Source organism: Mytilus californianus, unplaced genomic scaffold (genome assembly GCF_021869535.1).
Source record: "Mytilus californianus isolate M0D057914Y unplaced genomic scaffold, xbMytCali1.0.p SCAF_10, whole genome shotgun sequence".
NCBI lineage: Eukaryota > Metazoa > Mollusca > Bivalvia > Mytilida > Mytilidae > Mytilus > Mytilus californianus.
In genome coordinates, this window is record NW_026262582.1 from 7,121,030 (window position 1) to 7,265,208 (window position 144,179).

Here is a 144,179-nt window from a genome sequence, read left to right on the forward strand (position 1 = left end):
AGGGCTGCTTTTGCTTGTCGGGCGTCAAATGAATGAATATAGATATACTTTATGTCAAACATTGCTATATCCAGGTTTGTGAGGTGATTCATTAGGAATGAATTGGAACAAGTTTCAATCTTTCTAAAATCAACAAGTAAATCAAACCTGCAATGCTAATATCAAAAACAAAAATTCTAATGAACTTTGTAAAGTCATGACTTGAACTATAACTTTGGTCTCATCATTGTCTATTCTTTTCACAAGATGAAGAATAAATTTGATTACTTGAAACAATCAATTAATATCTGTCTACCAAATAGTTTCAATTGCAATTATGTTCTTGAGAGATAAAAAAAAATCCAAACGCGTTATAAATTTCATGTCTAGAAAGCATTTGTCTGGATTTACTTACATCATGAACGCTTAAAGTCGAATATTTCAAAGCCAAGGATGTAGAAGAACCGAAACAGTCGAATAGCTATGTTACCAAAAAGGACATACAAAATTTCCAAATCCATCTAAGGTCAACTTTGCCTGAGGGAGTTGAAACCCTAGTTTCTTTACAATTTCAAAATTTATAAACAGACAATTTTAGACGTAGTGAATGAGGATACCCTTGGTGACTGATAGTTCACCAGCAGGGGTATAAACACGGTCATCAAGGTGAAAGGTGTGCTCAATAAGAGGCGACAGTAGTTTTCAAATGTTTAAATCTTACAAATTCATTTTGAATACTGTTAATTCAGAAATTATTGCGAGGTGTTTGTTAATGGGAATAGTAATGACTTGGGAAGCATCTAATTAATAAGAAAGTATAACAAAAATACCAAACTCCAAGGTAAATTCAAAAAGGGGAAGTCCATCAAAAATGACAAAATCACACGTAATCAACCAACAGAATGAGTAGAAAACAATTTATATCTGATACATTTCTTTTATATGCAGATTTTCCTGCAATTACTATAATTAATCTTGCAGTTTTGTCTATTCTTCAAAATTGGAATAATAAATGCACACCAAAATCTTCTTATTTTTATACACCATAATTTCTGAATAAACAGTATACAAATCAGTGGAATAAAAACTAAAGGAATCACTTGGAACTGTAAAATGAGCCAGACTAGATGTATCATCAGGGTCAGCATCACCTACTATTCATGATTCAAACACCATGACAATTTAGACTCATTATCATAATCAAGAAACAAAGGAGTGACTTTTTGGTTTACACGTTCTAATTGACACCAAAAGGACAGAATAATCTGAACATATATATATCTATAGATGAATTGATGCATAATTAAAGAATAAAGACAAAGCAACAGTTGTATAATTGTTTAGTTATTTTTTATTTAAATAAAATATTGCACATTCTATATATATCATATCATATAGAAAGTTTTGATAAGATATCCAATGAATATTCACGAGATAATTATGAATATTAATATCAAACAATGACAACAATAACAATGTTACAACAGAATGATAATTATTACCCATATTATATATTGCATTATTATTTTTAATATCATATCTGGCTCAGCCAGTTGTAACAATTTATATATATATATGTACAAATGCTAGTTATATCAAATCTAAATCTGTATACTCTATGTGCTTTTCAGGGAAAGAGCTGGTAAGAAGTACAAAGGAACTAGACAGGTGTAATCTCCACTATGGAAATGAATGTTGTGAGAGAAAATCTTTGAAGAATAGAATTTTATATTTCATTTCCTGAAGGAACTACTCTCCTAAAAATAAAATTCCTGATATATGCAAGTTCCTTTAAAGAGCAATGCTAGTTATATAAAATATAAATCTATATACCCTATTTGCTTTTTTAGGGAGGATGGTACAAAGTAACAAGACATGTTATCTCCCCATTTGGACATGAATTGTGCTAGAAATTCTTAAAGAGAAGAAAATGTATCTAAGGGAAATAGCTGGTTATGATGTAAAAGTAAGTAGACATGTGTTACCTCCCCTGAAAATGTGCCCATAAATTTTGTGCCAGTAAATCTTCAAAGAACAAAATTTACAATGTCGTTCTATGAAGGAATTCTCCTCTTAGAATCAAATTCCTGATATATGCAAGTTTGTTTAAAGATCAATGTATTATTAATTCATTTTAACAGCTTTAATAAGACCCAAAATCTATACTGATATAAAAATGTAGTATAATGTTATTTCGATATGGAGCTGTCAAAGTCAATTTTAAAAAAAATTAATTTAAAAGCTTTTATCAGTATATTTTCTGTAAATTTAAGAAATTGCTTGGGCTCCAGACTTCTTTTTTTCTTTATCAAAGTATTTATCAAGAAAAGGGAAGACATTGACTGTAGTTATAGTAAGGGACATAATCAAGGATTTTTTCATATATCTGCAAGGCGGTAAGAAACACAAGTGTATTACATATGGACAATAAAAAGGAACAAAACAAGAGGTAACAACACACAGAAACCTAAAATAAATAATGTACACTTATATATTTTAGAATGCTCATAATAAGATTATCCGACACAAAATTATGCATTAACAGATTTCGAGGAATAAAATATCAATCAAGAAATTATCAGTTCTGGTTACATTTCATAAATAGCAGAGAACATTATTGAACTGTCTTGTCTAGTTTCACTTTTATCTTAAATGTTATGTTTTTTGTAATTTTTATCTCAAAAGTGCACAACATTCATCCAGTATGTCAATACAGAATTCTTGGTTAAAATTAAAACAGAAAATTATATTAGTACTATTTCTTAAAAGAAATTTTCATTAAGTACATGACTGTTTCCTTAAACAAGAAAAACAGATTCAGTTAATGTTTGAAAGAATACATAAAAGGGAGACAATCATGAAACTGAAATGAGACCATCTTGTGAAAGAGAGATAATCAGGCAGTTTGTTTTATGAGACTATCTTTGGCAGGTGTCGTAACAAATCTTTGATACAGTGTATTCATTCTGTGGCAGACTCTTTTAGTTTCTGAAAAATAAAGAATTTAAATCAATTAAAGCAAAAATCATCATTAATCATATCATACCTTTAAAAAGGAATTTCAATTTTTGCTCGTTAACCCGTGAAAATAGTGAAAAAATTGTTGATTTTATCGTAATTTGAACTTTAAATAATTTAAATTTTATTTTTGTTTAGCGTAAATTGTTTTGTTATAAATTAGGCCATTAGTTTTCTCAATTAAATTGTTTCATATAAGCCTTTTATAGCCGACTATACGGTATGGGTTTTTCTCATTTTTGAAGGTCGTAAAGTTGCCTATAATTGCTTACATCCACTTCATTTGAACTTTGGTTGATAGTTGTCTCATTGGCTTTCATACCACAACTCCTTATTTTCATAATCATTGTCATTACCTACTGATAAACGTTTGACACTTTTGGGTAAAAACAATACAATTCTTCAGTTTAGAAAACAAATTCCTGAAATTTTGTCAACATTTGCATTTTTTTTAATGCCTAAAATAAACAAATCTGATCATTTCAAAAAGTGAAAACAAATAAAACAGACACGTTGAGGTATTAAAATTTACGCAAAAATGATTGCAAATCAAAAATATACATTTTCAAACTTTGCCAATTTGAACAAAGAAACAATTTCTAAATAACTCAAAAAGGTAAACGGGGTAAAAAGTGTATACCTTTCCAATGTTACTCAGTCTGGGACTTGCTCCAACATTGATGGATATTCCTCTTCAGTAGAATCACCCTGTATCTTCTTCTCCCAAAATTTCGCTCTGGCATTTATGCATCCAGGCCGTATTCTGGAATTTTTCTTTTTCTCTGATGTAGTTTCATCACTGGTTTCATTTTTTGAAGGAGTTTGGCTTTGGTTTGATTGACATGGTGGAGGAGGAGCTCTAACACTTTTTGAACTTGTATTAGTTTTGCTAATTGGCTGAGATTCTATTTTGTTTGCAATGTCCCTTTTGATTGGTTGATCAGGAGGGAAATATGTTCCTTTCTCTTTTGGAAATATCTGATTGGCCTGAGGTTGATAATTAATTGTATGACTAACAGGAGCTAATGTCACAGTTATTTGACTTTTTCCAGTTTTGCTCTGATTGGATGATTCAGCAGCCAATGGAGATGGATGATTGACAGTTCTTGCCATGGATCTGATCTTTTCTACTTTATCTTTCCCCAATGTTCTGGCTGTGATACTATGAACCTGTGAAAAGAAATAGTTTTCATTTTACAAACTTTTAAGTTTTATGTTAGGTTTCTATGGTTTCTGTGTTGTACCCAAAATCCCATATGAGAGGAATTTTCCCAAATGATTGAGTTACAGTTTGCTTGAATAAATCATTGAAAACTAGCCATATTTTAGAATAATGTTGGTCTTTTAAGATTTACAAAAAAATTAATTACATATATAATTACTTTTTCGTACACTCACTTAATTTCTTCCAAGTAGCTTTAGTATAATATCATAGCTAAACAGGTGACAATGATCAACTTTTCATGAACATTTCACTTTTGCAACCCTCCATATGTTTATTTTTCATCCAAACATTCAAATTACCTGTATCCTTTTTTTTTTAAAACAGAGTTTCAAAAATAATGTTCAAATGGAAACTTAAATGGTACATATTAGATTGTCAGTAGAGGGTGATTTATCTTCAATGGCTTAAAATTGCCATATCTTTTACTACTTTTGTTATTCAGACATGCGACTTTATATACTAATTTATTTATACTGATAGGTAATAATTAAAATGTTTTTGTAATATATGGAATATAATATATGAAATAAGGGCTACTATGCTGAGGCTTATTATAGGTAATCACCAATGATGAACATATTAAATTGAAAATAATGGTATTTCTAGACAAAATAGGGAACTAAATAACTTTGTCATATGAAAAGCCAGATGTAAGTACAGACATTCTCACAAAATAATTGGCTTATCATCTTTTGCTTGCAAAGTCTGTTGAAAATACTGAATTGTATAAAAGGTTTGATGCAGCTTTTAATTTGATTTCTTTACCATACACCCATTTCCAAATGTTTTATCATTCCTAAACTATTAACAGACATAAAGCCTTCTGAATAGTCCTAGAATCCAAAACCTAATTTCAAAGGACTATTTAAGTATCCATATATTACTGGAATTCTCAACTGTTCTAGATCTAATACCTTAGGGAGGTAGGGATCAACCTTTCTCATTGAGTACAAAATTTTAAATTATGCTTTTCACAACCTTAGGATTTCAGTAGTCATCAAATGCTTAGCAATGTCGTATTCCAAGTTAGTAAGTGGTGTTGTGTAGAAGCATTTCAATTAGTATAAAACAGTGGAATTAGTTTTCTTTGTGTTCTGTCTGGTGAGCTTGTTGTTATCAAACTAGTGAACATACAAATTACTACAGGTTAGAGTGCAGAAATAAAGTATGTAAACTGATGATTTTTTTCCACATTAAACTGTATATTTGACACTAGCATACATATTATCATGAACAATGGGTGTACTTATAATAAATCTGAGGTATTGTTAATGAAAAGAATTTATAAGGATAATCTTACATCCTTCAATTATCTAATTTTTTGGGGGGTATGTTTCCCTTATAGGTTTAATATAGTTTTTATTAATAAAGTTATTCATACTATAAAAAGGCTGTATGCAACCTTACAGGTATCTATTTATGGTAAACTTTGTATTGTCAGTGTGATTTCCCTTATTTACCTCAAATCATCTTTTATTCATACGAGTAATTTTCTCTTTTTTTCCCTGAAATAGTTCGCTCTTTACTCTAGCAAAGACACATTTATGTACAGAAATGGCAAAAATCTGTTGATCTTGATTCATAATTATGACAAGATATCTCTAAATCAATTCTTAACAAATGTTACAAAACATCATGCTATAAGTAAATGATAACTTTTGTGAAATGTAATCTCTTAAATTATAATTAACAACATAAAAACTGGTTAAGAAGCAGAAAAATATTTCTAATGAACCTATCCAAAATCACACACTACTACAAACACCTCCGAGTCAGTAAACCTGATTTTAACCTTCCTCTGTTAGATTGTTCAACTGAACAAAAGAATTTAAATTAAAATCTCTCATTGGAAATAAACAAACAAATAATAAAACATATGTTTTCCATATAAATGTTGCATCTACATCTTAAAAATATAAAATATGAGAGAGAAAGAGTAGAAATATTTTCCTGTTAAACTAAGAGCATAAACTCTACTTTTCCAGCCATATCTGACAAAAAGCTATATTCAAATGTCATACCTACTGTAAACAAAATTGATTCCAGATTGTCCAAACAATTTTAGGCAATTATTTTTTTTTTTTTTTTTTTTTTATACTTTGAATATATAACAATGGAAAGTATATTCATCATAGATAACTCATGGCTTCAGTAGAAAAAAAATAGATACTTGTCAGAACTTTTAAACTGCCAATTACCAAAGAAAGTGTGGAAATTACTTTAAGGTCAAACTTATAACCTCTTTTTGATTCAAGTATTCAAAAACAAGTATGAATTTCCGTCATAAAAACTGTCACATGACTTGGCTTCTGTTAATGGCTGAAAAAATGCTATGCTCTAAACTATAAACAAAATAAAAGTTAATATGTAAGCAGTAATAATATGTCACGTCTATAATGGGTGATAACTCTTTACTTACCGATCCTTCTAAACTAGATTTCTGGAAATTACACAATTTAAACATACAATCACATGCAGTACACACAACACATGCAAAGGCTGTTCCACTTTCATGTTTAACGAGGAGATAGGTAGTAAGGATTTCTACATACTGACTGGCTTATTAGAGAAACATTTTACAGAAAGTTGGTAGGTATTCAGGTATCTATAATGGCTGGGCAAATTCAATTAGGATTGGTTAATTTAATGCCCCTGTTTCCAATTTATACTAAAGGTAGCGGAATTAGCTTGTTAAATTGTTTTCTAAGGGCTAGGCTGAATTGAAATAGTGTTGGTCAAGGGTTGGTCAAGGGTTCCCTATTTCCAATTTATACTAAAGGTAGCAAGTGAAATTTTACTACATTTTGTTCTGGTGTTTCCCTTGCATGCTCATCTACAGTTTTGAGTGACATAGTATTACATTTTGAGAATGAACGTAAACAATGTATTCTTTAATATTTTCCAGGGATGTACTTTTCATTTTGTTCTTGTAGATGTGTCAATTAATTATTAAACCAAATGGAAATCATTCTTAGTTCTTTAAACTTATTTGTAGACTAAGCTATAAGGCGGAACAAAATGAATTTGTCATTTAATTTTTTCCCAGAGGAACAATTTGAAAAAAATACTGCTACAATTGAAAAAAATTGAAAAAACAAAAAAAATCAATATATTGCAACCTTATACTATTAATCAAATGATGTTGATTCAGTCTTATATCTGAGGGTTAAATTCATCAGGATTATGATTAAAACATTGATAATTTACCCACAAAAAAATAATTTAACTGTTACAAATGGCAAAAATGCTTTTTGGCATCTGAAGATTCAATCAATCACTTGATAGTAGCAGATGAATGGAATAATACCCTCTTTACTGTAATAATTAAATGGGAACAGCCTTCAGATATTAATATTGAAATGGAAAAGTAATGTATAGAGAGCATATGCCAAGAATTGCAGCAATATGAAGAAAATTAATAACAATTAGAATAAACAATAAGGTTTAAAAAGAATAGACAAATTCACTGCACTCTAGAATTAAAAACAAAATGGACTTCACACTAAACACGTTGATAATGTGACAACTAGTTTCAGTGACTTACCGTGCATGTTAAAGTCCGGTGTGCGTTTGTGAAATTCAGAACAGTATTTTGTATGTTGTCCTTAAAATGCACTTATACTTCCCTATAATTTTCCTTATTTGATAGAATTTTAATAAGATATAGAATTTTCTTTAAATGTTCAAAATTCTCCTTTATAAAATCGAGTTCATAAATGTAACATGAAAAAAATCATGAGTGCATGATTCTACAGGAATAAAAATACAAAAAATATTTAAAAATATCTTGTCAATAAGTTTTATAGCAGACAATATTCAGCAAAAGCTTAAAGGTATATTCACACTTAGTTGACATTAACTGTCCAGATATCCTTACAGAATCAATCATCTTGATCAGTTTAATGGTTAAAAAACTTTTTTAGAATCTAATTGTTAATAACTCATTTAGTTTTTAACCTTTCATTTGATTTTAATTTTCCCTTTTTCTCAATTTATCTATTAGTGTAACTATATTTTCCCTCTCAATATTGCAGAACTGTAATATTCTGACAGCAACTTACTATAAAACAGATTCAAAATTCAAATTAACTTTTGATACCCTCAGAATCTTTTTACTTAAATATTTTTTATCAGTTGATGTATATAGATAAATAAGACAGAGTTTTTGTAAAAAGCAAAACTTAATTCTACTGAGGGTCTTGTAAGGCAACATTTTAAAATTCAAGATTTTAGTTTGGAAAAATCTTGACAAGTGCTGAAGTTTTCATGGATACTATCAACTAAGTGTAAAATTAATGATAAAAGAAAAGATTAACTTGATTGAAGCATTCATGCATTTTTCAAGCAATCAAAATACTCCAGATAATTTTTGTTAGGTTAAAGATGTCCATGTATATTTGTTCATGCATTCTACTAGAATTTATTTGTATTTATGATAAATATCCTGTCAACAAAGGGAGAAAAAGGCCAACACCATATTTCAAATGATCAAAAATCTAACAACTTCTGGAAAAGTGAGTCAATGCTAACCCTCTTAAATGCAGCCTCCTCCTCTTGAGTGTGTGCAAACAACTGCTTCAATCTGTTTACCGATGGTAGCTCGACCCCAGTCTCCTCGTTTAATTCTGTCCTACTTTCAGGTAGCTCGTCCTCTCCAGTTGTACCAATAATGACAGTAGGCTGAGGTCGCTCTCTTATTGATGAGAATCCGGAGTCAATGGACAAACTTGGGGAGGACATGTTGGAATTGTCATCCTCGGCAGACCTAGGAGAAGCTGGACAGGATACCTGGAGAGCTTCAACAGATCTTTCAATCGCACCAATCTGTAAACAGATAAAAGTTAATTTGAAAAATTCCAATCATCATTTAAATAAGATGAGTACAATTTCAATATATATAACTTACAAAAATTAGTTTATAGGTTTTCATAAAGATTACTTCAATGTGGTCAATTAGTTTAATCTTTTATAGGTTATAATTTCTTTGAAAATTACTAGTTTTTGATGGAGTTGGTGTTGCCCATTCTTTAGTTTTTTATTTTGTGTTTTGTATATCGTTGTCCGTCTTTTAGTCTTTTTTGTTTTTTGCCATGGCATTGTCAGTTTATTTTGGACTAATGAGTTTGAATGTCACATCTCTTAAGGACTTACATCATGATCTGAACGGCAAGTCTCTGCAACAGTTTGAGCAATGTCCTCTTCCAGGTGTGAAATCTTTCTTTTATTCCCAGAATGAGTGCTGGTAACTTCCTGTTGGAGATGATGAAGTTTTGATTCAAGGTTTGATAACTTGCTTGCAGACATGTATATCTGAAAAATTATGTTGCTTATAAATAATGAAATTTAAAATTGAATGATAATTCATCTTCTAATGGATGAACAAGAGTGCACACGCTGAAATGTCTCGCCTTCTTTACTGATCATTGATATCGTCAAGGTCAAATAAAACCTGCGTGACTGACATATAGATCATAAAATATTTCCATACACCAAATATAGTTGAACTATTGCATATAGTATTAGAAAAAAAGACCAAAACTCAAAAACTTAACTTTGACCACTGAACCATGAAAATGAGGTCAAGGTCAGATGACACCTGCCAGCTAGACATGTACACCTTACAATCATTCCATACACCAAATATAGTAGACCTATTGCATACAGTATAAGAAAAACAGACCAAAACACAAAAACTTAACTATAACCACTGAACCATGAAAATGAGGTCAAGGTCAGATGACACCTGCCAGTTGGACATGTACACCTTACAGTCCTTCCATACACTGAATATACTAGACATATTGCTTATAGTATCTGAGATATGGACTTGACCACCAAAACTTAACCTTGTTCACTGATCCATGAAATGAGGTCGAGGTCAAGTGAAAATGGTCTGACGGGCATGAGGACCTCGCAAGGTACACACATACCAAATATAGTTATCCTATTACTTATAATAAGAGAGAATTTAACATAAGAAAAATCTTAACTTTTTTTTCAAGTAATCACTGAACCATGAAAATGAGGTCAAGGTCTTTGGACATGTGACTGACGGAAACTTCGTAACATGAGGCATCCATATACAAAGTATGAAGCATCCGGATCTTCCACCTTCAAAAATATAAAGCTTTTAAGAAGTTAGCTAACGCTGCCGCCGGATCACTATCCCTATGTCGAGCTTTCTGCGACAAAAGTCGCAGGCTCGACAAAAAAGGTAAATCTAAGAATGTTTTGTCTCAATAAGAAGCGTTAAACTGAATTAGTACAAATTTATCTTATTTGATGTTTGATTTGTTTTGGAAAAGAGAGGTCATATTTTACATAGGCATTTGCAAATTACTAATATATCTTACCTTTTCCTCAGCGTTATCCAGATCTTTCTGTTTATTTACAATTTCAGCACCAGGTGAATAATGATCAGTCTTCACCTCCCACTTTTTCCGTGGAGGTTTAGAGGGAGTATTTTTATTATTTATAATGTAGTCTCTACTGTAGAATTCAGCTTGAACTGGCTTTGCACCAAAATTGACAGTTTGGGGTTCAGAATCTAAGACATTGTCATTCAGATCACTTGAAATATTTGATGAGTCTAGAGATGTATCTAATGGCTGAGTATTTGGGGTCACATGATCAGTTTCGTCCTTGGAAACGGTCAAATGAATCTGATCAACATTTGAATGATGAACAGTCTCTGGTTTAACAGAAGTGTTTGAAATAAAATCATCTAACTTGGAAGTCACATGATGAGAAGTGTCAACAGATAAAGGCACATGTCCAGTTTCTGTTGTTTTGATTGGCTGATTGAAATATGAATCATTTGTCTTATTACTTTGTTTTGATAATAGCAATGAATGTGTTGGAATGTCACCATCTTCTTTAACAAATTGTAACCATTTTGGTTTGTTTTCTGGAATGTCTTTCTTTGACCTTGGTGTATGAATGGATTCTTCTGATGACCTTGGTGTGCTAGTTGCTAAGCAGTCCATTTTATTGTTGTCAATTAAACTGTCTGTAGATTCAACAAGATCAATAGCCCTACCAGTTGTTTTTCTTACATTTTCAGCTGCTGTTTTCTACAATTGATAAAAGTTTATACTATATTTCTAGATAAAAGATGATGTGCCATAAACTTCAATTAGGCAGTAACCTTTCTACACAAGTTCAACAAACATAACTGACAGTATCTTATAATTTGTAATAAATCACCTTAAAACTGGATGAATTGTCAATTAGTTTTTGTCATATTATAAACAATGCATCTTTCCACAAAATGTCTTGCATCTTTTAACGTTATTCCATTATAACAAATTGTTCATGATTTTTCTCAAATGGTTTCTTCTAAAAATTGTAACAGACCTCTCTGTGAAATTTTACATTGTTTTGTAAGGGGAAGTGTCTCCATTAATGACAATTTTCCCAAAGAAAAATTTCTTCAAGGAAGGTAAAAATATCCTTTTTGAACAAAATATCCCAAAATTCAAAAAATGTTGTAAATTTCAGTTTTCAAGCTAAAACTGTTAAGTTAAAATTAAGTATAGAAATTAAACAGATTGGTGCCTTTAAAATCTCATGTAAACCACCAGCAACAAAGATTTACAAAGGAATATTTCTCCTTGAACACTTCCAGGAGGGAATTTACATTGATACTTTTATCTATATCCATAAGAGTTCATGATATAATATTGTAAAGAAAAATTGAAAAGCCCCTACCCGCTACAATATATTTGGCTATAAATAATTTTGGAGGAGTTCTAAATATTAGCCTAATGCATGCAAGGGTTTACTCAACATAATATGCCTATAAGAATTGTGCAATAAAAAAGGTTAGGAATTTAACTTTAGTATTGTTATTGAAAACAAAATTTTGCTGATTTACCAAATCTTGCGTTTTTTAACCAAAAAAAGTGCACACAATTGCATTTTCTCACATTGTAAGGTGTTTCATAATTACATCTAAACATATGGGGAAATGTTTTGTGATTAATTATTGCTATAATATGACCATTGGGCAAAGGGAAATAACCATAGGATATTTCAATAAAATGTTGTATGGGTGTCTTTCGCCATCTTGGATTGTAATTAACAGAGAACCTAAGGTCCAGATTTTCAATCAAGTTAGCAAAATTTGATGCAGGAATGCAGATAACTAATGTGAATTTTCATTTAAAAGAACAAATTTATAAGATTTTAACTTATAAATATTAATATTTTTACAAGCTTAGATTATTTTTGCTTGATTTTTAATGTTTTTTAAATTGGCATTTTAAGGGGAGGTAGCTCTGAAGTTCTGAAATAGTACATTTTCTGAAGGAATCTACATGAAATTTTGCTATTTTATATTTTAGCCGTAAAAAATGTACGGTGACCCTATCCTTTCTTTTGATATTCTCAAAGCATTTTCTAAAAGCTATCTTCTCATATTTTATTTTACAATTCTATCATTTAGCTTAGCTTCTAATCACATAATGATTTTTTTCCTGTATAATCCATACAAAATGTTTCATTTTGTCACAACCTGTAGCATGAGAAAATGCTCGGTGACCTATCATTTTTATTATATTTTTGAATATATCATAATATATACTACGTTTTGGCAAAGTATGAACAAATTCTATCATTTTTAATTTATACTCCCATACCACATTAAATAAAATAAAAACTTTAATACAGATTTTTTTGTGGGGCAAAACATTGATGTACCAAGAGGTGTCAAAAAGCATCATTATGGAGAAAAGAGGGAGGCTACAAAAGGCTTTATTATGGATAAAAGGGTTAACAGAAGGTAATGTTGAAACATCTAGTGAATTCTCAAAAAACTGCACGACTCACCATCTTTTGATAATTCAATAAAGTACTATGTCCTAAATTATGGGATAGAACCGTATCTGCCCAGTTGTTATTGGTTACATCAGAAGCTGGGTCAAGGTCATGTTCAAAGGATGAAAGCATGTGATCAACTTCATCTAAGCTCTTGTGGATGTCAGTCAACTGTTAGTATAATTAAACGGTTAGGTGAGTATACATTTAAAACAGCAGAAAACTTTGCACATTTTATTTTTGAAAATGTTCAATGTAAGTTATAAAAAAATATTTCAGGAACAACTATTCTGTCCAATAAATATCATTCAAAATATTTTCTGCTGTTTGCTTTAGTGATGCATGCTGTAAGATTATTCATTTTTGTTGTTTTTCTCCATTCTTTTATTCAGCTGTTTTCAGTAATCAAATGTCAAAATTATGGTTTGGACCAAAATGTATGAAGGAAATGAAAGAAATTAATAAATAATACAGCATGTTAAAATTCAGAAGCAATGGCAATGTTAAATGCTGGGTAAAACTGAGGCATTGACTTTTTTAAAAATGGAGTAATGTGTAAAAAAGATATGCCTATTACTGTAAATTCAGAAATTATTGCATGCATTTATTAATGCGATTTTTAGGAATGGACAAAATGCAGCAGTAATTATTGCGATTTCAGAAACATCTGCATACAGATATATGTATCAGATTTCAGAATGCGAGTTCTTATTTTTGCGATACTCACCCAGTTGCAATATTCGCATTAATAAAAACCACGCAATAATTTCTGAATTTACAGTAACTTGAATCCACCCAGTATTTGAATGACTTTGCCCAATTATCTGGTTATAGTTATAACATGCAGTGAATGTGTCTACTTGGTTATACTAATTTATAATAGAATATATACAGTGGTTCTATATAGAGGAAAAACAATTTTATAATGATATAGTTTATAAATTATAATTTTATGTAAAGGATAGAACATACAGGTATTGGTACCCATGAAAATGATTGAATCTAAATTATGTACTTTTATTTAGAAATAAGATAGCCTTTTTTTGTATTATATGATACAGATTCTATGTAACCTAAAACCCAAAATTCTTTAAAATCTTACTTCATTGGCGGTGTTGAGTAAGTCCTCTGCAGCATCAGTGACATCTGATTTTGTCTCGTATAACTTCCTGTTCAGATTGGTCAGTTGTTGGTCATCTTTACGCTGGGATGATGTTGGTAATCTGACAGGCTGGCTAGGTTTGACTACATCTGTCATAAAGGTCAACATATTTCAAGATGAATGCAGTAATTATTGACAAATGTTGCAAAATTCTTAATATTTAACATGCAAAATGTGATGAATTATTGGTATTTTGCTTCATGCACATCAGCTTACCAAAAAGTAAAATAACAAAAGTACCGAACTCCAAGGAAAATTCAAAACGGAAAGTCCCTTAACAATTGGCAAAATCAAAAGCTCAAACATATTAAACGAATGGAAAACAACTGTCATATTCCTGACTTGGTACAGGCATTTCCTTATGTAGAAAATGGTGGATTCAACCTGGCTTTATAGCTAGCTAAACCTCTCATTAGTATGACAGTCACGTAAAATTCCATTATATTGACAAAAGTGTTGTTACTTTGCTGGCTTCATGGATTGCATTGTTTCATATACGACAGCCTGCATTTTGACAAAACAATGAACTTGAAACAAATATGACAACTTCCACGTCATTTGGTCTCTGATGGTCAGTTGTCTCATTGGCAATCATACCACATTTTCTTATTTTTATATGAACTAAATTCAGAAATTATTTCGAAAATTGGAACAGGATATGTTGAGCAAAAATAAAAGCTCGCATTTTGATACCATTAATTGTATGCATCATTTTCTTACATCGTAACAATCAATCTTGCATAATAAATGCATACAAAAATTTCTTAATTTACAGTTATAAATATGTTCTTGCCATTAGGGTCAACACAGTGAGAAGATGAAAATTTTTTTGTTACGTTATATATCATTACAGTCATAACCAAATAGAGCAAGACATTGACATCTATCTGTTGACATCAATGGAGAAAAAAATTCGTAAGGGTTCCGCGGAACCTAGTGTCTCACCTACTTTTGCTGTTAATCGCAGGCTCAACAAAAATGAGATGAGGAAAAAATTAAATAAAAATATTCCTCTCGATACAATTTTTTTATTGTAAGAAGCTTCTGTCCAAGTTTGGTAAAAATCCAGGATAGTTTATGAATCTAATAAAAGTTTTAAAAAATTTAACTGCAGACTGTATGTAATGGTAACTGGAAGAAAAACTAAGTCCATTTATAAGTAAAATATGGATAAACAAGTACAAAATTTTAATAAAAATTTCCTTCTAGATACTAGCTTTTGATCATAAACAAACTTCTGTCCATGTTTGGTACAAATCCAGGATAGTATAAGAAAGTTATCAAAATTTTAAAAACTTTTACCACAGAGTGAATGTAATGTTTCCTGGCAGAAAAACTAAGTCCATTTATAAGTAAAATACGGAAAAACAGGATTTTTTTTTTTTTAAATTTAATTCTGGATACTATATCTTATGATCATAAACAAGCTTCTGTCCAAGTTTGGTAGAAATCCAGGATAGTTTGAGAAAGTTATTAAAATTTTAAAAACTTTAACCACAGAGTGAATGTAATGTTTCCTGGCAGAAACTAAGTCCATTTATAAGTAAAATACGGAAAAACAGGAATTTTTTTTTTACAAAATTTATTTCTGGATACTATCTTATGATCATGAACAAGCTTCTGTCCAAGTTTGGTAGAAATCCAGGATAGTTTACGAAAATTATTAAAATTTCAAAAACTTTAACCACAGAGTGAATATTTGTGGACGCTGCCGCAGCCGCCGGAATGTAGGATCGCTATGTCTCGCTTTTTCAACAAAAGTCGAAGGCTCCACAAAAACAGTTTCATAATATGCTGCAACCTTACCTGTATCAACTATCAGTTGCGCCACAGATTTAGTTTCTCCTGCGATATTTTTGGCCACAACAGTGTATTCAGCATCATCATTCATTGAGGCAAAATCTATCGTCAAAATATAATCACGGTTTCCAAATTTTTCTGCAAATAGAACAAATCTAATGTTTACCCTGTCCAATAAAAACAGTCTTCTGCAAAAAAATCCTGGAAATATTACTTTTTTTTTCTAAATAAAACCAAATGCAGTTATACTCTCCAAATCATTAACTAGAATGTACATGACAAAAACCTCCAAATCATTAACTAGAATGTACACAGTCAGAACCTCCAAATTATTAACCTAAATGTACAATGTAAAACTATTAATACCTTGTGAAAAATGTCATAACAGCTGTCATATGTAACAAGATTTAAATTAATCTGCTGTCACAACAAAACAAACATTTAGAAAAATAAATATTTTCATAATCAAACCTGTATTGAGTTTACATTCCACCACAGAAACGATTTGAAATAGATGAGAAAATCCTGACAAATATGTGTATTCCAAATTAACAATGATTAATGACATTGAATGACCTAATCTGAGGGTCCTTATATAGGAAAATACAATGATAGACAGAAACACCACTGGCAGAGTTTAGTGTTTTAACCTTTTGGTTTATATGGTGTCGAAGTCTAGAAGGGCAGTATTCTGGGCCAGGGCTTTTAGCATTATGTTAATGTGATGCTATATTGCTTGAAGGTAGGTGATACCATCTGAAATGATTTTCTTTCAAGATTGTGTTATGGATGAGGTACTATAATTTCTAGAAAAACAGTGCCATTTCATAATTCTCTGTTACTGCGACGATATATGAATTTTGTAGGGCAAGCACTGTGGGCAAATTGAGCTGTTGGGCTGCAGGATGATATGAAAGGTGGTCTTTTAAGACAGTGGCATTTAGCTGACCATGTAAAATTTTCAAAGCACAATTTCATGCAATAATGTGCCCTTTAACTTTTTTTTGTTCTAAAATAATACCATATTTTTTATTTGAATTTTTCAATGCCTTGAAAAATTGGAAACAACTAAATTTGATTAATTTGATAATCTTTCTCCCAAATAATGCCCCTTTATTTTACTTTTTAATTTTGACATGTTAAACATTTATGGAGGCGAATGAATCCTGGTCATCAATCATACGATAACATGGTATAAACATTACATTGGAAAATGTCAATAAAACTTAGAATGATTTTAAAACAAACAAAATTCCTTTTTCAATATTTGTCAGCTGACAGCAGTGTCTGAGAAAAATGTGAAAATAAAAAAAACAAGAATGTGTCCATAGTAAACGGATGCCCCACTTACACTATCATTTTCTATGTTCAGTGGACAGTGAAATTGGGATCAAAACTCTAATTTGGCATTAAAACCAGGCAGATCATATCATAGGGAACATGTGTACTAAGTTTCAAGTTGATTGGACTTCAACTTCATCAAAAACTACCTTGACCAAAAACTTTAACCTGAAGCGGGACAGACGAACGAACGGACGAACGGACAAACAGATTGACGCATAGACCAGAAAACATAATGCCCCTCCTACTTTTGTTGGTGGGGCATAAAAATTCATTCAACATTTTGAAAAATTTAAAGAATCAGTAAATGGGAATAAGGTTACTAACAGATCTAAAAAACACATATACTTTACTTTTACATCACTGTCAAGCTGCTGAACAGATATAAAGCCATTCTGTTCAGTGGTTTCTGAGAAAAGTGTTAAAAATAAGTGTTATGGATGGACAGACAAACTGACATACAAAGCGATTGCAATATAGCCCCCACTTAAGAGTGGGTCTTTAATGAAATATAAGGAAAAAGCATACCTATCTTATAACAATCATCATTTGCCAGAAGCTTCCCATCTTTATACCAACATATTCTTGGCTGTGGATAACCTTTGACCTTACATCTGAACTTGACAGTTTGACCTTCAGTAGCATCAACATCCTGGATTCCTTTAAGAAACTCTGGCTTCTTCAGTTCTTGTTTATTTTCTGAAAGTGAGAAAAATTTATTGTATTTGTGCATGTAATAAATAATCATTTTCTTTATTAAATCACAAATATGCTTTCCATTCTCAATTTTATTTCATACAGACATTTTAGGCCCAACATTTATATTTGTTAAGTTTTTCATGCAAACTCTGAAGTGTACTGTAGTTTATTACTATTTCACATGAATGCTGGCATTTTTTAAAAGTATTAATTTGTGGAAATTTAATCATTTTTGTAATAATGATGACTCAATTATATTTGCAATATTTTTCTTCTCTGGTAGTGTAATTATCTCCTTATCATATATACAACTCCTTATTTATCAACAGCTATTTGAATACTTTCTTAAAAGTATTTAGTTATTTTGAAGTACATTTTATTATTTTTGTTTAACTCTAATTAATCACAAGGTTAGATTTGTTATGGAAGAATTGGGAGTACATGCGACTGTTCATATAGTACAAAACAGGATGAATGACACTATGGAATCCATTTTATCATAATTTCAATTGAACATTGAACCCTATCATTAACCTTTATAATTTAGTCATTAGATATTCTGCTCACAAGAGCACTACATTATAATGCCTGAATGCTTAATAAAGGGAAAAGTGTCCCAGCAATCATTCCGAATAAGCTATCTCAATATAATCAAGCTGCTAGAAGTGGCTCTCTCTTCCAGAGGTCATGAATCAGAGGACAGGATTTGTGACGTTTTTAATGTATAAAGAATTAAGGCCCTCCCAGGTAGGAGACTCTGAAGGGCCTAAATCATTCAAGTTACACTATAATGACCTGAAACACCATCATTATATAACTGTCGGGTCATTATCATTATTGGATTACTTATTTTTTTAGTTCTTATAATGAATTGTAGCATTCAACCAAACAAAATTTCCTAAAGGCTTCTATGCAACAATTGATGAGACTACTAAATCAGGTATACATGAAAATACATTTTTGCACAATCAGCAAAAATTAGTTGACATAAAAACAAATTATTTCCAAGTACAGCAGCGTCAGCTCATGGTAAAATTATGTGAAAAGTACACATAACACACTTAAGAGCCAGCAAAACTGTTTATTTTGCTTACAAACAACTTATGGTCAATAGCTTCGTGACAAAGGTTTAAATGGTTAATAGCTTTGTGACAAAGGTTTAAATGGTCAATAGCTTCGTGACAAAGGTTATTCCTTTAAACAATGTGGATTCATTAACGTTCATGAGGCACCAATTGTCATGGATTATTCAGGGTAAAACAACAAATTTAAATCTTCAACAATGTACAAATATTCTACAGGCTTGAACACAGACTTTGGCTACACCAAGAAATTTAGTATCCAAGGAATAATCATTTTTCCTCAAAATGTGAAAATAAATAAATCCACAATAATTGTTTTTCGAACTTACTTTTAATTGACAGAATTATATACTGGCAGCATTGTCCTTTCTCATTGATAGCTATAGCCATGTATTGTCCTCCGTCAGCTCTCACTGGATTGTATATTGTAAGATAGCAATGATTGCCATCACGACTGGTCGTGTATTGTTCTGAATCCATCAACTCTACCAGATCATCCTCAACTTTATACCAAAACACATCTACAAAAGATAACAATTTAAAAATAATATATAAGTACTGTAATAAATATGTAATTTTTTCCAATGATGTAAATGTTGTCAAAACAGAACAAAGTCTAATTAAATCAACCAAATAACTAATCACGGTTTTCAACTACCCAGTGCAAATTTGAGTGGTCTCCCCTTGATTGTATTCACTTGTTTGTTTGTTATGTTTGTTGATGAGTTTGAAGTTCCTTTGTACACTTTCAAAAAAATTCCATTTTTTCAGTTATTTCTGAGAATTCATGAGGGCTCTAGGCATTAAAAAACCATGTTTTGGCTTGTTGAGCAAGTGACCATTTTCTTTCTGTATTCAAAATATGAGTGACCATTTTGTGTTTTAATTTTTTCAATTAAGAATTGCAACAAAATTTTCTTAGGTCTTGGAAGACATAATAATACTTTATTTTGGCACAAATGATTATTTGTTGACCATAAACTATTGATCTGAATATATTATACTGTAAATTCATTTTTGCGAGTACTTATTATTCCAATTGTTGCACAATGTATGTATACACAAATATGATATAAGTAATTATGATTTTAAGAAAAAACTGTGCTCAAATAATGCAATAATTCAATATGCAAGCTTTTATTTTTGCTAAACCTATCCTGTCACAATTTTGGTATTGTTACAAGATTGCAAAAATTTCTGAACTTGCCGTGCAAAAACTACAAATCACTTACTTATTGGCTCTGTGCCTGCAAAACGCAATGAAAACTTGGCAGGTTCCCCTTCTGGCACCTCTAAACTTTCTGGTGGGATTTCAAATTTTGGATCTTCGCCGTCTGCTGGGACATATTCCTCTATCATTTTTTTCTTTATAGACGAGACACTTTCATCAGCACTACTTTCAAGGTGAGATTTCGACACAGATGAAGACCTCTCTCTGACATCGTCAACATCAGATTCATCAGTCTGTACGGAAGATGTTCGCATTCGGTTCTTTCCATGTTTCTTACTGATTCTTGAAATTTCTGCTGAGGTATTTGCATAAAAGGAGGATTCTTCATCGCTAAGGTTACTGTCTGCATCGGATAAATCTGACATTTGATCCACATCTCTGAAAAGGAAAGCAAGTTAAAATGATTATTAAACATTTTTACAATAACAATAGCTTTTTTGTTTTACAAAAATATCAATGTTAAACAGGGAAAATCCTCTCGGAGTAAACCGACAATGGCAATGCTTGACTAAAGGCCAAAATCAAGTAAAAATAAAAAAATAGGTCCTGCAGAATTTCAAAAGATATTGGACATAGTTGTCACATTAAAATAGAACTGCTATCAATTCATCAGTGAATATTTTCAAAACAGTACCTGTGGATCAGTCTTTGAATAAAATATACAACACAAATTGCAATAATTGACAACACAAACTCCATTTTAGCTCCAAAATTTGAATGCAATTTAAACACATAAACACTTCAGTATAAGTTTATTGCTAAAAAAGGCTTCTAATTCAGGTCAAAATAAGGTCAAATCTTTGTAAAGGTAAGCAACAAAACTTTGTGACTAGAATGCAAACAAATAAAGTCTTTGATAAGAAGTTTTTACAATGTTTACTTTATATGTAAAATACATACTACTAAATTATATAATCCTTTATCTAACATTGTTGTAATGTAAGAGCATAATCATAATGGTTTCAAGTTTCTTACAGATGCATATAATTTATGTGTTGATGCGTCTACCTTTAAACTGCACCACAAAATGTACTATTTAGATCAAAAATAAAGTTTGTTAATAGCACAACCCAAAATGGCATAAGAAAGAAATATTTCTCAATAAAATTGAGAATGGAAATGGGGAATGTGTCAAAGAGACAACAACCCGACCATAGAACAGACAACAGCAGAAGGTCACCAACAGGTCTTCAATGCAGCGAGAAATTCCCGCACCCGGAGGCGTCCTTCAGCTGGCCCCTAAACAAATATATATACTAGTTCAGTGATAATGAACGCCATACTAAACTCCAAATTGTACACAAGAAACTAAAATTAAAAATAATACAAGACTAACAAAGGCTAGAGGCTCCTGACTTGGGACAGGCGCAAAAATGCGGCGGGGTTATGATGAGATCTCAACCCTCCCCCTATACCTCTAGCCAATGTAGAAAAGTAAACGCATAACAATACACGATAACAAATCAATGTATTTTCATTATTTTTTTACAGATTCATATCCATTAAACATGATTTGGTAGTAAACATGTTGTTACAAAAGTAAAAGGGCTAAATACACAGCAGACATTAGTACCTCTGCCTTGGGAATGACAGGACGACAAATTATTTTAAAAGTACTAATGATCCAAATATTAGCTCAATAGTTACAGGCATACACCCCATTGGGCAAATATTTTCAATTGGTACGATTTCATGAAATTTTCTAAGCATTATGGCTGTAGTCCTGTGATAGCTATGTGTAAAAATTTGAAATTCAAATTTACTCCACACCATTACATGTATAATCCAAAAAACAAAAATCTACAGGCTTAATATTAATAAAATAAGGTTGGAAAGATTTTAGCATAATGGATGGAAGAATATGGGTAATACTACATAGTGAGTTGCTGTAATTCAGTGTTTAGGGGATTATACAAACATTTTGTTCCTTTCATTCCCTTATTAACAATATAGATCTGCATGAATTACCTCCCATTTCTATAGAGTAGATATTTATTTTTAATCCTTTGAAAGGTCTACATTTTTTACGTACGATAAATTTTCTCTTACTGTTCTTTATATTCTCAAAATTATTTGGTTAAGTTACAAAAAAAAACAAAATTTTAAAATAATTGTGAATTTGCTGTCTGAGAACTAGATCTTATAAAATAACTACTGTTTGGGAAATCAGTGCCTGCAAATGAAGGGCATAAAGTGTATGTGTTCTTTGTAGTAGACAGGACTGTGAAAAATTATGATATTGGATGTCAGAGAGTGGGTATAGGTTCTCAAAATTATCTATATTGCATCACTTTCAACAAAATTTAGAATAGTTTTGCAAAATGGTCTATTTGAAAATGCTGAGCGGTAATTTTCAGATGCCAACTTTAATCTCAGAACTTGACAATCTTAACGTTGAACATGACCTGCTAAATGTGAATCTACATAAAATAACCAGCATTAATTAGTAAATCTAGCTTTAAAACCAATGGAAAAAAATATCCAAGCACCAATATATTAAAATCTTAGTTTCCATCATTTGGAACCAGGAAGTGAAAATCTTAATGAATAAAAATGATGAATATATATAAAATGTTTGAATGAAAACTTCTAAATAATCTAGCAAAATTTAAAAAAAAAAATGCAGATCCACACAAATTTTTTTCAAACAATTTGCCTGAGAACTAAAAAATCTTACCCCTGAGGTTTATCCTCCAATCTGCTAAAAAGTGACACTATGTAACAATATATACACATTTTCACCATGTACAAATGTTCGTTATATTGTAGATAATTTAGTTCACGAATTACAATCAAATTTCATTTAGAACAAGTTCCAAAAAAATTTAGGTATCGTCTTTCACGTGTCATAATTTCATTTCTATCAGATTTCAAAACAAAAGTGAACTTTCAGAACTCTTATATTTCAATAAAACTCAATGATCCAGGTATTGAAAATAACCTCTACATGTCAGATAACATGTTAACACTTCTCTGTTTAATTTTCAAGGTCTATGATTCGTTAAAATGTCTCAAGTTCGTCAAATGACTTTGTTGTTAACCCAAAAACTGATTACATGCAAAAAAATTCCTTACATCGTGAGGCAACGACAAGTTAAAATGTACATGATGTAAATACATGAATCATCATTATATAATTCATTCCTCGGATTTCTTTGTATACCCTTGGATATGTTAAAGAAGGTGGTTTATCAGTGAATTGTTTTCAAGCACCTGTCCCAAATCTGGAGGTTTGTCAGTGGTTGGAAGTCATTACTGAAGTCATGTCTTTTTTAAATGTTTTTTTGTCCTTTTAGTAAGTTTGTGTAGACATCATCCCTGATAGGCTTATGATATACTTCTACACCATTTGGTCTCAGGTGGAGAGTTGTCTCATTGACAGTCATACCACATCTTTTTATTTTCATCTTAGATGTATTCCAAATAGTTTACGGACCTTTTTATCAACCACAGAGAACATACTAGATCTGTTTATAAATTGTATTTGTCCTTCAGGAATTTAGTGAAGACAACTGACCTAAGATAGGCTGTTTATATAAAATTCATTCCGAATTTTCAAAGACTTGGAAAGTCAACAACAGAGTACATACAATGTGATTCTGATAAAATCACCTTTCCTGGTGTGGAGTGATTCACTATGAATCAAAAGGATTGCTGGTAATTAGAAGTGATAACACTGATTTACAACCTTGCCATATTATATCTATTCAATACACAAAGAAGAAATTCTAAGTGAATACTGTAAATTCAAAAATTTCTGCAATGTTTTTATGCATTGTGACTGGATTGGATTCGCAAAAATAAAAACTCACATTTTGAGGTAATTTGTATAATGCAAATTCCTTTATCTCAATAAATAATCTTGCACTAAAAAAAATTGCAATAATAAATGCACACAAAAAATTTTGAATTCAAGGTAATAACCAACATGTTTCAGTATTTACCATGTTAAAGGTTAAAATTCACCACAAAAGATTGAATTTTATGTGAATTGCCTTATATGTGTGCCTTGATTTAAACTGACCTTTGACCTATTCTTGGTGACATATGTTCTTTCGGTTGAGGAATGGTCATATACACTTGTGATAGTCCTTCAACTTTTTTAGTCTGACCAACATTTTTGTATGGAGTTATTCCAGCTGGACTTTTAAAAATCCAGTTGCCTTTCCAGTTTTGTCCTTGACCTTTATTTTCTTTTTCATCATCGTCATCATCCTCATCCTCAGCCTCCTCTTCATCTTCCTCAATTATAGGAGCAAGATTCATTGATAATAAATCAGGATCAACTTCACTCGTCCCGTACTCGTAATCGTAATCGTCAAGACTTGGCAGTGAAATACGAGTATCATCATGAACACGATCATAAGTGTCATATCTTGATGAAAATTCTTGTTGTCCTTCTGTTCTATCAACTTTTTCTTCCTCCATTGGCAATTCATCCAAATACTCCTCCACTTGACGAACCTGAGGTTGACTCCTTGAGGACAAGTCCATAGCAAAACTGCGTAATTTTTCAAATTCATTTTCAACATTTGTACTAGAGCTACTGAAACTTTTTACAGATTCACATTTTTCTATTTGTTCTGATTCACATAAATCAGTTTCATTATCTAAATCACTATGACCTAGGCTATCTACATCACTTCGTATATCACATTGAACAATTTCATTCACAGATTTTGGCCTTTCTGGCTTTATTCTGTCTTTTTCGCTTTCATACAATTCACATTGCACCATTTCATTCACAGACTTTGGTCTTTCCCTTAATTTAGTGTCTTTTTGGTTTTCATACAATTCACATTGCACCATTTCATTCACTGATTTTGGCCTTTCACGAAAACTGCTTTCTTTTTGGTTTTCATAAGGTTCACACTGCATTGAACTATCTTGCAGAGTTATTTTTTGATTCACATTATTAGTCACATGACTTTTGCCATTATTAGTCACATGACTTTTGGCAGTGGAATTACTATGAACAGTATCACATTTTTCATTATCACTAGGCATCGATTCACTGTCAAACTGTTTTTCATTGTCACTTTTCTCCTCAGACATTGAAGAGTTACGTGCCTGGTCAACTTCATCTTTGCGACCATCTAACTCATCAAGACAAAAGTCGAGATGATGATCTCTTCTATGATTTTCTAGCACCTGAAATAGAATAAAATCAAAATTTATCAACCTGAGTTAACTCCCTTACAATGAACAAGAAAATTTGTCTTTTAAAATATTTGAGTTATTTCCCTTGGACTGGCAAGCTTTCATTTGCTGAAATTTATAAAAATAAAATTAAAGTGCGTAGTGATTGATTTGTAAGAACATTTTTGATAATTACAGAAATAATGTCTGTGTGTTTGTTTTTTTTTTTAAACTTTTATCACAAAATTAAACGATAAAATAGCTAACAAAGTAATGTTTCCTTTGGTTTGCAAAAATATTAAATTAGCAATGGTTTCATAGTGAATGACATATTATGAATATGATATGAGTCAATTGCTCCTACCAATTGCTGTCTTTACTCACCCGAGAAAAAATACTATGCTTGAAAATTGTACTTCGTCAAAAAGTCAAACTCACCTGATAAAAAAATCCAAGATGGAACATTGTAAATAAAACCCATTAAACAGTATATCACTTAAAATGTCACGTCTCTCATTATCTAGATGTTTACCAAATATCAAAACTCTTTCATATCAGATACTATGAACAAGATGTCATTGCTTTGTTCATTTTAATTTGCAGATCTTCTTATAATTTGTCACAGCAGCAACTATCAACTTTGAAGTATAAGGTATTATATGGGTAGCATTGTCATCCAAAAATAAAACAGAGGATGAATTCCACTTTTAAGTATAATGTATTATATTGGTAGCATTGCCATCCAACAGTAGATGAACTCCATTTTCAACAACAATTTATGTTATTCTAAAAGTAGACCAAAACAACACAAAATGTGAGGTCTAAGGAACATCTCACAAAAATTTAATCAAAGTAGACCTTGTCTTTAAAAAAACAGCAGTAGCACAGTAAAGGAGCTCCACTTTTAACAATGAATTTCCAAAGTACACCTGTCCCCAAAACAGCACATAAGATGAATTTCACTCAAGTGGACTTTGTCTTACAGAACTTATTATTACTAACTTTTAACTAGATAGTCATGTGCATTCAAGTCACTTAAAATTAAATTGTCATGCCCTGTGTGCCTGCAGGACACAGTCATAATGATAATCTTCTCATAAAAGGATAAAGATCAGACACATTTTAACACTGTGTAAATTAACACTATTGTTCTATTGCTACAAAACTATTCATCCATGTTTTTCACACTTATTGAAATAAATTTAGAAACACAAAGGTCAATATTCAGGTGAACAGTAGTTGTATACCAATTGTGCAGGCAAGGGATACATACTATTTGACATAGGGATACATACTATTTGACATGGATTAGCATTGAATAATTTAACATACAGTATTATTGAAAAATTAAGTATTTCAATAAGTCTTAGGTTTAAATATATTTTATTGTTGAAAAAGACAAATGAATCAGACACAAGGACATGAGCTTGATTTTTTGCCTTGAAATCAATTTTATCATTGAAATGGTAGAAATAAACATAATATTTCATTTTAAAGTTATATAATTTAGTTTTTTCATGGTCACAGATTGTAAATACCCAACATGCAGTAGCCTAAAACAAATGTACTCACAAACATATTTGAATGATGAAAAACATTAATGTAGAGTAGATTTAGACAATGTTCAATCTTATTTTATCATTCCTTTTGGACATTTAATGTTTTATTTATACCCCCACACTATCTTAATGATGTTGGAATTTAAAATGAAAAAACAAAATAACTGTGATTAAATCTAAAAATTATCAAAAACATCTTTTCCTGTAAAATTATTTGCCAAGATACATAATAAAGAGAATCACTTTAAATAGACTACAACCTGTATGAAAGAATTGGTAACCATTGGCTCCTTAAGGCTGCTGGAAAACCACACAATAAAGCAATGTATGCACATTTTGGCCACTTCACTAATATCCAAATTCACTGTTCAGATTGAAATTTCACCATTCACAAAGACAAATGCAAAAGCATCTCCTTTTCAAAATTCCATGTGTATAATTCAGTTCCTACATCTCTTCATTAACATCGAGTTCAACAAAGAAAAAACTTTCACCTTAAATATCTATATATTTACATCAAGTTCTTAAAACAAGATTGAACTATTTTAATACAGATTAATAAGAGCTTTAATACAAAGGAAACTTTTAAACCTTTTCAATCATTATATGTTTTAAGACATTTAAAAGTTTAAGATTTAATGAGACATATCATAGATATGTCAATATCAATTGTTCTATTTTTAGAGATTCCAAATTAAATGAAGTATATCACTTACATGACAATCAAAATGGCAGCAATATAAGGGGCTGAAAAACCCTTAATAGAAGGACACTTTCTCCATAACTACTTCAAGATTTATTTTTTTATAAATTTTTACATCCCTCAAACTGGTTTAGCATGAAATATTTGCCACTGGACGTTAAGCAACCAACAATCAATCAATCAATCAAACTGGATTTTAAATCATGATCATTTGTATTATTTACAGATTTTTATCATTTCCATTTCTCTAGTTGGTTTACAATTTGTATAGAATGCACAGTAAACCATCAAATAATGATATAAATCACTAAATGTAAGCTATTTTATTATTATTTTTTTTAATTTGAATTTTCAACCATGCAAACATAAAAAAGTTCTATTCGTCATAGGGCCAAGGCAATGTTCATTAAACAGTCTGCTTAGTTCATTGAACATACTCCAACTAAATTATGAATTTTATTTATATATTGCTTACCTAAACACAGCATCAGCTAAGGGTTCATTTAACTGTTATACTTTCCCAGGATTCAATACTTACCTTTAAGTAACAATAGCAGAAGCTAACCAAAGATTCAATACTTACCTTAGTAGCAACAGCATGAGCTATTCCAGGATTTAAGTCTAACCTTAGTTACAACAGCATGATCTATCCCAGGATTCAATACTAACCTTAGTAACAACAGCATGAGCTAGCTGATCTTCGAAAGACTTGACAGGATCAGAGGATTCGTCTGACAATGAGGATAGATCTGAAACAGCTTCATCAGAGCCCTGCAAAATAAAAGATAATTTTTGTCAATGGTGATCATCTGATATTCATATATATTGATTTCTGGAACAGCCCTGTGCAGCAAAACAAAAAATATCAAATTTTAATAGAATACCCTACACCAACAAGAAATCACAGAACAAACCTTTTTATTAAAACATTATTCATTGAAAAATGCCGGAACATGCAAATGTCAGCATCTCCGAACAACGGAAGGGATGAACATGTAAATTTTGATATTAGTAAAATAAAAGTAAGGATATAAGGTATGATTAAAAATGAGAAAACTGTTGAAAAAGACCAACAGACCAGGATGAAAACAACTACAGGGCATTGTACAGCCTTCAACAATGAGCAAAACAAGAATGCATTCATGGCATAGTACATGGATGCCCCACTTGCACTATCATTTTTCTATGTTCAGTGGACCGTGAAATTGGGGTCAAAACTCTAATTTGGCATTAAAATTAGAAAGATCATATCATAGGGAACATGTGTACTATTAGTTTCAAGTTGATTGGACTTCAACTTCATCAAAAACTACCTTGACCAAAAACTTTACCCTGAAGCGGGACAGATGAACGAACGGACGCACAGAAGGAAAAACATATTGCTCATAGGTGGGGCATAAAAAAGTCCCTTGAATGACAAAATGTGAACCAATTCAATAGACAAAACCAACAATCCTAGACATTGCGCAGCAAAAAGTCAATATTATTAAGTGCAACTTTTCATTCTGTTTTGATATGCTTATCTTTATATCAATTTCAATTTTTGTTTTAATATTTCCCCCCAGTGTAAGGCCTTGACATAGTTTTAAATGAGCTATTATAATAATGACAGTCATTATCAATTTTTTTTCTTTTTCTTTAACAAAATATGAAATTAAAAAAAATTTAGCATGTCAAAACAGTTTTTATACTATCCTTTCAAAATGTTTAAAATCAATTACCCCCAAGTTGAGGTTTCAAAAATAAATACTCTGAAAAAGTGAATGAAAACAGTATGAGATTTCATGTGGCAATTGAAACTTCTCCTAGGGTGTATAGAGCGCATTCTTTAGGAATAAGTTTCATTCACAAAATTCAAATTTGTAAACAAAATTTTACCATAGCTGATGATGACAAACATATTCTTTTGAAATTGAAACTTAAGATTTTATAATCCATGAACCATCTATTCAATTCTAAGACCTTAACATAAGCTGATATAATTATAAGGTTCACAGATCACCCAGGCTCCATGGAAAATGCTCACTGGACCATGAAATATTAAAATTCTTGCATGAAGTCAGTTTTAATATATACTACATACATATGTTTTATTAATGTTATATTTCATATTTCATAAATTTATTCATGAATCTTAATAAAGAAAATGTTCACCACGGATGAGAAAGCAACAAATTTGCAATTTTCCCAAATTACTTTCCATGCATATTAAGCTGCAAAATATTATGGGTTTGGTATGTTAAGATATCAACCCAATCTGATGAGTCAAGCCATTTCCAATTGATTTTTACAATTTGTTCTTATGTTGTGCTGCTACACAACTGTCCCAGGTTAGGGTAGGGTTGAGCGTATACAAATATTGGTTTACTTTTATAAATTTTGACTTGGATGGAGAGTTGTCTCATTGGCACTCATACCACATCTTCTTATATCTATGTTCAACACCGCCACATTCTGCAAGTGCTTATCCAAAGTCGAAGCCTGTACTTATTCAGTGGTTTTCATTAGTTGGTGTCTGTCATATTTGTTTTTTATTTATTGTTTTGTCATAAATAAGTAAAAAAGAACATTTTGAGTTGAAAATTTGTCATGATTTTAAAATTATCTTACTATTCTTTATATATAGAAAAACAAACGAAATATCTATATCAAATATTTGGAAAAAAAGAATAACCAAATCTACTTAAAAATTGCAAAATTTATCATGAAAAAATAACATGCTTTAGGACAGGTGTCTTTAATGATATTTACACAAAACTATTATTTCATAAAGATTGTCTGTAATCTGTTCAAATTTGCTTTTTGGACAACAGCTGCCTTTTATGAAAATTCAAATATATCAAATATCTTCTGTAACAGCTGAATTTCAAAGGTTCTCTTCTGACATATTGAAAATTGAAAATCTAAGGTACACTAATTTTTCTCAAGATTTTTCTTTAGGGAGGAGGAAAGATAGCCATTTTTGTCTATTTCAATTAACAATTTTCAAAATCTACTGATTCCTAAAAGTTTTGAATCAAGGAATATAAATCTCCCTCATGTATAGCTCTGTTATCTTACCAAGCTTTAGGTATATACTTTTTGTCATTTTTGATTTAAAAGCTCTTCATTTTTTCGATAAGTTTTGAATTTTCAAATATTTTGCCCTAGGGCATCATTCAAGAGAATGAATGTCAAAATGTGCATCTGGTGCAGTAAAATTTGTACCATTCATGTTATCAAAACTAAGGTAACAAGTCATACACGATATTGTTATTAAAGTACTAAAGCCCCTTATTTATTTGTATCTCTTATCAGTGTGTAGGACTGTATGATACTATAATAGAGATTTAATTAATCTCTCAGTGGTAGAAATGTCAAGAGATTCACCTACTCTCACATTTGAAGACGTCACATCAGTAATCCTGGTCGTATTAAGGTATGACAATTAAAAAAGTTGGCCCCATTTTTGAGAGATTTTGTTTCTTTACCCTACAAACCTAGTTTTTATCTCGGAAACATCAAAACTAATTTCATATTGTAAAGGTTTTCAATGTAAATATACAGAAATTTAAATCTACAAAATGTTTGACAATCAAAAGATACCAAAAGTCCTTGAAAATATCAAAAGATCATCTTTAAACTAATTTAAAAATATGTGGAATGCCTAAAATTTGCTTTATAAAAAGTATAGATCTACAAAAAAGATCTAGAAAATTTTCTTTTAATGCAACTCACATTTTCAACTTTTTCTTAATTTGTTAGCCCAAGGGGTTTTCCAAGGCAATGCATTAAATATTTTTGCTTAACAACCCCTGTTTTTCTAATTAAATTCATAATTTTTTTTTCAATTTTTTTTTACAACTACATTTTAAGCAATATAAAAATAAGGAGATATGGTATGATTGCCAATGGCACAACTCACAGTCCAAATGACATGGATGTAAGCAACCTATGGTCTTCAACAATGAGCAAAACCAACTCCATATTAGAAATAAAGAGAGCAAGATAGACACATAAACATACAGACAGATAGAAATAAAAAGAATATGTCCCAATAACAAATATAAATGTATCATATCGTCTTAGTATTACTACAGTTCTTATTTCAAGTTATATCTTTAATAGGAATTCAGACCTAATGCCACATGAATGATGCTATGTTAAATGATTCAATTCATAATTTTTCAAAACTTTCAAATGAACCTGAATTATTTCTGACATTTATATATATGCTTTCAAAGAAAACTCATTTGTTACAGATTATTTATGGTAAATTTCCCAATTCCAATAAAAATGAACAAAAGAGGTATTTATAATTTATCTGTCAGATGTCATATGAAAATTTACTTGACTCAAAATAGCGAAGTCTTTCAAAATCAAATTGCTGCGTAAAAAATAAGGAGGCAATTTAAATTTGAACATAAACATCTTTTGTATACCAACTAGTCTATATTTTCCAATAATGTAACCTTTCTCAAAATGCTTATGCTGACATATAAATTTTATCATCATAAATCAAAATGACTTTGCACGGTTATGTACTTTATATTCATTCATAATAAAAAATATATGAATATTTTTCCCTTTTCACTTTTTTCATACATGTCTGCTCAGTATTCAAATCAGGATCACTTTAATAACAATCAATGCAGTTCAAATCCATTTCTCTTCCCATGACACATTAATATGAGCCATAAACCATACATCAATACTCAGGCCTAACTTAATACAGATCTTATTGTTCAATAGATGACAACAGATGATTTTAAAAGGCACAAGTGTAGCAGAGCAAATGATTTAGCGGAATAAACAAATATTTACAAAATCTAAATGATATTTTACATGAAATTTTAGTTTTTTATTATGTGTTTTAGTTTTTCGACATATGGTTTAGAAGAGGGATGTTTTTGTACTTGTAAAACTGGTTCAACCCAACCACATTTTATGCCTATTTCAAGTCAGGCCTTCTGGACCATGTATTGCCTGTTCTGAGGGACAAGGGTTTTAGAATTTTATTGACTACTTAATTTTATAATTGTGTATATGTCTTCGTTTCTTAATTCAACAAATTTAAGAAAAAACAAACCAGATCGAGTGGTTCACCAACACTTTCAGTAACCAGTCTGGAAACCAGCTGACGAACTTTCTGTGAGGTTTCTAAAGGGTCATCTGAAGTACTATCAAAACCTGTCAATAAAAGATGTTAGCACATTTTACCAAAACATAAATTTTCTTCATTTCAATTTAACTCTGTGAAACTTCCTTTTTATTATAATTTCTTTCCTCTATGATTTAGAGTTTTGTTATTTTCAAGCTTGCCTTCCAAAGGAAATATTTAACAGTTTTAAGGCAAGGGCAGTTCTACATGAAAATGTCACATAACATAGACTTAATGTTTTATCACAATTTTTTCTCTTTCAAAGACTTATGAAACCTCCAAATGAACCTTAGGGGAAGGTTGGGCACCCGTCAAACATGTTTCACCCTGCCACATTCTGTATGTGCCTGTCCCAAGTCAGGAGCCTGTAATTCAGTGGTTGTCATTTGTTGCTGTTTCCTATTTGCTTCTTTCATTGTTTTGTACATAAATCAGGCTGTTATTTTTCTCTTTTTAATTGATTACATTTATCAATTGGGGGCCTTTTATAGCTGACTATGCAGTATGGATTTTGCTCATTGTTGAAGGCCGCACAGTGACCTATAGTTGTTAACTTCTATGTCATTTAGTCTCTGGTAAAGAGAAATCTCATTGGCAATCATACCACATCTTATTTCTTATACTTCCCTGCTTACTGAGAGACAAATAACTATCAACTTTAAGGGGAGATAATTCCATGCAAAAAACAAAGGCAGAAAATATAAATACACTTACTTTCTATAACAATTTCTAATCTTTGAGAAAGACTGACGATGAGATCTTTGAGCTTCCCTCTGTAATTCACTAAAACATCACTATCTGTAATATAAAATTAAAACACTCTAAAACAATTAAAAAACAGTCTGGGAATAATTCATTCAAAAACAAAAATTACTGTGGGTTCATTATTTTCATGGATTAACAAAAAATTTAATAATATAAGGAGGATTGATTACGTGTTTTAAAAAAAGTTTGCATATATATGTCAATAGAAAATTTGTACTTTGTTGATCTTTAAATTTCGTTGTTTATCTGCATCCACGAAAAATCGCTGCAACAGTAATCCAACTGCAAAATTTCACAAAAATTTTAGATGTGGTGTTTTTTAATGACCAGGTTATTTTTATGAATCTATTGGAATTATTCTAGGTGGTCTCTGAATTAATTTGTAGTAATCTGCTAAATATATAATATTCTTTTCTAAACTTTTGTCTCCCTTTGTTCATCTCTCTTTTCATTCATAATAGCTTTTCAGGCTCCTTGAACTCCAATGGAGACTAACTGAGCATTCACCTTATAAAAAATTTAACTTGCATATCTAATAGACCTTATCACTATTCGGGAATCTGCAACATTTGACCTAAGAATCTGTGACACTTGAACTATTGACATCATACAACAATCACTTTTCCTTTGAGGCCTCAGATATTTTCTATTCTGACATCAACATTTTTTTGGGAACCTTTGTGATGTCCAGTAATGGCAGACAAATAGAGATCAGGTGTGTACGTATTGCTACAATATATCTATGCAAAATAATCTTAATCTACACAGAAAAATCCCTTACAAGAATTATTGCTGTAACTGTGATTTACACCGCTGGATAATAGATTCTCCAACGATTTCTGTAGTTCTGATTTAAACAAATCGAAACGTCCGTGGAACTTCTTTTCCTCTGTAGTTTTAGCATTCTCAAACGCTTCCTTGTATATATCTGCAAAGAATAATACACATTAATATTTAAGCTGCGTCGGATAGAAATCAACCTTATGCAAGTGCACATATACATGTACATGTATAAAAATTGATTTTGGAACATTCAAATACGAAATAAAAGATTAATTTTAGTCTGTTTTGTAGGGTTTTTATATCAACTCAATTTTCAAACAGTTTCAGACTTAGTGTAGGGATTTTTTCAACCCATATAAGTTAACAGATGTATTGATATTCATTTGCATAAGGTCGATTTCTATCAGACACAGCTCATTTCATAATTGATTTTAAAAATTGTGTTTATATAGAACAAATACTTTACATGGTATTGTTACAAAACAAGGAATGATTTCAGAATTTGTTTTACTTTCCACCCTGTTTCCCTAATAAAATAACACTTTTAAACGTTTTACCATTATAATAACGAAATTGAAATTAAAGAAACATTATTCATCCTGTTTAGTGTCCTTCAATAATAGTTTTAAGAAATTCTAAAGAGGAAGTTCTTACTGGAACCATTTCAGGTTCATAACATTAAGGCATTAGTTTTGTTTAACAAAATAATTTTGTTAAGCATATTTTTGCACCTCTAGAAATTTCAACTTTATGACTGAATAACAATTTAAGATCAAGATACATTTTTTTAAAGTTGGGTTAAAACTTGATCTGGTAATGAAAACAAATCTGGTTAAATTTTTTTTCAAATCAGATTTTTGTGCATCAGTAGTATGGTCTCAGAAGAAGTGTTGGATTGAGTTTAACTGTATGCTTTCAAACCGGCTAATTACTGCTTATAACAAATGCCTTTGATTAAACATTGTTGTAACAACATACCTGAAACCCCTTTTGTGGAGCTTTCTTTTTCTTCATGACTTCCTCTTCCACCTTCATTATGATTGCTATTTATATCTTTGTTTAGAGGAGGTTTCACTGATGGACCAAACTGTATCGGAGCTGGAATCACTGGATCAAAACCTGAAAATAGATAATTTAAATATAAATTTCCATTGGTCTTGGACATTTAATAGTTGGTCGCATTTATTTTCATTTGCAGAATCAGTGGCTACAAGAATAAATTACATTTCTGACAGTTTCCCAGGGAGATAAAAATATCAGAGGGGACAAAATTTTACTCTCATGTGCCTCAAAAAAGTAAGAAAAGCATTAAAAAATTATCTATATATTTACCCCTAATCCAAAACAATTCACCAGAACTGAGAAACTCTGATTGAAATTGAATACATGTAAAAAGAAATCTCAACATTTTGATAAGGGCAACATTCTTCTGCTAAAGATATAAAACAGAATTGTCTAGAGCAACAAATTAAACATTTTTATATTAGTTAAACTCAAAGACTCATTATTTATACAGGTTTTTCTTTTATTTGAGATTGTATTGTGTCTCTTCCCAAGCTTCAAATTTTGCAACACAGTACTCGAATGTCATAAAACCTTATGTCCTGAAAATGTGAGCAAAATAAACTTCCAAAAGGGAACACAGTGCATTATGAATAACAGTTCTAAAATTCCAAGTATTTAGAAGGTATCACCACTTAACTAACACTTGGCAGCCAGTATAATAACATTAAGGTGGTACCTAACACTACAGGGAGATAACTCTGTAAAAATGAGCTAGACGTTTTAATCACGTTGTATTGTTTAGGAAATATTAAGCTTCTCAATGATCAAAATTAGTGTTTGTCAAACTGCTATATAACCAACGAAATTTTTCTGATAAAGTGGTTGGTTCAAATTTTTTGAAATTTTTATATTTTTGTCAAAGGGTCAAAGTAAACATTTTGTCAAAATTTTATGAAAATTAAACGAGCCAAATTGATATAAGTCAAGGTGTTGGGTACCACCTTAAGACACTAACAAACAGAACACCTCCCCCTATGTAAACCCTGTAACAACAGTTTAAAATACCCGAGTATTTCAAGGTACATTATTCGCCCGTCTTACACTTGACATAGTGTTATTTTCATAACCATGTGTAAAATGGTAAAAAACAGCTTTAGTTTTTATTCAATAGGATACTTTTATAACGAATAATCACAAATGCAAACATTTAACACTATTCATTTCAAGTCATCAAAACGTTTTGAAAAGGCCAATAACTCTTAAGCTAAATGTAACAAATCAGTGAAAGTCAATATTTACCAATTATACTCGGGGCGTAACAATATTTGTAAATGACTTAACAAAACCCGTTACTAACTGCTGACGTTACACAACTAACTAAATCGTTTAAATACACAGCTTCTGGATTTATTGTTTCTTTCGGCAAAATTACAGCTTAAATTTATTTCGGACAATTGAAAATTTATTCTAGGAGTATTTAAGTTCAAGCAAACATTGCAAAAATATATGTCAAATATATATACTGTGGCTTCGTTAATACTCGTGGGATATCCATTTTCATGGGTAGGAGGAAACCACAAATTTAAATAGTGGAACTGAAAAACAACTTTTTGATTACTTTTGTTAGGAGTAAATTGTGAAACCCTGTATCTAAGTACCCATATGAAGTACTAAATTTTTCTAAAACCATGAAAATTGAAACAAGACATAAATGTATCCACATTTTCATTAAAATCATATTTTTAATTTGCTGTTTATACCCATTGAACTAAATATGTGAACCTCCTAAATTATATATTTTATCTTATTTATCATATATCCTAAAATGATTATTTAAAAAATTGGGAGTAGAATTTTCTTAAGTTCACATGAGATCTATCCAAGTGATCTATATATATACATACATAAGGATATAGGATTCCCTAAAATGATATTAATTCTAGGTTATACAACCCTCTATTACAACACTGTTGACAAGTAAAATGACAGCTCATACAAATTGTCTATGGACTTTAGATTACAGGTAATAAGTTAGTATTATAAAGGTGTCTAATATCAGAGGTGGGGGTCGTTTTCCTCAAAAACTATTTAGGATTATTTGAAAGATAGCAAATAAGTATAAGAAAACATTATAAATATCACGAGAAATTTTGAAATTAATTTATGAGTTTTTTCTTTAAGATTTAATTTTATATTTGTGTCTTGGCCTACTAAGTTTATTTAAATAAAAATATGATATTATCTATGTTCAAGTGAGTACATTGCAAACCAACTTGAACTTATTTTTCTTCCAATGATTTGCTAATTAATAATTTGAATTGTTTGTCATGTATCCTTGAAGTGAAATTCTCAAATCAGCTGATATTTTTACAGTATATATACAAGTCTTCCCGACTCCATTTGACATGATATGATGGAACGACCAAAGTCAAGTCATCTGTCTTTCAATCCAGAAATAATTACCAGTACATATTCACTTAATCTTAAAACAGTGTTTTCTATTGGCGGAGACCAGAACAAGTTAAGAGCGAGAGGATCAGGCAAAGACCAGAACAAATTAATAGAGAAAAGGAAAACAGAATTCTTGGCGGACACCAGAACAAATTAAGAGAGAATGGAGATTCAAAACAGGATGATTGGCCAGGACTTTGGAGTGAGAGCAAATTAAAAAATGAAAGAGGGAGTCGGCTGGTTGACCTAATTTTCATTGTTTATATCAGAATATAGATGAACATTCCACAGAACAATATACATTTTTATTATACTTCTTCAAGTGTCCAATACAAATACCTTCATCAAATGCCCTTAGGAGCTAAATTTTTTACTCCAATGTCATCATACATTTTTTCATACAAGAAAACAATAAAAAAGATATAGATCTACAAAAAAATATCTTTCAAAACATACATATTTGTTAAAGGGTATCTTATTACAAGATCTACACAGATAGCTTCAGGGGTGGATCATAGATATATCATCGTGTATCACAACTGAACTTTGATTCGGTGACCGCTTCAGTATACCGATTGTTTACTATGAGATTTCGTCAATTGTTCATCTCTTAATCTGATTGTCAGCATTTATATTACATTCCTGTTAATTAATTCTGATCATTTCTAAACATGTTTATGAATTAGGTCAAGAGCGTAACATATACATTAGTATCCAAAATATTAAACAAATGGATGATCAAATGGCCATGTTTGTTTTCTGATCATTGCCTGTAACAATTAATTCTTTGTTCATCTTCTAGTCTAGATTTCAACAATTGCATGATCTTAATACATTTTCAAATCATCTTACAATAATCTTACAAACAATTTGAGTAAAAAACATTGAATAAATGACATATCTTAAATTTTCAATGCATGACTATTTATTATTGTGATTTTAATTGACAACTGACAATTGATGAATCACAAATGCATGTCCTGTACAATATGTTGTAGGGAAATTTAACTCCCAAAAATTAGCATGTGCACTGTCATGACTGTGCATATTTTCTAGTATAGTGTTCTCATTTTTTAAGATTGTGACATAATAGTCTAAATAGGGAAAGGGGGAAGTTTGTTAGAGCATTAAACTGGTTGAGTGTTGGTGGTTGTTTGGGTCTTGTATGTACTATGCTGTTTGGGTCTTGTATGTACTATGCTGTTTGGGTCATTGTATGTACTATGCTGTTTGGGTCTTGTATGTACTATGCTGTTTTGGGTCATTGTATGTACTATGTTGTTTGGGTCATTGTATGTACTCATCTTCGCTAGCCAAGGGTTACGATCCACTTCCCTCCTCTCCACCTCATTGTATGTATTATGCAGTAATTTTGTTGATTCCTGTTATCTCTTGTAATGTATATATAAAAGATTTTATTACAGCTCTGTTCAATTGTCATTACTATTTTCTACCCGCATTTATTTCCCATAAAACTTTGTCTGATTATTGTGACTACAGTATTCAATAAAGCATAGAAAGGAGTAGGTTCAATAAGGCCCCAAAATGGCCCCCTTTTTTAGCTTAAATTTCAAATTAGGATTTATTGACCAATATCACAATGAATCATAGCTAAATAAGCTAATACAGTGACTAGATAGGAAACAAGCCTTTTTGTGGAAAATTTACATTCCTGCGTTTTATTCATGATGTCACAAATTATGAGGACTCATTTTGATTTTCCACAAAAAAATCAATGAAAATGGTAAATGTCCATTGATTATTGGACAGGAAACATAAAGCGCACATTACGTTGACAAAAAAGATCTTTTAATATAATGTTTGTAAAGACATCTTTAATGTCTAAATTGAATATTTAGTTTGTCAACGCCTGCGCTCTAGCTATGTTTCCTGGTCCTAAATTTGGTTGAAATCCTGTCGATTTTGTAAAATTTCGCCAAAATCTCTTATCTTGGCCTATTTTGGATGTAAACATTTTTTATCTTGTAACATTGAACTTTATAATCGGGGCCAAATATGGCCCATACCGAACTTACTCCTTTATGGCAGGTTTCTTTAATTTACATAAAGCTTTACGAGGGGTCTATTTTCCCCTTATTTCATACATGTTTATGATAAAAAAAAAAAGAGAAAATATCCCCTAGGTAAGTTTTGATTTTTAAAGGAAAATCATACAGACAGAAGAACACCCTAACGACATGGTCCTTAAACATCCTTCCTCAGGGATAAATGACAAAAAATATTGTCTACCTGTTCCCTTTACTAACTGATGCAGGTTTGAGCAATCTTTTTTTAATCCATAAGACTACATTTTACTCAAGATTTCCTGTTTTGCTTTTCTAAAAAAAAACATTATAGCTAACATCAAAGTTCTAAACTAAACCAGGTTTTAACTTATTTTCATGTTTATTTTAATATTTAATGCGAATGCAATCTTTTGAGGTGAATTTTAAAACATGAACGAAAAATCAAAGAGACCTTGAAGTTAAAGGACATTATAAATATTCAGGTTATTAAAGGCTTAAAATAAAATCAAAAGGAAGAGCTAAAAACCACAAATATTTCACCACAAAAGACTATTAAACTTTAAAAATCTTCAATAACATTATAAATGTCAATCCTTTTATTTTCTTCAGAACACCCACCAGAATCTGACTGATAAATTATTCTTTTCGACAAATGTTTGGGAGGCAAAATTAAACAACCAATAAATAAAATGCCCCTCCTGAAGCAAATGGCCAATCCCTAGCTCTGACATTATCATTTGAAATCTTAATCATTTCAATGATGATATTTATCTGAGAAGACCACTTCCTATCCTCCAACTCAAAAATTGGTGGAAACAATTAGTCTAAACAGCTGCAAGAATTGATGACAGACTCTGTCAACCTGTAATTAAGGTAGAATATTGTATCTCCCCTTCAAGGAGCCCCCTCCTATAATAACATGCATTTTTTCATTGTTTAAAGTGTACATCACACTCTCACCTGCAAACATGCAACACATCAAAGAACATCAAAGGCTAGCAAACCTAAGTGATGTATATTGCTTATTGTAATTACCTGTAACAAATGACAACTTTCAAATATTGTATAAGGTGTCACTGCTTCTGGGTAATCTAGGACAAGATGATTATTGGGATAGATAAAATACCTTCTTTTATTATGATAAAACAATTTTTTTTTAAAGTAGCCCAAGCCAAAGTATAACATGAAGATGAACAAACAAAAATATGCAACACACCACAAAACACTAAACAGAAATCTTAAAATTGAGCAACATCCCCCCCCCCCCCCAAAAAAAAAATAATCCATAAAAAAATTATGCAACACACCACAAAACACTAAACAGAAATCTTAAAATTGAGCAACATCCCCCCCCCCCCCCCCCCCCAAAAAAAAAATCCATAAAAAATTAGGGACTTGCTTTTTCAAAGTTGACCAAACCCATGTCAAATGAAGATTAACAGACAAAAACCAATCCACAAAACTCTATTTTAAACAAAAATCTTCAGAGTGAGCAATAAGACCCCTCCCCAAACAAAACCTTCAATAAACTCCAGTGTCCTGTAAAGGGAAAGCATTTAAGGCAGTATGATTGTTACAGAAATCTTTTTATGTTTGCTTCCTCTACTAGATCCTTTTCATGGATGCATATATGTTCAAAACTTTAGAATGCAGTCAACTGCTATTAAAGCAATCTGTTTATGTCACTGTCTCAATAATTTCATTTTGCAAGTCATTCAAAAGGAAGAAATAAAATTAGTCCATGGAATTTTTAAATAGTGTTGACTCAGTGACACAGTTATCTGAAATCTAATACAGATACAGGTCACGAAGAAAATGAATATCATCAGATCTAAAGACCTTTGAAGAAAATGAATTATCATCACTGACATCAGGATCTATAGACCTTCGAAGAAAATGGATTATCATCGGACCTATAGACCTTTGAAGAAAATAAATTATCATCGGATCTATAGACCTTCGAAGAAAATGAATTATCATCGGACCTATAGACCTTCGAAGAAAATAAATTATCATTGGATCTATAGACCTTCGAAGAAAATGACTTATCATCGGACCTAGACCTTTGAAGAAAATGAATTATCATCGGACCTTTGGAATAAGTAAACAGTGCAATGATCCTACCTTCAAACCAACTCTGTCTTAAATCATGAATGTAACGTCTATCCATAATAAATTGTCAAACTAATGTTTGGCCGTAATAAATTAATATAACAAGCCATCATAAATTTATGCTAAGTGTGAAGAGTGTAGTGTATTTGCTTAAAATGGAAATATTAAGGTGTCATCTTATCTAATATTTAACAATCTTAAGCCTGATAAATCTCGTTCAAAAGAGAAATTGAATTTAAAATTGATAGTTGACAAATATTAAATTTTACAACTCACTACCCTAAACTTTGGACCACATACTGTCAGTATTCATAAAAGAATTTTTTATGAAAACATTTCTGAATATACATGTAAACCCTCGTGAACTCAGTTAAACAGATTTACTGTAAACATTTGAAATGATCTTACAAGTTGAAATGTAAATAAATCATTTAATGTATTAACTCACATAACCAAAAATACTGCTTCTTTAAAAAATGGAATCTTTTTAAGGGCATACGATACAGTAGAGATCCCTCGTTGATTTTTTCTTGAAATTTTGGTAGAAGGTCAATTTCGATGTGTTCTTTTGAAATATGCAAAGAAAAATATACCTTCATGACTTACTTTTTGAGATAATTTGGTTTGAAATTTGCATATTTGAAGGAAAAACCCTGAAATTTCATGAAAAAGGACTTTTAAGGAAAGTACCAATACTTTTGAACGAGCAGTCATAATTTAACCGGGTTTTTTGTATAATGTTCCCTTGATCCATGGCATCAGCATGCTGTAACAAGATAACGGTTGAAATGAATAATTATATCCGGAATTCTTTTAATACAAGTGAAATAAAGAAGTTGAAAATATTTTTGTGTCTACACAGAAGTGCAGAAAAAATTCTATCGTTGATTTTTTCTTAAAATTTTGGCGGAGCGTTCTTGAAACAGAACTTGATAGATTGCAAAAGAAAAAACTGGGGGTCCATGTGCTTGTTTTTTCAATAAAAGCAATAAACCTAAGTTTTTAATGGCAAACGGGACGTTTGCCAATAAGGCGCCAAACTACGTTGAAATAAGTTTTATTCGCTACAACGTCGTGAAATCTTTCCCGCCGTTCACTACTACGTTGTCAATTTCAGTGGTAGAGCCAAGGTTTTTTTTTTTGAAAGCAATGATATTAATCATGAAAATTAATAAAGCTGGTTACTCGTAAAATAGCATAGAATATTTGCCAAACCTTTATGAATTGTTACGAAACTTGGATAGAAAAAGTATTCTAGTAAATTACTTTTAGAAAAGAAATGTTCGGAAAAAAAACCAGATACATCTAATAAAAAAAATAATTTGCATCTCTGTCCGACATTAGTCATAAAATTCATATAGACAACACAGCTTTAGCATAGTTTTAATTATTCAAAAGCCCCGACATGACAAAATGTGCAACAATTATAAAGTAAGGGGGATAATATAAAAAATAAGGGCATTTGGTATGATTGCAAAATTAAGAGACAACTATCAACCATAGTTCAAATGACGAAGATAAACGCTATTAAAGGTCACCCTACAGCCTTCAACACAAAAAAAAAAAGAAAAAGAAAAAGCCAGCTTTAAAAAGCCCCGACATGAAAATGTGAAATAATCAAACAAGAAAACTAACGACCTACTCTATAGGCATTACATACATGAACACAAAATCATACCCACATTAAATCGGGTTAGCTTAGCTTAGTCCATTACCTGATTACAGTGTAGTATAACATGTCATAGGAAGTACAGCAGTCGATATTAGAGCATGAAATTTAATGATTCTGTATCAATAGATTAGTTACCGAAGCTTGTCTTCAGGATATTTTTTTTATTACGGTACATATAATCATTGAATTACTTGTCTGTATTATACCTTCAATCTAGGAGTGAGTGCAACCACATTGTTTGTCCGGTCTAACAAATATTTTGTTTCTTATCTGAGAAATTACATTACAAAAAGACTTCGTATTTGGTCAGAAACTGAACATCAATGAGTTGCAACTCTGGTCTGTCAAATACCTAATTCCTGTGTGCCGATTTTACTCTCTCATATGGGGATATGCTTAGCACATCAACGGGTGCGTTTTTGTTTTTTGGTCTGTAATACGGGGCTTATAACTGTGTCATTTAACTGACAGTTTCTTCATACACATATATATTCCACTGGGTTAAATTCTAAAAAATGCCGTTAAACTCTTTAATGTACCTTTCCAAAGTCAGGAACAGTATGATGCGCTGTCATTATTTATTACGTTTTTTGTCATTTTGTTGATAGTCTCTGTTTATCCGTACAATTCTAATTACGATTTAGAGTTTGCCAAATGGTAAAGTTACTATATACATTACTTATTGTTTTTATTTGTGTAGTTGGGGTTCTCTCTCATCGACATCTTATGTTTTACATATCTCGTATTCATTTCCTATATGAAACAACAGACATACAAAAATAAGAATGTGGATTTGATTTTTTTTCCAATTCGAAGTTAATATTGTTGACTTCCTTATTAATGAATAAATATAACAATTCTCGTGATTTGGCCGATTTTGACGTCAGTGGATTTTCCGCAAATGTGAATACATCTGAAGCGACGTCGCCAAATGTAATCGTTCTTATTAGAAACATCGCGAAATTACAACGTTCTGATTACCAACGTCGCGAAAACAACACGAAAAGTTTTGAAAACGTTATTATCTGCCCCTGCTACTGTATCGTATGCCCTTAAATGAAATATATAGGCCAATTCAAGTACTATTAGATTCTATTGTCTTTTTCTGGTCTTTCAAAATATTTTACTTTCATGCCCGATTTTTTAAATTTAAAAAAAAATTTTTTGTTGAAGTTTCAAAATAGGTTTGGTCCTCTTTTCCAAAATGAAATTACTTTTAAAAAATATACTCCTATTTTAATTCAGGCAAAAAACTAAAAAAAAACTAAGAAACTCTGAAAATGATATTTCACTAAATTTCCATAAATTGCATTCATGAAAAGTAAATATAGAATTTCCCACCAGACAAAAAACAAAATACAAAATCAAAAACAAACCAAAAACTTTGAAAATGATCTTTTAAGTGCTACATGTCCATAAACTGCATTGATGAAGAGTTAATATAGAATTTCCCACCAGACAAAATAACAATAAATCATGATAACAAGGTGCATTCCATTATAACCTCAGACAGATTGATGTAAATGTTAGTCATGGGAATGATTTAATCTGTCTTCTCCTTCTTTAACCACAAAGGAATAGTTGAAATAGTAATTATACCTAATAAGCATAATAACACACTTCTGATATATCAACCTTAAAATCCATTCTGCATTGACAAGGCAATATACCTGGGAGATTAAAGTTTGTTTTACACAAATTATTTCAAATTAAAATCTTCTTTTTTAACAATTTTTAAGTTTATTTTAATCATTATTGAAACATATTACATTACATTTGATCTAAACAGCAATTTAACAAATGATAAGCAGGACTTGTTTATAGAGAGATGTCACCTTGGATTTTGGTGGTGTTCCTTTTACTCAATCTTCAGGTTTCTTGGTCACATGATTTCTTATAATGTTGGTGAACTGTTGTTTTGTATGTATTTGTTTGTACTCTCTACAATGATGTGGTATGTTCTTTATATAAAAATAAGGAGATATTGTATGTTCTTTTATAAAAATAAGGAGATGTTTATGTTCTTTATAAAAATAAGGAGATGTTGTATGTTCTTTATAAAAATAAGGAGATGTTGAATTTCTTTTAAAGAATAAGGAGATGTTGCATGTTCTTTTTAAGAATAAGGAGATGTTGGATGTTCTTTTTAAGAATAAGGAGATGTTGCATGTTCTTTTTAAGAATAAGGAGATGTTGGATGTTCTTTTTAAGAATAAGGAGATGTTGGATGTTCTTTTTAAGAATAAGGAGATGTTGGATGTTCTTTTTAAGAATAAGGAGATGTTGTATGTTCTTTATAAAAATAAGGAGATGTTGTATGTTCTTTTATAAAAATAAGGAGATGTTGTATGTTCTTTTTAAAAATAAGGAGATGTGTATGTTCTTTATAAAAATAAGGAGATGTTGTATGTTCTTTTATAAAAATAAGGAGATGTTGTATGTTCTTTATAAAAACAAGGAGATGTTGTATGTTCTTCATAAAAATAAGATGTTGTATGTTCTTTATAAAAATAAGGATATGTGGTATGATTGCTGATGAGACAACTATCAACCAAAGTTAAAATGAAGTGGATGTAAGCAATTATAGGCAACCCAGTATAAACTACATTTATTGTTTATGATTGCCCCTTTGGTATCTGATCTCCTTATCACAACAGCATAGATAACGTATATAACATATAATATATATTCTACCACTGCATCGAGTGTGCTACGATATTTATCCACTCGAGACAGTTAAATTTTCGAATTTAAAATTTAACTGTCGAGAGTGGATAAATATCGTATTACACGAGATTTGGTGGTGGAATCTGTTTCTCAAATGATTTTCAAACAATACGCAGGCAAATTTATTCCTTCTTTTCGAATGATCTGCAAAAAGATGTGCTCTTTCTATGTGACGTCATCAGGCATGGTCGCCTTTTTTCATGCCGTCACAATAGGAAATTCAGAGGAAAGCAAGAAAATTCCACGTCATAATCGGATTTTAACCAATGAAGAACTGAGATCAAACGAACCACACGTTGATTAAATTTTTTTTATACAATGGGTGCAGAAAGGGATAAATTGACGAAGAATTAGAGAAATATATATATATATATATATATATATATATTCTAACTTTAAATTACCCAAATACAGATTCTTATTCAGGTTTACAAGCTGACTTCAAAAGGCAGGTGACTCAAGCCTAATCATTAATGCTTAATTTTTGTACTTATGAATTAAGATTTTTTTTGCCTATATAAGTAAAGACTGTAAGTACATGACCAAAAAGGATGATAGATTTGTTTGGCATCTGTTAGACTATCAGTAAAGACTTTCAACTGCAAACACATGCCAACATCTATTGGACCAAAAGGGATGCATATAATCAGAGGTTCAGGACAACAATTTCATATCAAATTTGGCCTAATGGATTCTGCAAAATGTGAACCTGAGATGCCTGCTAGAAGGCTACTACAGTTTTGTTCATAGATTGTCTCTGTATAAAATGGTGGCTTAAAAATACAGGCCCAACTAGCAACATTTGTTAAATCTTTAAATTCCATCCCTGAATACGATTATATATTTTTAAATGTCACATCAACAAAAAGACTCAGTTTCAAATTCAATATTAATCGTTTATGTGAATAAAGCATGCCTGGTTGACCAGTTAAGCCTATAATACTGAAATATGGGAATTAAGCATGCCATGGTTAAACCCTTCAGCATAATGTCCATATAATTAAATGTTGTTTCTCTAAACATAAAATAGCCATTAAATTATTAAGAACAGTGTTGTACCTAACACCACAGACATTAAACTCCGCCAAAATGACCACCTACTATTATTATCATGTACTGAGGCATGCTAAGAGACTTTCAGCAATCACTGCCCTCTGGTGGCATATCTTAAGCACATCAGTGGTATCCATACAGATTTAGGTTTTAAATTACGGTGAATTGTCCTATGAATGTGTATTCAAATACAGTTAAACCAGTATATAAAGGTCACTCTTTGGACCAGGGAAACATGACCTTAAAATAGATGTGACCTTGAACTGAGGTTAAAAATGCATAAAGACAGGCCTTCATAGCAGGCTTGACTGTTCATACATATTTGTAAAAGTCTTATAAAGATAAAGTAAAAAGTGACTACAATTTGCAGGACATTAAACAAAATTCATTTCACTGACAATTCAACTTAATAAACCATAGTATATTGTTCAGAAAGTACTGAACTCCTATTTTTGAATAGAAAGCTGAACAAGACTTTAAAATGCACTTGCTGGAGTATATCAGACTGACAATTTATGAGTACTTAAACACAACCTCTTAAACTTCAAAACAAACTTTTCACTTTTCTCACAGGCAAAGAGCCAAACGATGAGCCATTTCAAATAGATACAGTGCGATGATAAACTCATATATTTACCTAAGCAACAACTTCTCATCTGGTCCATATCATCTAGCTTACATTAATTTAATCCCTTCACATAGCAGTGAAAACGACTGCCCAGAAATGGCGGTATTTAGCATTCCGATGGACGCGGTTTGTCTCAATCCTTGTTGACATTTTAGATTGTTCAGTTTAGATATACAACATAAATATTGTACCTAATTCAACAATACAATCAGCAGTTTAGTATATAACTACTATCAATTAAACAGATTTGTCATTTTTTGATCAATTGATAGTTTAAATAGTAAGATATGGCTAACTGTAGAGTCAATAACAATTGTAAAACAATAAATTACTTGAACTAGAACTTGACACTCAGAGTAGTGTCCCCTTGTAGTCTCAGATACCTGCCTGCAATTCTTAAACAATGGACACAATGTTAAATTAATTATTATAATTTTGGAAAAATGCTGCACATCAAAAATTATATCAAAATCATACTATTTTTTAGTTTTTAGCTGTTCTCCTTGTATTATGGTGATTTGCGAAACCTACGTAACAAGTCACTGAGTTATCGCAGTATCAAAATTTATTTTTTTTTAAATCAGAATTTACAGTTAACTTTTCCCATAGATCTGCAATGTACTGGCCTTTTGATTAGGGTTGGTATTCATTACTTTTATCCTTCTAAACAATAATTTAATAAAGAATTTTTATTAGAATACCAAGAAAAGCATGTAACCTCATAGTAAAAACAACCTACGGACATTTGCCTTGTCCACCCTTGTCAAACTCTTACTGAAATCACAATGATAAACTGGACAAGAAAATAAAAATGAAGGTGTATTAATTTGTATGACATTATCTAATGATGACTAAGATGATGTATACACCTATAAACATGTAATATTGTCTTATAGTGGTTAAATATGACAGCTAATGGCCTAAAATACATACTATTTTATGGTTTACACTAAAAATGAAACATGGATTATATGTACGTGAATACACTAAACATGAATGGGTGATGACCAGCACTGAGCAGCACGTTTATCGCCGTTCTTCATATTGATGGTTTCATGCTTGTAATCCTTAATGTTTTATAGTTCTGTGTTTTTTCATAGGCTATATACATTAATTCTTTTTTGCCAAGCAATACATATGATGTAATATGCAAGTTATCAAATGAAAATGTTGTTATTTTGAATTTGACAGCATTAAACATTCTAATGACCTAAAGGGTTTAAACTCTACAACAAGGTCAAGGCATGCCTCCCTAAGGTCTTATTCAATAATTAATGTCACTGATGTTTTCTCAAACCGTAATTTGGTGGGTTTTTTTTTCTTGTCAAAAGTCTAACCGAAAAAGAGACATAATAAAGATACTATACTGACATTTTAATTTTCTCTCCTCTCCCACCCCCTCCCGTACTCATACCTCAACACAATACAAGTAACCTGTTAGAGCATAACTCAATACTGTGGATTTATTTATTTTCGTTGGTACCAATTTTCGTGGATGAAGGAAAAATTGTATTTTCGTGGATATCTGATTTTGTCATTTGACAAAGTCTGCATACAAGCATAATAAACATGTTTTACTTCGTTGGACATTTAATTTCGTTGTTCACCTGTACCCACGAAATCCAAGAAAATTGGTATCCGACGAAAAATACAGAATCCACAGTAATACATCAGAAGAAAGTATTACCTCAAAAATATAAAAGGATTTGAAAGTTCAATCCAGCAAATAAATAAAATGCTTCCATTGTTAATTAAGAAATAAGTTAATACATCTACATGAACGTCATTTAGACTATTGTGGATATTCAAGTTGTTTCATAATTTCAATCATCTCCTTATTTTCATATACTCAAGGGCTGGGTTATATGAAAATGATAGTTAATACTTTGTTTGTTTGTGTTTAACTGTAACCCTTCAGTTATTTACAATCTACATATAATCGACAAATTCATGTCCCCCTTTATGGCTATGGTCCAGTTTTCCATAGTAAATTCCAACACCTTGAACGTCAAGAGCAGCCTTTTGGTCTGACTTTAATTGTTACAAGCCTTCGTAACTTAAACCCCAATGTTAACAGTGGAATTAATATCTCAGTAAACAAATACATAATTCCTCTTAATTACCTTAGATTTATTGATGAAATATTTTAAAATGAAGAGATTTTGTCTTGATCAGGGGAGATAATTTGAGATAAGGACTTCTAAATCAACAAAGATCTTATCATCTAATCACATAGAAATGATTATTCAATAAAGCTGATAACAAAGTTTGTATAGTTAATTGAATTTGTACCATATACCCATATAAAGGTCACATTTATAAAGTTATATTGTAAGACAATTTTCTTAATTGTAATCAGACATTTGAACAAATAGTGATCCCATACTAAGTATGGCATTTGATGAAAGACAGGGGATCACATATGCTCCAATTAATGAAAGGTCCAGGACATTGGACCTGCACTAATATGAACTCCTGTAAGTTATAATACTTACTATAACTCCTGTCATACTATCATAACTTACAAACTTACAAATTTTTTCAGGACATTTCGAGAGAAAGGTGGGTCTAGCTGAATCACTGGACTGTAATGGCATTTTTCAGGGGTTCAAATGAGTGTGCATTGCCAGGGTCCTAAGTTTGCACAGGGATCTGCTGTCTCTTCTAGCATGGGACTTTCATTTTTTAATTACATTTTCAATTATTTTAAAACAAGTATTTTTAATATTTCATGCACATGCCAATTCTGAGGAAACATGATGACTAATAGAAAATAATGTTAAAACCTAAATCATATTCATACCTTGAAACACAAGACAGCAATAAAGTAGGGCTTACGGATTACAATCTGTATTTTGATTCCGATTTCTGAAGGTAAAAATCATGGGACCCTGAACAGCGAAATATACCATCTTTCAAATTAAGGTCGTAATTCAAAACCTTATTATATAAAAATGAAAATATTGGTCAATCTAAAAATATAACCTATATATGTGACATTTAATTTTATTCAAATATTCAGAAAATTTCTTGAATAATTAAAAAAATATATTATAAAATAAACTTATAAAATTCCAATGGAACTTAAATTTTAACTACAAATATATCATATTACAGCTATAGTTTTTGGAAATAAGAAATTGAAACTGAAACTTTGATAAAAAGAAACATTTTTTCATACAAAGTTTATCATAATATATTTATTTCCTCATTTTATATCAACTATACATATTAACTTTAAGGAACTTCACATTTTAGTGGGATACATCAAATAGTTTACTATTCATCTATACTTGAAGATGATATGTCAAGCTTAAGTTATGGTCGAGACATCAGTCAAAGGGTTAAACTTAAAGACTGTATATATAAAAATAAGGACATGTGGTATGATTGCCAAAGAGATAACTATCCACCAAAGTTCAAATGAAGTGGATGTAAGCAATAATAGGCAACCCCACACCCTTCAACATTAAGAAAAACCTGTACTATATAGTCGGCTTTAAAAGGTCCTGACATGAAAAAAATCAAACAATTCAATTGAGAATAGTAACAGCCTTTATCTATAGCAAAATAATTTATGAAAAACAAAAAACAAATATGACAGACATGAACCAAAGACAACCACAGAACTACTGGCTCCTGTCTTGGGACAGGCACATAAAGAATGTGAAGGGGTTAAACAAGTGTTTGTGAGTGCTCTGTAACCTGTATGTTGACATATAGCTTATTTCTTTCTCTTCTTGTTTTGTTGTGTTGTTAAGCTGCAGTATACAAATGTTAATGACCTCACATTGTCCTTTTATTCATATTTACCAAAATAAATCATTATCATTTCTCTAGAAAAAAAATTCCTAATGAGTACAAAAAATGTACAATCATAATTTTTATATGATTTTCAATAACTTTTGAGATGACATAAATATTTTGATAAAATATTAGTTTCCCATTGATTAATAATTCGAGTTCACAGCTGTCTACATGTAGTGATTCATCACAGAAAAATACATGTAATCACTGATAAATACAATGATCGAAACATTTCACAACTCCTACAATCAATTTTATTAACTGCCTTTCGTTTCAAGTAGGTTTATCGCCTATCGTAGCAAGACACCAACTAGCTACTCCTAGTGATTTAGTCAGCTGTTATATATGCATATATTTCACCCCAAAAAATATATACTAAACAATTTACTGAATAAACATGTTTCCACATGATTTCACAATTCCAAGAAGATGCATATGTTTTAGTCAACAAATACCAAGTATAAGAAACAGTGCTTAATAAAATCCATATTAATTTTGGATTTGCCAGGTTTTCATTTCTGTCTTAAAAGTTTCTAAGTAAAAGTATGAAAAATAGAGATATGGGGGTATACATCAATGAGTCAGTAACCCAAAAATATTAGAGGTCAGCATACAGTCTTCAGTGATTATGTCAGTCTATAAAAGTCTTCATAAACTATAAAGAAACAACCCTGCCATACACCAAAATCTATAAATAACGGGGAAAAAACATTAAGATAATGCATATTAAGACAATCATGTACAAGATTTCTTACTTGAGACATTAGCAAATAATTGTGTGGCAGGGTTAAACTGGTTTTTGAGGAACTCAAACCTTAATGGAATATATTAAGCTACAATGGTATGTCCAATGCTTTAGAAAATATATATGTCAGACTTGTCAAGTTGAGGTCCTTTTATATATTTTATACTTTATTATATACAATTCTCAAAGACAGACTTGATCAAATATAAGTTAACAAGAATATATATAATTGCCATGAGGAATGAGATTGTTACCTCCCTTACTTTAGTCAATAAAGACCATAGGATGACAAGCACTTTAGTAGGTTATATAAAGTAATAACTGACCACCTTTTATTATCATGTATATAATTATGTTGTTATATTTAGACCATAAAACAGCCAAGAAATCTGTTAACATAAATAAACAATAAGCAATTTGTACTAGCTACTATAAATGTATTTTAGTATGAGCAGATGAGTATGAGATATATCCACGGTATATGTGTTATCTCAGCCTATATATATATAACTTCAGTTCTTACAAAAAATGCAAAGGGCTATTCTGCAATTTTGACCATGTTTATAGACAAAACAAGAACATATGTTTGTAGGTCACCACATTCACTCTCCCTATACATTTCCGTGTTCAGTAACGACAAAATCTTAGTCAAATCCCTAATTTGGCATATATTATAAAATATCATATCATACAAGTTAACTTAACAGTTTCAAGTAGATTGACCACAACTTCAAGGTAAACTATCCTCAACAAAACATTACCCTGGTATAGAAAGAATAACAATCAGAGGTAAAAATTCCAAACCATGTTACAAAACAAAACAATGAGGTCGAACTGAGGTAGGTATAATATTCATGCAAATGATTCTACAGATTTTCCAAAAAATACAAAAATAAAAGCTTGAGAATACACCTGCATATGGATTGAAGCTCACATGCCACTATAGAACAGGAACAGGAAGATAAAAAGTATAAAGAAATCTTCCCTTTCCCTCTAAAACTTACCATCTTTAAGATCCACTGCAGGATAATAAACAAAAATAAATTTATTGCATTGTACAATTTCAGTTTCATTATACATGCAAGGCCAATATAAAAGTAAGACCTCAAAGGCAGTTCACCCTCGGTTTGAACTCAAATTTATGTAGGAGACTAAAAATTCCAACTATAGACCTCTGAAGTAAAAATTCAATATAACTTAGTAAAACTTTGAAAGAAATTAAATTATCATAATTTATAATGTATGAACAATGAAGTTGTCCATAATCCTGTAATAGCACATTATTCTGATTTCCTGTCATTGCGGTCTGTGAAAACAGGCCTTATTGAAAAGTCTGGTGTCCATTTTTATTATAATGCAAAAACGATCAGTCACCTACAGGATATAAACTTCCCAGTAACCTCTATGATATAGACACAGCCATTACCTAATTCAGATATATTGATCCCTATGCTACAAATATTGACATTTGCTATCAATTTAATTACCATAAAATACCAAATAGATTTTATCAGGTAAGAGTAATCAGATCTATTCTCAAGAGAAATACACTATCTATTATACTGTAAATGACGATCTAGTGAGGAACTATGGAGAGGACGATCTAGTGAGGAACTATGGAGAGGACGATCTAGTGAGGAACTATGGAGAGGACGATCTAGTGAGGAACTATGGAGAGGACATCACAGAAAATATAAACATCTACTGCAGCCGTCCTCCTTCTTATGGCATGATCTGTACAAACTGAGGTTTAAATGTTTCCTCAAATCTGATAGTTAAATCGTGGTATTACTTCACAGTCACTTCCCTCTGACTTGGGACTCTTTGTGCAATCTTAATTTAACTGTAACATTTTTCTTATTTTCAATATATATAAAGGCCATAAAAAGTAAGCCATAAATTTCCAAACCTGATGGCCTTTTTTTTCAACATGTCACACACCTGTTCATAGAATCTACAACTGTTGAAAGGAGTGACTAAGTGACAAGTGCTCCACAGAAGTAACATTTCCTTAATTACTTCACATACATGTACATGTACTAGGTTTCTTATGTGGATGTCTAAATTTGTCATTCATCAAAGTCAACACACATTCTAGATTCCTTAATTAAATGCTATAATACATGTAAATATTCTAAACATTCTAATCCTAAACATGCATGGAATATCTGCCACTGGACACTAAGGAAAATCCAATCAATTTTAAAATCATCTTTATATTGCCTTTTTTACACTGAACAAAAAGTTTCTTGTAAGCCTCAGATGCTTAAAAAATATTATTTTATTTCCTTATTATAATGCCTCTAAGTTGACATACAAATCACAAAGTAAAACAGACAGAGAACAGCTGAGATAGTTATGATGCCTTTTAAGTTCAATTTTCATTTTTAGGCATAATATACCATCCACCCCCAGTTCACAGATAATACACAGACAAGAATTTAATCTTTCTTTTGTGGTTTTTATTCATTGTATTATTTGACTTTTTTTTTTATTTTGACACATTTTTTTCATTGTATTATATGACATATTTTTAACATGATATTTTAATATTTGTAAAAAATGATTTCCTGTTTTAGTATTTCAATGCAAGGCAGACCAAAGATTTTTTATGACAGGGAAAAGATTTAAATCAGTGTTGATATTCTTATTTTCAATGGTTAAATTTGAACTTTTGGGATCAATGACATCTTAAGCCGATCCACAAGCTTGAATAACTGTTGTCGAAAAAACCCTTTATGCAATCATTAAATTTTTTTTTCTTCCCCATTATCTTTATTTTTTTCTTTATTTTCTTACTTCATTTCTGTCATTATTAAGTTATTTCAATCTTTTCCACTCATCTATTGTATTAACATTTTCTCCTGAAGAAGTACAACTTACATGTAGTACAAAATGTACTATGCTTACCAATACTTTTGTAGCCATTTGAAAAGTTAAAAAGGGAGAGGAGGTTTCAGCAAACATTCCACACAAATTTTATATGATTTTAGCATTCAGATTAAAGCTAGCCAAAGATGGATAAAAGCATAATGGTTCCAAATGTAGTAATCCTCTTCACTGCAGTTGCAATAATTAGGAACCCCCTCCCATGCTGCATTGTTTTCTTTCTCAGTGTTGTTCATACATCGATGTATATCAGGTGCCAACAAGATAAACATCTCATTTCCTTTTCAGTTTTATCTCAACTTTTTTAATATAATGTCATTAATGGTTTTATATATCACTGTAAAAATACTCAACTCTTATCAGTTTTTTTTTTTAGGTTTTCCTAGGTCAGATTCGTATGAATAATTAGTTATATATAGAAAATATGAATTATTTAGATATTTTTAAATAATAATCACAGAAATTTTCATCCACTTACCCCCATCAAATCCAAGGAACCAAGAGGCAAAATTCTGCCCCTCTTTTCGTCCACGGATCATAATACCGAAACTTGTAATCTATCTAAATCCTGATTTCATCCTTCATTAATTAAACATATGCTTCATCATAGCACAATTATAAAAATGACAATAAATTCAGCCTCATATGAAAACCAGGTGTGACACTTTTATGATGACAAATTTTTAATCCAAGGGATAAATCCATAATTTTGTCTACCAGTACAAAGGTGAGAAATTAAAATTCTACACCTGTCCTTTGTTTTAAGTATAGAATTTTATAATAATTCCACATGTGTCTATTTCTCATTATCACTACAGTGAGCACATCAATGGTTGTCTATTCCTTAAACATCATATAAAAGGTTAAAGTTCAAAGTTAGCCTCAGGTGTGTCATGCTTTAATGACTATTTACCTGAGAGGGGCTCAATACAGGATGTAAAACAGATAAAATGGAGATAAAATCAATGTTATCAATGTAATCAAAGTGTAAATTGTCAACATTTTTTAATAAATTGCTTTTTTACATTCATCTTCAAAAACATTTTATATTTATCTTTTTGCTACTTAAGACAACTTCAAAAAGAAACAAAAAACTTTGAAGAAAACTCACATTTCCTAATATCCAAATATAACAATAGTTCTGGATTTTTGTTTAAATAGTTTCAGTTTTTCATCAATGTAGTTTCGTAATTTTTAAAAATGGACTAGAAAGAATTGAACATATTCATCTGAAATCTGCTATTTAAACAATGTATTTTAAATACGATCAGTCAACAGACAAAAAGGTGATGTTTTTCTTCTGACAATTATAATGAACTTGACACAGATTTATATAAAATAATGATAATCCTAAAAAATTTCTAAAAATGCAGATAATGTATTAAAGAATTCAAAGCATTTTGTAGGAAATTAAAATGAATATGTTTAAGTTGGAAATGTAAAGTGTTTATTTTATGCAGTGATTGTAACATCAATTATCATAAAGTAATTCGTTTCACTTTACAGAATATTTTACATCAATTTTACCTTTCATATATATTATTTTTAATATATTGATATAACATATTTTTAATCTTCTGAAATATTTCAATGGATTTTTACAGTCCTTTTTAACTATACCTACAAATAATGTGTTTTTATATAATTCAAAGCTTTGAACTTTCCCTTTTTGTTTGTAATTATGTATTTCCCCACTAAAACTTTACCAAATGCTTATTTCACATAGAAACAAATCCTTTATCCTTATAGTTAAAAAGTTTGGAAACTGAAATTGCCTAATCAGAACTGCCAAAATCATATAAGGTTATAGTTCAGTCAAGGAAGGACTGACAACACTAATATAATGGTGAAAGTGAACAGACTCAAAGAAAAAGTATTGCTTCGTAAAATGTAACGCATAACACTAAAGATAATTCAAAAGCAGAAACAAGCAGAAAAACTTTAGGAAATGAAAGATTATATATCTGAATGAGCCATAAAGTTGCATTTTACAAGACAACGCAGGGTTTACTCCGATCAATCTCCCGTATAATGTCATCTATTTTGAGGTTTGATGTTTCTTTTTTTACGTACTTGTTTTTTTTTTTTTTTTTTAAATATATAATGTTAGTGTTGTATGCCTCTTTTTGACATGATATGTTTAGGGGCAAACCCAGAATTTTTGAAAGGAGGGGAGTAATCTTAGAAAAATTGATATATACTGTCGAGCTGAGCAAGGCAAGAATTTTTTGGTTGATTTTATGCTCAAGAATGATATTTTCAAATCAAAAGGGGGAGGGCATACAGGCTTTACATCCCCCCTGAATCTACCACTGATGTTAATCAGGCCTTAGTGTCTTTATAATCTTATATACACTTGCCTTGACAGTTCTAAGTATATCCTTATCTGTATCTGACCCTACAGAGAACCTCTGGGACATTACCCTAGACTGTAAACAATAACATTGAACCCATAGGAAATAAATGTTTTATTTCTATGACAATATTACAACAGGAAGAAAAATCAATAATAAAAAGATGTTAACAAAGCCAGTAACATCTGTTGTAATATTATGTGAAGTGTACTTGAAAAAGGCCAGGTGTAAGGGTAACTGTACAGTGGGGGAGGTATCAATACATGTGGTGTTTTTATTATGTTAGGAGTACCTGTGAAGGCCAGGCATAAGGGTCCATACAGTGGGACTGTTGGGTAGGCATCAATACATGTGGTGTTTTTATTATGTTAGGAGTATCTGTGAAGGCCAGGCATAAGGGTCCATACAGTGGCATCATTGGAGAGGCATCAATACATATGTTGTTTTTATTGTGTTAGTACCTGTGAAGGCCTGGCATAAGGGTCCATACAGTGAGACCATTGGGGTCAGGCATCAATGCATATGGTGTTTTTATTGTGTTTGTAGTACCTGTGAAGGCCAGGCATAAGGGTCCATGCAGTGGGACTATTGGGGAGGCATCAATACATATGGTGTTTTTTATTGTGTTAGTACTTGCGAAGATCAAATGTATGGGTCCAAAGATGTAGGGGGTTTAACAAGGAATGATTGTGTAGGCATCAATATAAATTGTGTTTTATTGTGTTACAAGTACCAGTGAAGGCCAAATGTATGGGTCTACAGAAATTATTGCATACTCATTAGTGATTCACACCCTATTTATTACCAGCTATTGGTACTGCAGACACAACAGGTAACATGGCAGACCAAAATCTGCTGCACATAATTGCAAAATCCATTGAATTGCATACTGTAAATTCAGAAATTATTGCGATGTTTTTATTATTGTGATAATTTAAACTCGCATTATTAATCTTTTTATAGGAATTAAACAGGTTTTTCTCGATATCGCAAAAATTCAAATCGCATTTTAGTCATAAATGACAAAATCGCAATAATAAATGCACGCAATAATTTCTGAATTTACAGTATTCAATAAATAAATGCCAATCAGAATCACAGACAACAATCTGCTGTATAAGATTACCAACAACAATTGTTTTGAATGGTAATTGGGAACCCAGTTCCTATTGTATCTGTCATATCATAGCTCAGGTAATAAGGTGCGAGTATCTGTGAAGGCCAAATGTATTGTTCCAAAGAATAATTATGTAATCGGTAGTGATTGCATGTGTGTAAGTGATCAGTGGGTAGTCTATTCATACACATGATAAGGTTAAGTCAGAGGAAAAAAAGAATTAAGATTATCAGTGAAGAAATGTGGTGAGATTACAATTTTTTTTTTGTATGTTTGGTGTACCTGTAGAGAAATAACTCTGTAAAAGCTACGTGTTGAGAGGTCCAAAAATATGAAAACAAAAAATGCAGTTGTAGGGTAAAAGAAAGGCATAACTTGAGTATTTCTAGAGTATATTCAATTAAGAAGTTTGTATGAATGAAGTTCACTTGTATGATAACTAGTTTGATTTGTATATATGTCCTTAAAGAAGAGGGTGGTAAAGGGTTATTTTCGTGCAACGTGTTTTGCCATTTTTATTTCACATGCAGCCGTGAAAAAGGTTCGTTATTCACCGTGTTTCGTGAAATCGTGAAATCGGTAAAAAGATCAACGTGCAAGAAATTTTGAACTGTTAGTTCATCGTGAAATGGCAATTTTATTTCGTGTTCTTCCGTGCAGATACCCCCCCTTTACGCCCCTCAAAGAAGGGCAGGCTTAATGATTTCATCGTACTCTACAACGGATTTAAAACTATTTTTTTTACCAAAATGTGAGAGTTTATCTGATCTTTATTTTCAAAGATCATCCATGTCTTTACTGAAATTCAAGAGAATGATTCAGCATGTCCAATATAAACAAGATGTACTGTGAGCTTTTGCTAACTAATGATTTCCCAGCTTTAAGTATTCTATAAACAGGAAGATGATGAGCAATTGATGTGATCACACTGTATAGCATCAGCTCACATGAAGGTTACCGGTAATACCAAATTTTAGAAAAGCTCTAATTTTAAGTTCCAAGGAAAAATGGGAGGAAAACTTCATGGGTTGAACAGAGGTAAACCAGTATCCAGACCACCCATTCTTCAGAGCCGGGATATAAAAGGTTTTAGATTGTTTTGTTTGTCAAATTTTGTAACGTCGACAAATGTGTCAGAGGGAAATAACTCTGTGAATAAGACACACAATAAAACAAAACATAAAGAAGAAAACATACATCTAACCTTTTGATATTTGATATCTTAATTTATTTATATAATAGTATTTACCAGAGTTTACTGCTTAATATTCAATTTGCAGTGTAGTGTTTAGTAAACTGTTGTTTGTTTTTTTTCAGTTTTTTTTACATTGTCCATTCTGTTTAATATTCTACATATGTTTTTTTTTTGCTTCCTTATTATCTTCTCATTCTTTTTCCCCCAATTTTAATATAAAAATAAGGAGATGCGGTATGATTGCCAAATGAGACAACTATCCACCAATGTTCAAATGAAGTGGATGTAAGCAATAACAGGCAACTGTACAGCCTTCAACAATGAGAAAAACCCATACTGTAAGCCTTGTTTATGTTTGTAAATTGAAAAAATGTAAAAACTAATCTAATAAAACTTTAAAGTAAAATCCCAATGAAATTACTTAACATCAAAGACACTTCCCTGTAGGCAATCAAATGTTTACAGACAATTAAATGTGTACATACAATTACATAAGTTTCAGTATGCTTATTTGGTTCAGGTGATATAATACAAGTATAACCTGTAACGTGACATTATAAGTAAGTGTCAATCTTAACACCTCAGGTGACAGGTGATAATTTAATTATAAATAGGCTGAAACTTTCAAATAATTTACAGAATAACAACCTAAAAGGTGCAAATGTTTTCTTAATTTTTCAATCATTCAGCAAGAAAATTTAAAGAAAACACTTTGGAGTTCAAACACTTTGACCTTTAACCTTAAAACATACACTTTATTTTTGTGACAGATTTTTGTCTTGATTTTCCTGTGATACATATTTTGTTTTCAAAGTTGAAAATATTTCCTCAAAATTGCCATTAATGAAAAATATACTAATTGGACTCATCTTGTACATGAAGTAGGAAAGCTGAACCTTTAATATATTCCAACAGTTACTGTCAGTGTGCATATATTTCAGGAAAAAATATACAAATACAAATAAAATTATTTTTTTCTTGTGTTCTCTTTTGGAAGGAGTTACATAGAAAAGATTGTTCATCCTAGGAACAATAGAGTTATCTCCCATAATAATACATTTCAACAAGTTTATTTAGAGTTATCTCCCATTATACATCAAATTCAACTGTGTTGATAAATATATCAAACATAATTTCTTTTCTCAAGTACTAGAAATTCTCTGACCCTTAAAACATGTGCTAATGAAATATGCTTAATTCATGTGTATGATCTCTAAAACTCTGGCAGCGTCGAACCACTGGAGACTTTTTAATACTTTGATAGGAACTTTAGATGCAAACAATCTAGCAATGAGGTTGATTATTATTTGCTTAATGTCCAGAGGCAAATATTTCATGCATATTAAGGATGAGAACAAATAAACAATAAATACAATATGCAGATCCTGCCATATGGGGTCGACTAGGATGAACGTTTGGAAATTTGGAATGCAAGTGGAAAATGAGGCTTTCTTAGAAATTTAGCCTTGCAACAGGCCACTTACACATCCCTCAAAGAAATGAGACATGATATAGCATGCAACAGGCCACTAACACATCCCTCAAAGAAATGAGACATGATATAGCATGCAAAAAGGCTTGTAAAAGCACAAAACATTTTTTTGATCTGAAAATACAAATTATTAGTAGACCTAACTACTGTAAACTTCTATTATATCGGACAGTTGCCTTTTGGGTAATTTAAAAAAATCATGGCTTGGTGCAATAATCAGCATAATAGAGATTTTTTTTTATCACATTCGGCTTTCAAACCATTTATGTTGCTATTAGATTACTGTATTTTAAAGATTAGCTAAATAATTATTGTTTAGAGGTTATTTGTACTTTTGTATAAATCAATTAAGGTTTATTGTTTAGAGGTTATTTGTACTTTTGTTTAAATCAATTACTGTATCTTCTTCCTTTTGAAGGATTCTAAATGATGATGAAAACTGGTCCATTAACTAATTAGCAGTATGACATAATACATTGTATCTCTGTCAATACAATGGCCATTTAATAATCACCTGTTAATAATAGTGCTGTCAAGAAAGTCTGTCTGAAAGGATCCATAGTTCTTAAATGTGAAATGTACTATAACAATTAAGAACATCTTCCTCTTTAATTTGGTACACAGTTCAGATATTCTTGCCTACTGTAAACAACTTATTTTCACAAATACTTTATTTCACGTTTAGCACATTCTTCTGGACTTCACAGCAATTTATTTTCATGATGTTTTAATTTAAATATTTATTTATATCAGAGAAGAGTGAAGTTTAACATTTACTTGCAAAAATAAATCGCTCGCAAAAATAGTTGGTTAACAGTATGGCATAGTTTCTTTTTCATTTCCTTGAATTTGGATTCCTGTTAGGGACGATTAGCCGAGGACTTTTTCTCACCATTTCAAAGGTAACATATACTACAATACTTTACCAACTGAGGCCCTCTTGGGGACAACTATCATGGGAATGGAAGGAATTTTTACATACTTCAAAGTAGGGATGTCAACTCGGAGAAGATTTACTAATCGAGTACTCGTTGGATTTACTGAGCGATAATCGAATACTCGCTCGGAAAAACATCCACAAAATGGAAACACAAAATTATACCCATTTCACGTATTGTGGGACGTTGTCTTATGGATGTAAAACCCTCAACATGATTACCCAAACCCGATATATAATAGTTCAAGGAATTTTATACCATAATTAGTAGCTCATTTACCACATGTACTAATTATGTAAACTGGCAATGATCTAATCAATTAATTAATAATATAAACATCTATAGAAAAATGATTACTCAAACAATAGTATTTGGAAATCTTAAAAAACACATTTAATGATCAACAAAGGGGTGCTGATTAAAACTTACTAATGCCTTTAACCATTTTCTGAGGGTTGACGCAGGGTGCAACGAATTGATATCTCAACTTTGTTACATAATTCACAGTTCTGCTAATGAAAATATTTGCTCTGTCGATACAGAGGTAGTGGAATGACTAAGACAAGATTAGCCAAAAGTGTTAGCATTGGAAAGGTGCACTTGTTCATAGCCTACATATGCTCGGAGGAATTTTAAATGACAATGAACTCAAACATTCGAAACATATTTCAATTTTGATTGATTTTGATTGATATATAATTTCCAGGGAGGCGCTCCTAATAAAAATATTATTTCTTTAAGAATGCAACACATTCTAACAGGAAAACGAATAATAGAGTATCATTTTGGTATTCAATACTCGGTACTACCGAGCGATACTTGAGTACTCGTTGACATCCCTACTTCAAAGTGTCAATAAGTTTAGGTCTTACCTCTATGTCACTTTCCCTGCTAGGACAGTCTCGGGGACAACTGTCGAGGGAATTTGAGGAACTTTCACATAATCTAAAGTGTTAAAGTCTTACAAACTGTGTCTATTTCCCTGCTGGGGCAGTCTCGGGGACAACTGTCAAGGGAATTTGAGGAACTTTCACATAATCTAAAGTGTCAATAAGTTTAGGTCTTACCTTCTATATCACTTTCCCTGCTGAGGCCCTCTTGAGGATAACTGTCTTGAGAATGGAAGGAATTTTCACATAAAGTTAATTCAGAAATTATTGAGTCCATTTATTATTGCAATTTAAGAGAGGACAAAAAAGTGAGATTAGTATTGTGATTTCAGGAATACCTGCATACAGATATGTCTGGGATATCATAATGCGTATTCTTGTTATTGCGATACTCGCTGATTTGCATTATTTGCATTGATAAAAATCTTGCCATAATTTCTGAATTTACAGTACTTTAAATTGTATATAAGTTTAGGTCTTACCTTCTGTGTCACTTTCCCTGCTGTGACCCTCTACTTGTTGGTGCAATCTGTCCAGTGACTGCAGGGATCCATATTGTTTACTGGACAGTAGTGAAGGATCATAGCCACTATCACTTTCGTTATCAGCTGAAAACAATTAAAATGAGAGTTTAAGAATGTTTTTTTTTAATTTATTTTAGATGGGGTTTAATTATATCCTTTTCAATGAAAAAATGGATTATTAATCAAACACATTTGAAATCTCAGTTTCATATACTGCAAACAAATCTTCAATTTCCTTGAGAGTGAGAGACAAATCGTAAAAGAGAAATAAAGGCAGAGGGAAATGACTAATTAAAAGACGGAAGTTCCTATAAACTTTAAGAATGCTCTGGTTGTTAAATCAGTTTAGTTTGAGTTCTGCAAACTTTTGTTATAGCCAGTACATTTTGAGTTGTTTCCCTTTAACTGTTAATCCAATTCAGTGAACAAATTTACATATATCTGACCATAAATGAACTTTTTTCTAGCAATATGATACTTGCTTTGAATGGAATATTGCTCTGACCTTGAAATATTTGCTTTTACCACAAAAATGTGTATTATGAATTGTTATTTACAAAAAAGCTGTAATACATAAAATTTATAAGGACTCACACCAGTGGAGTGTGAAGTAATTTGTTGTGTAAAATGTAGCAACAAAATAGAAGACACAAAAAATATACTTAGCAATATGTATGTAAATTTATCTCAAATAAATAATTCAATTCAAGATTTTCACTTCTTGTTAAAAAATAAATATAAAATTTGTACAAGAACATATATTCAATAACAGTAAAACCTGCTGCCTTAACAGACCTAGAAAAAAAAAACTGGATTCCTGTCTTAACTGAATCAGAACATTCAGTTAATAAGTTTTCATCAGTAACCTGTGTAATAAAGACTGCTTTGAAAAGGTTTCCCTGTAAACTAACATTTTTTTTTACCAAGATAATGTTTTTATCTGCTTCAATGACATCTAATAACACCATTAAAAACAGCATAACAGTGTTGTATTCAGGGTACAGATGACAAACTTAGTTACACTTAGTTCATGAGTGGTCAGTTGTGAGTGGTGATTTTTAAATATTATTGCAATTGTTCAGCTAAAATGTTAGATTGCATGTGGTTTCTAGAACAGCTGCAATCAAATGAAGCTTTAGAATTGAATTAATGTGTTGTGCATCCAATCTCACTTTTGCAATTATAAATCAGAACAGATTTCCAAGAATTGTGATAGTGTCAAATATTAACAACAAATCAATAGCCAACAAAACAATTTATTTTTTCATCAAAACTGTGTGTTCACCACCCAACACACTCATAAACACTTCACAAAAATTGTGTGCTCACCACCCAACACACTCATAAACACTTCACAAAAATTGTGTGTTCACCACCCAACACACTCATAAACACTTCACAAAAATTGTGTGTTCACCACCCAACACACTCATAAACACTTCACAAAAATTGTGTGTTCACCACCCAACAAAACTAATGACCACTTCACCAAGCAAAAAACTCATGAACACTTCACAAAAACTGTGTTCACCAAGCAACAAACGCATAAACATTTCAACAAAATTGTGTTTACCAAGCAACAAAACTAATGAACAATTCCCAAAACTGTGTTCACTAAGCAAACAAGCTCATGAACATGTCACCAAAAATGTGTGTTTACCAAGCAACAACTCAGGAACACTTCACCAAAACTGTGTGTTTACCAAGTAATAACACTAATGAACACTTCAAGAAAACTGTGTGTTCACCAAGCAACAAACTCATGAACACTTCACCAAAACTGTGTGTTCACCAAGCCAAAAACTCATGAACACATGCTTACACACAAACTTGCAATGTTTGATTTGTGTTCACTAAAAAACTAAGTGTTTGTTCCATGCATGATGTGTAAAGCAGTGTTTCTGGATGAGAAGTAGAATATTCTTTGAAGAAATCATACAAGACCTGTGTTCCTAAATGATAAATGAAATAATCTTTAAAGAAAGTATACAAGAGTTGTCCTCCTGGATGATAAATGAATGATTAAATGTTGTGTGCTTAATGTCCAGTGGCAAATATTTCATGCATATTCAGCACAAGGATGATAAATGGAATAATGTATATTATCATAAAGAAATTATAAATTCTCTTTTAATTTTCATATTCAGGATATTGTGATAAGATCAGATAGACAAAACGGAAATCACATTTTGAGAAAGATAATGAAAATGAAAGAAACGGAAAGCTTGATGACTTTGATAAATCAATTTGATCCTAGTGATAAGAAATGACTAAAGGCATCTCTTAAAAGAAAGACCAATTTCATGAGAACTTCAAACAAACAGACATAATATTGATCTATTCATAGACTGCAGTAGTTCTAAACATTTTATACATAACTCTATTGTAAGTTGGGCAGTTTTACAGAAAGGATACCTTAAGATTTTACCATACAATCCATCTAGTATACAGTTGCCCTCCCCACTTGACGTTAACAGGAATTGAATTTAAAAGTTAAAAATTAGACCAAAAGATTTTTAAGAAAGCAGGGTTTATCCATATCTAATTCCTATGGTATCTTACTGAGTAACTGATTGATTGTTGCTCATTAAAGATCCAGTAACAAACATTTCATGCATATTCAGGACGATCATAAGTAAAAAGAAAAACACAGCAAATAGAGAAAAACACATACTGAGTATGAAGAAAAAACACATACTGAGAATGGAGAAAAACACATATTGAGAATAGAGAAAAACACATACTGAGAATGGAAAAATACACATACTAAGAATGGAGAAAAACACATACTGAAAAGGGAGAAATACATACTGAGAATGGAGAAATACACATACTGAGAATGGTGAAATACACATACTGAGTATAAAGAATATACACATAATGAGAATGGAGAAATACACATACTGAGTATAAAGAATATACACATAATGAGAATGGAGAAATACACATACTGAGAAAATACACATAATGAGAATGGAGAAAAACACATACTGAGAAAGGAGAGAATACTGAGTACGGAGAGAATAATTCTTAGTATGGAGAGAAAACATGTACTTAGAATGGAGAGAAAACATGTACTTAGAATGGAAAAAAACACATACCAAGTATCAAGAAAAAATAAGATGGTTAACAATTCAATGCAGGGAGGGGAAAATAATACATATCACATTTAGTTTATATAAACATGATATAAGAAAAATACTTTTTATAAATACTCTGGAAGATAAGAAAAAGAAATATCACATAGTGTTATATAAAACGATATGACATAGTATTATATAAAATGATATGAAAAAGATGATTATGTAATGCAATAAGAATCTTTATGATCTGATGGTTTTTCATGCTTCAGATTTATATGATTGATGTATATTCCTATATAAAAATATGAACTTTAAATGATGTGACAACACTGTTATTTTTGTTGAACTTTCACCTGTGAACAAACCTTACCAATCAGATTTTCAGCACCTAAAATTGTAATAAGCACGAAAACTTATACAATAAAATAAATCAGATAACCTCTCCTTCAATGTGCTTCAGGGGCCAAAATGTTGTAGCATAAAATGTAAGGTTTAAGATAATCACTTTTTCACCGGCTTCAAATATCTTTAAAATCTGTGGCCAAACTAACTGTTCATAAAGACCTCTATAGTCAGTGGTTTCAAGGGGCTTTGAGCAATTTGAAATGTGATTAAGAGTCAATGATGTCAAACACACAGTCAGTGGTTTTAAGTGTATTTACAGTCAACAGTTTCAAGTGTTCTCTACGGTCAGCAGTTTTATGTGTCTTTTCAAATACCTTTATTTAGTCAATGGTTGCAAGTATCATTTACAGTTGGGCAAAGTCAAAATAAATGGTTCCTTGCATATAAAGCAATATTTATCAAACATGCTGATCATTTGATTGAATAAATTAATTTCAAATGATGTGGCTTGATGTGAAGAATATTCCTGCAAAACATCTTTGGAAAATCTAAAGTATTAAAAAAATGACGTTAAAAAAAGATGCCAAAATTGTCAGGAGTGCAACACTTTTTTGTGACATTTTGAAAAAATACCTTTTTTATTAAGACACAGCAAATTGTTGTAAGGAGGAATGTGCCTTAAATTCTTATTTATATTACAACTATTATATCTTAGTGATGGTTTCAGCTCAGAATGAAGGTTTTCCATTGAACCGTTTTGATACAGATGTGTTTTGAAAAAAAGTTGTGCCATGTCAGGAGTGCAACACAAAAATTAGTATTACTGAGAAATAGAATGATTTTTGCTTAAATGACTCAAACCAAAACATAAACAAAAGTCAATCCTGTAAAACAAATATGTCCTTTCCAGAATAAATAGTTCATTTACCTGATTATTGATATAAATAATGTGTGAGAGTCAAGTATATAAGGCCTCCCAATAAGTGTCAGGAGTGCAACTTTGAAGTTTAAAGACTCACACTGAAAAAATACAAAAGCCATTATATGGTTTTGTTTTATTTTTCAAAAGATACTATACTAGATACAAGATTGCACCCAAAGAGTAGCCTGATAGACAAGGAATTTTTCTTTTAGAACCATTTTTTTGATGTCAGGAGTGCAACAGTTTTAAAATGACATTTTCTTGGACTTACATTTTAAGATAATCTCAGCTCCTAGTGACCTATTTGCATCTAAACATGTTTTCTAACTATTTAGGTTACATGTATGAGTTATAATAAATTCTTAAAGGTAAATTTCAAAGCTGGTCTTTGATCCAAGAATTATTGTTTGTCACAAGCAAAAATATTTGAATGTTAAATTTTCATATTATTTTCAAATTATGGAAGCTAATTGTCTTAAACTTTGTCTTTTGATAAGGAAATAACCATATTTCAATTTAAAAGTTTTATAATGGTTTCATGTAATACTAATTAAATTATTATAATTGTTATAACAAACAATTAATTTTGTTGCACTCCTGACATGAATTATCCATAACAAGCCGTTTTGCACATTTTGAGTTCATATTTAAGACCCAACCATTGAATGAATGAAAGATGGGAAAGATGGTTGTGAAACTATAATTTAGAATAAAATCAGACAGGCTAAGTGCATACAAACACACCATCATAGTCAACAACAACTTCAACGTTGAGGAGTAGAAAATTGAGAAAAACACTGAAATAAGATCCAAATCTGAAGGACAAACTAGACAAATATAAACAAAGAAAGAACAAAGAAAACAAAACAATGTAAAACTAAATTCAAAAGACTTAGACCAGAATTAAAACACATATGAGAAAATGAAAACAAAACAGAGAAAGTGGCAACAGAAGAGAAGAAGAAAATTGACACAAGCTAAAAAAAGTTGCAAACCAGCAGAAAATTGTCCAGTCAAGAAGCAAAAGTACAGATGCATATACAATACCTAGAGAAATCAGAAAGAGAAGTCAAAGAATAAGACATTATCTTCCTGATCATCCCAAATCTTGGGCTTAAACAATTGAGCACATCATATCCACAGCTACACCAAGGTGGTTGTCAGAGGATATGAGAACTGATATCAGCTGTGTGCAAGAAATTGATGAGCCTTGAACATGTTGAAGTATAAACAAAGTTGAGGAACCCCTAAAAGATCTGAAAACTGTTGAAAAGAAAATGGCATTTTCAAAGAGCCCCTAAGTTCAAACATTTTCAGGTAGCCTCTATTCTTTTTGAAAATGCCAGTTTCTTTTCAACAGTTTCCAGATCTATTAAGGGTCTCTCAATTTTGTTTCCACTTCGGCACCCATCAATTTCTAGCACACTTCCATCAGTACTGATTAGTTCTTACAACTGCCTTGGTTTAGCTGTGGATATGATGTATTCAATTGTTTTAGGGCAAGGTTTGGGTTGGTCAGGAAGAATATTCCCTATACTTTGTCTTCTCTTTCTGATTTCTCTAGATAGTGTATCTGCACCTGTACTTTTGCTTCTCGACTGGACATTTTTCTGTGGGTTTGCAACTTTTTTGGCTTGTGTCAATTTTCTTCTTCTCTGTTGCCAATCTCTTTGTTTTGTTTTTTTCATTTTCTCAATCTGTGTTTTTGTATTCAGGTTAAGTCTTTGTAATTAAGTTTTACATTGTTTTGTTTTCTTTGTTCTTTCTTTGCTTATATTTGTCTAGTGTGTCCTTTAGGTGGATCTTCTTTCAGAGTTTTTCTCAATTTTCTGCTCATCAAAGTTATAGTCGATGTTGACTTTGATGGTGTGTTTTGATCCCTTAGTCTGTCTGATTTTCTTCTCAAGTTATATCAGTTTGATCAACTATCTTTCCCATCTTTCATTCATTCAAAGGTTGGATCTGCAAGATGAACTCCAAATGTGTGAGACTTTAATAAAACAAGAAATGATTGTAACAGGATGCTGTTACGAAGTCTCCCAAACGAAGCTCCCATAATTCGTAATTCCCAGGGTCGCCTGACATTGGGCCACATCCAGTGAAAATTGGTTTGGTCCAGTAAAGTTATATGCATTAGTGATGCCTGGGGACTAACCTTGTATATCATTCAAATCATCTTGGCATGACAAACCAGAATATATATGGTTTAGGGGTGGGGATCTCGACCATTTACAAGATACTAGAACATTGGGGGTGGGGAGGAACCCCTGGGGACTGGCCCTATACGTCATTCAAATGTTCATTACATGAGGAACAGGAATATATATGGTTTAGGGGTGGGGATCTCAACCATTTACAAGATATAAGAACATTGGGGGTGGGGGGAACCCCTGGGGACTGACCGTATACGTCATTCAAATGTTCGAGACATGACAAATAGGAATATATATGGTTTAGGGGTGGGGATCTCGACCATTTACAAGATATTAGAACTTTCTCAAATGGCAGGGGGTCAGGATGACCCCTGGGGACTAACCCTGTATTTCATTTGATGTGCTTTATCATGACAAACCAGAATATATATGGTTTAGGGGTGGGGATCTCAACCATTTACAAGATATTAGAACTTTCTCAAATGGCAGGGGGGCGGGATGACCCCTGGGGACTAACCCTGTATATCATTCAAACCATCTTAGCATGACAAACCAGAATATATATGGTTTATGGATGGGGATCTTGACCACTTAGAAGATATTAGAACTTTCTTTAATGGCAGGAGGTGGGGGTGACCCCTGGGGACTAACCCTGTATTTCATTTGATGTGCTTTATCATGACAAACCAGAATATATATGGTTTAGGGGTGGGGATCTCAACCATTTACAAGATATTAGAACTTTCTCAAATGGCAGGGGGTCGGGATGACCCCTGGGGACTAACCCTGTATATCATTCAAACCATCTCAGCATGACAAACCAGAATATATATGGTTTAGGGGTGGGGATCTTGACCACTTACAAGGTATTAGAACTTTCTTAAATGGCAGGGGGTGGGGTGACCCCTGGGGACTAACCCTGTATTTCATTTGATGTGCTTTATCATGACAAACCAGAATATATATGGTTTAGGGGTGGGGATCTCGACCATTTACAAGATATTTGAACTTTCTCAAATGGCAGGGGGTCGGGATGACCCCTGGGGACTAACCCTGTATATCATTCAAACCATCTTAGCATGACAAACCAGAATATATATGGTTTAGGGGTGGGGATCTTGACCACTTAGAAGATATTAGAACTTTCTTAAATGGCAGGGGGTGGGGGTGACCCCTGGGGACTAACCCTGTATTACATTTGATGTGCTTTATCATGACAAACCAGAATATATATGGTTTAGGGGTGGGAATCTCGACCATTAACAAGATATTAGAACTTTCTCAAATGGCAGGGGGTCGGGATGACCCCTGGGGACTAACCCTGTATATCATTCAAACCATCTTAGCATGACAAACCAGAATATATATGGTTTAGGGGTGGGGATCTTGACCACTTACAAGGTATTAGAACTTTCTTAAATGGCAGGGGGTGGGGGTGACCCCTGGGGACTAACCCTGTATTTCATTTAATGGGCTTTATCATTTAGAACATTTTCAATTAAAAAGATTGTGTCCATCACAAACGGTTTTCAATTTATAATCATTTGAAAATTTTTAAAAATAAAATCCCATAGGGTTCTATAGTAAAACCCTCTTTTCTTTTTGCCCCTCAAAGTACCCCTTTATAAACCCCATTGCACAAACAAAACCCTGATTGCACCACTAGACATGTTAGTCTAACATATTGTGAAACCCTAAGTTAATCTGACAAGCGGTTTTGGAGAACGGGTGCGGACAAGTTCAAATTTAAAAGCGGCGGAAGAAGAAGAAGAAGAAGAAGAAGAAGAAGAAGAAGAATAATAATAATAATAAGAACTGAGCAAAAACAATAAGTCTTCCCAAACTTCGTTTGGGAGACTTAATAAAAATATTGAATCTGTGCAAAACTGCTTGTTATGGTAAATTCATGTCAGGAGTTCAACAAAATTAATTGTTTGTTATTACAGTTATAATAATTTAATTAGTATTACATGAAACCATTATAAAACTTTTAAATTGAAATATGGTTATTTCCTAATCAAACGACACATTTTATGACAATTAGCTTCCTAAATTCTAAAATTATATAAAAAATCATCATTCAGATATAATTGCTTGTGACAAACAATAAATTTTTGGATCGAAGTCCTGTTTTGAAACTCACCTCTAAGAATATATCATACATGTAGCCTAAATAGTAAGAACACATATTTGATGGCGAATAAGTCATAAGGAGCTGAGATTATCTTAAAATGTAAGTCCAAGAAAATAACATTTTAAAACTGTTGTACTCCTGACATCAAAGAAATGGTTCTAAAAAAAAATCCTTGTCCATCAGGCTACTCTTTGGGTGCAATCTTGTATCTAGTATAGTATCTTTTGAAAAATAAAACAGAACAATATATTAGCTTTTGTATTTATTAAGTGTGAGTTTTTTAACTTCAAAGTTGCACTCCTGACACTTATAGGGAGGCCTTATTTACTTGACTATCACACATTTATATCAATAATCAGGTTAATAAAGTATTTATTCTGGAAAGGACATATCTTTTTTACAGGGTTGACTTTTGTTTATGTTTAGGTGTGATTCATATATTCAAAAATCATTCTTAGACTATTCCACAGCTGTACTAATTATTGTGTTGCACTCCTGACAGGGCAATACTTTTTTTCAAAACACATCTGTATCAAAACGGTTTAATGGACAAACTTCATTTGTAGCTAAAATCATCACTAAGACATAATAGTTGTAATATAAATAAGAATCTAAGGCACATATCATCATATTACAAGTTGCTGTGTCTTTATAGAAAAAGTATTTTTTCAAAATGTCACAAAAAAGTGTTGCACTCCTGACAATTTTTGCATCTTTTTTTATCGTAATTTTTTTAATACTTGAGATTTTCCAAAGATATTTTGCAGGATTATTCTACACATCAAGCCACCAAATTCAGCCCATTTAAACATTGCAAAGACTGCCATTTAAAAACAAGAGTGCACACGCTGAAATGTCTCGCCTTCTTTACTAATAATTGATATTATGTTGATAGTCCTAAATATAAAGCTTTATTACAACTGTCACATAAACTTAACATTAACCAAGTAAACTAAACATTGACCAATGAACCATGAAAATGAGGTCAAGGTCAGATGAACCATGCTAGGCAGGCATGTACAGCTAACAATTCTTCCATACAACAAATATAGTTGACCTATTGCTTATAGTTTAAGAAAAACAGACGAAAACACAAAAACTTAACACTGAGCAATGAACCTTGAAAATGAGGTCAAGGTCAAATAAAACCTGCGTGACTGACATATAGATCATAAAATATTTCCATACACCAAATATAGTTGAACTATTGCATATAGTATTAGAAAAAAAGACCAAAACTCAAAAACTTAACTTTGACCACTGAACCATGAAAATGAGGTCAAGGTAAGATGACACCTGCCAGCTAGACATGTACACCTTACAATCATTCCATACACCAAATATAGCTGACCTATTGCATGCAGTATTAGAAAAAAAGACCAAAACTCAAAAACTTAACTTTGACCACTGAACCATGAAAATGAGGTCAAGGTCAGATGACACCTGCCAGTTGGACATGTACACCTTACAGTCCTTCCATACACCGAATATAGTAGACCTATTGCATACAGTATAAGAAAAACAGACCAAAACACAAAAACTTAACTATAACCACTGAACCATGAAAATGAGGTCAAGGTCAGATGACACCTGCCAGTTGGACATGTACACCTTACAGTCCTTCCATACACCGAATATACTAGACCTATTGCTTATAGTATCTGAGATATGGACTTGACCACGAAAACTTAACCTTGTTCACTGATCCATGAAATGAGGTCGAGGTCAAGTGAAAACTGTCTGACGGGCATGAGGACCTTGCAAGGTACGCACATACCAAATATAGTTATCCTATTACTTATAATAAGAGAGAATTTAACATTACAAAAAATCTGAACTTTTTTTTCAAGTAGTCACTGAACCATGAAAATGAGGTCAAGGACATTGGACATGTGACTGACGGAAACTTCGTAACATGAGGCATCCATATACAAAGTATCAAGCATCCAGGTCTTCCATCTTCTAAAATATAAAGCTTTTAAGAAGTTAGCTAACGCCGCCGCCGCCGCCGCCGCCGCCGGATCGCTATCCCTATGTCGAGCTTTCTGCGACAAAAGTCGCAGGCTCGACAAAAATAGAAGCGAAATGTGATGAGACATGAACTTATGTATACAATAAGTGATATGTATGATATAGTTCAAAAATATTGTTTAAATGAAATTAAAATGTTAAATCTGAAAGGTATATACACTTAATCAAGAAATCATGGGCTTTTTTGAGGATGTATAACTGTTTTGATATGATATATATTGAATGTCAGGAGTGCAACAAAATAGGAATAAAGTTCCTTATATAGGTAATAATTTAAAAAAATAATAATAGTTCAGAAAAACTTTGAAGAATGCAGATCTCAAACAACAATTCTACTGAATATTTAATAGAATTTAGTTCATAGTTTGGTAACTTAACCTCATTTTTATAATAATATGTCAGAAAAATCAATTTAAATATGATCTGAAGTGCATAAGATGCATAAGTAAAAATAGATAAATGACAGATTTAGGTCTTTATAAACCAGCAATGATTACAAATTTTAAAAAATCATGAGTATTTTGTTCTAGTTTCTGCATTTTTTGTTTGGTGTATAATATGTCAGGAGTGCAACGAAAACAGGGGAAATTGGATGTATTTTCTTTTTGATATTTCTTCTTTATTAAAAGATTTATCTATCATTTTTTTTTCTCAGTGAATTTGAAAAAGGTTTAATTTTAATATGGAGAAGTTTTTTTATCAACTAATTGATGAATTATTTTTTAATCAAAACTTTTTCAATCAACTTTAAATGAATTGATACAAAAAATAGCCAAAAACATAAAAAAAATATGATAATCAAAGAGGAGATTAATAATCTATGCATCAAAAGTTATGTTTGGATCTCTGCAATCAATAGGGGTGAACAAAATATAAATATTTGATAGTGTTTGTCTGATATAATATTCCAAAAAGGTATACTTGATTTAAATTTGTTTTATTGGTTTATGTCATTTAAGTTTCAGAACTTTTTTATTTCTTTATACTTTTATATATCCTTTTGGATTTATTAACTTAAATGTATATGTATCAAGATACAACAAAAGAAAATGCACGAAAACAATGTTGAAATTTGGTAAAAAAAATTAAATTTGGACCATTTATTTTGACTTTGCCCAGTTGGTGGTTGCAAATGTCCTTTACAGTCAGTGGTTGCAAGTGTAATTTACAGTCAGTCGTTTCAAGAGTACTATACAGTCAGAAGTTGTAAAGAGTTCTTTTTAAGTTTGGAGTTTAAAATATATTTCCAAAATGTGGTTTTTGTCGAGCCTGTGACTTTTGTCGCAAAAGAGAGACATAGCGATCCTACATTCCGTCGGCGGCGGCGTCGTCCACAAATATTCACTCTGTGGTTAAAAGTTTTTGAAATTTTAATCACTTTCTTAAACTATCCTGGATTTCTACCAAACTTGGACAGAAGCTTGTTTATGATCATAAGATAGTATCCAGAAGTAAATTTAAAAAAAAAATAAATCCTGTTTATCCGTATTTTACTTATAAATGGACTTAGTTTTTCTGCCAGTTAACATTACATTCACTCTATGGTTAAAGTTTTAAAAATTTTAATAAATTTTACTATTCTGGATTTGTACCAAACTTGGACAGAAGCTTGTTTATGATCCAAAGGTAGTATCTAGAAGGAAATTTTGTTATAATTTATTTCCTGTTTTTCCATATATTACTTATAAATGGACTTAGTTTTTCTTCCAGTTAACATAACATACAGTCTGCAGTTAAAAGTTTTTAAAACATTTACAAGACTCATAAACCATCCTTGATTTTTACCAAACTTGGACAGAAGCTTCTTACAATCAAAAGATAGTATCTAGAGGAAAATGTAATAATTATCTTCTTTATCATTTGTTCATTCAATAAATTTATGTTTCAACTCTTTTATAAATCTATAGATTTGATTGCATACTGCATTTTTTACAAGCATAACTTTTTTCATACATTTCAAACGTTTTATTTCATTAACTGTAAATCTATTATGTGCATTCCCCGATCACACTGAAGACATAGACAACAGCAAAAGTAGGCGAGAAACTGGGTTCCGTGGAATCCTTACGAATTTTATTAACTTGAGTATGCTTTTTAAATACTAAAGTTTTATTGCTTTTTCTAGTCATTAATGTTCAGCATCCTTAAGCTTGTTTAGAGTCAGTAGTTTTAAAGTTTATCTAAAGTCAACAGTTTTCAGTTTATATAACAGTCATTGTCCTTTAAGTGTCTCCCTCATCAGTAAATAACTGACAATTCCATAGTCTCCTTTTTCATTCTTTTTGTTTCATTGGATTTAAGTAGGTCTTTTTATTCAATGGTTTGACGTTTCTTTTCAGTCAGTCAGTATTTTTGAATGATAATTATAACATTTATTACAAATAAATGGAGAATGTGTCCATGGGACACAGATGATTCCCCCACTTGCATATAACATTATAAAGGGGCATAACTCAGGAAAGGTAACAATGACGCCACAAAAATTCCAACTTGATCTGTATGTTGTGGTAATAAGCATTGTGTATAAGTTGCACAACATTTCATACCGGCAAACTCAAGTTAGAGAACGGAAACTAATTTTGGGACGTACCTACAGACAGACAAGGGTAATACTTAATGCCCCCTCCGGTGATGGTGGGGACGTATCAACAGACAGACAAGGGTAATACTTAATGCCCCCTCCGGTGATGGTGGGGACGTACCTACAGACAGACAAGGGTAATACTTAATGCCCCCTCCGGTGATGGTGGGGACGTACCTACAGACAGACAAGGGTAATACTTAATGCCCCCTCCGATGATGGTGGGGACGTACCTACAGACAGACAAGGGTAATACTTAATGCCCCCTCTGGTGATGGTGGGGACGTACCTACGGACAGACAAGGGTAATACTTAATGCCCCCTCCGGTGATGGTGGGGACGTACCTACAGACAGACAAGGGTAATACTTAATGCCCCCTCCGGTGATGGTGGGGACGTACCTATGGACAGACAAGGGTAATACTTAATGCCCCCTCCGGTGATGGTGGGGACATAAGAATTAGCTGCACTGCGCTATAGCAAACAGGCAGGCTGTATCTCAAACACTTTCTTAGTACCACAGTTGTTTCATGAACCTTCAAAAAGTTTGCTTATTTGTCCATTCAAATGATGTGCAATTTATAGTTGAATGTAAGTACCTTAGTTTATAATAGGATTAAATATTCTGTATTTCATTTATTTGATCAATCCTAGGATTAAAGGATTATACATTTATATGATGTTCTTTCATACTACGATTCAACAACATATCTAATCTGAAACGCAATTACTTTGATAGAGGCTGAACAAATATTAAATCTGATAGTAAACTCAATTATCAGTGTATTGTCTGATTTGTCAAACGAAAACATCCTCATTAGACGAGCGAAGACCTTGGACACTGTTGTTTATTGATTTTCCTGGATTTTGTCAGGAAACTTCATTACCAATAGTTTTATACTAAAATCAAGTCTCTAGTACAGGATGAAAATCGTGCAAATAAGATTTAATCTGGAATAATGCTTTCGTTATCAAGTATGAAAGCCATGGATACAAAAAATAATCCAAAATTATGCCATTCTTATGAAAGCTGGGAAACAAGAATTAATCTGAAATAATATTATCCTTATAGTCAGTTTAAGTAGAAAAGGTTTCTGCAGAACACTAAGTTTCACCTGCTTTTGCTGTCTGAGTAAGAGTGCAATGCTTACTGGATCAGAAAAATACAGATTTTGTTTAAACAAATTTTTTCTTAAGATGCTATTTCTTGATCTTGAAAAATGACTGTATAAGTTGCATTACAAGCCAAGAAAAAGCTTCTTGCAAAGTTTCATAAAATCATAATAAGGTTGGACAAAGTTACATTGATGTCTAAAAAACTCCTCTCTCATACTGTCTTTTGATCATAAAATTTTTATTTAAGACAAAAAGATGAAAGTTTAATATTGGTTGTATGTTTTCATCATCACCTAACAATTTCTGAGGTATGGGATGTTTGCTTGAACTGTAATATATAGTTACTCTAATCTTGACTGAAATAAACTAAAAATATAAATATAAATACATTAAGGACTGTTGTTTCTGACAACAAAATTAAGTTTCAGGTTTTGGAATGGAACAGATCATAAAGTATTCATCTATAAGATATCTACAAGGCTTTTTGGACCCTTGTTGCTTTTTCACTACCGTAATCGGGCTTGTATAGTTCGCACTGGTACTTAGTCCGCACCCCCTTCTCCCCACGAAATTTCAGGTAAAAAAACTTTTTGCAACTGTTAGAAAAGGTCTAATGAAACTCTGGTAATTTTAAAACGTGTGTGGTCGTTTGCGGTATTTTCTTGAAAAAACATATTTTCCATCATCAAACAGAAGCTGAAACTGCTAGTAAATGGTTGTGAAACACTTCACGCTGGTTAAAATATGTCTAAATCACACAAAAAACAATTTAGAAACTTGTGTATGTTTAAACCGGAAGTTTGGAAAGCACGTGTAAAAGATGAAAAAACCCGGTGAGAGTCGAAATCCGTACATAATAGATATCACTATAATACGACTTTGAAAGTAAAACAGTTCCCTCCTTATGTAAAACAGTGTTTAATATATCTATCACATTAATGTTTGAAGGATTTTAATTAATACAAAACATATTTGTCAATAGGAAACACACAAACGGAACAAATTATAACCGATTACGTTTTGTAGTTTACACATCGTAAGCTGGTTTACGGTTGTCTTTTTTTACTTTTTTTGTAAGATTTCATTCAAGTAGATACCATTTTATACTTAGCAATGCGTTGAAAAGAAACGAGAATTTTGTTATGAAGCATTTAATTTTTAAAATTATCAGTATTAATTTGATATTGAATAAAAATAACTTATTAATATGGATTGGGTAAAATTATTGGTTTGAAAAATGATAAGATTGCCCTCTACAATGTCAATAACAAACATGGCGGAACGTAAACAAACCACATCGCGAAATTGAAATTTTCTCTCTTAATTCTTGCTTATTGTACTCTATAGTCCGCACCCCTGCTGTCAGGGTCAATTTTGGAGAATAAAACCGCAGACTATACAAGCCTTTTAACGGTATTGACAATCCAAGAATCAAAGGTTAAGGTTATATGTTGCTATGGATACATACTGTGGTATCTTCTGGCTGAGTCCTTCCTCTTTTGTTTGTACAGAGTTCTAACAACTTTAGCACTGCCAAATCTCTTGAACTTCTTGCTGACATTATCATAAAACCATTCACACGATTTCATCTTCAATTCCCTGTAAAATAAACTCAGTTCCCATGTATCTTGCCTTTTTTGACTGCCACTCAATACAAAAAATAAAACTAATAAATGGAGAATGTGTTCATGGGACAAAGTTGATGCCCTTGCTTGCATGTAACGTTACAAAGGGCATAACTCTAGAACGGTAAAGGTGATACCACCCAAATTCAAATTTGATCTGTGCTTTGTGGTAATAAGCATTGTGTATAAGTTTCATAACATTTGGTTGAGGCAAACTAAAGTAAGAAAACGGAAACCAATTTCAGGACGTACGGACAGAAAAAGGGTAAAACTTAATGCCGCCTACCTTGACGGCGGGGGCATAAAAATATTTAGAGGTTAACCATACAGGCTTCAAGGGTTGGCGCCTTCAAACATGTTTAACCCCACCACATTCTTCATGTGCCTGTCCCAAGTTAGGAGCCTGTAGTTCAGTGCTTGTCATTGGTTTATGTCATTCATATTTGTTTTCGTAAATTGTTTTGTTTTAAATCAGGCTGTTAGTTTTCTCAATTGAATTGTTTCATATATTTCATGTTTGGGCCTTTTAAAGCCGCCTATACGGTATGGATTTTTCTCATTGTTGAAGGCTGTACATTTGCCTACAATTGCTAACATCCACTTCATTTGAACTTTGGTGGATAGTGGTCTCATTGGCAATCATACTTTTTCTCTTTATTTTTATATTCAACATTAGATAAGTGACTATACAATATGTCAAATTCTAAATCACCTAGAGTCTAGAAAAAGGTATAAATAAATCCTCTAGCATATTAGCTGCAATGGATAGATATGGACCTTATGCAAATGAATATCAATACATCTGTTAACTTTTTTCGGGTTTCATAAATCTCTATGCAAAGTCTGAAACTGTTTGAAAATTGATTTGATATATGACCCCTACATAATCTTTTATTTCGTATTTGAATGTTTAAAAATCAATCAAAGTAGTATACATATACATGTTTCCATGCACTTGTATAAGGTCCATTTCTATCCATCGCAGCTCATATATATCAACCATGAACACCAAATTAGTTCATGATTTTGACCTTGAAGTTAATCACTTAGCACAAAACCAATCCATTAGAAATATATTCGTTTCTATAAGACTTCAAATTCGTTATTTAGATTAACCTGGAAATTGACAGAAACTGGTCCATAAGGTATAAATTATCACATTCAAGATTTTAGCATTCTGTGGCAAAGTGACTCTAGAAGGGGGCTTCAGACACAGAAAAACTAATCAAGTGTTAGTTGTCCATACTGTTGAATTAAACAGCTCTTCCTCAACTGTGGTACATTAGACAATCTCTCTCTTACTTTTACCCTACATTAATATTCCTAAAAGACCACAAAATTTTAGGACCAAACTAACCTAATGTTTGTGAGAATGGACTTGCTCATTATTGAATACACATAATGTAAAAACACTGGAATGAATTGGTGGTTTCTTTTTATATCTTTATATTTTTCATATTCTGACCTTGAGTGATATGAAACATACATGCATATGATACAGAAAAATTATAACATGCTACATTAAACAGGTTGTATATCACATAATGTGTTCAGGCCACCCTTAAAAAATACTTTGTTTGATGTTGCCTACCCATGCCTTGTAGGGTTGAATAGGTTACAGTAGGTTTTTATTTTCCTTTGGCCAACAACATAAGTCACATTTTTTTGACAAGAAGACATTAGAGCATGAAAAAAGTTTAAAAAAACAAAATTTTAAACAATTTGTGTCAAATTTTTTTTGGGTCAACTGCTTTTCAGGCGGGTAGGTAGGCAATAACAATTTTATTTTTTGCCCCAGTCTTATCTACAAGTATGTATCATATAGGAATTAAAGTTTACATCATTTTTATTAAAATTTAATGATTTTAAACAACATGCAACAGGTGTACTGTCATTTCTCCTTGACCTACCTGAAAATCAATATTTCAAACTGTTTCATGACATTCAAATTAATGGCAATACCTCAAATTGATATCTAATTTCATCCTTCATGTCCTTGGCAGTTTTAATGTTCTCATATATAAATGGTATAACCACAATTGATTTTAGCAATAACTTCATTGTTTTAAGAGAAGAGATTTAACTAATGGCGAAGATTTCTGTTCAAGATAATAAAAAAATCCTGTCTTAATTAGGAAATGATGTGGTAAAATCATTTTAAACTGTTTGTCAGTGGAAAGTCAAATCATCAAAAAAAATACAATCGATTTGAATTGTTTCAATTTTGTCATACAGGGTCTTTAATAGCTGACTATACATTATGGGTTTTGCTCATTGTTGAAGTCCATACAGTGAACTATAGTCTCTTACATCCACATCATTTGGACTCTGGTAGATAGTTGTCTCATTGCAATCATACAAAATCTCTTTATTTTTATACAATATTGTTGGATAGATTTTTTAAAAGTGCATCGTATTTTCAAGCAGAGATACGACAATTTAAACCTTTGTTCTCCCTATCAGTTAACAAGATATATGTAGGATCACACTGCAGTAACAAAGGGACATAACTCACTAAAACACTGAAATAAAAAGGAGACAATTCACCAGTCTTTGGCATAGATATGACAATCAAAACCTTTGTTCTCCCCATCAGAGTCAACAAGATATATGTAGGATCACACTGCAGTAACAAAGGGACATAACTCACTAAAACACTGAAACAAAGTGGAGACAATTAATCTGTCTTTGGCAGAAATATGACAATTGATACCTTTGTTCTCCCCATCACAGTCAACAAGATATATCAAGGATTACACTGCAGTAACAAAGTGACATAACTCACTAAAACACTAAAACAAAGTGGAGACAATTCACCTGTCTTTGGCAGAAATGACAGTTTAAGCCTTTGTTCTCCCTATCAGTTAACAAGATATGTGTCAGATCACACTGCAGTAACAAAGGAACATAACTCACTAAAACAAAGTGGAGACAATTCACCCGTCTTTGGCAGAGATATGACAATTAAAACCCTTGTACTCCCCATCACAGTCAACAAGATATATGTAAGATCACATTGCAGTAACAAAGGGACATAATTAACTAAAAGACTGAAGCAAAGTGAAGACCATTCACCAAGCTGATGCACAGATATAACATATGGAACCTTTGTACTTCCTGTCATAGAGGCAGCATGATATATGAAGGATCACTGAGAAAACAAAGGGACATAACTCAAAGGACTGAACCAAAGATAAGAAAACTCACCTGGCCTCAGCACAGGTATGACATATATGACCTTTGTTCTCCCTGTCATAGAGGCAGCATGATTTACAGATGTACAGTTTACACAGCTGACATGTCTGCTTTCTGTTGAATATTATTCCAAAGGATCGACAACAACGAATACAAACATTCTCATTCAGTTTAGTTTTCTGTGATAGTACAGTAGCTTTCTGATTCTCTTCTTCAATATCTTCCTGGATCTTACTACAAAATAATAAAGGAGACATGTAAACATACAATGATTCTCCTCCTCAATATCTTCCTGGATCTTACTACAAAATAATAAAAGAGACATGTAAACATACAATGATCCTCTTCTGCAATGTTTCCAGGATCATACTACAAAAGAAATAAGGAGACATGTAAACATGCAATGATTCTCTTCCTCAATATCTTCCTGGATCTTATTACAAAATAATAAAAGAGACATGTAAACATGCAATGATTCTCTTCCTCAATATCATTCTAGATCTTACTACAAAAGAGTAAAGGAAACATTGTAAACATACACTGTATAGAAAGTTGGAAAAACACCTCATTCAAATAAGTTAACCTGATCATTAAACCACGAAAATAAGATTCATGATTAGTAGAAAACACACCTCATTATATAAAAATGTGAAATTGGCCACAAAAGTGAGAATAAGGTTATAAGATGATCTTAGTACTGACTGGTAAACATTGAGGTCTCTCGTGACCTACAATAATGTGCCTCAAGCACAATAAACCACTATGAAATTCTCAAGATGTATTGCCCATTGTTTTTTTTAAATCAAATGGGAAGCATGGCACTTTAAAAGTGACTGTATCAGGTCAGGAATATGACTGCCAGTTTTCATAGTACTTTCTGTTAACTGTTAGTGTTTTCTGAGACTTTGAAGAGAGTTTGTGTTTCATAACCTTCTGAGTTATGCAGTTTAATGTTATTTTCTATTCCTGCATGAACTTAGGCCACAAATAAAATTTAAATTGTTTGATGTTGCCTACCTGAAAAATTTTATGACACAAATTGTTTCAATTTTTTTATAAAAGATTTTTTCCTATTCCGACGTCATTTTCTTGTCTTTTTCAGCATGTAACTTTTGATCCAACGTCATTTTCTTGTTTTTTTCAGCATGTAACTTTTGTCGTTGGCCAAAAAAAAATCACTACCTACCTACCCAACCCTACAAGGCATGGGTAGGCAACATCACAAAAAGAATTTTTGAAGGGCGGCCTTATACCAGATTGACATATAGAATCACAATAATCTGAACCTTAATATATCCTTGTGCATAATATGTGATTTATCAGTCTCCAAACTGCACAAATAACCATAAAACATGTATAACATTGCAGAATCCATTTCTACTAGCTCAATATTAGAATTTTATCCGTCAATCATTTGTTGTATTTGTACATGCAATCTAAGCAGAAAATTACAATTCTACACTTTATTTGTTTGAGAGTAAACAGTTCTGAATATCCAAATCCTCAGAGAATTTTATTATTGCAAGCTTTCAATTATATAATAGACATTGTTAGATTGTATCTGTTAAAATCTGTGTGAAGTCGTTTAAAATCACCACTCAAGAACAAACAACTGCTTGACATTAGGCATGTTGCATGTGGATCTTAATCTTAACTGTGGGGCAAAACATATTTATATGTATCTACTGGATGAAGTGTTTAATACTTAGAGTAAAAAATATTTAATAGCTTTGAAAAATCTTTGAATAAAGTATGATGACTTAAGGCACAATTTTAACAGAGTATACTAAGTTTTCACTGTTTAATTACATTTCCAAGAAATCCCCCCCCCCCCACCCCTCTCCCCTGTAGAAAAGTTTTAGAACAAATATGTATAAAGCAAGCAACAATTGTTATGGACAGAAGGGTTACATTATTAGCAAAAATTTTTTTTCCATTAGATAAAGAAAAAAACAATCAAAAATATTTTTAGTTTCTCTAATGTGAATTAACAATAAAAAGTTACAAGTGTGGAATGATCACTATAATAATTTCAATACCAACCACATTTTCAAAGGTCCACAACCCTTAAACATTAAGTCTATATCTAAAACCCTTAAACAGTAAGTCTATATCTAAAACCCTTAACCAATGCGGCTTGGCAGTGTTTAATGTTATGTCTTAGAAACCAAGAAGAATGTGTCCATAGTACATGGATGCCCCACTAGCACTATCATTTTCTATGTTCAGTGGACCGTGAAATTGAGGTCAAAACTCTAAATTGGCATTAGAATTAGAAAAACCATATCATAGGGAACATGTACTAGGTTTACAGTTGATTCATCATGAGATATGCCAATGTTTACACAACTGCATACCAAATATCATTGACCTACAACTAGTGGTTTCCCATAAACTGATCAAATCACAAACTAATACATGAAAACTAAGCAAAATTTTCAAAGTCAATAGACCATGACTGAAGGGTCCAGGCCAAATAATCTCCATGGAAATGAGATATGCCAATGCTTATACAACTGTATACATGTACCAATGACTGAGGGGGTGGGGCCAAATAATCTCCATGGTAATGAGATGTGTCAATGCTAATTCAACTGCAAACCAATTATGATTGACCTACCACTAGTGGTTCACCATAAAATAGACCTAATCACAAACTAATACATTGTTGACGACGCCGCCGACAGCAGAAACAGTATTCCTTTGTCTCCCTTTTTGACTCATCAAAAATTTTAACCTGAAGCAGGACAGACGGACCAATGGACGGGGCATAAAAATCTTACAAATAGACGAAAAACATGGCACTCACTTTACACTTTTCTGGGAAATAGTATATCAACTATAAATCTAAAACATTATGATGTTCTATCAGTAATTTAACAGACTCTGAGAAAACCAATATTAAGCTAGAAATGATATAAATATTCATTAGATTTCATTGCATAATTATTTCATTAGAGTGTGCCTTGTCTTCTTCACAAGTTTTAATGCACTTTGCAGTAATGTTTTACCCAAAAAATTCACTACTATTCAATTCTAAATTAAACATTATTGATTTCATTCTTAAGAAGAATGTGTGAATGCATTACTAGTGCAATTTATCATAAGTTTATATCACTTTAAAATGTCATTAATATTTGAAAGGGAACATATTTCTCTCAAACAAGAGTAATACAATACACTTTCTATACAAACGTGTCAAAATATAAACAAATTTTAAAAACAGACTTCCCACACAATATTAAGTTATACAGATTTTATCAACCTCTGCTTTTCGGTAACCGTCAACATAAATCAGATGGAAGAAGGAGTTATGCAAATCATAAAATAGAGTCTATAAAACACATATGAATGTTTTGGAAGTACAACAAAAAAAAAAATCATAAGGGTTCCGCGGAACCCAGTGTCTCGCCTACTTTTGCTGTTAGTCGCAGGCTCAACAAAAATGGGGAAATAATTATTAAAAATTTTCCTCTAAATACTATCTTTTAAATGTAGGAAGCTTCTATCCAAGTTTGGTAAAACTCCAGGATGGTTTATGAATCTAATTAATGTTTTAAAAACTTTAACTGCAGACTGTATGTAATGTCTGTCAACTGAAAAACTAAGTCCATTTATAAGTAATATACCGAAAAACAGGAAATTTTTTTTTACAAAATTTCCTTCTACCATGTTACTAGATACTAGCTTTTGATCATAAACAAGCTTCTGTCCAAGTTTGGTACAAATCCAGGATAGTTTAAGAAAGTTATTAAATTTTTTAAAACTTTAACCATAGAGTGAATGTAATGTTAACTGGCAGAAAAACTAAGTCCATACTAAGTCCATTTATAAGTAAAATACGGATAAACAGGATTTTTTTTTTTACAAAATTTACTTTTGAATACTATCTTATGATCACAAACAAGCTTCTGTCCAAGTTTGGTACAAATCCAGGATAGTTTAAGAAAGTTATTAAAATTTGAAAAACTTTAACCACAGAGTGAATGTAATGTTAACTGGCAGAAAAACTAAGTCCATTTATGAGTACAATACAGATAAACAGGATTTTTTTTTTACATATTTACTTCTGGATACTATCTTATGATCATAAACAAGCTTCTATCCAAGTTTAGTACAAATCCAGGATAGTTTAAGAAAGTAATTAAAATTTGAAAAACTTTAAACCACAGAGTGAATATTTGTGGACGCTGCTGCTGCCGACGGAATGAAGGATCGCTATGTCTAGCTTTTGCGACAAAAGTCGCAGGCTTGACAATAAAAGAACAGAGTTCCAAAGTCCCCTGCATTGCACATATTTTATCTATCAAAGGGCAATAATTTTTTTGTTCTTTAAAACTTGAAATGAAGGCTTGAGAGCAAATACAATGCAATTTCCAATATAATTAATATTTCCAAGGGGCATAACTCTTTTATAATTATTTGATCGGCACTGAATTTCCAATTTGTCTGATACATTGCTGATATGAACCTTTGATATAAGTTTCATAAAAATCTGGAAAAAATTGTACATCTTAGAGCGCTAACAAGACCGGACAGACAGACGCACAGAAGGATGGATGCATGGTATTTCTATGTTACCCCAAAACGTGTTACGATGGGGACAAAAATAACATAAAATACATGCAAAAAGTCTAACATTTAAATGTTCTTTTTCCATAGTCGGCAAAAATCGGAATCTACCATCATAGTAATGGTCTCTAATACAATCACATTCTAAGGGCCATAACCCTTTAACAGTCAGTATGCATCTACTTGTGCTTGGCATTGTGTAATGTTGTGTCTAACCCAATTAACATCTAGAAACCAAAAAAGTTAAAAGCAAACGAACAAACATGGCCATCAATTTATACTTTTTGGGAGATAATTATAAGTATTCAACTGTAAATCTAAAGCAATATGATGTGCAGTCAGTAATTTAACACAGACTCTTACAAAACCAACATTCAGCCTAAGAAATGATATAAATATTCATTAGATTTTGATGTGTTATTATTTCATTAAAGTAAGACTTTTATCTCAATAAGTTTAAATGCACTTTACGGCAATTGTTTCACAAAAAAAATCTTTTCTATTTAATTCTTAATTGAACATTATTGATTTTCATCTGGAGGAAGAATGTGTTGATGAATAACTAGTGCAATGTATCTTATATATACTGAATGAAAATAGAAATTCAATCCTTACATACTTTTTCCATCTTTAAAAAGTTCAATCCGACAGATCTTCTTTAGAAGTTTTTCTTATACTTTGGAGACTTCTTTAATAGGACATTCCTACAGAATATTTCCAGTAATTTTTAGCTTTTAATTTAAGATTAAAACGTATTCAAATTCATCAAATTTTAATAATAAAAAAATAAAATTTACACTTTGATTGCAAATTTACATTATAATAAGACGCAGATTATTCATTTTCCTTTGCATTTTGGAAAGAAAATTTGTGAGTTCTGATTTTGAAACCTATTGAACTGAACTGAAATTAGAGGCTCTAAAGAGCCTGTGGCGATCGTTTGGATCTATGTGCATTTTTAACGATTGGCACTTTCTTTTGTTTAGTTCCACTTAACCCAGTAACCTAAATAGTAGAAGACAATGGGTGCTGTGACAGACAACGCATCGATGCCAAGTTATCATCAAAATACCTCACTTGATCCTTTGGATCAGGTTAGCTAAAGAGTCAATGCAAGACCTCGGGACTGTAGCAAGGGGGTTCAAGAGGTTCATACGAATCCCCCCCCCCCTTTTGAAAACAAAAAAGCACTACTAAAGTTGAGATTTTGTTTGCCCCGAGTCGATGTAACACCCCTTTGAAAATTCCTGGCTACGGGGCTGGACCTAAATTCAAAAGTAACATGTAGCCAAATGTTTGAGGAATGCATTGAAAGAATAGTTTTGTAGAGTCATCAAAAACAGGACCAAAGGGTGTGGTATATGGTGTGATGTGTTGTAATAGGCACTCAGTATATATATCACCTTTAAATGTCATCAACATTTAAAAGAGAACATATTTCTCTCAGAGAAGTGTAATACAATACATTTTCTATACAAACGTGACAAAATATAAACAAATTTTTAAAACTGACTTCCCACACAATATTAAGTTATACCGATTTTATCAACCTCTGCTTTTCAGTAACCGTCACCAGCGTTTATCAGATTAAAGAAGGCATTACGCAAATTATAAAATAGAGTATATATATATAGGCAAAACCATTGAAACATATTTTTTTAAATAAATTGAGGCAAATATTGAGACATTTGTAAAAAACATATAAAAAATTATATGGCTTGATTGCAGACTGCAAAAAAAGGTTGCAAAGATCAAGATCAGTGTCTGTTATCTTCAATTTAAATCACTGGGTACTATGGTGTTTTGCTCTAACAGAAAAAAAGAAGATTTTGTATCTTGTTTTCTAAGTAAGATTGTCCTCGTTTTGTAAAAGAATCAATATCATGTTGATCTGACATTTATTTCATCAATTTCAATAAAGTTCAATTTACTTGAAACTTTTCAAGAAAACCAATGTTCCAGACATTTTTATTTAATGAGTATAAATCTAAATTAAGAAACCAATTCAAAATGTGCTTCAGAGTAATGGTTCATTAAATTTAAATTCAACCTCAACATAATAGGAATGATTCTTCAATCTGTTAAGGACCTACTTACTAGGGAATTTGAAGGTTGATTTGGTATGACCTTAACAAGCAAACCTATTTGTACCAATTGCTTGTTACCTATCTTGAGGGTCTGGATGGGGTTAATGGAATAGAGAATAATGAAGCAAGAGTATAGAAAAATGGACCAAAAAATAAAGAAAAGAGAATAATAGGCCAAAAATTAAAGAATAGAGAAGGGTGTTTAAATATCAGGAATAGAGAATGATAGGCAAAATAAATATGGAATGGAGAAATATTGCCTTAAATATAAAAGAATACAGATATGGAGACCACCTCATCAAGATCCTCTATCGTCTCAATATGGGATCAGTTCAAGTTTAGCTTACATCATTGTAACAATGGATTAGAGTTTTACTTATAAAAGGTTAAATTTAATCATTGAGTGACATATGAAAAGAAAACAGAAAAAGTGCTTCTTTACAAATAAGCGTTCAAAATTCTTTTTATTATTATTTCCCTTTAAATAAATACTATTCTATAAGTATATATAGCCTACTATAAAAGCAGTACTATTTCATGTGAAATAAATTATATGTCATATAGCTGTAATTAGCATGAAGATGTTTATTTCAATAACAACCAAAAAATTTGGATCAATTTTCAATAATTATTACACATATGTATATGAGTGGATGATAACTTGTTGTTACATCATTTCTATCAATTATTCATATTTACAATACAATGTCAATTACTTTTTTTAATTTATTAAAATTGTGGGTTTTTTTTCACCATAATCGTTTACATGATGTACAAGAACAATGTGTTAAAATAATGTTGATTTATAAGTTGACACAGGATATAATTCAATATTCTTGGGTTGTTTTCATGGAATATGGAAACATATGATGGAATAAAATGAATTGTCTTTCAGTCAATAAAAGATCATCACTTGTGTTGAGGATGACATTTTTTTCTTTTCGTGTATTTTGAAATTTTTTGGCAAACACATGAAATTGTGCATTGTATTTAATATGGGAAAACAGAATTCTCATACCTAAGTCTATCTTGTTCTTTCTGTCGAAGTTCAAAATCTTTCTGCAACACTTGTAATATCTTTTCGAATTCTTCCTCATTCATCTGACCCACATTGACTTGACGACCCTGAGGCATGATGGGAGAAATCTTTACAGACATCTAAAAAAAAGAATGAAAGACAAAAATTAGATTTTATTACTGTAAATTCAGAAATTAGTGCATGCATTTATTATTGTGATTTTGTCCTTTTAGACCAAAATGTGATTATTATTTTTGCGATACTGAGAAAAATTCTGCTTCATTCATATAAAAAAAAATCAAAATGCAAGTTTAAATTATTGCGATTACAACCCTGTCGCATCAAAAACATTGCAATAATTTCTGAATTTACAGTATTTCAAGAAATCTTTACAGACATCTTAAATACAACATCAAAGACTAAAGAATTAAAAATTATCATTTCAAGATTATAAATCCTTTAAACAATATTCCTGTTTACTTTTTCTTTCTTTATACCCAGGGAAATGAGTTCATCAGTACACCATTCATAGTCCAAGTACAGTTGAAAATGAGGTCAAGGTCAAATGAATCTTATCAGACAAGACATCAGTACACCATTCAATAACCCAAGTACAGTTGAAAATGAGGTCAAGGTCAAATGAATCTTATCAGACAAGACATCAGTACACCATTCAATAACCCAAGTACAGTTGAAAATGAGGTCAAGGTCAAATATATCCTATCAGACAAGACATCAGTACACCATTCAATTGTCCAAGTACAGTTGAAAATGAGGTCAAGGTCAAATGAAGCCTATCAGACAAGACATCAGTACACCATTCAATTGTCCAAGTACAGTTGAAAATGAGGTCACGGTAAAATGAATCCTATCAGACAAGACATCAGTACACCATTCAATTGTCCAAGTACAGTTGAAAATGAGGTCAAGGTCAAATGAATCCTATCAGACAAGACATCAGTACACCATTCAATTGTCCAAGCACAGTTGAAAATGAGGTCACGGTCAAATGAATCTTATCAGACAAGACATCAGTACACCATTCAATAACCCAAGTATAGTTGAAAATGAGGTCAAGGTCAAATGAATCCTATCAGAAAAGACATCAGTACACCATTCAATAGTCCAAGTACAGTTGAAAATGAGGTGAAAGATGAATCTTGTCTTCCTTAAAATGATTCTACAGACAAAATACAGTCATTTAACCATGCAAATGATTCTACAGACCAAATACAATCATTTAACCATACAAATGATTCTCATACCAAATACAATCTTTTAACCATGCAAATGATTCTACAGACCAAATACAATCATTTAACCATACAAATGATTCTACAGACCAAATACAGTCATTTAACCATGCAAATGATTCTACAGACCAAGAACAATCATTTAACCAGGCAAATGATTCTAAAGACCAAATACAGTCATTTAACCATGCAAATGATTCTACAGACCAAGTACAATCATTTAACCATACAAATGTGGTCAAGAGAAATTAAGATATGCCAGATGAAACCTGCAAACCAAATTGAAATAAAAAAGAAATGGAAACATCTAATTTAAAATATCTTCCCCTCTACTCTCATAAAGAAACTGAAGGGTGTTACTTTGTCCTTCCAATGTTGATTTGGTAATCCCTTTCTAACTACAGAAAGTGTCTAGTGAAATAACTTTACAACATAATGTATTTCTGTGCTCAAGTATGAAATGTAGGTCACAATGATCCAAATGTTGTTGCACTGCATCATGCAAAAATGCAAAATTGTGGCATTGGTATATTAAAAAGTCCTACTTATAAGATAACCATAAACAGGATTTATTGAAGACTTCTTTTTGAAATGCCATTCATCTTTTTCCATGATTGATTGAGTGATTGATTGGTTGGTGTTTTACCCCACTTTCAGCATTATTGTGCTATTTTGTGGCAGTCAGTTTTTTTTATTGGTGGAGGAAGCCAGAGTGCCCATACCGACCGTGTAAGTGCTGTATAGCCAGTCAAGGTCGTTAAAAACCTCCATATAGAGTGCCCAGAGAGAACCTGACTGACCTTCCATAGGACAACTGACAATCCAATTCAATTAACCTCAGTGGTGACAGACTAGTGATTCATTAGTTTGACTACTAATAGACTAATAGGCCACCGAGGCCCCTCTCTCAACATGAAAACATGGAGAAGACAATAAAAGAGAACTGTCTTTATTTTAAAATTTCTCTTTCTTTTTATTTTTTGCAATATCCTTTTTTATGTATTTCTCAGCAGGCCAGAATGAATATAATTATAACACTATAAAAAAATATTAAAATCCTGCTAGCTAAAAACAAATGAGGAAAACAATTATTCTTCATGAATCTTTTAAGGGGCCTCATCAAAATTTAAAAGATTGCAAGTTTGAAATAAAACATCTACCTGACTTTATTTAAATCCAGTTAATTCCAATACACATAATTTCCGAGAAAACAACGGGTATCTGTCACTATTTTTTTTTATTGTTATTTATAACACGATCCAATAATTTAAATATCAAAATCTTGTAATCTCTATAACACACTCCAAGCTAAACATCAGTGACATTTTTCACTCTCAATTAAATAACAAAACATGTAATTCTTCACATCTTTGCTATTTACATAAATAAACAACAGTGGCACATCTCCAACAGTTAATATTATCGGTTATTAACTATCTCCTATTAAATACCAAACATGTACAGCATATGATTTCAAAAGATCGTTATTCAACCAAGTACATAAATGTAGTGTTTAAACTTCTCAGTTCCGATTCAATACTTTCACTAAGTATGTCACTGTAAATCGCTTGTCGTATGAATGGATAAATTATTATTAATCCACGTAAAAAATGTTGTTGTGTTTTATGCAAGTGGCATTGAGAACGAATAAATGGCTATTATAATCCAAGGAAAAGATTTTCAGTATTCATTCATGAAGAGTATAATGGTATATTTCCGATGTCTTTATAAGTTGTTGTGTTTTATGCAAGCCAGGCATTGAGAATGAATAAATAGCTATTAATCCAAGGAAAAGATTTTTGGTATTCATTCATGAAGAGTATAATTGGATAATTCCGACATCTTTATAATAGTTTTGTCCTTCTGTATAGAAAATGTAGGATTTAAACTTTTTTTTCAAATATCTACAGGTCAACATTTGATTACTTAACACATTTGTATTGATGGTATTTATAACTGTGTTAAAATATGGCAAAAATTGTCAACAAAGAGGATAAATTTTATTAAACTAAAGTTACAGGGTAAAAGAACCATATAATATTTTCTTCTTTTATTCATGTTCAAGCTGTTTACCCTGCATCTATTTTTTTCATACTTTTCAGAAGAGCTGATTCAGAAGGCATGTAGCCAGAATGTCTCTGACTGGGGGGTTATTTGGAATAATGAAGAATGGTCTGATTTTTATAGTCAATCTTTATTCTTTAATCTGAATCTCAACTTTAATAGTCCAATACTATTTTGTTTTCAGAGCAGGGTTCTTCAAACCCCCTAAAACCTCCCTGGCTTAGCTATTATAAAATGATCATCGTTGCACATTTAGTTGATATCAAGATGAACCAATAATTAAAATTTTTGGAGAAAATTTAAATTTTTCGTTTAGGCTAATATGTATGCAGAATTTGTCATAAAAATGAAACCAAGTATCCACATGAAATTCAATTGCTTTTCACTTTTTGAAAATCAGATGGTCATGAAAATAAATTAATCCAAATGTAGCATACTGCATACATTATTGCGAGGTTTTTATTATTGCGAAAAAATGCGACTGGGTGAGTATCGTAATAATAAGAACTCGAATTCTGATATCTGATGCATATAAATCTGTTTGCAGCTTTTCCTGAAATCGCAATAATAAATCTCACATTTTTGTCCTTAAATCTTCAAAAACAGCAATAATAAATGCACAATAATTTCTGAATGAACAGTATTACATAAATTCAGAAGATTGTTCATTGCTTAATGTCTAGTGGCAAATATTTCATGCATGATCAGGATTAGAACAAACTAACAATAAATACAATAGCTAGCTCATGTTATACACCCTGGCCATCCGGGATGAACTCCAGGTTGGTGAAATTTGGACTGCCACTAGAAAACGAGGGTATACTGGATAGGGAAAAAAAGTTTGCCTTGCAACAGGCCACCTACGACCCCTTGAAAATAAGAAGCACCTGACTAATAGGCAGACATTTCAGACATTATTTGTTGTCTTGGGTCGAAACTTTGTTTACAACAGGCTCCATATGGACCCTCCACAGAGATTATAGGCAATCTTAACTCTTTCAGCACTATGACCCGGTTTAACGGGACATCAATTTTACTTCCGTGAACACTATAGCCCGCTATAACGGGCTGCACATGCTTCTTTTTTTAATCTGAGAATTTCCATTGGTCAGTCGTTGGGAAAACCCCTCTAAAGTAACATACTAGCGTCATATACATTCATTCGAGTTTCTCTGGCTTTTTCTGTACTTTTAACGGAAAATAAAGTAAATATTGGTCTATTATTAGCGATGAAAATTTTTGGAAATTTTGTACACAAAATGGCAGATATCGATAGTGAAAACGAACTGTCAGGAGACGAAATTATTGATAATGTCAGACAATTTGACTTAATAAATGTTAATAAAGCTGACAGAAATGAATTAGAAAGGCTATGGAGAAATATAATTGGGGACAGTGATGATGAAGATGACTTACGATGGGTTTGATGCCCAGAAACTCAAAGAAACATTAGTGAATTTAGGGAACTTGTGGGCCCAGTTAGAAATTTTGACACTTCAGCATCTGCCCTGAATTATTTTCAATGTTTTTATACTGAAGAAGTCTACACTTCTATTGTCAATCTAACTAATTTGAACGCAATCCGAAAATCGTAGATGAAAGTTTACACATTTACCTGTGCTAACGAAGTACAAATACTTTGTCAATTGAGACAATATAACATTATTTTTTTTAATAATCATAAACTATAAAATCAATATAAATTCAAACAAAAATAATTGATGTCCTAGTTAAAACACCAGTTTATCAAAATTACCTGATTTACCTGAATTTTTACCTGTATCTCACCTGTATGTCACCATAAGTCACAATAAGACAAACAGGTACAGCAAGTACAAAGTATGCTGATTATTTTGTTACCTCATATGATGGAATTGGACGACTGAGTACAAATATACATCAGTTTAAAAGTACCTACCCTAAATAAATGAAAATTCTCAAAGTTTAGTGTTGAAGGGTATAATACATTGAAAGTTATGCAGTGTTGAAAGAGTTAATATGCAGAGTGCATCGATGGAACTCTTAAAACAAGGAGCTATTTAAGACTTAACCAGACTATAACTATAGGTCTTCTCAGGAAGGTTTATTTACATATTTATTTCATTTAACTATAACAGACAGTCTGTACAAGCCTGAAAGTATTCTCCACAATATTACTGCAGCCTAAGACAGATTTTACTTTTTGGACCTGTAAAAATCCTGAGGGCACAGAAGGGCAAATTTTACCTTGTCAATGTTGTCCATTCTTGGTGAAGAATTGCTACTTTTTTTGTTTTTTATGATTTCCAAATAAATTCTGTAATCAATTCTTATTTTCAAAAAAGAGAACAACTTGGGATGACATGGATGGTTGCTGAATGTGTAAACAGAGGAGGAAATCTGCATAGCTAGCAACAAATATGTGTGGAAAAGTCTTTCCTTGCGTAGTTTTAAATGCTAATTTAAAGACGATGGATTTAATAAGGTCAACAGCCATTTTCCGTGTGTTTGTTTTAATTAATTGGCAAATCTTAAACAAAATACATTAGTTGTAAAATACCTACCTGAACAATGTTATTATAAACTGTAAGATATTATATAATACTAAATTACCTGTAAAATCCGGTTTAAATTTCCAAAACGCTGTGTCTTTTCAGATGACGGGAAATTCCATCCTTTTGATTTTTTTTTATAAAATAGCGAAACTACGTCCATCAAATAAAATAATGTTAAAATTTCTTCCCTTCCTCCTCTATTTCTCAATGAGCTCCAATTCAACTGTTGTATTTCACTGCAAAATTTCAGCACAATTACACAATTAAATTATTTTGAAAAAAAGAAAGATTCCTAATTTCACAATACACATAAAAAGCAAATTTTTTACTGATCTATCAAAGTTAATATTAAACTTCTCTGCATATTTCTGGTTCCACCAAGAAGAATTTCAAAATTATTTTCCAGTAGAACAGCGTTGATTATCTTCTTGTTTTAAGACTTTCTAAATTAATTTTCTTCTAATCAGTGCTTATAGAATAATAGCCGTGCAGCAGACATCCAATTAATTTTTTTCTTTTCTCAATTCAATTACTTTTCAATATAAATCTTTATTAGTCATCCATTTTTTCACTTATTAAAATCCAATTTAATTTTAGGTTGACAAGAAAACGAAAACGAAAACAGCAACCACAATTTAATGTAAAATTTCAGCATTCAACAACATGCAATCATTCGTCTCCCTTTAAAAAATGCCTTTTCTTTCTTTTTAATTCAATTTCAGGATAAGTTAAAATCCTATGTCAATTTGATCTTCAAAACACCATATTTTAAGCTAGGCAGATATTACTCTTTACTAATCTGTGATGACTCTTACTTTACAGTTTACATTCAAATCAGCTCTATCAAACAGCATATTTTCTATAATGATTTTTTCTTTCAAAGAGTTCGAATTAGTCACAAAACATATCTACATTGTAGTTCTATTACACATGACCAACAATCGTCAGTCGTGAAATTGAAGGATTTGTATTCAGAATGAAATCAACAATATGAATTTTCCGTTGATCAATTAGTGACAGATTACAGCGAAACTGTATCAATAATTCATTTGAATGATGCTTTTATTTCTTTTCTGCAAGCCAACTAATCCATTGTGCCTCGTCTTGTCTAACAAGTTGTTGTCTCGTCTAACAAGTTGTCGAAGATTTAATTTCTACTGACATATGACTGAATCTTGATCATTTGAATGTTTGTCTGGAACTTGAAAATGACCGACTGTCTGCTCAAATAGGATTTTTACCTGCTTTTTTTTGTAAAAACGGTCTTGCAGTTCACTACTTGAAAATACACATTCAATTTTTCTTAATCACAACTGTTCCTGTAAATTAAAAAGAATTAAAAGTTACTTTCACACACATTTAGCATTTTAAAATCATTAGTGCTGAGAACTCAGACCAAAGAAAAATATATTCTTATTTCCTGTATCTTGGCAGAAAAATATGGAAGGTTGGTAGGTAAAATAATTTTTTATTTTTTGAAATTGACATCTTAATTTCTCAATTGAATTGTTTTATATTTTTCATGTCTGGGCCTTTTACAGCTGACTATATGGTATGGGTTTTTCTCATTATTGAAGGCCATACAGTTGCCTATAATTGCTTACATCCACTTCATTTGAACTTTGGTGGATAGTTGTCTCATCGGCAGTCATGCCTCATCTCCTTATTTTTATACTTAAACTATATAGGGAAATATTTGTTTTCCCTAATGACATCAAATTATCTCTAGTTTCAAATTGTAATCGATGAATTGACATCAAAGTTTTGTTGTGTACTGATAAAAATGGCATCATTTGTTTGAATGACTATTTACATAAATTTTACTTGTTTTAAAGACAAAAATACTATTAAAATTGCCATTTTTGTCAGTACGCAACAAAACATTGATATTAATTCATCAATTACAAATGAAACTAGAGATAATATCATGTCATTAAGAACAACTTTAATTTATTTATTTTTTTGCTGCAAACAGCTGGTTTCAACAGTATTGAATTTGTCTGAAATTAACATAGTAAGGATGTAGGCTTCAAAGATGACATGCTGCTGTGCATATTGATTATAAAAAATTTATTACAACGCTGTATTTGTTTTTTAAAATTCCCTCTGATATGTTTCTAAAATTTTTTTCAATTTGAAATTTGTTCATACAATGCATTGTCTTCTGGGGCTTGTTTGCATTTAAGAAAGAAAAAAATTCCATTCAATGAAGGTGATTACTTTAAAATTGTTACTATGGACATGTGTCTAAATTTAACTTTTTTAAGACCAACTATGCATTTAAAAGGCTAAAACTCTTTGTATAAATAGGACCATTCTTTAATATATCTTATTTGCATAATACAAGTAGCAGTGTTCTCCCCAAGGCTTTTTAGCATCATGGTAATATGATGCTTAATTGTTTCAATCTGTTGCCATCTGAAATTATTTTTATCATAGATTGTGTTCTGGATGTGATGCTAAAATTTCTGTAACAAGATGGTATTTCATAATTCCCTATTTACTTAAATATGATATTTAACAGGATGTTATATGCGTTTTTTGGGGGAGATAACACAGCAAGTAGATCAACGTCACATGATTCATGTTTCTTAATTGCTGTCTCAAACCTACTTTTTCTCTTAAAAAAATATTAAAAACATGAAACTGGTTTAGCCTAAAAGATGAAACTTACTTTTAGTGGAATTTCTTGTTGCTCAACTTATCAAGACAAAATATTGGAAAGAATTAAATACTCAAAAAACTAATTTAATCCTTCTATGTTAATCTCCTTGCATGTAAGAGCATTTCTTATATATATCAAAAGTTTTTTACCTAGTTAAAGAATGAAAATAAGACTTTATTAATTTTGTGTGTCCGAAGCAATTTTCTGGATTTTCACAAAGTCTCCAACCCACGCATAAATTTGAAAGCCATTAGGATGTAAAGACCTAAACATGTGAAGGGCTATATGACCAAGGATGTAAAGACCTAAACATGTGAAGGGTTATATGACCAAGGATGTAAAGACCTAAACATGTGAAGGGTTATATGACCAAGGATGTAAAGACCTAAACATGTGAAGGGTTATATGACCAAGGATGTAAAGACCTAAACATGTGAAAGGCTATATGACCAAGGATGTAAAGACCTAAACATGTGAAGGGCTATATGACCAAGGATGTAAAGACCTAAACATGTGAAGGGTTATATGACCAAGGATGTAAAGACCTAAACATGTGAAGGGTTATATGACCAAGGATGTAAAGACCTAAACATGTGAAGGGTTATATGACCAAGGATATAAAGACATAAACATGTGAAGGGTTATATGACCAAGGATGTAAAGACCTAAACATGTGAAGGGTTATATGACCAAGGATGTAAAGACCTAAACATGTGAAGGGTTATATGACCAAGGATATAAAGACCTAAACATGTGAAGGGCTACATGACAAAGGATGTAAAGACCTAAACATGTGAAGGGTTATATGACCAAGGATGTAAAGACCTAAACATGTGAAGGGTTATATGACCAAGGATTTCATGTGAAGGGTTATATGACCAAGGATGTAAAGACCTAAACATGTGAAGGGTTATATGACCAAGGATGTAAAGACCTAAACATGTGAAGGGTTATATGACCAAGGATGTAAAGACCTAAACATGTGAAAGGCTATATGACCAAGGATGTAAAGACCTAAACATGTGAAGGGCTATATGACCAAGGATGTAAAGACCTAAACATGTGAAGGGTTATATGACCAAGGATGTAAAGACCTAAACATGTGAAGGGCTATATGACCAAGGATGTAAAGACCTAAACATGTGAAGGGTTATATGACCAAGGATGTAAAGACCTAAACATGTGAAGGGCTATATGACCAAGGATGTATAGACCTAAACATGTGAAGGGTTATATGACCAAGGATGTAAAGACCTAAACATGTGAAAGGCTATATGACCAAGGATGTAAAGACCTAAACATGTGAAGGGCTATATGACCAAAAGGGACATAAAAAAAAATAGCCAAATCCATGTAAGGTCAACTTTGCCTGAGGGAGTTAACAATTTCATTAAGTGGGTCTCATTGAGGTGTAAGCGTGATCCGGGATTTGCAGATTTTTTGTAACCGTGACACATGAAAGTCAAATTATTCTGAGTGAAAACGGGAAATGAATTCAGGTGGGCAACGTGAAATTACAAGCGCTATTATTACAATGATAAGCGGGATACAGGATTCTGACAAAACAATAAGCGGGATCCGGGATCAGACCCCCCCCCCAATGAAACCCCCCATTAAATGCTCTCTGTAAAATTGATTTAGGACTAATCAGTAATAGATGTAGAATAAATGTCAATGAGGCACAGCAACCAAACAACTAAAATGAACCAAAAGACATTTAGAGGTCTAGACTCCAAGGAGATTTAGGTCAGATACTATTCTTGTATTTTCAAAGATTGATCAAACCACAAGTGACTTTTTCATTATTTTATTGTATTGTTGAAGTTTACTTAGCAGCTTGTAAAACTGACCAATTTCTACTCAAAACAAGCTGTTTTGATAATTAAGGCTGCAAATATGACATTGAAAAGAACATATAGCAGATTTAATGACATACATTTAATCCATATATTGGAATTAAGAGTAGAATTGCAAGATAAGCATAATAACAATATCTGCACTGCCAGTATAATCAATAACATAACTTCTGTATCCATCATCTATCAGTAAAATATAGCTCTACACAGTTTAACATTGATTGGTTATTGGTTGCTTAAGTCCAGTGGCAATTTAGACAGTTTACCATTGTAAAAGCCTAATTATTTTCTGTGGCGAGTCCTTTTGATGAAGTTTTAATGATGTTTTAGTTTGGATTAGGAGTATTGCCCAGTCTAAGTAGCTTTGACAAGGAGTTATCATTGATGTCATAATCTTTTATGATGGTAATGGATAGTTGCTTAATGTCCAGTGACCTATATAACATGCATATTAAGATAAGATTTATTTATAAGTATGAACCCTGTTTTGTACTTAGACTGACACAATTAACCTGATTTTTTACATGCTACTGTTCACAAGGTGACAATCGACAGAAAGACGGTGTATCCCTTTCTCACACACATTATTCCGAATCCGTGCGGACCAATCTTAGGCTCTTAGTCTTTAATGCCATGTAGTAGAGGAGAAGTAGCATACACCAATTTTCTAGTCTTTGGTTTGACTAACCAAGCTGGGGGTCGAACCCATGACCTCCATTGAGGTAAAAGGCTATCATGAAACAACCAAAATGGTACGTTTTTTTTCGTTTTTGACCTGACATTGATAAGTTTGACCAAAAGGTATCATTTAGTCCTCTTCTGGTTTGCTAAATAGATTATCAGATTTTCATCATATTAATAACATAAAATATCAGGTGCTTGACACAATACAAAGCCTTTTTGAACTTGCTCCCTGCAATCACTCAACAAAAAGCTTCATAGCAGAAAAACTGATTTTTAGCCATACTTATCAGTAGAATTCAACATAACATGAATCTTTAGCTGTTTCAAATGATTTGATGCTGGCTGTGATAAAAATGGGACATTGTTGATATCAGGTCAAAACATTATGACCCTTCTGATATCTTTTGGTCAACCTTGATATCATTGGTTAAAAATCTTGAAGCTGAATTCATTTGTGAGCTGGTTACAAAATTTCAGAGAGTAAATTATTGTGATGTTTTAATTAATGCCAATCAGGTGAGTATATCGCAATAATAAGAACTTGCATTCTAGTATCTGATACATTCTCTCTATTTAGCTTTTCCTGAATTCACAATAATCGGGAATTTTGGTTAGGTCTTCACAAATCGTAATAATAATAATGCATGCAATAATTTTTGAATTTACAGTAGATGTCATGAAATACAATAAAATCTGTTTATCTCATTGATTTGGCTGTGTTTATTGTTCAGAAAATAATTTTTATAGTTAATAGTTATTAGTTTTAATGATTATTAATGGAAAAAGGATCATCTAGAGTTCATCCTACGGATCTTCATCCTACCTAGCCACATTAATCTGGCTCAGAGCACAACACAAGTATTACTCCTAAATGCTGTGTGCTTAGCTGAAAAGCAGAAATAAATATTTTCAAGGCTTTGTTTTACCCTCAAGGCGAGCCAACTAATCAAAGAAAATTAGGTTCACCTCTGGCCTTGAATTTCAACTTTATGTTAAATATCTAAAAGCTGCTAAAAGTAAAAGGCTCCAAAATTTGTTTTAAAATGGATCTATTTCAAAAGCCTGATTCCTAAGTAAAACAAACCTCTTAATGATATTACATTATAGGCTCTAAAGTCAGCACATTTTGGAGATCTTGTCAAAATACTATCATCTTATAGGAGATTCAGCATAGTCAAAAGGGGATGGTGGCTTAAGTAAATTATGCTACAACTGTTACAAATTATGGAAAAATTGGACCAAACCTAAAATTTCAACACAAATTATGCATAATTAGGGGGTCATATGATAACTTTGTAATTTATAATGTAAAGGCCCAAAAAAAAGTTTGTAATATCACAACAAATTCTATGTGAAACTTGCAGTATTTTGTTCTGAATGACAAAAACATAAAAATATAAGGGCCATTGTAGCCCTTTGAGAACCTTCTCCTTTATAAACTGTCACATTGTAAACTAGAGGCTCTAAGGAGCCTGTGTCGCTCACCTTGGTCTATGTGCATATTAAACAAAGGACACAGATGGATTCATGACAAAATTGTGTTTTGGTGATGCTGATGTGTTTGTAGATCTTACTTTAATGAACATTCTTGCTCCTTACTATTATCTCTATCTATAATGAACTTGGCCCAGTAGTTACAGTAGAAAATATTTTGTAAAAATTTACAAAAATTTACAAAATTTATGAAAATTGTAAAAAATTGACTATAAAGGGCAATAACTCCTTAAGGGGTCAATTGACAATTTTGGTCATGTTGACTTATTTGTAGATCTTACTTTGCTGTACATTATTGCTGTTTACAGTTTATCTCTATCTATAATAATATTCAAGATAATAACCAAAAGCTGCAAAATTTTCTTAAAATTACCAATTCAGGGGCAGCAACCCAACAACGAGTTGTCCGATTCATCTGAAAATTTCAGGGCAGATAGATCTTGACCTGATAAACAATTTTACCCCATGTCAGATTTGCTCTAAATGCTTTGGTTTCAGAGATATAAGCCAAAATCTACATTTTACCCCTATGTTCTATTTTTAGCCATGGCGGCCATCTTGGTTGGCAAGCGGGGTCATCGGACACATTTTTTAAACTAGATACCCTAATGATGATTGTGGCCAAGTTTGGTTAAATTTGGCCTAGTAGTTTCAGAGGAAAAGATTTTTGTAAAAGTTAACGGACGACAACGACGGACGAAGGACGCCAAAGTGATGAGAAAAGTTCACTTGGCCCTTTGGGCCAGGTGAGCTAAAAAAGGAAATAAAAAATCTGGCTTAGCATGGGTGGTCTAAAACAAGTAGAGTTGAAATTTTTTCTGGATATGTAATACTTGCACCAGACATTAAAACAATTAAACAACCATCAATGGAAGAGAAGTCCCCATACCATATATGTCAAGCTCAGTATATTTTAGGGAAATAGTTTGCAGACAATTCACAAATATTTTCAGACAACTGTCTTTTTAATATAGGGTATGCATACTTACTTTAACAGTAAAATGGACGAAACATGTGCATCAGTATATACCACCCACCCCCTTTTATCCTCCCACTCTTCAAGGTAGGGGTATATTATGGCCAAAAAAATAATTGGTAATCTTTTTTTTTTTTTAAATACATAATTCAATATAAAATTGTAATAGTATATATAGTCAACCATCTAAATACCTTTAAACCTGCAAATTTTCTCGTGGCCACCAATGGGTCTTAACGCAGCGAGAAAATTATCTGCTCTTTGGCCGGGTTGTTGTCTCTTTGACATATTCCCCATTACCATTCTCAATTTTAAAATTTAAAATGTTGTAAATGTATGTCAGCACTAAGTGTTTCTAAGAATTATGAACTTTTATATGGACTAAAATACTTCTACTTGCTTAGAACTTAAACATAGTAAAATTTTAAAGCTTTAATCTTCTAGCACTTCAGCACTGGCCTTGATGCTTTGTATAGTTTGTAGAGTGAAGGAAGGAGTTTTTACAGCTGTTTTAAATTGTTGGGAAATCTTGAATTTTATAATTATAATATATTGATGTGGAAACTGTTTTTACAATAATTCAGGATTTGGGATTTACTTTCTCAAGAATTCAGGATAAGACCCCCTCCAACCTCCCCTCTTTGCATAGCTATGAAACTTAATTCTGTTGTATTTTAGTAAATCATCAATTTCATTGATTTTATAATAGCAATTATATGTCTATGTAATCAATCTTCTTTTCCCCAGAACAAAATATAAAAGATATTGAATAAATAATAACTACATTTTTTTCTCCAGAAAACACGATACATTGGATTCATTTATTTTCATGGGTACCAAATTTTGTAGGATTTTAAGAAAAACAAATTATTTTCATAGGTTCATACTTTGAAAAAGTGAAAAATATTTTTATCTACTTCAAAAATTGTATTATTACTTAATTTTGTAATCTGACAAGCATTTACCTGCAAAATCTGTGCATCTGATCTACTAACAAATCTACCAAGGGTAAATCCAATGAAATATGCTGTTTGTAAAATACAAATGGTCAGGTATTCCATAATGACTTTTATAAAAAAGCTACATGTATTATTAATATCCTAAACACCTTTTTATTCTAATTGACAGGTGGGTATAACAATTGACACTTTAAGTAACTTATGAGAACAATTAACAATAAAATATTAATTGGATTATATCATAAGTAATATTAGGTATTACTTTATATTAAGTTCATTGGCTGGACAAAGAGAATAAGGTGTCACAAATATTAGTAGTTTTTTAAATGATATAAAGACACTGTTGCAAATCATTATCAAATTTTAAACAATGAAAGATTAAGGGTGGGAAATAAAAAAATAATCGGAGTTTTTTTCAAATTTGTTTTTTTAATATGCAAACAAGAGCCTGAATCGCTCACCTGTCAAAAGTACATGCTGATTATTTTTGTTGTTTAAAAATGAATTGGATCAAAGAGTAAAATAGAAGACTAAATGTACAATGATTTTTTGTCATGATGAATCTGTGAAAGTTTGATTGGAAACCTTTCACTGGTCACATGCTGGTGCAGAAGGTAAACGGGAAAAGTCACAACATTGGTAGGAAAAAAGGTCACAGATAAAAAAAGGCACACATTTGATAAATGTAGGAAAATAAAGTCTCAAATTTGATAAATTATGTCAATTTTTTCAAATGTTTAATAGTCTATTTCCTTTCCTTTATCTTCTTGTAATGTTAAAGGAGTTAAATGGAACTTTCAGTAGTAAACAAATGACATACATTTATATTATAAAAACAAAAAAATTAAGGTGCAATAATCTGGCCAGATGGTAGACGATTGACAAGAAATGTAAACAGTAATTAAATTGAAGCCAATTAGTTAAAAAATGACCATCTGTTGAATTGTTTTAAAAATTTGACATTTCCATGAACAATTTTTGGTTTATAATTTTGGAAATTTTGTTAAATTGCAATCAACACAAACATTGAAACACTAAACACTAATCGCTTTTGGGATTCTGAGTCCAGAGTGATTTTCTTATTTGGCCGCCTAAACATTGTGACATATCTAACCAACTGATGGATCTAATTGGATCTCAGCACTTTCTTGAAATGCTCAGAATTCCCAGCTTTATTAAGGCATTATTTACTAAGAACAATTTAATTGTGTGATGAAGTCTAATAAAGAATATCATCTCTTTAAGGCAAATTCATAAAGAATTGTTTTGCAGATGGAGTAAAAAATATGAGTTTTTGTAGTCTTACTAATATCATGGAAGTAATATTTAAAAGGAATAACAACAACTAATTAGCATGTATAACCAGCTCGCAGAGCTCTGTACTAAAGTCATATGATTTTATCCAATTATAGTCTCAGCGGCAAGACCCCTTTGGTTACTATCTGTGATACCGCGGTTGTAAAATGGCATCTGGAATTTCTTATCCGTCACATGATTTTATCGAGTCCGGTAATTATAAAGCATCTGTGTGAAATCCCAGGTTTATTAATAAGAAGGTGGCGCTGTATCATATAAAACCTCTACCTTCAGAAAGAAGTCGTATGATGTAAAAAAAACTTGAAAAAAAGACGAGAATTGTTCAACCTACAACAGTTTAGCATGGAAAATTGTATTTAATTTAGCATATTTTTGCTTTTTACCGTTTGTTTAAAACTGTTCTAATAGTATTTTCCGGTTAAAAGCGGATCCCGAGTAAAACAGTTAAATACTGATGAATCGATCAGGTTTCACATGATGTTTAACAAAATAATGTAGACAAATCTAGACATAGATTTTTTTACTGTTGAAATGTGCAAAGTTTATCGAGAAGTATTCTAAATTTATGTATATGTCATAAACGTCATTGATTACATTATTGAAACTGGACAGCTAAAATAGGGATAATATGTTCGTAAACATAAATTTTTTTAATAAGTGTTTATAGTGGAATACTTGTATTAATATAACAAACTGCAGCAAAAATTAAAACAAACCGACAAAATGAGCTTGACGCTATCTGTCTTACGGCAAATTCATTTTACATGAATTAGTTTATGTATCAAGAACTATAATTAAAGGATAGAACCGTTTAGAATTGTGAATATTTTAATTGACTAATACACGAAAGACTTAGATTATTCGAATTTAATAAAAGGGGGTCCAAACGGTTTTTTTTGTACAATCATCTTCTTAACTTACGGAAATGGCTTTTTAACTGTCTGTAAATATTAAAATTGAAAATGACCCAGCCTTGTTCTCCAATTTCATATGTGATAGCTGTCGGTACTATTAAGATCGAACTAACCAGAAATAGGAAAACTGGACTAAAATAAAAATTGAACGAATGACTCTATTCGGCAGCGTACATCAACGGAATGTAACGAATGGACTATTAGGGTTACTTCGCACGTATATACGACAAAAAGACCTCTGTTCGTAGTTTTCCGTGAACACGAAAATGACCGAAAAGTGTCAGTGATTTGATCGATCACATGCGGAGAATCAACTTCCATGCCAGATATTAAACCAATTAACGAGTTACTGAAAGGAGGGCGGTAATGCAGATGAAACCTTTGAAGTGACGACGTTGTTATTCCTTTTAAATATTACTTTCATGCTAATATTAAGTCATTTTGTTCAGTAGTACCGAAGAAATATAATAATAATATTGAATTGCTTGTATTAGAAATATCACAGAGATGGAAATAAAAGGGACTAGCACTCCACAATTTCTAAAATATGGCCTGGGCTTCTATAAGTGTCCAAATTGTTTATATCAGTACAGGCTGGTCTATAGTGATGCAAATCCACAGAATCCATAATGGCAACTATATATACAATAAAATCATAGATTACCTGAGTACAACTATATATCATTGGTTTTATATGATTCATTTGGGAGAACGTCAATAGGGCCAAAGTAAAAAGAATCGCAAATCACCAAAAAGTAAAAAGTCATCAACTTACCAACAATTATTTATCCCAAATGACAAAATTTGAAACCTTCCAAAAAAGATTCAAAAGAACCATTAACAAAACTCAAACATTAAAATACATATAATATACATACGGTAAAGTTTATATTTAAAATTATAATCAATATTTTCTAAACATCAAGTTGCATTATATAAATATAAATATATATTGGGTTAACTAATATAATGACAATGAACTGCAACAGATGCAACGTTAATCAAACACCCTCGCACAGAGTCTGCCACAACTGTTACAAATAACATACATATACAACTGTCATATATCAACAATAAAAATCGTAAACTGTCATAAAATTCATTTACCTCAAGCTTCTAAAATCCTAGTGAAAATTTCTCCGTCTTTAACACTGAGTAATAACGTTTGTTGTTATAGCGGTACAATCTGTTACAGTCTTTTATGTTTCTTTTCAGAGGACTGTTTATATCATCATTTCTTGAACATCATCTTAAGAATTGAAGAAACATTAAATCAATAAATCATATTATAACAATTCAATAATAAGATTAACCTGGTATTTTTTTCATTTTTTTGTCAGCTGATCAGGTTGATGAATGACCATGTAATGTTTGGCTATTTGTTTGGTAAAAGGTGTGAAATTCCACAACAAAGGGCAATGACTCTTTATTCAACATCAAATATCATTGAATGAAAGTCCTATCTTTTTTTTTTGAATTGCAATTATGATGAATGACTTTGAAATACAATAAAATATGCAATGCACTTTTCTATCAACGTTGCATAACAATGGGCAATAACTCTTTATTTAACATTAAATCTCATCAAATGAAAGCCATACTCATTTTTTCTTGAATTGAAACTTTGATAAATGACTTGGAAACCTTGCACTTTTCTATCAACGTTGCATAACAAAGGGTAATAACTCTCTATTCAACATTAAATCTCATTGAATGAAAGCCTAATATCTTTTTTCTTGAATTGAAACATTAATTATTGACTTTGAAACACAATGCCTTGTACTTTTCTGTCAACGTTGCATAACAAAGGACAACAACTCTATGTTAAACTTATTGCACCAAATATCTACTTTCACGTGATGAATGACAACAATTTTTCACCCTTTTTTCTAATTCCCTTTTTAAACCAAGAAACTCTTCCGTCATTATAATCCCTATGTAACATAATGTAGTTTATTTAAATGATTGTATACAAGATTTGTGGTAGTGGGCCGACTTAAGAAACCACCAATCAGTCAATTTTACATACAGAAAAGTTCAACAACCCTTTATTCACTGACAATTGTGAAAAATTGTCACTTACAGTTTTATATAATATTGCTGTAACACATCTGTGCTATAGTCTTAAACTACAGTTCATTTATCAAACCTTAATCCTTAAGTCAGAGAAACTTCCTGAAAAGGTTACTGCCTGTTAAAAAAAGACCAAAAGCAAAACATTTTTTCTATTGTTTGAACTCTGTTATCTTTGTTTGATTCCAATATCCATCCCTTCCTTGTTTGATTAAAATAAGTTAAAAAGATGCACCAGGATAAGGAAATGTGATAAATGTCCCCTTACTTCACACCTGAAGCTTAACCCTTTTGGTAACATAAAATTCCAGGGGTATTCCAGGACATTCATCAAGTTTCGTAAATGATATCGGAAGATGTAGACGAAATAAATAACCTTTCGTTATGTTTTACTGTTAAACATTTTGGTCATGGTCAGTAACTTAGTGCTTTAATCAGAGGCCAAGGAAATCCCACCTCTTACAAATGTTTCAAAGACTTATTATACAAGTAATTCTGAATAGGACTCATAATTGCCGTGAATGGAAAGAATTTGAATTTTAAATCATGGTACCAAAAATTTGAAATTGACAACTATTTTTCTAGGATTTTTGCCATTAAACAACTTAAATAAGATTAAATGCTTTTTTTCCAGTTTCAAAGTAGTGTGGGATTCCTATAATTACCCTTATTCTACAGATGTTACAAACATTTTGTATACACTGCTTTTAAGATGACATTTACTTGTTCTTGCTTTTTGTATTGACTCACAGGAATTTAATAAATATTCTCTGAAATTACCATTGTGATGGCATTAATAAGGCTTGCATGCCAAAACATCATTTTCTTCAAGTATAACAAGATTAAGATGCCCTAAGTTATTAATAGCTATAAATCATGCCAGACATATCAAACTTATTCACTACATTCACTCAGACAGTCTCTATGAATATGCTTGTTTGAAAGACAATCTTGCCTTCAATTGCATGTACAACAAAATTATTAGCAGTTTTGTGATAGTTTCCTTTAGGCATGCGATAAGAAACCTTGAAAAATACTAGATCTGACCAAACCAAAATTTGGGTTACATGCAAGATAGTCCAACTTATTCAAGAACCTCGAGTCCCATGCAAGCAGTAAATCAGATATTATTTTTTTTCCATGCAATTGATTATTTAATTTAAAACATCTGGTAAGTGATCTGTTTAAGAAAACATGACTGTCACAGGTGTAGATATGTATCATATTCCAGCGGTAAAATCTGTTTATGTATATACAAAATTTAAAAAATCAAAGCATCATGGATGTTGTGATCCAGCCATTTTTCTAGCTAGTCTGACATTTTTTCTGACCATACTTTCAATATTTCTTTTGTTCTTTTCATTTCCATGATGATTTAATCTCACTTTAAAATTTCTATTCTATTGTCCAAAGATGGAGAATTTTGCAATATTGATGCAAATTATTTTGGTATTTCAATTAAGACACTGTCAGATTTTTTTTACATCTTCTTTTTTTTTAGAAACATTTGAAATTCAATGATTTTGACAAGAATGTTCAGTGAAATCTTCAAACATGTAGCATATTTTTTATATGCCATTGATAATTATTGGCTTAAAAATGCCCTTTCTCAACAACATCAAACATAAATAACTAATTTTTATCTAAATTGGTGTTCATTCTTCATATATATATATATATATATCCCATATGTTCTATACATGTACATGTAGCTAGGACAAAACTAATATTGACCTTATTCCAAATTAAATTTGCGTAACCAATATTTCTGAAGGCAAGTTAACATTTCATAGCAATTTAATTTTAAATCAGTATCATATTGAATTTATCTCCACATTCTTCGACTCCAGGCAAATTTGACACATAGATACAAACACTGTTACAAGTCAATGTAAAAATCTTATTAATTTCATCACAGCCGCGTCCAATTTGTTCCAATTCTAATCAGTTTCTCTTTTTTCATAGCCACGGGATATTCTTTTTTTTCTTCTTATTATTGTATTTGCATTCACAAAATTACTAGTTTATTCAGATGTTTCTGACAGTCTGTCAATATCCAATTACTGTAAACAAACTTATTTTTGTGGATACTTTATTTTGCATTGAGCCCTTTCTAGTAGACTTTGCAAGAAATTTATTTTCCCAATTTTCTAATTTTCTTGACATATTTGTAAAAGGAAAAAATCAAAGTTTAACCAATCTGCGATGATTTATATTCGCGTTTTTTTTTTCGATTCATGAAAGTCACAAAATAGTTGGTTTGCTGTATTATTCAATAATTCTAAGTTAATAAATATGGAACAAAAACCACCAAGTTTTCAAGCAATTACAACAAAGATTTGTTAAATAAAAGAACAATGTGTCTGAGGACATGAATGTCCCGGCTCAAGCTTTGAAAATGAGATAGAAGGACAGAAGGACGTAAAGACGGAAATGAGTGAAGGACGGAAAGACAGACGGAAGGAAGGACAGATGGTCTAAGGTAACACTTAATGTCCCCTTTGCCTACGGCAGGGGCATAAAAAGGTACCATGGTAATAGATGTCCAAGGAAATTTAGGCGATGGCCAGCAATCCCAATCCAAATATTGTTCTTTTAACAGTCCAAATAAAAGGCAACCTTGAGTAGATAAAATAGCAGTTTCTTTCATCAACTAGTTTATAGAAAAAAATACACAAATATAAGAATAGATATCAAAGTAAACTAATGCAGGCCTGGTGGAAATTTCCCTTTTATAATATTGCTGAATTTTAAGTCTGTGATCTATTTAGAATATCTTTAGAGAGAGTCAGACTGATATCCATCAGGATTAGTTTCATGGATATTTCCATTGATTAACACTTAATATGCTTCCATGAGCATTGTCATAACGCATCAGCTTAACACTGTCAATATTTGATAAACTGTTGAAACTGTGAAACTTCTGCAAGTTTTGTTAAGATTAAATTCCAAATCCAATACTCTGACCAATACCAGGCAATACCTAAGTGCAAAAATTTAATTTATCTACGAGAAATAATAAGTTCAACTGTGATCCTATTGCTCACATAATGCTTCTCATCTATATCAGTAGTCCAAATAATTATGACATCTAGAAAGGCTATTTTTTATTTTTGCTGTTACGCCTTCTTGAAGGAAGGCATACAAAAAATATATCAAAAAGCCGTACAAAACATCATAATTATTTGGACTACTATAGTAGGTTGGGCATAAAAAGTAGCTGTTAATCACAATTGTGTAAAATGACAACTTAGCAGATACAATTGCAAATGACAGTTACATTGGCATAACAAAAACCTGTTTTCTTCTTTTTTTTTTTTTTTATTGAGGCGGGGGGGTGGGGGGTGGGGGCAATTTAATCCTGTTCTAGATTTTTTCTTATGAATATATTAGATAACACTAAAGGCCTAACTTCTTTTTTATCCTAAGAAATTGTATAGTACAAATAATGCTGATTGTGATAGCTTTATATTTGGAGTCATTTTCTAAGATGTCCGGAAAAAATTGACAATTAATACGTTCAAATATTAAATTTGCATTGCCATAAATTGATCAAGCATGTGGAGTTGAAAAGTTTCAATAGCTGAAAAAAGTTTTTAAATACCTTTCTGAACATTAAATATTTTGATTTCATTCTACCAAAGGATAAGTAGGATAATCGTTTGTATTCACGGTCACACTTGATTGGCTTACAGGTATGCATGCTTCAGGCCACGAAAAAAAAAACAAGAAACAAAAACACATTTTGTCATTCTTTGCAAATTTAAACTCAAAATATTTTTTTTCTATCAGGACATTGTGACAAAATTGAGCATAATGCTTTTCATGTGTCATTTCAAAACTTGGTAATAGTACTGGAATACATGTTTACCTTCTTAAGCATTTCATCAAATATCACCAAAAAAATCCAAAATATTGAAACGCTATTGTAGCAATTTAAAGTTCATTTTTGTTTCAATGTAATTCTTTAAATTAATTGATGTACCAATAGATGTCTTTTGGTTGTCAACATCTTCTCTCCTGTGTGAATTTTAAACATTTTGATGTTTCCAAAGAGAGTATTTTAAATGTATCTGTTACATGTATTGTCAGTCCATTATTTGAAAGACCTGTCAGTCAAACAAAGAAAAAAAACTAATGTTTATATCACTCTATTGTACACAGACATTAAAAACAATAGTTTATAATGAAATAATGTATGTCATCTTAAAATCTAACAATTATTTTTCTTAAGAGTAAGATTAATGGACAGACACATGGACTGTAATGGCCCTTCGACTGTAAAATGGGCAAATAAACATTACAATCTAGAGAATTTTCAACAAGCTGTATAAAATATAATATGTAGAGACAACACCATATCCATCTTGGTTACTCTACCAGCTTTTCCGTTAGAAGGTGTTGGTTCACTCGTCACAAAAGCTGTATAAAAGTAGAAATGTGGTATGATGGCCAACGAGACAACTATATCCAATAAGACCACACATTAAAGGTACAAAAACTGGTCTGTTTATTGCCCCCAGTTCTTAACCTTTGTTGAGCATAACAAGACTTAGTACATAAATCTGTTACATGTACATTACTAAACTTTATATAAGAATAATTATTTCATCTGTAAAAATGTCTACATGTAATCCTTAATACATGTAATCCCAACCCATAGTATTTCTAAACACCATTGTTCACTACCCAACACAAATAAATAAAATTATTTATCATCTAAACAAAACAATGTCATTTTGTTATAAAACTTTAAAATAAACAAAAACGGCCAGTTTATTGTAGATGGGGTAATTGTATGACCTACTCTGAATGAACCTCTGTAAACAGTTTGTATAAATACTTCTGGGTAGTTACCTTCTAAGCACTTATAAAGACATTAAATTCTGAATGGTCAAAATTTACGTTGAGAATTCCAATAAAAAGAGGAGAAGTATACCAAGGTGGCAATCAAAAATAATTAAAGAACCTTAGTGAGCGCACTCACATACCCCACGTCCCCACATTGTCATTGGAGAAATAAAATAAGTGTAAGAAAAAAAAATTGAATCATAATTTCCTGTCAATATGCACATCTACATAGTATGTCCTTATTATCTACAAAGTTTAATGAAATTCTGTTGTGTGGTTTCAGAGGAGTTGCGTTGACAAACTGTTGCAGAAGTACATTGAAGCAAATAAGTTCAAAGGGGCGTAACTCCTAGAAAAAAAATTGAATCGTAATTTCCTGTCAATATGCACATCTACATAGTATGTCATTATTATCTAAAAAGGTTTCATGAAATTCTGTTGTGTGGTTTCAGAGGAGTTGCGATGACAAACTGTTGCAGTAGTACATTAAAGCAAATAAGTTCAAAGGGGCGCAACTCCTAGAAAAAAAATTGAATCGTAATTTCCTGTCGATATGCACATCTACATAGTATGTCCTTATTATCTACAAAGTTGCATGAAATTCTGTGGTGTGGTTTCAGAGGAGCTGCAATGACAAAAGGTTGCAGTAGTATATTGGGCAAATATGTTCAAAGGGGCGTAACTCCTGGGAAAAAATTGATTCGTAAATTCCTGTCGATATGCACATCTACATAGTATGTCCTTATTATCTGAAAAGGTTTCATGAAATTCTGTTGTGTGGTTTGAGAGGATTTGCGATGACAAGAAACAGAACTGACAGACTGACGGACGGACGGACGGACAGACGGAGGGACAGACGGACGGACGGTTCAAAAACATTATACCCTTCGCAAAAAATTTGCGTGGGGTATAATAAAATCGAATTAAACAGTCAACACAATGGCCAAATAGAAAGAAAATAAAAAAAAAAAACAAACAACATTCAGTAAAACACTATACATATGCAGAAAACTAAAGGTTGAGCAACATGAACCCAACCAAAAACCAGGGTTATGTGCTTGAGAAGAGAAAACGGTTCCTGCTCAATAAGTGACACCAGTCTTGTAAATCATTGCAAGTAAACATTTGATGATAAGTAGAATTGGGTACTGTCACAATAGTGGAAAAGAGGACAGTATTTAGGCTAGGACGTGTGAAATTAATAATGTGTGTTCATCTGTGTTACAGATATTATATAACAGTAAACCAATTCATGGTGGCCTCTGTCAAAATTTTGAAAGGATAACTTCCACTTTACTATTAATTTTGGAACCATTGTTACAGCAACAACCCACTTTTAAATAAGATGGAGTAAAACATGGTACAAAAAAGTCAAACGTGTTGATTTGTGGTTTGTAGACAGTACTGTTTCATCATTCTAGGAACAGGAATGAGAAATTTTATGGAAATTGTATGACAGGAAGAAGAATGTGTCCGAAGACACAAATGCCCCAGCTCAAGCTTTGCAACAAAAATGGGATGGAGGAACGGAAAGACAAAAGGATGGAAAGAAGGAAAGATGGAAGGTCAATGGTAACACTTAATGCCCACGTCCCCTACAGGGAGGTCATGAAAATAAAAGAAGAATGTGTCTGAGGACACAAATGCCCCCACTAAAGCTTTGGAAGAAAAATGGGATGGCTGGACAGAAAGACAGAAAGATGGACAGTTAAGGGTAACACTTACTGCCCCCATCTCCTATGGTAGGGGCATAAAAATCAGCCCATAGTTACTAGCCAGCAACTTTGGATTCATTTATTTTTGTGATTAACAATTTTCATTTATTGAGGAAAATTGTATTTTTGTTAATATGTGATTTTGTGGTTTGCCAAAGTCTAGATCTACATAATACAAGCCTATAGAAAATTTGCACTTCTTAAACATGTATTTTAATTTATGGTTCACATAAACTTGTTAAATCCATAAAAAAAACTGGTATTAAAGAAACAATAATGAACCCACAGTTAAGTGCAAGTCCACTATGTAAACAGAGGCGGATTTAGAGGGTTTTTCAGGGCCCCCCCCCTTTTGTGGAAAATATTTGGTTGATTATATAGGGAATCACTGAAGCATGACTGGAGCGGGCCCCCTCTCAAGCAGTCAGTGGGCCCCCTCTTATGAAAATGTCTGGATCCGCCACTGGTAAAGGAATAGAATTGAGAATGGAACCGGGAAATGCGTCAAAAAGACAACAACCTGACCAAAAAGCAGGTCACCAAATGGTCTTCAACACAGCAAGAAAATCCCACACAAGGAGTTGGGATTCAGCTGGCCCCTAAAGAATTTTTTTCCATATCTATGGTTATGTTATGATATGTTATGATTCATTGTTAAACTTTCAAACCTGGGATTCACTTTCTTTAATCTTTGGATTCACTTTAATTCTACTTTGGTGCATTCTAGTTCTGAACATTTATGACTATCTTTTGTCATGTGCTTTGTTTCTGGTATACAGATATGCTGCCCTTTATTGTTTAGAAGCATGTTTTCTTTCTTGGATGATTGTTTTTTTGTGGTTTTCAGCTTGCTGTCATATCAATATTCTAATTAATTCCTTGTATGCATTTTAATATTACTGCTATAAAATCATGTTCTCTGTAATCCAATTTTTGTAATCTTTTTTTTACCCAAACATTTACAGGCTGCAACTTATGTTCTTGCAGCTGATCAGTTCTATTTGAATGCTAAAATGAGATGCTTAGAACATATAGGTATTAAAACAAATATTGCTCAGGTGAATTCAGGTATATCCTAGGTTTAATTGCCGGAAGCAAACTGTTGCAATAAAACAGTACTTAATCTGTTTCAATAAAACAGTAATAATTTCAATATCTAGCAAATATTTTAAAAACATCCAACTAAATTACAATAAATAGAGGCAAGATTTTAAGATTGATTATTTGATTACCTATTTATGTTTGCCTTACATCCAGTGGCAAATATTTCATGCATATTCAGGATAATTACAAGAAACTAGTTAAAATTTGTAGAAAATTTGGATTGATTGTTGTTTCCTTCACATCCAGTGGCAAATATTTCATACATGTTCAGGATAATTACCAGAAACTAGTTAAAATTTGTAGAAAATTTGGTGTGATGAGCTGTAACATTCAAAGCTGCAATATAAACATATTACCAAAAATAAGGATTGATTGTTGTTTCCTTAACATCCAGTGGCAAATATTTCATACATGTTCAGGATGAGAAACCAAAGATCAGGACTCATTGAATGAATATAAAAGTATACATGGATAAGCTTATTCATGTCAAATTTATACTTGTGAAAATTGACCATAATGACCGTTATTACAATAATAAGCCTGTCATTTTGAGGTCATTTTGTATAAACCAGGATACAAGGTTACAAACTTCATGACAAACTATCAAACTTTTATAGTAACTCCCTAATGAAGTTACAAGACAAATATAGATCAAGCTATAATTGGATACAAAAAAGACTACAATGACAAAGTGTATGTCCATTCTGTAAATCAAAACTAGCTCAATTTTTTATACAGTAATGTTGATTTAAAATTATTAGAATTTATTATTTGTATTGCCTTTTACAGATTTTGTGCTCCTGCTTCATTTTTCTATTTCTAAGATGTAGATTAGATCCATTTACCGTAATATTTACTAACTCAAATACAGCCTTTTTTTTGCACTGCTGCAGTAATTTTTGGTTGCTTAATGTGTATGATAGACTTCCGAGTTGATAAATGGAAATTTCTTGAAGTTAGGTTTCTTAACATGAATTTCCTTTAGGATATTTACGAAAGAAATGTAGTAAATTTGTAAACATCAGTTGGAGGAAGAGGAGGCAATGTATATAAAGATACACTGTCATACTTGAGGTTATAGCTTAATGTCCAGTGGAAAATATTTCATGCATGGTTTGGATCAATTGCTGTTTGCAAAGATAGAGTCAAAACAAAATTATCATGAGCTCTTATATATATATATGTTGCAGTGAGTGAAGTTATTTCATTTTCCAAAAATATTTTTGTTTTACAGTACTTTTATGGAAGTACTTACATGACTTATATGGAACCAATAATTTTGCTTTATAAGTAATGCTGTCTCCTTGCTTTAGACTAATAATCTTGTGATTGCTACTTGTATGTAAAATTTCTTTAATAACTTTAAAAACTTTTTATTTTTTAAATTATAAAAAAAAAATTTTTTTGCATTTTAAGCATATATCTTATAAATAAAATCTTCAAAACTTACCTTAAATATAATCTTCTGCAAAACTTTATATATCCAATCGTTTACATCAATTCTAGCAAATTACTAATCTATAAAACACTAAAAAGTCATGTCCATTTTCTTGACCCTCTTCATCTAATCAACAATATTTACACCTGTTCAGGTAGAGAAAGTACAAACAAATTAATAGTATCAGATTAGTTAATCTAATGTCACAGGTGAATGAATTTAGTTTTACCTGTCAAATTGTTCAGGTAGTGTGAAAAAGTATGGAAAGCCAACAATAACACCCTCAGTATAAGGACACAATTTAATGGGATTATACCTGCAGGGGATATACAGTTTGCAGTTTATAACAATATGTATTAATTTATAGATGTATTATATATACCCCATGTTATGAGATTAAATTAAAATAGCCTAAGGGTTTCAACAGATATCTAATAAACAATGATAAATATCTATTATAATAATTAACTGTTTATAATTACTATGATAATCAATATATTTTATGTAATTTCATTCATTGACAAACTTCGATCCTACAAGCTGTGTTCTTCAGTTAAAAAATACCTGAGTATATGTTTATTCAGTATATTTTTTTCTTAAATCTTGTCTTGTACCTGTGGATATAGAGGTCACCAGCACAAAAGTTTTATAACAGAAAATCTATTCACTTTTATCATTTGGCCTAATAGAATATAAGTTTATCCTGCTCCCTCTTAACATGAATCAAGACAAGGGTACTGATATGATTTATAACATACTTTTCTCAAACTCTCCATTGATAAATTTAGAAATAATTAATCATAAAAATAAGATGTGGTATGATTGCCAATGAGACAATTCTCCACCAGAGGCCAAATGATGTAGAAGTTAACAACTATAGTCACGATACGGCCTTCAACAATGAGCAAAACCCATACTGCATAGTATCGGTAAACTAAAGTCTTTGTAAAGATGAATTTGGCTATACTTTGTAGGTCCCTTTTGGTCATTTTGTTCCTCACATATTATGGTATTTAATATATACTAGGCCTTAAATCTTTTGTTTTCTGCCTTCCTGATGTAGCGGTCTGTAACTCCAAAATCATCATACACTTTGGACACACCAAATCATATTTTATTTTCACGGTCATTTTCTCATTTAAAATTCACTTGTTTGCGATAACTATAACAATATAGATACTACAAAATTTTCTTCACAGACATATTTCCTGACTATACTTTGATTGACTTTTTTTTGCTTGCTTAATGTCCAGTGGCTAATATTTCATGTATAGTCAGGATGGGACCATACTTCAAATCTACCACATATAACACTTTCCTAACAGATGTAATCTCTTACCATACTTTGAAGTGTAACTAGCTAGAATGTCTCTAAGAGGGGTTATTTTGGGCCATGACGTTCTAACTTTATTATTCATACTTGAATCTAAATCTGGACTTGTGGCCGTTACAACATCATTTGGTCTCTGGTTGATAGTTGTCTTATTGGCAATCTAACCCTACATGATTTGGTCTATGGTGGATAGTTGTCTTATTAGCAATCTAACCCTATGTCATTTGGTCTATGGTGGATAGTTGTATTATTAGCAATCTAACCCTATGTCATTTGGTCTATGGTGGATAGTTGTCTTATTAGCAATCTAACTCTACATCATTTGGTCTATAGTGGATAGTTGCCCTATTAGCAATCTAACCCTACATCATTTGGTCTATGGTGGATAGTTGTCTTATTAGCAATCTAACCCTACATCATTTGGTCTATAGTGGATAGTTGTCTTATTAGCAATCTAACCCTACATCATTTGGTCTATCGTGGATAGTTGTCTTATTAGCAATCTAACCCTACATCATTTGGTCTATGGTGGATAGTTGTCTTATTAGCAATCTAACCCTACATCATTTGGTCTATGGTGGATAGTTGTCTTATTAGCAATCTAACCCTACATCATTTGGTCTATAGTGGATAGTTGTCTTATTAGCAATCTAACCCTACATCATTTGGTCTATCGTGGATAGTTGTCTAATTAGCAATCTAACCCTACATCATTTGGTCTATGGTGGATAGTTGTCTTATTAGCAATCTAACCCTACATCATTTGGTCTATTGTGGATAGTTGTCTTATAAGCAATCTAACCCTAAATCATTTGGTCTATAGTGGATAGTTGTCTTATAAGCAATCTAACCCTACATCATTTGGTCTATGGTCATTAGTTGTCTTATTAGCAATCTAACCCTACATCATTTGGTCTATGGTGGATAGTTGTCTTATTAGCAATCTAACTCTACATCATTTGGTCTATAGTGGATAGTTGCCCTATTAGCAATCTAACCCTACATCATTTGGTCTATGGTGGATAGTTGTCTTATAAGCAATCTAACCCTACATCATTTGGTCTATGGTGGATAGTTGTCTTATAAGCAATCTAACCCTACATCATTTGGTCTATAGTGGATAGTTGTCTTATTAGCGATCTAACCCTATGTCATTTGGTCTATGGTGGATAGTTGTCTTATCAGCAATCTAACCCTACATCATTTGGTCTATCGTGGATAGTTGTCTTATTAGCAATCTAACCCTACATCATTTGGTCTATAGTGGATAGTTGTCTTATAAGCAATCTAACCCTACATCATTTGGTCTATAGTGGATAGTTGTCTTATTAGCAATCTAACCCTACATCATTTGGTCTATCGTGGATAGTTGTCTTATTGGCAATCTAACCCTACATCATTTGGTCTATGGTGGATAGTTGTCTTATAAGCAATCTAACCCTACATCATTTGGTCTATAGTGGATAGTTGTCTTATTAGCAATCTAACCCTACATCAGTTGGTCTATGGTGGATAGTTGTCTTATTAGCAATCTAACCCTACATCATTTGGTCTATTGTGGATAGTTGTCTTATAAGCAATCTAACCCTACATCATTTGGTCTATGGTGGATAGTTGTCTTATAAGCAATCTAACCCTAAATCATTTGGTCTATAGTGGATAGTTGTCTTATAAGCAATCTAACCCTACATCATTTGGTCTATGGTGGATAGTTGTCTTATTAGCAATCTAACCCTACATCATTTGGTCTATCGTGGATAGTTGTCTTATTAGCAATCTAACCCTACATCATTTGGTCTATGGTGGATAGTTGTCTTATTAGCAATTATACCACATCTCCTTATTACATATTGAATAGTCTTTATTAGTATTTTTGATTTCAGACCCCTGGCTACCAGTATATGGTCATAACACTAATAGGGTCCACAGTACCATGGCTACCAGTATGGTCACAATACTAATAGGGTCCATAGTACCATGGCTACCAGTACGGTCATAACACTAATAGGGTCCATAGTACCATGGCTACCAGTATGGCCATAACACGGGACCATAGTACCATGGCTACCAGTATGGTCATAACACTAATAGGGACCATAGTACCATGGCTACCAGTATGGTCACAACACTAATAGGGTCCACAGTACCATAGCTACCAGTATGGTCACAACACTAATAGGGTCCATAGTACCATGACTACCAGTATGGTCACAACACTAATAGGGTCCATAGTACCATGACTACCAGTATGGTCACAACACTAATAGGGTCCACAGTACCATGACTACCAGTATGGTCACAACACTAATAGGGTCCACAGTACCATGACTACCAGTATGGTCACAACACTAATAGGGTCCATAGTACCATGACTACCAGTATGGTCATAACACTAATAGGGTCCATAGTACCATGACTACCAGTATGGTCACAACACTAATAGGGTCCATAGTACCATGGCTACCAGTATGGTCACAACACTAATAGGGTCCATAGTACCATGCAGTCTTAAAGTGTTGCTTTGTCATAAATCAAATCAAATCAAATCATTTTTTTTTATAATTAAAGGATCGTAAGGGCATATCAATTATAAACAAGAGTAGAAGAAAAGACATACCAGATATAAAAGCCAATAGATAAAGTACTCAGAATATTGCAAAATGAGCACACTGTTGTTCACTTTGAAATATCAAAGGCGTGGCACTGGGTGTGTGTAGATGATATTAGAAAGAAGTAAAATAACAAAAATACCGAACCCCAAAGGAAATTCAAAAAGCAAAGTCCTTTATAAAATGGCAAAATCAAAAGCTCAAACACATCTAACAAATGGAAAACAACTGTCATATTCCTGACTTGGTAACTCTGCCCACATTCTCCCAAAAGACTAATTACTTATGACAATTAATCATAAATTATCGGGACAGTTGTCTTAACAATCGGTAATTAATTTGCCTTACCTGTCTCATCAAGTAAAGATATACCAAGGTATAGAAGCACTGAATGTCTTAAACCAAGAAAAGCTCTAAGTTAATATCCAACCACTATGGATAATTTGATGGTGTCTGTATCACTAGACTAAACGATTACACAATTATTCATGACATAAGAATAAAGTAAAACTCAAAGTCAATAAGCTTCTGGCATAACTTGGGTCATTCATCTCGAATATGGAAGTAAAATTACGCACATTTTGTGGCAAAAACTGTATTGTTTAGCGCATAGAGTGTAAATAAAAATAGTGTTATGTAATTTGCAAATAACCAGAAGACACTAAATTGAAAACTGTGACGATCCTAGTTTTGATAATAAATAAACTGTTGACACAAAGATATATCTGGCTTTTTGTAATTTTGATAGAATATTAGGGGTTGTCTAATGATTTCTACCATTTGCTTTTTTGGTAGATCTTGTATTGCTGATCAATGCTGTATTTAACAATTCCTACTTAGTTTTTTAATAAACACACAAAAACTTGAAAATTAGCCAATTAAGGACAATAACTTCTTCAGGAGTTATTTGATCACTATGGTGCAAGCAGGTAGTCACAACGAATAATTAAGGAAAATCATGTCATTCTGAGCATTTCTGCACCTGTCAATTTTCTAAATTATAGTTTTCAAGATATAAGACAATTAATGCACTGGTTTACCCATATGTTTTATTTTTTGCAATGGTGGCCATATCTTTTGACTGATTGGATTAAAAAGCACAAACCTCATATAAGTTACTTTCTTACTATTATTTACCTTGTACACAATGTATATAATTTTACAGAGGATTAGTTCTCTTCTCCCAATAATAGCCATTTTCTCCATGTATGAATTCTATGCCTGAAATTGACAATTTTAATATGCAATTTTAATCAAATATCATTGGCAATTCTAATGTGAAATTTTAATCAAATATCATAGACTATTTCAACTATGCCATACTGAATTAAAAATTTTACAACATAATAAAATGTAAATTTATTCTAATATTATGCTTTCTTATAAACCATAAGAGCTTGAAATATTTTTGAAGTAGTGCTTTCAACAGAATTAAGCTTTTATTTACATAAGATCTTATAAAGAGTGATTTGAAGTTTAAAATTCATTCTATATTTATTGTAACCCTGGACCTAACGAAAATTGACTGAAATAGTTGAGAACAGTTTTGATAAGGGTTAAAATGTGTGTTTTCTTTACAAATTATGAATGGTCATTATGGGAGTATTATGAATCTGGTTATATACGAGGTTACACTAGTCAACCTACAGTCAGGGGTACTACTTGTACAAGTAATCTTTATTTACTTGAAGAAGTAAATAAAATATACTTATATAAGTTAATTATAATGTTTGAATAATCTCCACTTAATTTTCTCAAAAATTTACTTGTATAAGTAATTTTTTTTAACAATCCCACAAAAATTCTCAAGTTTTGAGATGTAAAAACATGCCTTTAACAATTTTTCTCAGGTTAGCTCATAATTTTTGATTAGAGTTCAATGTTTCATCTCATTAATTCAACAAAGAAACTGATTGGCAAAGATCTTAAGTATTTGCGCAAGGCCTTCAAAAATTACCCCTTGGGGGCTTGTAAATGAGCAGTGTTCTGAAGATAACAGACAAATGAGATTTTCATTGTCCATGAAATTACACTTAAATGATTATTAAAGACATCTGTAAAGGACAGACAATTAAAAAATTCTATTAGAGCAAAGAAGTCCTAAGAATTTAAGAAAAGAAGATAGGATGACTTTTTTACTTGTATAAGTAAAAAAATCTGAATGTCTAAGGGACATAACTAAGCCAAAAAATTATTTACCTATACAAGTAAATAAAATACACTTGTATAAGAATTCTACAAATTTACTTGTACAAGTATATTAATATTTACTTCTTCAAGTAAATAAAAATTACTTGTACAAGTAGTACCCCTGACTGACCTACCCTTTATTTGTTTGGTAGATCATAAGTGTAAATGCTCTTTTGTTCCGACGTTGGAAAGTTCTGGGCGGAAAGAACTAACTAGCCGAAAAGTTGCGGAGGAACTTATTAACTAGTTACTTTGTTCTCCCTCTGGTTTAAAAGTTCCACCGGAACAAAGTGACTAGTTGAAAAGTTCCAACGGAACATACCAACTAGTTAGAAAGTTCCTTCTTGCCAAATTAGTCAAAACCGGAACTAACAAACTAGCCCAAAAGTTCCAACGGAACTTATCAACCAGGCAGAAAGTTCCATTTGGAGAATTCATGCAAAGTAAAAGCGCAACATATTATATTTGAACCTTTCAAAGAGAAACCAAGATACTGATTACAAAAGTCAAAAGAAACTTATCAACAAGCCACAAAGTTCCTCTTTGGCAAATAAGTCAAAACCGGAACTAACAAACTAGCCCAAAAGTTCCAACGGAACTTATCAACCAGTCACAAAGTTCCATTTGGAGAATTGATGCAAAGAACCACATGAGGAGGGGGGTATTCTTCCCTCTCTTGAGGGTACTATGAATACTAAATTTGCATGATAATGCAACTCATTCCGTTTTATGTGAGCTATGAAATACAACTTAAATTTTGCATATTTGTCCTCAAAGAAACCCCTTTCAGTGCGTTTAATATTCTTGTAAATTAATGATTTGCTCTTATATATACTGATACTCATTCTTCCCCCTCTTTCTACAAATAGGACGAAATATGGTATATTCGGAACGATGTAACTAGTTGTTCTGTTCCGCCAGAACTATTCAACTAGCTACATTGTTAGCTACATTGTTCCGGGACTTTTCAACTAGCTATTTTTTTCCAGAACTTTTCGACTGCACTCGGAATAAAACAACTAGTTGGAAAGTTCCATCGGAACGAAATAACTAGTTGAATAGTTCCTCCGGAACAAAGTAACTGACGGAACATAGTGGCTGTTACAAAAGGATCTAATACTGTAGAATTATGTATTTTTCATAAATTGGTGAAAACATTTTATTTCATGGATTTTCTCTTGCTAACATATTAAAATAGTTTTCAAGATATAAGACAATTACTTAAATTTCTTCCCTATATGAAAATAAGAAGATGTGGTGTTCTATTACAAATCAGTCATTGCAGACAAATTAACTGGCAGGCTGGATCATCAGACATATTCATTAGAATAGATCTTTTAACATGTTTAAGGCTGATTGTGGCTAAGTTTGTTCTAATTGGTCATGTAGTTTCAGAGAAGATTTTTGAAGGGTAAATGGATGACTGAAGGCCAAGTAAATAGCTCCCATTAATTGGACCAGAGGGAACTAAAAGTCTGAGACTTTCTAAAACACTGCAATAATTATCTAAGGTGTTGATTGATATTTTTGTTTATAAGCCCACATTTCAGGCACCTAGTCAATACTAGTTGTCTATTGTTATCTTAAGGTTTTTATTTTTAGAAAATTTTGTGTTGATAGCAGAACATTTATCATGTTTATTTAGGTCCCTCTTTTAATCTATTTACAACTATTCTAGACTAAGGACACAACAAATCTGGACATGTTGTATAGACACTTGTCTATTGTTGTAGACCTTGAACTCTAGATGTCTTTTTGTGCTGTTGGGTTGCTGTTACATTGGTTAGTATACCTCATATATCCTATTATTCAAATTTTGTGTTTGTTTTCAAGGCATTTTTTATTCAGTTTATGCTAAAAACACATTAATATATAAGAAGTGATGCAGAATTATAAAACATTCATGAAAGAAAAGCTTCCAATAGACAACTTTGAGTTCGATGCATTTCCGTTAAAAACTTTGGTTTTAGTGAACATCATTCGTGCATTTAGGGACATCGTCACTTCTGTTCCCTGTTGAGAGAGTGGTTGGAAAACTATGATGCTATATTGCACGAATTGTTCGGCAATTTAAATTCTCATAATTGACAATCAGCACTGCTATCATTAGGGAATTGTGATTAAGTACCTACGGAACAAACATTATTTCTATTTTATCCTGCACAATGACGATTACTAAGACGCTTGATGAACGTTAATAGTGCAGGGATACAGGTGATCCCCTCTATCTGGTAAATGACGTCATAAAGGCGCGCATAATTGACGAGTTTTTTCCGATGAAGGACGAACTAGAAAGTGGTCTATTCTCTTTTTACATTTGTAACCAAAATTGGTTATAATTCCTGAGAGCATCTGCACGAAATAATTCCTGAGAGCATCTGCACAAAATAATTCCTGAGAGCATCTGCACGAAAAAAAAAACAAGAAAGAGTATGAGAAAATATAAATTTATGGATATGTTCTCTACTGTGATGTCCTTTAAAATCTCAGTTCAATTTAGGGGGCATAACCATTTGATTTTTTTGGGGAGGGGGCTAGGATGAAATTTGAAAGAAAAGGCAGGACAGGAGTTTTGAGTCAAAAAAAAAGGCAGGATGAGCAACTTTGCAAAAAATAAAAGGCAGGATGATAATTTCAGGGCTGCCAAGTCTCAGGCAATTAGCATGAGACTCACCCATTTTGATGCTTATTTGGCGGCATTTTCCTTTGATCTATTGTTTTTTCTCTTTGATCTTTACAATTTTTGCCAAATCTCACGCATTTGCTTCATGAAAACTTGGCAGTACTGTAATTTATGTAAAAAAAAAAAGGCAGGACAGAGATTACAACTAAAAAAAAATGCAGGACAAAATTTTTCATCCTAGCCCCCCCATAAAAATCAAATGGTAGCTCCCTTAGCTTCATCATTTTAGATACCAGTTCATTTGAGTTGACATTTATGAAAGAGGGTCTGAATGGGGGTGTTCTGTATACTTTACCGCTCATTTTTAGCCCCTTTTTCTTTATTATTATCTATGTTCTTTACTTTCTGTCCTATTATTCATTTTCTGTTAACTACCATCCAGAACCTCACGAAATGTTTTCCAAACTACAGCTGACAATTTTTCTGCAAAAAAGAATTTCAAATATTAACAGCATTGATTAAACTTTCCCCAAATTCTTATCAATATCAATATTGATCAGTGAAACAATCATGACAATAAGATGCCTGAAGGATTTACTGTACTCAACAGATTATTCTCCAACAGTTTATTGACCTACTATAGTGTATAATTAAAAACATCTTTTCATGATTAACAAAAATTTTGTTTGACTACATACCCTAGAAAATTTTATTGGTTTGCCAAAAATAAAAGAAGAAAGTCTGAGGACACGAATGCCCCTCTAAAGTTTAGAAATTTTCCAAGTTAAAAAGGGCCATAACTCTAGGACAGTTAATGAATCACTGACCACATTAAAACTCTGTACGTTGTGGTTCTTAGCATTCTGTATGAGTTTCATCAAATTTGGAGGAAGAAAACTTAAGCAAGTGTGTGGAAACGAAAAAATTTGCCAATTTCCAAGTTATAAATGGACATAACTCTAGAATGGTAAGCGACTCACTGCTCAAATTACAACTTTTTCTGCAAGTTTTGGTTCTTAGCATTGTGTATGAGTTTCATAAAATTTGGAAGAGGAAAACTTGAGTAAGAGTGTGGAAAGAAAATGAGACAAACAGATGGATGGAAAGACAGAAAGACGGACAGTCAAGGGTAATACTGAATATCCCCATTGCGGGGGCATACAAAGAGAGATAGCATTTTCTATCATTAAAGTCAAGTACTAATCATTGTTCAATAAAATTTAACGCTTTCATGAATTGGAAATTGCAAACATTCAGCCGTGCCCCAATTACCAGTAGTGTAAATTTTAATATAACCAGTCAGAGATATAACTCTATAGGGTTATTACAGAAAATAACTTGCGTGTGTTATTACAGATACTTTCATGAGTTGTCTACTCTTTATTCCTTAAATTTTCTAAATCTGTAATAACATATGTTTGTTATTTGTAAAATTATTTCATTTATAGTGGGCTCTAGGGCTCTCCTGAGACTTTGCGCAGAAACTAAATGCATAGCCTTGATAACTATTTTTTTAATTAAATTAATACATTTTTCATTAACCATGGTAAATCAATGAGACGAGGCTATTAAGGGATAAACTTAGCTGTGATAACAAGGCTAGGTTATTAAAGGAATTTAACTTATTATATAAGACACTTGGGAATTGACTGAGAAACTTGTGCAGAACCTCATTACATGCTCTGGTCATTATTTCTTACAATAAATTAAAATACATTGTAATTAAGCATGATGTATGTCTGAGCAAATGCTTTGAAGTGATATAGAGAAGCTGTGATAACACCCTTTAGTTATTACAGGCATATTTTTTCTGTAATAACATATAGGTGTACTATGCAAAATTGGCAAACTATGAACTGTTATATCTTTCAATAGTTAAGTATACATATAGACAAAAGTAATATCAATAGAACTTTTATACATTTTAACTAAACTAATGATGTATATTGTCCCTTTGAGACATGTAACATACGTATGTTATCACAGTTCTTTGATTTTTTTAGTCCACAATAACAAATGTATGTTATTTTTCTGTAATAACCCTATAGAGTTATATCCCTGACTGATAACCAAATCTGTAGAATTAATTAAAATACAAAAACTTTTAAGGAATTTGTTTATATAAGAAAACATAAAATCAAATAATAAAGTTTCTCAGACCTACCAACTGTAGGCTATTTTTTTGTGACAGGTGTCATCGTGCCAGGAAACTAGATATATATAGACTCTACCACTGCATCGAGTGTGATACCATATTTATTCACTCAAGACATTTAAATATTCAAACTTAAAATGCAACTCGCAGAGCATTTTAAATATTTAAAATTTAACTGTTGAGAATGGAGAAATATCGTATTGCACGAGATTTGGTGGTAGAATCTGTTTCTCTAATGATTTTTAGTCGATATGCAGACAAACTTAATCCTGAATTCTTTTCCAATGATCTGCATAACAAACAAACCACACATTGCTTAAATAAAAGTAATCAACAGGTCAGGAAAAGGATAAAGCAGCTTAGAATTAGAGAAATATATTTATATGTATATATGTTATATCTATAAATATATGTATACACATATATATATTTGTTGCCCGAGAGGGAAATCTGTTAAATCATTCAAAGACATACGTAGGCACATGGTGTCTGAAACAGTTTTGTATTTTTCAGCTGTCACAGCCATGTTTGGTGATGGAATTAATACAATTCATATACTAATATCTATATATACCCTACAGATCAATCATGTGAAGTTTGGTTTGAACATGTTGAACGGGTTCATTAGTTTTGGAGGAGAAGATTTTGTAAAGTTTACCACAAACATCTGATAAAGATTGATGTCAAATGATATCAAAAGCTCATCAAGCAGATCCTCAGGGCCAAAAGAGCTCACAAAAATTTAAAAAGAATTAGATTCATAGTATTTATTGTCTACATAATAATATTAATACCCCAGTATCCATCCCCTAAATAAGTTACTGTTGCTTCATGTAATTGATGTAGCCTAAGATAAATTCTATTTTGCATTTTATTGCTAAATATTCAAAAAGGCAGAAAATGATAAATTTTTATTTCCCCAGGGCATGAGAGGGATAAAATAGAATATATAACTACTAACAAATGTACCTAAAAATCTAAATAATTGAAAACACAATTAAAGGGGAATAATTCAAACTAAATCTATGGTAAACATGTACCTATAGGTTACAAGAGCGCAATTTTTCGTAATGCATTTTCTATAGGGTACCACTGGTGTTCCGTATTTTTTCCCTCGAAGACTACACAAAATAGGGAAAAACGGGTAGCAGTTCCTGTTACTAGAAATGCCAGTGTTGCATTACAACCAAAAAAATATATATGGTCATGCGGCAAAAATTGACTTAAAATGCAGTTGAAAAAGATCGTCTATTTTTTTCGCTTAATGAAAAAGGCATATTTTTAATGGCTCCGAAGTGCAGAAATGGAAGATATTTTCTATACTTTGTAGAATGTGAATATGATTTTCTGCATTTTTTAAACCTAATTGGATAAGCTTTCGATTAAATGTAATTCCAATCCTGTATCATCCAATCAGAAGCCGTATAGGATTCTATTCTGAGTACCATCTTGGGGTAAAAAACTTGCCGGTAAAATGTAAACAAATAATTGAGCTCTTGTTACCTATACGGTAATGAAAAAAAATTCCGAAAATTAAGCGCCCTGGCCAAATGAAGCGCTAGCGTCTATCTAGATAATATCACATCTTCAAAACATTATCTGATCACTCTCTGAATTTGGAGAATTAGTTTTTGCCCACCGATCAGGCCAAAAATTGGAACTGATTTTTTCACCAAATACGGTACTGTTCAAAAAGACATGAAGATAATGTTTATTTACTGGCCTACTTTTTTCAAAGGTCATCCAGCACTGATCATATTGCCGACAAAACCGTTCTGATATGGAAAAGCTACATCGAATTTTGAAGAATGGCTTTAAATGAAATCATTTCTTGAAAAAACACGTTTTTGAAACAGACTATAGTTTTTTCCAAATTTTGAAAATATGACAATATTACTATTTTGGCAAGAAAAACTATTCTTGAACTACAATATTCAATGCCAAGATCAATTTTTCTACTTTGCAATGTAACTAAATCGTTGGTGTTTGCTTAGGGACCCTTTTGTCCAATTTTCACCAAATTAGCTGTTTGCTAGAATAGCAACTGAGTCACGATCATTATGGTTAAAAACCAAAAAGTATCTCCAAATTCAAGATATATACATGTTTTTCCCAATAAAAACAGTAGATATCACAAAAACGTTCTCTTCTCTTCATACTTTGTCGACATTCGAGCCCACCCTAGATTTAGATATGGAAATTAATACAAATAGGAAACAGACTATAGCTTGAATGCACGTTGATGAAAAGTCCATTTGACCCCATTAATTACTGTTTCACATTTTTTCCAAGCAAAATGACTAGTTTTAACATTTTTCAAAGCCTTCTTATAAAAAAATGTCATTTTTCTATAGGTTACAAGAGCGCAATTATTCGTAATGCATTTTCCATAGGGTACCACTGGTGTTCCGTATTTTTTCCCTCGAAGACTACACAAAATAGGGAAAAACGGGTAGCAGTTCCTGTTACTAGAAATGCCAGTGTTGCATTACAACCAAAAAAATATATATGGTCATGCGGCAAAAATTGACTTAAAACCGCAGTTGAAAAAGATCGTCTATTTTTTTCGCTTAATGAAAAAGGCATATTTTTAATGGCTCCGAAGTGCAGAAATGGAAGATATTTTCTATACTTTGTAGAATGTGAATATGATTTTCTGCATTTTTTAAACCTAATTGGATAAGCTTTCGATTAAATGTAATTCCAATCCTGTATCATCCAATCAGAAGCCGTATAGGATTCTATTCTGAGTACCATCTTGGGGTAAAAAACTTGCCGGTAAAATGTAAACAAATAATTGCGCTCTTGTTACTAGGACAAATTGAAATTAAGAGAAAAAAAAAATATTTTAAACTACATTTTGGTTCAGATCATGTTCTTTATTTACCTGTTTACAGATATTTTTTAAGTTTTTAAAACAGTTTCTTTCTTTAAGTTATAGGAGATAAATATAAATTCTTAACTTTTTATGAATCAATCTTAAATCATTGGTTTTCAAAATTTAAGATTTGAGCATTCCTGATGATGGCAAATCCTGTAAAAAGCTTAGATCCCACCAACTTTATTATTTTTTTCATTTTCTAGCACTTGGTAGATACCCCTCTTTGTGACCTGTTAGTCCCTGAGGGTATCATTAATACAAAATTCAGTGCATTAGTACTGACATGATTTATATCACACTTTTATAATTATCTGTTGATATAAAATTTAGAAATTATTTAGAAACTATAAAGGTTCCAACTAACTCAAACAACCATAATTGACCTTGATTGATTAGCTATGCTTTTAAGGTAATGTTCTTTCATATAGCCCTTCATACATCCTTGATTTTCAAATTTTTCGATTTAATGTTCCCCAGAAACATGGAAAGAATTTTGGATGCACCTAATTTATAAAGTGTTATTTTTTTATTTTTTCATCCAGATCAGCCAATGATGTTTCCTCACTATTAAAAAGAACAGAGTTCCAATGTCCCTTGTGTTGTAGATATTTTATCTGTCCAAGGGCAATAAGGCTAGGGAAAAATGATTGTTGGTTTCCCCTTACATTGTAAAATTTTCATGGCCAGCAAGTTTTTTTTTTTAATTGTATCAAATAGTGATGCTTTAGACTGTGTGTAGAACAAATATTTATTTACTTGACAACTGGTATTAAACATACCTAAAATAACTGGTGTCCATGTATTTAATCTTGATAGAATACTGGTGCTTCGTGCCGAGTTGGCCATTTTGGGGGATCTAAACAACCATTTTTTTGTTCGTTTTTTAAAACTTTTTATAAATATCTTGAAGATATGCAATGCAATTTCCAATATATTTAATATTTTCAAGGGGCATGGCATAACACTTTTTCAAATTTTTGATCGGCCCTTATTTTCAAACTTGTACTGGATATTGCTTTTTGATATAAATTAGACTGTAGATAAAAATCTGGCAAAAAATGTACACACGAGAGCGATTACAATGCAATTATCATGTCATTAAAATTTCTAAGGGGCATAACTCTTTTAAAAATAGATCAGCACTGATTTTAGAACTGATCAGAGAAATTGCAGATATAAAAACCTATGAGGGGTGAGCAACTGAGACGTTTATCAATGTTTATTGAAATAAGTACCCCCACCCAACTCATATGTTTTTAACATCTTTAATATATATTTTTTTAAATAAAATGACCTACATCTCTATATAATGCTTTATTTTATGGAGAGGTAAAATTTGTTGACAAATGCATGTCCAGAGGCGGATTTAGATTGTTTTCCAGGGGGGCCTGGAAGTCCGAGATTACTCTGACGTCCAACGGCTGTTTTGTCAGACAAGCTGGGGCCGTGGGACAAAACAGCCGTTGGACGTCAGAGTAATCTCGGACTAGGGGCCCGGCCCCACTTTTGAGGACAAAATTTGGGTGATTATATAGGGAATCACTGAAGCATGACTGGAGCGGGCCCCCTCTTAGGCAGTCAGTGGGCCCCCTCTTAGGCAGTCAGTGGGCCCCCCTTATGAAAATTTCTGGATCCGCCACTGATGTCTGATGTACACATATTTATGACTGAATCTTAATCACATCTTGAAGACTATACATACATATAACATGTGATTCAGTGGTCTAAATGACTTAAGTTATGCTATCTTCTAACATTTTTAATCTTAATAATTTCTCGTCCTTTCATATTGTATGAAGCTTGATTTAGATGAATCGTGTGACCTGTTTCGGCGGCTCAACTACCATGCCGAATGTCATTACCTTCTCAAGTCTAAGCCTGCACAGCGTCCTAGATATTTCCCGCCATAATGAAAGTGAATGATACTGCTAAAAAGTGTATTTATAGTCCCAAGCAAGGATTGAAAATGTGCATCCTTGTCCCAAGTAAGGAACTTCGTCAGCTGATTATTCTTCGTGGTTTACCCTCGATATTATATGTTTGGTGATGGACAGATCTTGGATAAATAGTAATAAACGCGGAGTTTTTTTTTTTATCTTAAAATGATTTTAAAACTACTTAAAAAAAGAATTTTCCATTTTTACAGGATAGGCTAATTTTGTGTTTATGATTGTTTTCTTTATACACAATGAAATTAATCTTTGTGGTGGCTAATAACTTTCGTTAACCTTAGTTTTGTTATAACATTTCTAACTTAGAATATAGCAAAGTGCTCTCGACCAATGAAAGTGTAGAATTTGGTGTTCCTTAATTGTGAAGAATGAATGTAAATCATGTTCTTAGTAAGGGATTATCCTTTTGTTTAGGCCTATTTACAGTTCAAAACAAAGAATTTGTATAAATGAGTTACAACTGCCTGAAGGACATTTATTAGGATTATTGATTTAAAGTTGAATTTTGAAACAAACAAAAATGATCAAAATAAGTTTGAAGTTTACTTGTGCAGTACAATTGATACCGTTTGTGTTATCATGTGAATACTTAGAACTTTCAAATTACAAAAAAAATAAGCAATATCAAGAAGAAAAAGAAAAAGAAAAAAACTTTTAAAATCAAATATAACCTAAATCTTTAGCTACATGTATTACGCTTATCAAAAGTCAGATACTGTATTCGCAGTTAGTAAGAATAGTCATTTCCAAAATACCGTTACATACAGGAAATTGAATTTACTTTTGAATTTCCTATAAAAAGCAATTCCTTTCAAAATTCAAAATTTAGTTAATTAAGTAGTATTTAATGTAAAGAGCTGGAATAAAATTGGCTTTGGAATACAATTTAGTTGTAACTCTGATTTTGAATTTATCTAATTGAACTGTAGATAAACAAAAAGATAATTCCTTACTAAAATATTACATAATTTACACTCATACTCACAATTAGGAAACTTATACAATTTCTACAATTTCATTGTAACGTTGTGTCATCTAATGTCTAAAACACAATTTATTAAAATTTCCCAAATTAAAAGTAAGTCCTTACATCACTAAGACCAATACATAAATGAAATCCCTAAAAGGGAAGTCATCCATTAATTATAAACATTTCACGGACAATGAAACTAATTCTTGAATAAAACCAATCAAGAGATCATTTGAGCCTTGAGCACTGTACAATATTCTAAGTTTGTAAGAGAATGATAATCCCTTTCATCATGATAAGTACTCGCTAACGCTCGTACTTAATCATGAAGAAAGGGATTATCATTCTCTTACATATACGCATAATATAACAAACCTAAAATAACAAATAAAACATAATTGTGTTATTCTCGCTAAACAACAAATCATAAACAACTATACTCAAACCTCTATCCATGCAACAAGTGTTACTTACGATGTGTACATGTAGTTCATGTCTGCAGTGGATTTTTCTTGTGCAAGACTAAAATTTGCTTTGGAGTTAAGTATTTTTGTTATTTTACCTTTTCGCTATTTTGCCGGAGTCGGTAAAATATCCCATAAAAGGCTATTTTGACGGCTCCCTCTGCCATATTAAAAAAAAATTTTCTGCTAGTCTTTACGGTTAACTTAAATAATTTGCATTTTTAGAATTTTCATCTCCGTAATTTTGAGAACTTTTTATTTGATCATTATTTGAACTTTTGTGTTGTGTGATTCCATCTCATTATCCTAATAAAAAAAAGTATTATAAGGTTTTTGTAAAGTAAATGTATTTCCTAGAAGAAGAAAAATATTTACACGGACATTTAAAAAAAACAAACGTTTTCAAATTTTAATACACATGACAATGATAACTAAATCGTTTAGAATCTGAATAAATTGAACACCAGCCCAAACTATGATTATAGTTGAAAGGGGGGGGGGGTCTTTCATTTCTGTATTCTTTAATGTTTTATGTCATTTTTCTCTATTCTTTATAAACATTGTCCATTATTCTCTATTCTTTATATGTTTTGCCCATTATTATCTATTTGGTAACCCTCCATCCTCACCCTCCTTTGTAGAACAGTCATTAGAACGTAGGAAAAGAGATCCTATAGGCAGTCTTAATTTTCTATTTTCTATTTTCTAATTGAAATATGTGTAATTCTATTGTTTATTGTAATGCTTATACTGTTTTTCTTTTGATATGCCTTTAACTGTTTATATTTTATTTGTATGCAGTGCTATGACCAAGAGATACGAAAGATACCATAAGGACATTCAAACTCATAAAGCCATGGCAAAAAAAGAAAAAGAACAAAAGACAAACAACAGTATACAAAACACAACATAGAAAACTATAGACTGAGCAACACGAACCACACTAAATCCGGGGTTGATCTCGGGTGCTCCAAAAGGGTAAGCAACTCTCTATCAAGGAAATCATGTTAGGAAACGCAAACCCTGGTGTTTTGTCTCGTATTTGTTTTGGATAAATTATTTTGATATACATACAGCCGTTAGTTTTCTCAATTAAACTGTTTTACATTTTTATAGCCGACTATACAGTATGTTTTTCTCATTGTTGAAGGCCGTACGGTTGCCTATAATTGCTTACATTCACTTCATTTGAACTTTGGTAGATAGTTGTCTCGTTGGCAATCATACCACATCACTTTTTTCATATTTGTACATTAACGGCTTTGTTGAATGATAAAATAACTAGCTTACATTCTTTGATACGGTATTGTTTATAATGTTTTGATTGAACTTGTGTTTTGTTATCTAGCTGTACTTTGTTATCTAGCTGTATTTTGTTATCTATCTGTATATATTTTGTTATCTATTTGTATTTTGTTATCTAGCTCAACATTCAAGGATGTTCGCTCGTTTATTTAATAGAAATAACAAGCTTTTAAAAAGAACGTTATAAATCGATAGTATATAAATAATGGAACTTAAAAAGCAGAAATAAAACGAAAGGTGTGTATCCAATAGATTGAAAATTAGGCGGGAAATGATTCTCTCTAGATTTTTCATACATTTCACATTGACACCTTATTCTCTCGAAAACTATGGAAAAAACAAGGATTTCCTAAGATTTTCAAAAATGGCTTTTTAAAATATAAGTAATAACATTAGGATAAGAAAAGTATGGGTTAGCGGGCAAAGTTTTTAATTAGCACTATATGAATAAAACAAGAGGATTCCGAATATCTGACAAAAAGTAAACTAGAGGCTCCAAGGAGCCTGTGTCGCTCATCTGATATTTTTGTGTTCAATTGATACATGAAACAATGCAATTATAATACTTTTCAGGGAAACTGAGTGGACCATAATCTCATCTTCCCTGTTATTTCAGCACATCTATTATTCTAAGTTTTCAATGTTAAAACACACATTTTATGTATGCCGTGCTGCTGTCTCGTGAACATTATTTTTATATCTTTTTTATATCATTACTGATAAAGGAACATCAAAGAAACCTTCAATTGATTTTGCTGTGTTTATTAAAGTTTTTCAAATGGTTTCACTGATCATTGTGGAGACTGACAACAGAATGTGTCCCTCTTTTGTAGATTTGTTTCCTGTTCATGAACATGGCAAGCATCTTTAAAGAAATAAACTTACTCTTCTGGAACACTTGAGTTAATCTTAGTTTTTTTTTTAGTTTATTATTAGTTTTTGTTAGTACCCAATTGCTTGTCATATCTACATTTAAACTGAACTCATAGCTGTATAGGAATATTACATTTTGGACACAAGATTAGCATCTTTTAAGAGTGGTGACTTGACCTTTGAATTAAGATTCAAAATACATAGGTATTACTTCAATCGAACACGAAAAGAGCCATAGAGAAATCATGTTTTCGCTAAAAATAGAAACCTTTATAGCAGTTCTCACATGCATGAAGCTTCCACTTGTTTGTCATTTTTTTAGTAGTGACCAAGTTTGTCTATGACTCAGTTTTTTCTTTCTTGCCTGGATGTTTTGTTTCTTGCTTTTATCTCTTCCAAAAAATGAATGGTGTGAGAAACATAATTAAAGATATCAAATTAAGTTGTGTTTATTATAACAAAAGTGAAATCATCAAATGCAACAAATGAGGTAAGGGATTCAAACAATGCATTAAGATATTCATTGTCTTATACATGTTTTATTTGTACAAAATGTGCATTCACTTATAGAACAATGTTTTCATTTTATAACAACACATTTTCAAAGTCAAAATATAATAATATAATAATAAATACAATATTTATAAAGCGCATTATATAATAACAACAATTACTCTAAGCGCTTCACATTTAAAAATAAATAAAATACAAAAATACATAAAACATAAATTACAAAGCACCAACTTACAAGAATCAAACAAGCATATAAAAATTAAGAAAATACTAAAAATGAAAAATGCATGTACCCTAAAATATACAAAAAACAGTCTAAAACTAATGCAGTCAATTAAAAGTATATAAAATCTACAAGAAATCCTTAAAAGCAGTTCGAAATAAGTGAGTCTTGAGTTGCTTTTTAAAAACATCTAAAGAATTTACACTCCGCAAGGACGATGGCAAACTGTTCCAGAGTGTAGGTGCAGCCTTGTCAAAACGCCTCTCACCGTAGCTTTTCGTTCGGACGTCATTCGGAGGATGTAAGAGCATACAATTTTCCGACCTGAGGGATCTACTGGGTTTGTAAGGCGTAATTAAATCTTGAAGGTAGCTAGGAGCCTTGCCATTCTGGGCTTTGTACACATATAAAAGAAGTTTATATTGGCAACGGTAATGTATGGGTAGCCAGTGTAACGAATTTAGAACAGGCGTAATTGAGTCAAATTTCCTTTTTCGTGTAATTAAACGTGCTGCTGTATTTTGGACCCGCTGTAACTTACTGATAATGTTGGTGTTAGTACCGTACAACAATGCATTGCCATAGTCCAGCCTTGATGTAACTAGGGAGCATACTAGTGTTTTACAGTATTCTACTAAAATTAAAGATCGCATTCGACCAATATTCCGAATTTGGTAAAAACAAGCCTTAGTGATCGCACTGGCTTGATGTTCCATGCTGATGGTTTTATCAAAGTACATTCCCAGATTTTTCACACAAGAAACGTCGCTTAACACAGTTCCATCAAATGGAAAGATGCTTCAATTGATGTTTTGGTGCAAAAATGATTAATTCTGTTTTGTCCTCATAAGTTTCAGCATGTTGGCACTCATCCAATCACCAATATCAGACAAACATTTTTCTAGGCGTTTGGACAGATCGCACCAGTCTCCTTGCGGTCTTATGATTTGATAAACCTGAGTATCGTCTGCGTATGAATGGTATGACATTCCGTGGCGCCTACAAATTTCACCTACTGGTTTTGCAAAAATACAATACAGTTTCGGCCCTAAAACCGAGCCCTGCGGTACACCAAAATCGAGTTTTATATCGTCAGATTGTACTGATCCTATAGCAACACGTTGAGTCCTGTTCATAAGATACGATTGTAACCATAGCAAAGCATCTCCGGTAACGTCAAAGGAATATTCCGAACGATCAAAAAGAATTTGATGGTCGATGGTATCAAAGGTCGACTGTCGACAACTTTTTCCAGTGTCTTTGAAATGAAAGGTAAGTTGGAGACTGGTCGGTAGTTTTTGAGCACCTCTTTATCTAGACTTGGTTTCTTAAGTAATGGTCTCACAATAGCTTGTTTGAACGACAGTGGTACACAATGTTCTGATAGCGACGTGTTAACTATATCTGTGATTGACGGCAACAAATGATCCACACAAGGCTTAAGAAGTTTTGTTGGTAACGGATCAAGTTCGCAAGACTTTGTCGGAGCAGCCAAGATAATTTTACGAAGTTCGTCATTTGAAACTGGTGATAACGATCTTAATAGTTCACCTTCAAATTTTATATCAGCTCTCATTGTATCACGGTTGTAATTGGATACATCATTCTTAGCCGTTAGATTGTCACGAATGGCACTTATTTTTCTAACAATAAATTCACAAAATTTGTCAGCCAGAACTCTTTCATCATCATGCGAAGGTAGTATGACTTCTCGCATATTGCCCATTAAGTCATTTGTCAAACGATGCAATTGCTTTTGATCATGTTCTATTTCGGATATTTTGGTTGAAAAATAGTCCTTCTTGGATTTAAGGAGAAGCTTGCTTGCTTTCAGACAGGTATCTTGAAACATTTGACGATGAACTGTTAAATTCGATTTCCGCATACGTCGTTCTGCTTTCCGACGGTCTCTCTTAGCTATGCGGAGTTCGTCTGTATACCACTCAGTGTTAGGACGCATTATGATGTTCTTCGATTTTAATGGTGCATGCCTATCGATGATTGAACTAAGCTCGGTGTGATACAAGTTTACTATATTTTCAACCGACCCTTCACGATTTTGAACTATTTTATTAGTGCTCAAATCTTGTATGAAGTCAGTTGTACTGAAGTCACTAAATTTGCGATAAGACACGGTATGGCGTTGTTTCGGGGGCTTTGAGATCTTCAATGATGTAAACAAAGCAAGGTGATCACAAGAAGGATTACCATTCTGATCGAATAGACATGGGTCCTTAATGGATGGAGATGTTTGCACAATTATGCTGTTGTCTCTTGTTATAACGACATCAAGTGTGTGACCCTTATTGTGTGTTGGTCCTTGGACATGTTGTACCAGTCCATGGTCACGAAGAGTTTCATTGAATTTCCGAGTATCGCTCGCATTCACATTATCCAGGTAAAAATTAAGATCGCCCGTAATAAGCAACTCGTTTGGTATGACAACAAGCCGATCTTATAGTATCTCTGTTTAAAATATGACAGTAAATGACAGTACAGATGAAAGGCAACAAACGGATTACATTGAGAAAATCAGAATGTTCTCCATAACTTGACCTTTAATATGCCTTGAAATTGATATGCAGGATTCTATATTTCATTTCCTCTTAAGCATTAAACAAATATAATGTTAAACTGTTTGTCATTTTTGAAAATTTGTTTCCTTTCTATTTAATGAATTATAGTATATCTCTGTTTAAAATTTCATTCATATCTATTCTAGTGGATTTTCATTACTGTACGATTACAGATTTTACTGCATATGTTATCGTTGTATGTCAATGACAAACACTGAAACCAATCTGTATAATTCCATTTTTTTCAGCAGTTTATTCACTGAATTTTCTTTAAATTGACTTGTTATAATGCAATATCATCATTGTACACGAATTTCTATTCTATAAAGCAAATGTTTATATATATTATTCCTTAATTACTGTTTTATAAATGTCTACTACAAATATTCAACGTAAGCAAACAAATAGCTCTTTAGAAAAACAACAGTTTAATACAATATTTGATTTTTTTCAACATTCAGCTCTTTCTATGAATTAATGATTTACACATTTTGATAAACATATACTTATTATAACAAATTAAACAATTGAAAATCTAAGAAACCAAAAATGTCAGATTTATGCATTTTTTTTTTCAATTTGAAGAACTTCCAAATTATATTAAAGTTACATGTGTGGTTATAAAATATATAGGAACTGATGATAAATGAGCATGAGAGCATTTTTATAGTAAATGAATCAGTGAATATTGGATAAGATAAATATTCAGGCAGATAAATTTGGAATTAGAAAAGTAATGTATATTGTACATATATGTGTAGTAAAATATATATAAAATGTCTGAATAATAGCCAACGATAAATTTTACGAGGCGATAAGTCATATAAATATGATCAGTACACTACAAAATATAATATATAATAAGCAAGTCTAAAAGGGTACATCATCACCAAAAAGTAGTAAAAACATGAACAAATATTGAATATTTCGGATAACTAATATCCTTCATCAGTAAGATGTTATATATATAACTCGTCTCAAATTTAGCCCAACAATGTTAGACCTTCAAATTTGCGTCAGCAAATTTTTGTTCTTCCCTCAGCGGGATTCAAATCCTTGCTTCTGTGACATCGTGGCAACACCGCATGTACCGTGTCCGGCGCACTAGACCACTCGACTCCCTAGGGTACATAAAAAATATAGCTTTCGGTGGTCGATGGAATGCCTTTCCTCGTCGGCTTTATATAGGGTTGTAACACAGTACATGATATATAGTGGCAAGTAGATGGTGTACCTTTCAGATCAGCTATTTTGTTCGCCTAAGTTAAATGCCATGCCGCCACATCAAATTTTAATTTTATTATACACGTCAAACATGTGACAACTTTATGACAGACGTTCTCCATCGGATAACACGTGGTTATACAGGGCTAACATCATATACATATATATTGAACAAATATTTGGAATTCATTACTGAAATAAGTTTCAGTTATGCCAAATTAAAAAAAAAACAATAAATATATGCACATAATTATTGTTCATTTTACAATGGAATAGAGAGCAGGGATTTTTAACATTTTAGAAAAACTTTTTGATGATATACATCATAGATCATCAAATTGCAAGTCAAAACTATTAATTTTGTAGTAAGAGAGATGTGATAAAGAACTTGTGGTCTTCAAAACTCCTTTATTTTTCAACTAAAGTAAAGGGATGTTTTTTTTTATTGTGTTCAAAAACAAATATTTCATGCATACATAGAAAAAACAATACTCAGGTAAATATCAGGAGTGTTCACATGCAAAGTGCACGATTCTCTCCACTATACTTTAGATTAATTGAGCATTCAGGTAGTAGAGGTGCTAGAACTAAATGTCTCCAATCAATACTGCCTTGAAATGAATGGATTATTACTCTTTTTCCATAGCAAAAGGATTGACCAATCAGCAAGGGTCTTACTGCCTTATGGAAGTCAAGGTAACACACCTTTAAGTTTCTTTACCTCAGCTACCCTAACCAAGTGCACCTCATGATGTCTCCCATAATGACAATTTTTGGGTGTCTAAATACACATCAGGAAAGAGGTCTGCACGAAAAGCATCCGTCAGTTGTTCCAATTTGCTGTGCGGTGCTTTGTAAACAAAACCAACACGAAAAAGACCTTTGCAGGATGATATTATGTCTATTACAAACTTTAAAGTTGGAGTTGAGTAAGTGAATGTATTGTCAAGAATACAATCAGTTCGATAATATAATACCAATCTATGAGGTGGTCTTGTATTAGAGTTTGTTAGCGTTTGGTCTAAGCGAACGGGTGGTTCAAAACCAGGTACATAAAAATCATCATTTTCATCTGCTGAAATAAGTTTTGATTCAGCAATACCAATAACATCAGCATCCAAGATTTTAGGGTCTGATTTCTAGTCATTCAAATGAGCATGCAATGACATTGAGTTGTTGAAAACTACTTCAAAATAGTTACTTGATAAGTTATGCAATGGCTTAAAGCACAACTGTAGAGTTGCATCTGTCCTTAGCCTGTGTAATTCTTGTCGAACACACTCTGCCACAGCTATTGCTTCTTGATTGAGTTCTAATATCTGTAATTCAGTTAAAGATGCAACTCTGCTTAACGCTACATAGTGAATATTTGGTATTTTCCCTTTACGTTTTGATTTCAGACTACCATTGATTTTTGTCAACCTCGTCTCCAGCAAAGAGAACATTTTATTACCAACAGT

At 31.8% G+C, this 144,179-nt stretch overlaps 1 protein-coding gene across 9 annotated transcripts; it reads right to left on the minus strand.

Annotated features, from left to right (window-relative positions):
- Window positions 1–1,307: 1,307 nt before the first annotated feature.
- On the minus strand, window positions 1,308–108,884 carry LOC127717539 (titin homolog). Of its 9 annotated transcripts, XM_052223214.1 has the most exons (26): window positions 108,755–108,884; window positions 96,841–98,101; window positions 90,932–91,071; window positions 83,267–83,488; window positions 79,903–80,033; window positions 67,523–67,540; window positions 64,028–64,153; window positions 53,675–53,689; window positions 35,422–35,562; window positions 34,442–34,588; window positions 33,610–33,693; window positions 32,824–32,924; window positions 28,425–28,526; window positions 24,379–25,505; window positions 20,356–20,732; window positions 19,453–19,644; window positions 17,871–18,041; window positions 16,008–16,139; window positions 14,142–14,290; window positions 13,052–13,210; window positions 10,576–11,295; window positions 9,374–9,532; window positions 8,753–9,046; window positions 6,642–6,662; window positions 3,638–4,167; window positions 1,308–2,967 (listed from the first exon to the last, which is right to left on the minus strand). In XM_052223214.1, exons 2-25 carry the CDS (start codon window positions 96,940–96,942, stop codon window positions 3,652–3,654), a joined length of 5,346 nt encoding a protein of 1,781 aa, XP_052079174.1. In that variant the 5' UTR covers window positions 96,943–98,101; window positions 108,755–108,884; the 3' UTR covers window positions 1,308–2,967; window positions 3,638–3,651. The 9 variants fall into 9 exon arrangements, with proteins under 9 accessions (XP_052079174.1, XP_052079177.1, XP_052079175.1 ...); XM_052223217.1 differs by lacking the exon at window positions 67,523–67,540; XM_052223215.1 differs by lacking the exon at window positions 53,675–53,689.
- Window positions 108,885–144,179: the final 35,295 nt, after the last annotated feature.

Excerpts from the sequence above, each read along its gene's own strand:
- LOC127717539 (XM_052223214.1), bottom strand. The coding sequence starts at position 96,942 with ATGGACGTAGTTTCGCTATTTTATAAAAAAAAATCAAAAGGATGGAAT. Across the intron at positions 18,042-19,452 it reads TATAATTCTGTCAATTAAAA|AAAATAAACAAGAACTGAAG; the intron begins GTAAGTTCGAAA and ends TCTCACTTTCAG. Across the intron at positions 9,047-9,373 it reads CTTGCCGTTCAGATCATGAT|ATTGGTGCGATTGAAAGATC; the intron begins GTAAGTCCTTAA and ends ATCTGTTTACAG.